A 104,395-nucleotide genomic window follows, 5' to 3' on the forward strand; every position below is an offset into this window, starting at 1 on the left:
CTCCTGCAACTAAAGGGTGGAGCCTATGGGAGACCCAGAGTGAGTCCTGTAGGGGGCAAACTTTATCTCCATTACCTAAAGGACCCTCCATTTCCCCAAGAGGTGGTGCTGATGCCATTTAGCAGAAGTGAAAACCGAAGCTGGGAGCAGTGAAATGCAGAAGAGGAGTGGCCTGCCAAGGGTTGGGGCAGAGGGAGCAAGGGAAGAGCACTCCCTACACACATTAGTCCTGAACCTGTGCCTATCCCCTCACCCTTCTCCCTGAAAGTCTGTCCTCCTTCTGGTGGGGTACTAACCACTGGGTGCCTCCATCTACTCTCCACCTTCTGATGTTCTCTCTGGCAGGCGGCTGTGCCCACCACAAGCTGTCCCTGTGCGTGGGAACCAGATACTTTCCTGATTCTCAGAGCTCTCCTGGGGTTGCTGCACTGTGCCCGGCTCTAACTTCTGTTCTTTTCCCCCACCTTCTATCTTTAGTTGTTTATTGAGCACCTACTGTATGCTGACAGCCGTGCACCATAGCTCAGAAGAGTCTCCGCTTTCCTATTCACCCTGAAGTAGAGAGCCAGGGATGGACTAAGATTTGAGTAGAGGAAAACAGGGAAAGGCTGAACAGGTGAGCCATGCTCTGAGAACATGACCCAGGAGAGGGGACAAGGAGGTGATAGTGAGATGTTCCTGTTGGCCATAAGAGGTGCTCCAGAGCAGGGCAGTGTGGTCTGGTGGCCCCCTCTACTGGCGCTTCTGCCCCCTCCGCTGCTTAGGGCTCAGCTTCAGTTCTGCACACCACCATTCATCCCCACTGCCTGGCCTGTGGCCCTCTAAGGGGAACTGGCTCACAGCTATATGATCTCCACACCAGCCTTATCTCTGGGCACTGCAGTGGCACCATGACCTTGGTACTGCACAGCAACTCAATTTCTAGGCATTAACAAGGTTCCCTACACTGTGGTACACTGAGCAACTCCATTGGCTTCCTGGTAAATACCAGGGTTTCCCAGAACCACTCCTGAAGAAATGGACCTTTTCTCCTGGAGGCAGGGTTTTCCCCCAACCCCATTTATTTATTCAGTGTATTGTGTGACCACGCATGTGCCACAGTGCGTGTGTGGAGGTCAGAGAACAACTAACTATGCAGTAGTCAGTTCTCTCTCCCATGTGGGCCCCAGGGACTAAACTCAAGTTGTCAGGCTGGGTGGTGAGCACTTTACTGGCTGAGCCGTCTTGCCGGCCCCTCCCTTATTGTGAATTCTGACATAGGTGGGTTGTTTCTGGGCTCTTTGTTGAATCCAGGTTGTCAATGTATCTTTTTATGCTGAGGTTACACAGTCTCGATGACTCTACTTCGTAGTAAGCTTTGTCATCAGGAAGTGTGAGTCTTCTAATTCTTTTTTTTTTTTTTATAAGACTTCTAAGGCTATTTGGGCAGTGGTGGTGAACACCTTTAATCCCAGCATTTGAGAGACAGATGCAGGTGGATCTCTATGAGTTCAAGGTCAGACTGGTCTACAGAGCGAGGTCCAGGACAGTCAGAGCTACACAGAAAAAACCCAGTCTCAAAAATCAAAAACAAACAAAACCCCCCCAAAAAATTTAAACAAAATGAATTTTAGCATTTTTTTCTTCTTAAATTGTTCTTGGGGCCAGGTAGAGGTATTTGTCATGCAAACCTGGCAACCTGAGTTTAATAGGTTCTCCAGAACCTGCATTAAGGCCAATGAGAAAACTAACTCCACAACATTACCTTCTGACCACCACATGGGTGCCATGCCATGTACACGCACACACACACACACTCAGAATTTGTAAAGATTTATTTTTCAAAAAGATGACATTTTCTATGGATTTTAGGAAAATCTATAGGTTTTAATTTTTTATTACTATATATTTATTTATTTATTTGCTTCGGAGAGGATCAAACTCAGGTTGTCAGGCTTAGCAGCAAGTGCCTTTACCTGCTGAGGCATCTCGTCAGCCCTATACAGTGCTGTTAAGTGGTTACGTATAAAGTTTTCTAATCTGTGAACACAGTCTGTCTTTCCATTTAATTACTCTGAGCAAAATCTGGTCATTTGCCTCGCTCCCTTGGTTTATTCTTTTTGTTGTTTGATTTATTTTGTTTTGCTTTTCGAGACAGGGTTTCTCTGTGTTGCTTTGGAGCCTGTCCTGGAACTAGCTCTTGTAGACCAGGCTGGCCTCAAACTCACAGAGATCTGCTGGGATTAAGGGTGTGTGCTACCACTGCCCACTTATTTATTCTTGAGTAGTTTTTTTTTTGTTAACTATTTCTTTATTTCTAACATTTATTTAATGTGTGTTTGTAAATATTTGTATGTGTATATGGGGGTACAGAGGACAACTTGGAGGAGTCTTTCTCACCGACTATGTGGATCCCAGTGTTCAAATTCAATCAAGCTTCAGAGGCGGGCATCTTTATCTACTGAGTCATTACACTGGTTCGTTGACTGTAATATAAAACATTCCTCTTTAGTCTATTTTTTTTTTACTTTTTATTCTGTGTGTATGGGTGTTTTGCCTACATGTATGTCTGTACATCTGCTGTGTGCCTGGTGCCCATGGAGGCCAGAAGAGGGTATCAGATCTCCTTAGACTGGAGTTACAGGCTATTGTTATCTACCAAGTGGGTGCTGGGACCTCTGGAAGAGTAGCCAATGCTTTTAACCACTGAACCATCTCGTTGGCAACCCACCCCTTTAAATACAGTCTGTTGTGATGTAGGCTAACCACTAGCTTTGGTAGCTGAACATGACCTTGAATCCTGTATCCTCCCATCTCTTCAGTGTATAGTTTATAGTCATGAACCAACCTTTCGGGGTGCTGGAACTGGAATCCAGAACTTCATGCAGCTAGGAAACACTTCACCAATGAACTACATCTTTAGCATTAGAATTCTCATGTATTTGTTTATTTTAGGCTATTCATTCTTAGAGTTTGGAAACAAAACTGACTTTCCATGTTGATCTTGTATATTGCTCTTTACCAAAGCCATGTATTTTAACAAAAGGTGTCGTGTGAGGGTGCACACACATGCATGTATACTGTTCAGAGCTATCCTGGATGCATGTGCCCTGCCTCATCCTACCTGTCCTCCAAGTCATCCCCTAGTACGGCTTCCCTGGTACCTGGGAAGTTTTCACTCACTCTGCTGTTTTTCCTGGAAGCTTCCACCCCTTCTAGCTCATGTTTTTACATGGATTCCTTTTAAATTGTGTGTTTATATAACTGTGCTGCTCTCCCCACTCAGGTGGTGTCTCACAGCCCCAGAGAACTGTGCCTTCTGCAGCAGGCTCAGTGCCAGTCCCTGTAACTCTCCTGGAGTGAGCAGACAGGGCATCAAAGACTGGATGGGCCTCCCTCTACCCAGGGAAAATCAGGTCTTTTGATCCAGATGCATGGGTTTTGGGGTACTTTGTGCAAGACTCACTGTGGTACTTGGTTCAGACCTTCAGTCTGAAATCCCATCTACAAAAGCGTGACCCACTTCGGTTCTGGCTCCTTAGTTGTATTTGTTGTCCATGGAACCACAACCATTCACATTCTACCCTGGGCCATTTCCAATTCCAGAAGCCAGGGACAGGGGAGTAAGTTTAGGCCCTGGATGAGTAGAAGTGACCCTGCTATGGGCTCAGAAACTTCTACTTACCAGGCATGAAAATCCCGGACTAGAGACTGGGTGCCCTGGAGAGCAGACATTTACCATCTCTCTGGTTCTGGAACCCAAAGGTCCCCAATCAAGGGTCTGCAGGGCTGCAGTCCTTTAGAGGTACCGGAAAAGGATCTATGTCTGGCCTCTGTCCATCTTCTCATAGCTTCCTGGCCTAGGACATTGTCATTCCTGTCTTCCCATGGCCTTGGCCCTGTGTTCCTGTGCCCAAGTTCCCTTTTTATAAGAACACCAGTCATACGGGATAAGGGCCCATCCTACTCCAACATGACTTTGTCCCAACTCCTCAGCTAACTACATCTACTGAGGCCTTATTTCCAAATAAGATCACATTCTGAGATCCTAGGAGTCATGTCTTTGTCCAATGAGTTGGGAGAGGGGGGCATGGTTCAGCCCCTAATAAAGGGTGCTACGTCTTTACAAAAAGCTTCCACATGGCTTCACCTGAGGGCCTCCAGGTCACCTCAGTCTGAGCCATATCCATAACTTTCTGGAAGAGCTCATAAGGTGATGACAAGGGCCTGAGCACCCTAATGTGGTTCAGGAGATGGCAGAGCATCACTCAGGGAGCCATGTGTGGAGGATATAGGCAGGGTTGGCAGACCCACTAGGGACAGGCCCATGACAAAAAGACCTCTTCCCTTTCTACTCCACCACATGAAGGGCTAAATAGCAGAAAACATGTTTCTAAGATATCATGGGGAAAGGTAGGCAGAGAGGGAACAATAAATTATCACATTCTCAGAGCTGGTCACTAGGGCTTGCAAGGAGAGTTGGGATAGCCAGGCTTTGTTTTTTGGTTTTTGTTTTTTTGGTTTTTAAAATCTGTTTCTTTTCCTTTTCTGAGACAGGGTTTTCTGTGTAGCCCTGGCTGTCCTGGAACTCACTCTGTAGACTAGGCTGGCCTTGAACTGAGTGATCCAGGGACAGGCTGACTTATGTCCATCTAAGTAATGTGTGGCTGAAGATATAGACAGGAATTATCCAACATTCTCTATCACAAGAATGAGGCTACATTAACCATAACCATCAAGATGTTTACCCTCCTGAGGATCAAGGTCATATAAATGAAGGCCGATTTTTGCTTGTCAAAATTGGCAAGTTGCCATCAGACTGGCGTTGCTAGGCAGCTAAGCCTGTTCATACAAACAGCTCTAAGAAACAACAAGGACTCACCTACCGAGTTGCATATCCACCCCTCACTCCATCTCCTGTCCTCGTAGTTGGCTTATTAAATGTGAACACTTGTGTTGCTCCCCCATTTTAGTGGAAATGCTTCAAGGTGCAGGCCTTCTGCCTTGTCCCTTGTAGGGGGGAGCAAAGCCTGGTAAAGGTGCCACACAAGAACCTTAAACTCATAAGCAGAATGTCCCCTCTGTGCTGAAGAGAAAAAGAAAATACATATGACAACAAAAAAGAAGACCCAGTGTTCACAATAGTTGTTTCAAGATGACAGAGTTACAGCAAAAATCATGAAAGTTTCTTTCTAAAAGATGCTACCAAGAGCATCAGGTCAAGCACAATCTGCCATCCGACCAGGAACAACACCAGACTGAGTTCATGTTTGGTGTGTACAGCCTCAGATTTGTTCCTGAGTTCTGGCCAGCGCCACATATGAATAAAGTCCCCTGAAATTCCGGTGGTGTGTGAGGAACAGTGAGTATGTCTCCAGCAAAGCGAGGGTCCAGTACCATATCCAGAACACTCTCCCTCATGCTCAAGCCTAAACTTCTAGTCGTTAAGGTGGAAGCCTACCCTGGAGCCAAGAATGGTATCTTAGGCTCTAAACACATGCAATCCAAATAATATGAAAGCAGGGGAAAGGATGCCACAGAGGGGAAATCCCTGAGATCCTGTCGTTGGGACTTTATGGTGCACAAATCTATCCACCCCTCAGTTTAAGCCAGGCCATTCTGGTCAGTTAGCTCTCCCCATGCCAGGAGGATCCAGAAGAGAGAGGTTTGTGACTAAGACTGCGAGGGTGCATATTCAGAGTTAGCAATCTTCCCCTACTTGTGCTGCTGGGCTGTTCTATTGGAATCCAGAGTGGAGTGGACTTGCTTCCCACTGGCCACGGAGACCTTGAATTTTGTATAGGCCCGGCTACCAAACACAGCCAAAGGATATGGGCAACAGGTACCGAGGTTCACTGTCCCCGAAACCCTGGAGACCAAATTAATAGAATCGGACAGGAAGTATTCTCCCCCGTGATTTGGAGGCCACGGCAAAAGACGCCGACTGGTCGGGATCCCAGCGGCTGTGTCTCGGGTCCTTCCTGAGGCCTACGGACGCCGCGAATAGCGGTACCCAGAGGGTGTAAGGCCGTAGACGAGGCTCTTTAAGTATCAGGGCCCGACCAACCGAGCAGGCGCAGTCTCAGGCCTCGTCACGCGATTCCGCCCTGGTGCAGCAGCGTGAGGGGCCAGGGCCTTGGGCACGGCTCGGCCCCGCCCCTAGATGCGCGCGCATCTGCTGCGCAAGGCCCGCTCCACCCACCAAGCCAGAGGCTCGGCTGGGAGCGCGCGCTGCAGGCAGTTCCTGGCCACTAAACCAGGCACACCTAAATCAGGCTGGGGGAGATTGAGGTAAAAAGACTCACAAAAAGCAGCCACACTTGTAACTCCAACTTTAAGAAAGATTTAGTCCAGATCTTACCCTCTTAGGCCTTTATAAAACTCACTTTTGACTTAGCCTTATTGGTCGGAGATTGTCTTTAATAGCGCTCAAAACATTGTGCTCAGAATAATCTTCGTATTAATCCCTTCTTATGTCCCTCTAGAATTACTCTGACAGGGCATGGTATTTCTGAACTTTTTGTTATCTGACCGAGCTCTTCATGAGCTACTGCAATTTGAATTAAACCTCTGTTAAATTTATGCTTTCGCCAGTGAATTTAAAAGCCACACCATACTTTATACTAAAAGAATAAAGATTTTTATTAAGCATTGTAAGTTGCATTCAATAGCCTCCGGATACACCACACCACAATCCATCGACAGTCAATCAGACCCAACAGCAGTTCATTCTTCACAATCCATGAGTTAGGGCGGAACTCCCTTCAACTTACAGTAAGATCCTACTTAGCTCTTGCGGGCAGGGGCTGGGGAGTTACACCTCATTTCTGATCACTAATGTGATGAAGAGCATCGGAAGTATATGAAACATAAGAAGTGATTCTGATTCAAAGTACATTGTTTGGAAACAGTAACAAAACATCAAAATGATAGAAGTATACCTGCTTCTACTAAATTCCTGATGGGAAACTTCTCAAGAACAAGCAATCTGTTTCCTGCTACAGAAGGGGAGGGGTGTTTTGTTTTTTAAGATCAAAGGGGGTTTTTCTTCACAGAATTTCATATTTGCTAATATGAAGGCATAAAACAGCAACAGAGAACAGTAATGCGCACAGCAGTGAGTACACCAGGGTAATGTCGATATTCCAAACGGCTAGATAATTTGGGGGGTTTAGAATAAATGCAACAGAGGTCAATAATCACAAAATTTTAAGGTTAGAGCAAGATCAGTCAATGACTAAACAGAGTTAACATCTTTTATAGGACTATTACTGATTATTAGCGTTTTTGTTTTGCAAATGGGCACATACTGGTAAGAATGGAAGAAAGGACAATAACATGCATAATAGTAACTACACACTTTAAAAATTATGGACCATGCAGAAGTTTAGCTCAAGTAGTAGCACTAATGGTCTACATCCGATCAAAACCACATAGCTCATTGATCACAGATGCATGGTGTATTAGTCACGAAGTTTCAGAACATATTGTGTTGATTTTGAAAGGTCATTTGCATCTTCTATGATTTCAACTTCATCTCCATTGAACTTGCTTGTAAAGTACGTATGATGTATTGTGTATTCAAAATCAGCACAACAGCAGTTTACTCTGTAATTTTTTTAGTTTTGATAGTTGCACTTTTTTTTAACACAAAAGAACCACATCAACAGTGATGAAATTTAAGTAAGAAAGAAAAACTGTGGTTGTGCCTTATTTTTTTCATAATCATAAAAATCAAAGCCTTAAAACAAAGCTTCATTGTGAAACAGTAATGCAAAAATCAAATATAATGGCATACATATGGTGCCAAATGCTAAAAATTATATTTTAAGCTATATATACTTAAAGACTGCCAAAATTTGTTTTCTTTATAGTTCAAGAAACACAACTCTAGGCTTTTGTCATAACCAGTTAAAACTTTGTGTACTTCATTTTAAGTGCGGGAGTCAAATGCTCTTCATTTTCTTTCTCCTTTTTTGTTTTATTGTAGCATTTTGACTACAACTGGTTAAAACTAAAAAAATGTGTTGTTTTAAATCTCTGATATCAAAGAGGGATCTGAATTTCCAAAGTCCTCATTTTTCTCTTACGGAAAGGACAAAATGTACATAACTGCAGGCTCTCTTTCTCTCCAGGTATTCCTAAATCCTTACCCTTCCAGCATCCTTCACCCTCTATAAAAAATAAGTTTACTCTTCTTTATTTAAGACAGCTGCCTCCAGAGCAGCCTCCCTGCGGCAGGCGCTGTCTGTACTTAGTGCATTTAAGTGAGGATTTGTATTGCACGTTTTAGAGTCATTGTTCAAGGCACTTTCAGAGTGGCTGGGGGCCCTGGTGTCGCCTGTGCTCCCATTAAGTTGGGGCACTGGCTTCTCCTCGGCCATCACTCCGTTTTCAGCCAGGGATCCTTCTGAGGACACAGCAGAGGACTTGGATTCCCCAGATTTCGACTTCAGTTCTTTGGCCACTTCTTCTGCTGAAGCAGCATAAGGAGGCCGGCCCTGTTGAGAAGGAGAGGTGATAAGAGCTTTAGGTATGGAAGAGGCAGGGCTAGACTGGGGACAACATGGACGGGCAGGGACATGGCTTGGCCATAATGCCTCAGCCAGAGAACTCAAAAAGGAAAATATGAGAGGCTAGGCCCTCTGCCTCTGTTCTGCTCAGCCTTCAACCATCTTGGCTAATTCCTTCTGTAGCCCCTTGCTTGCCTCAACATCTCTGCTGGTAATGTTTGTTTTAAAATGATAAAGTCCCACTTGGAGTGCTCTAACAATTTTACATAGTACCTAATTATTTAAAGTTATAAGCACCTTTTAGTGAGTCTTCTTTGAAATGGAGGCTGTCCTCATACTTTCCAAAATGCATAGGTCTCAGAATGCACATGCCCCATCTTTACAGAGTAAACAAGAACACTGCCAGGCACCCTCAACACGAAGCAAGGCTATATGAACAACAGCACAAGGATTGGGAATGACCTCTTCTGGAGTGCACCTCCTTCTCTAAGCAGGTTGACAAATAATTTCCCTTGAAAACAATGGACCTTGAGTCTGACACATTTCCCAACATAAGGCTCTCTGAGATGGTGATGCCTTCACCCTGATTGTGACAGAGACTGTGGCCTGGCAGTTTTCTGCTGTGAGCCTTCTTTCTCCCCTTAGAAATCAAGTTTCTAAGTCAACAAGTTATGACAATCAGGATTATAAACGTCCCTTAACACAAATGAGACTGAATGGCAAATGGAAGCTGAAGGAAAGGTCACAGGGTGGGGAGTGACTGTCAATACGGTTCTTTGGGAGCAAGAAGGATGGTGGGGCTGAATACTCAAGCTGCCTCAAAAATAAATAAATAAATAAATAAAAAATTAATGCCACAAAGTTGAGCTTTTACTGCTACGTGACCATTGTGATTCATGAATGCATAAAGCATACGTTATACACACACAAGAATGAATGAACGAATGAATGAATACATAAGGTGTGGCATAGTGTTCCATATGGCACAATGATCCATAACTTTAATCCTAGTACCCAGGAGACAGTAGCAGGGAATCTCTATGAATTTGAGATCAACCCGGCCTACATAGCAAGTTCCAGATCATCCAGGGCTATGGTAGAGAGAGTGTCTCAGAAGAGTAACAACAACCAAACAAGGAAAACAAAAAAAAAACCATAAAGGTAAATTGTAACCTGAGTTATAAACCAAAAAAGAAGAGAGGAGACAAGCAATGAAGAGCCTCCAAAAATCAAAGGTAGGCATAGAAGAGCCAGCAAGAAGGCCACTGGAACACTGAAGACGAAAACAACAAAGACAGGCTGGAAAGATGGCTCAGAGGTTAAGAGCATTGGCTGCTCTTCCAGAGGTCCTGAGTTCAATTCCCAGCAACCAGATGGTAGTTCACAGCCATCTGTAATGAGACTGATGCCCTCTTCTGCCCTGTAGGCATACATGTGGACAGAACACTGTGCACATAATAAATAAATAAATAAATAAATAAATAAATAAATAAATAAATAAATCTTTTAAAAAAGAAAGAAGCGGCAAAGAAAAGGAACTGAGCCAGAGCCAAGCAGCACTGCCAGCCCACTGGAGACAAGCTCCTGAAGAGCAAGGTCTAAGCTCACTGTTCTGAGTGTGTGGTCAGTTAGTGCCAGGGGCTTTAGGAAAGGCAGCAAGGCTTCATGGGAAACCAAAACCAATAGGGGAACATAGGTCTAGCACACAGGTAAGTTCAATATGAATAACATTGGGTGAGCTGAAGAAAATAAAGGAATCAAGAAAATGGTGGAAAGTCTGCAAGCCAGTGTCCTGATTAGGAAAACACCTTCACATCGAACAGTTTCCTTCAGCCCTTCCTGAGGGGCAATTCTTTAAGAACCCACCAAGGAAAGGGCCTCAGAGACCAGAACAGACCTGGAGCCTAAAGGGGACATGGGACAAAAAGGTATTTATAGAATCAAGACAAATGAGGCAAAATCATGGCTCCCCGGGGGCCAGGGAAACAGGTACTTTTAAAAGAGGTGGTGTAAGAACGCAGGGGCACACAGACATGCCCTCCGCCCCCAGCTGTGCCGTGAATGTGTGACAAAGCACTGACTAACTATGGGATGAATTATTTAATCACCTCCTCCTGAAGCAAGATTCTCCAAGATGGGTAAGAGTACATTTAGACACTAGAAATAGAGTATTAGTAAATACTTGGTGTTTGAACTCAATAAGTATTTTACTGGAACAGGAAGTAAAAGCACACTGTCTCTACATGGCATGCACAAGGTACAGGTATCCATAAGAAGGCTACAGGAAACCCTGTCTCAAGAAAAAAAAAAGAAAGGATACAGGAAGTTCAATCAGGGAAAAGGATATGTGAGACAGAGATCAAAAAAAGCATAGCTACAACAGGTATACATGAGAATCTTACCTTAAAAATTAAAAAAAAAAAAAGTGGGGCAGAAGGTTAAAAGCAGTGGTTTTAAGAGTTTTAAGAGGACCTGGGCTGGGTTCCCAGCACCTGCATGGAATTTCTCTAACTCTAATCCCAGGGACTCCAACATCTTATTCTGAGGCTCATGGTGCCCAGACATACATGAAGGCAAAACATCCACACACACACAAAATAAAATAAGCAAGTCTTTTTGTTTGTTTGTTAGTTTTGAGACAAGGTTCTAGAACTTGTTTTGTGGACCACACTAGCCTCATACTTGAGATCTGTTTGTATCTGTGCTGGGATTAAAGGCATGCACCATCATGACCCCACTGAAAAATAAGCAAGTCTTAATACACACACATAAACCATCATCCCATATATCATATGTACATGTTTAACCTGTAGACTGAATAACTTGGTATCAGGTCTATAGTCTCAAATCTCATTTCAATTGGATAGTGGTGCATGCCTTTAATTGCAGCAATACTCAGAAGTCAGAGGCAGGTAGATCTCTGAGTTTGAGGCCAGCCTGGTCTACACAACAAGTTCCAGGTCAGCCAGGGTTACACAGTGAGACCCTGACTTTTTTTTTTTTTAATTCATTTTCCATTTAAGAAGTTGCAAACTAAGAAGATAGATAGCCAGGGGAGCGCCTGGGTCCTCATTTGGTCTAAACAAGAGGTCCAACACCAAAGGTATTACACAGATGAAGTTCCTGGATGAAAGGAAATGACTTGGGCTCACAGGAAGTTTTATGTAAACATGGAAAGCACCTATGGGCCAGGTATCAAGTCAGAGGACTAAAAACTGCCCGACAGTCACAACACAGCAGGAGAAACTCAGCCTAGGGAGACATGCAGGAGTGACAGGAACCCTGTGCTGAATTACCTGAATTGCTCCCTGGCTTTTGTAGCCTCTGCCATAGTACCTTCCACCTCTTCCAAATGTTCTAATCACTGGAGTGGAAATAACTCCCCTTGGACGCCTGTGTCAATATAAAAAGACAAGACCAAACAGACTTAAATATATCAAAGATTATGCTGAAAATACTCTCAAATAGATCTTACACTGAGTGAGACAGCGAGTATTGGGTATTAAGTATTAAGCATGGTCACATCAAACTCAAGGAATCATTTTTCTGGTTCACATTCAAGACTAAAACTTTAAGTACTTTTAAAAAGACAGTTCATTAATTGAATAATGCATGGTTAATTATTTGATAATAGTCAATTAAACAATTATAGAATGTTATATAACAGGGTTCCATGTAACACTAAGACCTTTGCTAGGTGGTGGTGGCACACACCTTTGATCCCAGAACTTGGGAGGCAGAGGTCAGCCTGGTCTACAGAGTGAGTTCTAAGACAACCAAGGCTACCCAGAGAAACTGTCTCAAAAAAAAAGAAAAAAAGCCAGGGTGGGGGGAAGGGTAGGAGTAGGGAATAGGGGGTGGAGTGAGATGGAACAACTCCTGCTCAGGAGGAGGAACCAGTCAAAGACTGTTTTTACCATCCAGGTCCAGAGCTTACCCTCTCGGTCCTCCTACAGACACCACCTGCAGAGGGAAGGGCCCTCGGCCCCCACGACCCCGTCTGCTTCCAGCCCAGTGGCCGACCACGGTACCAGCTATTTCTAGCTTCCCTCCCTGAGAAGGAATAGGTTGAACTCCTGCACAAAAAATAAATACACGAGAAGACAAGATCTTTACAATTGCATCATTAGGACCAACAAAGAGAAAGCAAGAAAAGCAACTCTTGGTTGTTGCCAACTTAGTAAGAAGCTATTTACCTTGCTTTGTGAAGATTATATTACAGAAGACCCTCTGTACACACCATGCAATTTTTTTTATTATTGTTGTTATTATTATTTTGTCTCTCTATGTACACTGTCTGTCTTGGAACTCTCCAGATTAGATTAGGCTGGTATCAAACTCACCTGCCTCTGCCTTCTGAGTGTTGAGATTATAGACATGCCCAGCCCTGCACCATGTGATTTCAAGCTATAGTTAAGAACCCACAACAGAGCTAGGTATGGTAGTGTAAGCATTTGTGATTAAAACACTTGAGAAACTGAGGCAGGAGGATTGTGGATTTGAGGCCCAACTGGAATACAGATGGAGACCCTGTATAAATTGGGGGGAGGGCCTGGTGTGATGGCTCATCCACCCAATAATGGTGCTTGCCACCAAGTCTGATAGATGATCTATCATTGAGATCCATGTTTAAAAGAGAGAACCAACTCCTGCAAGCTGCCCTCTGACCTCCATAATTACCCTGTAGCATGTTCATACACACAAAATAGATGTTTAAAATATAAAACAAACAAATGGATTTGCAACTGAGCTGGATTCCAACTGCCAATGTGAAACTCCTATTTAGGGAAATTCACAGTGAAATATAGCTGCATGCAGCTGGCCTGCCTTCACCACCAGATGGGCTTGTGCAACCTCAGTACACTTTCCTCTAGGTAAACACTCCCATTTCTACAGCATTATCTAAACATTAGAGAAATTAGTAAGTCTAGAAACAGCCCTTCCTCTCTCACTCTCAAAGTACAAGGAATTGAACCCAAGGCCATGCAGGGCTAGGCAAGCACGCTACATCTGGACTATATAAGACCTCACGAAACAGGGTCTCGATTGTGCAATCCAGGCCTGCCATGACCTCTTAGCCCTCTAGCTCTGTATGTCGGGTGGAATCACAGGTGGACTACACACATTTCATATTACTGACAATGTGAATATTCTAGCTTTCCAACCTAAGACATTTCTTAAACTATTAAGTACAGGAAAACTGTTCAAACAAATGAGCGTGAACACCTTACTTCTAAGCATATGTTCCCTGCCATCCTGGTGTCAAAACGTGCCTATGACTGACCTACACAGTTGAAGAAGTACTGGAAACAAGTCTGCCTACCAAGTTTCACCCTCTTAGGAGAGGCCTCTGTTTCCTGTAGCCACATGAGAAAAGTATAAAGAAACAGACAAGACAGTTCTTGTTTTCTTGACACAGGGTCTTAGCTGGCCTTGGGCTTGCTCTGTAGACCAGGCTGGGTTCAAATCTGCCTCTGCTTCCAGATTGCTAAGATTAAAGGAGTGTGCCACCACACCCAGCCAGATAATATGTTTTAATAATAGCTTATTTTACGTCAAAAATATTATTTTACCAGGTAATTAAGATAAATAACTTTTCTAAGACACAATCTCATCATATAGTATTAGCTGATCTAAGACTTTCCATGAACACCAGCCTAGCATTGAACTTGTGGAAATTTTCCTGCCCCATCTTCTTTTTACTTTACTTTATTTTTTTTCTTTTATTAAAAATAGATTTTTTTTTCCTCACATAATATATCCTGATTAATTTCTCCTCCCTCTACTCCTCCCAGTTCCTCCCCACTTCCCCTCCTATCTGGATCTACTTCTTTTCTGTCTCTTAGAAAACAACAGGCTTCTAAGGGACAATAATAAAATACAATAAAATAAAACAAAAACTGACACATTGGAATTAAACAAAACAAACAAAAGGAGAAGAGCTAAAGAGAAGACACAAGAAACAGAGATCCACTTATTCACACATTCAGGAATCCCATAAAAACAATTAAACAGAAGTCATAATATATACTCAAAGGGGTACAGACCTGTACAGATCCTGTACATGCTGCCTCAGTCTCTGAGTTCCTATGAGCTTTGATCATGCTGATTTAGAGGGCCTTGTGTTCTTGGTGTTCTCCATCCCCTCTGGATCTTACACTCTTTCTGCCTCCTTTTCCTCAGGGTGCCCTGAGCCCTGAGGGGAGGGATTTGATGGAGATGTCCCATTTAGGGACTGCCCCTGTCTTCTAAGGGCTGGGATCACCACAACCCTACCAAGATTGAAAATTTACTGAGCTAGTTTACATCTACTTTCTGTCTTGAACACCTTGCATGTACTTGTACTCCAGGCGTGCACAAGTGTGAACAGCAGGACAGCTAGGAAGCAAGGTAAGCTTTTTGTACTTTCTCTTCCCCACACTGTCCCAGACAGCACCCCTCTCCCCTCGTTGTCCCCACCCACAGGACAGACAGCATCAGAGTCCAGCTCCAGAGGGAGCTGGAACCCCTCAGGGTCAAGAATTACAGGAGCAGCCACAAGGCACAGAAGTCCTTGAGAGGCTGAGGAACAGGAGTGTCAGGGCCCACTGGGGCTGCAGACAACCAATCCTTAGCCACATCTTCCCATATACTATGCCTCTTGTTGGCCACTCTAAGTGCTGGAGCGACTGTGCTGGCAAACACTACCATCCCGAAAGGAATGCCTATCCTCAAAGTAATTAGTTATGTATCAGATGGATCCTGCAACATCGTGGCTTCAAGTGACAGCAGAATTACAATAAACTATTTCCAAAACTCTTTCCTTTTATAATACAAACACAAATGAAGAGAGATGTAAGCAAAATTTACAATAAATAACTTTATATTAAAATTTTCTTTAAAAACATTTCTATAAAACAAACTAACAGAAGCTTTTGTGTACTAGGAATTCTGCACCCGCTGGCGTCTTCTACACAAGTACAAGCACCTTTACCAAAGAATGGCTGCATGAGATATACCACTATGCAAAGCTGGCAGCCCAGCCCATGAGCACAAGGTGTTGGCCAGGTCATACTGGTACACAGACAAGTTCTCTTCTAGGTGGACACTTAGTGGCCTACCCTGGAAGGAGAGAAAGGACAGCTACAACAGGGCCACTGCACAGACAAACGGTCAGTCAGGGACCCAGGAGAAAAGGCACTACATTAGAGATGGCTTCCAAGGACAGCCAAGGAAGAATGGTGCCAAATGCTGGAGCAGAAGAAATGCTGGCAGGTGGAAGTCTGGGAGGGGTGTGGGTAATAATTACCGCCCTGGGACTTGCTAGTCCTGCTGCTGTCACTGCCTGAGAAGGCTCCACAGTGTCCCGATGCTGCTGCCACCCGGAAGGCACGGTAAGGGCCTGTTGCTACTGTTTCCCCATAGTGGCCTCCAAAGCCACAGACTCCTGTGGGACCCGGAGTAGAAACAGGAAAAGCATGAGAGAAGGAATTCAAAAGGACCTCCCATTCATAAAAGTAGGCAGGAGAATCCATATCTCTTTCTACTTCTGGGAGGGGGTCTCCCAGGCCCTCTTGCTATTTCAGTATTCCACTCTATCACAGCCAGAGGCCAGCACTACAGGCCAGCCTCCCTCAGTAGTCATTTAATAGGGTACTGGCTGTGGGCTCCTAAAGACCCTGGAGGTGTAATTCCAGAAGAGAGTTCCCTCTGACCCAGAGGGATGTACTTTCCCTGTACATATGAAAGATAACTAAAATCAAGGTGACTCCCTTTTTCTTTCTCCCCATCTCCGTCAGGATCTTACTCTCTCATTCATACTCGGAAGAATTACTACCATAATGCTGACTCCTTAAAACCTATTTTTACAGGGTCTCCATACGGCAAGCTACAATGCCACGAGAAGGACCACACACTCTGCCCCCACCTAACAGATTCCCAAAATATGACTCACCTGCAAAGCCCCTGCCCCTGCCCTGTGAGGGTGGGACTGGCCCAAAGTGCCGAGGGTACATAGATGCTGGATAGAAGGGCAGAGCAGGAGGTGGTGGGAAGGGGAGTGGGTGGTTCTGCCGGGAGAAGTTGAGCCCCTCTAGAATGCTCTGGCGCATCTTTTCCACCTTGGCCGCCTGCTCAGTCTGAAAGTTAAGGGGTAGGCAGGTAAAAACACCATCCTCATTTTAATACATCTGAGCAGTCACTAACAAAACAGAACTACTATGGTACAAAGTCCATACCTGCACATTCTCCTAATTATTTTTTATTTTTAATATTTATTTAACTGTCTCCATGTGGGCACATGCTTATGTGTGAAGTGCCTGTGGAGTGGTGGTCTGAGCCTCCCTCCCTGGTGCTAGTGGTTGTGAGTTGCCTTATGAGGGTGCTGGGAGCTGAACTTGGGTTCTCTGCAAAAACAATACATACTCTTAACTGCTGAACCATTTCTCCAGCTTCTCACCTACTCCTGATGCTTACTTCTTCTTAACAAATCAACAGTCAGGTGTGTCTCTGGTCACTCTAAGACCTAGAGATACAAGATGTAGGACACGACAAACTGATCCTAACTGAGCACCAATGGGACAACACTGCTACTTAGTGCAGCTCATACTGAAAATGGAGCTTTCTGCTGGCCTAGTGTTGTTGCATTTTTGCCCCTTTTGATGGTTGCACTGGTTGAGATAGTCCCACAGTGCTGAAGCGTTCTGTAGGGCTTAGAAAAGCATACCAGGCTCTGATGTCCCACAAGCATGTCCCATTGGCCATAGGATAATAATAATCACAATCAAAAAAACATATATTAAGTGAAATACCTATGAAGAGAAGCCACAGAGTACAGGCTATGCAAATGAAAATGTGAACAGTACCTCATGGGAACCTAGCCCTTACTTCCAGCTGCAGCAGTTCACACTTGCTGACTCGGTGTGCAAGGAGCTTTCTAGGACCTAACTCTCTTAAGCAATGAGAATCAAAGATCTATTAAGGATACTCAGTTAAGAAGATGGCAGGTGTACTGAATAGTTCTATGTCAACATGACACAGGCTAAAGCTATCTGAGAGGAGGAAGCCTCAAGTAAGAAAATGCCTCCATGAGACCGGGTTGCAGGCAAGCCTCTAAGGCATTTTTCTTAATTAGCAACTGATGGGGGAGAGGGCCCAGTCTATTGTGGGTGGGGCCATCCCTGCACTGGTGGTTCTGGGTTTTATAAGAAAGTAGACTAAGCAAGCCAGCGGGAGGAAGCCAGTAAGCAGCACTTCTCCACGGCCTCTGCATCAGCTCCTGCCTCCAGGTTCCTACCTACCCTGTTTAAGTTCCTGTCCTGACTTCCGTCAATAACAAATGGTAACATGAAAGTGGAAGTCTGAAAAACCCTTTCACCCCAAGTTGCTTTGGTCATGGTGTTTCATTACAGCAATAGTAACCCTGGCTAAGATAGTAGATTTAGCTTATACACTGCATTCCACTATAGTCCAACATGGCCACCCTGTCCCCAACATACCTGACCATCACAGAGGTCGATGAGTGGGGTCTTTTCCCGGCTGGCTTTGAGAAGTTTGGACTGGAAGAGCTTCCCATCAAAATACATCCAAGGACAACAGTGTTCCCAGGGGATGGGCTGCCCACACGCGTCATTGGCAAACAATGCCATGTCTACTCCGCTCATGAAGAGAGCTGACAGCTGAATTCCTCGAGGGTCTAGGTTTTCAATCTTTAAATTGAAAGAGTAATTTTTATGGAGGAGGAGGAGTACAGTATCACCCTTGCACTAAAACTTCCCAAAGTTAACAGAGCACAATCCTCATAAGAGTACCAGCAGACCCGTTCTTACTCAAAGAAAACATTTTTTGTTACTAGAATAGTAGGGAGCATGTTTTTATGAATACACTGAGTTTGCGTCTGTAGATTATCACACAGCATGGATAAAATGGTGCTAAGAGTCGACATGATAAAGGGACTGATGAGGTTCAGTCTCCTTCATGGCTCAGAGCCTACATCTGAACACCGGCCATGGTCTAATAGAGGGTGTCCAAAAGAAACATTTTAAGATCCTACATTTTTCAAGCACCTGAATTAAGAAATTACTTGGCATAATTTCATTTTTAAGTAAATTTGCACTATATGTTTGTTGCTTTATATGTTGTTTCAAAGACACTTAATTGAACTGTCAGCACATTTTAGTCCATAAACAAAAGAATGCAAAATGAGAAACAGCGCACTTGAACTGTGCTTTACTGGTATTTCCAAAAGTTGTGTCTTCCTAGGCTGAGCACTGGCACCTGCCTGGCAAGAACTCTCCTCTCATAGACAACAGGCAGGGTAAGACACCTGACAGTCCAATTGACTCTTGATCATCTGTGTGCAAAGGGCCTAGTTTGTGGATTATCTAGGACACAGGTTTAATTCTGTTCTGGTTTCTATCTTCTCACCTCAATGGTTTTTCAAGAATGGAGTCTTTAGGGGGTATGAGTCCAGGTAAGGCTGCACTGTGGCAGGGAAAATGACTTTTGGAAAATTGCATTGTATGAAACATTAAAAAAAGAACATTTCAGTGCCAAATGCTAAAATGAATTTAGGATTATGTTATTTATTTCCCACTGTAACAATATATCACATCATCAACTAACATTCTTGCCCATCTTTTCTAAAGTTTGTAAGTCTATGCAATTAAACTTGCAAGGCCTAGAGGAGTCAGGTCATAAATTTACAAATACTGTCTCTACAGCTCTAGATCCTAGTGTGCATCACTAGTCATATACTTGTGAGAAACATGAGGGACTAGGGTGATGGAATTAAATGCATTTTCATATTTGTGTGCAATAAAGAGAAAGAGGGTCAGTCTGAAACAAATGAATGCATATGCTTTATTGAGATCCCATCTGTGAGCTTCAGAAAGAAGAAGAATCCTCACCATAGAGTGAGCTGAACTGCTGGAGAGCAGCCAAGCAAAAGTGGTGGGCTGTAAACAGGCAGAGCCAGCCCTGCACAAAGGTCAATCCCCATCCCTCCCACCCCCAAATTGGGATAGTGGCTATGAATTCCTCATCTGGATCTGGACCACTGCTTCCAGCTCATGTCCTCTGTGCCCTATATCAGAGAATAGAAAATCAGGATCACAGCTTAGGGAGAGATATAGTGGCACTTTAAAGGTTTCTACCTGTATGAAAATGTCTTCCTGAAATACCATACCGCCTGTCTGTGGACACAACTGTGGCAACTCTTGAGGTTATGGGTTACTACTGGTCATGCCCAGATACAAAGTCCCACTGATTAAAATCCTGGCCATAACACAATAAGTGAAGTTTAACAGAGTATAACAGAGATTTACAAGACAGAATCACCCTTGTTAGAATTACTTATTTCTGAGTTTGTTGGGAGGAATGGAGCAAGACCCCGTGTGCATTCATGCATCTATGAGTTTCACTGGCCACTGAGGGACTGCAGCTGTGGATTTCAAACATGATGTTAGGTCTGAGGATATAGATCAGTGGTATAGAACTTGCTTAGTTTAGATGCATGAAGTCCTGAGTTCAATCCTTAGCAATGAAGATAAAAAGTATACTTTCAAGATAATTTTCAATTTTAGTAATGACAACTACTGTTAATTTAAAAGGCAAATTTTCTTGAAATAAAAGCTACATAAGTATGTGAACAAGATTTCTATTACTGTGTATACTTGACTTCCTTCAAAATGTTTTTAATTGTTTTAGAGATAACAGCTTAGTATATACCCCAGATGGCTTTAAACTCTTGCTTCTCCTGTCTCTGGCTCCTAAGCATGTACCAAAATGTCTGCCCAAAAGCTCCCTAAAATTCACACTGTAGTGTTTTTATATCCTTAAATGTTAATTTTAAAAAAGTTATTTATGTGTATGTACACTACGTAAATGCCCAGTGTCCACAGAGGCCAGAAGAGGGTGTTGGATTCCCAGGAACAGGAGTTATAGTTATAAGCCGCCATGTGGGTATTAGAAACTAAATCCATGTCCTCTGGAAGAGCAGCAAGTGCTCTTGACTGCTAAGCCATCTCTCCAGTCTCTTTAAATGCTAATTAGAACCCTGAACTGTACAGATATCTGTACTGACTGTCTTATGCCAATGGAGATAAAATATTCAACATTATCCAAAGTTCCTCAAGTAGAGAAACAGACAGAAAAATTCTGGCTTCACAAGAAATACAGCTGCAGAATTTATTATCTGCCCAATCAGTTCAAGAACCAATTTGAGTGAGGTGACTTTATTTGACTCTACTTATGGGGCTACAGACTCTTACTTTATGTCATATTTACCTATATGCAAAACAATTCTTACAGGTATCACAGACATGTTGCACGCCCCTAATACTGTCTTTAAAGCTCTTCATTTTCCATCTTTTATATTCTGCACTTGGCATGTGAAACTGTTAAAAGAATTATAGGGATGTCAAGAACAAGGGAGAAGAAACTAGACAAATATCACAATGGTAAAAGTTCCTTCTCCTCGTCCTTCACCCACCCACTTTGAATCCCAGGCTCAGTGCTAATTTTACCTTAACAATTACACTCATGCTCAAAACCTAGAAGAATGGCTCAGAAAATATAACAGGGAAGAAAATGAGGGTCATCAGTCACTGTCACAGGTACTCAGGGAACCACACAGAACATGCTCAATTATTCATGGACATGGTGGACAGAGAAAGCATGGATGAGATGAATTCTTAAAAACTCATTTTAGCTCATGGTGCAGTGTCTTTTCCCACTAACCCTCCCTTCAGAAAAGCTAGTAGCAAGAGTCCAAACTGGCAGAAGTAGGACCTGCCTTTCTATTTTCCTCCTCTGACGGCAAAGCGTGTACTAGACACTGACAGGGAGAAGAGTGACAGGTCCAGGCAATCCACAAACTGTGATAGCCCCAGCACAGCAACAGTGACAGTCAAGAGGCATCTTACAGAAAAGCACCGTCGTTGCTTTTGACATGTCAAAAACCTTAATGATTAAATGAAAAGCAATTTTAAAAATTTTCTACCACTGAATTCTGGAACCCTGAACTCTAATGGGAATTTTGGGTAGCCTGAAATAAGAATATTTCTATTAATTCTCAATTCAATAACTGAGACGATGCTTAATCTTGAAAAAAAAAATCAAAAACAAAACAAAACAAACAAACAAAAAAAATACCAAGCTGCCTTCCCCTCAATCACATGCTCTTTTTCCTCACAGCTCTTTTGAAATGTGCACTAATCTGGACAATGAATAGTGTGAACTGTGCTCGTGAAACAGGACCACCAGCTTCGACACAAGAAGACCCGGGCTGCAACGAGTCAGACAGAAGGCCCCTGTTCGTGGAATGTATCTCACTGATACATCTTTAGAAATGTCTCTCCTTAGATGAAGAACCAGGAGAAAACCATGAAAGCACTAAGGCCTCAAAAGAACCAAAATGAAAGTATTCAAAAGGTACATCCTGCATGTGGATCCGAAAATGAAAAGGATATGGGAGAGAAGATGGACTTTGGTTAAAGTAACTTGATGGTGAATAAGGCTTGGTGGGCATACCTGGTCCCTGGCGGTCTGATTTTCAGAACTGGGATGTCAATACTGAAGGAATAATCTACACAAGAGAAACAGGAGGAGAGGTAGAGGGTGGCACCACACTCTAGGGCAGTGATTCCACCCCCTGAAGCACAGCCTGCGGCGAGGACGGTGGTGACGGGCACCCAGGGAACACGCGGGAGGACCTGACTGGGTCCGCCACACTGCCTGACACCGAAAACAAAAGTGTTAAAGACAGTAACAATTTCTGCCTAACAAACAGAAAAGCTTGATCCACAAAGTAAAGAACACAGTTTGAGGGGGATTCTGCTGAGGTTTGGTTTTGTATACAGCTTGCTTCAAAGTCATCAGAAGCCTCAAGGGAGTTCTAGTTAACACCAAAATATGCAATTTAACACCATAATTTAGGGAAAACCCAGAAATTTATTGAGAACCACCTGTCAAATACTAAAAAAAAAATAGTTAAAAACAAATACAGAGCTAAACTGTTTGCCATAAGATGCGTTCATAAAGAACAGCAAAAAGATCTAAAAGCGAAGGCAATTTTATCAAAAGAGATTAGCTGATTTTAAATCAAATGGTAAAAAATTAAATAACTGAAGGCAAAGAAAAACAAAACCCTAACCTTGAAAAGAAAAGGCAGAGCTGTGAGTTCAGCTAAACTGGAGGTCTTCAACTTTTTAATACAGAAATCAGAAAGCAATTATAAACATGAACATAGCAACTAATGAGTGCAGTGAAAAGGAGGTCACTACAAACCAGGGCCAACTTAGGAGAAATAAACACTGCCAACACAAAGAACAAAGGAGTGCTAGAAGGCAAAATCAAAAGGAACACGAAAAGGGGTATTGGGATGATGTCTAACACCGTTCTTCAAGTGGTTCTTTTAAAAGGGACTGTGCAACACTAGAAGGGCAAAGATTATGCTTTAGAGAAAACTAAAGTTGCAGCTAGGAACAATGGAATGAAATAAGAAAAAGAATCCTGGCTAGATGTTAGAAAATTCCTAAGATTGAGCCCACCCAGGGCTTGGAATCCCCTGGTAAAATAAAAAAGAGAAGTTTATTTCCTGATGTGAAAAACAAGACTAAACATCCATTGATAAACAGGTAAAATCTGATAAATATGGAATCGACTGTTTTCTTGCTTACAAACCCTGATGGCACAGCCATACCTAGACAGGATATCCCCTCTGCCTTGAAGGCTTTGACACCTATGACATTAGTATCATTAGTTTGGTGCCCAAACAACTGTCTGGTGAGGGTTAGCAAAGTTATACCAAAATCCAAAGCAAGATTTCCCAGGAAAGGGAAACAAGGCTGATTGGTACCTTGAGTTCCTGCAGCTGGTCCGGCTCATAGAGTTTGGGGGACAATGCCTGAGCCAGGAAGGCATCCAGCTCCTGACGCCGCAGAATGCGAGCTCCGGGCCACTGCACCATATACCTGGTGAGGAATAAAATGAGAGTGGAATGACTGAAGCTGTCAGGCAGTGCTTGGAAAAACTGAGTTCTCAGTAAATCCAAAATGGTAAATTCAGGAAGCTGCCTTTGTACTCTCTCTCAGCCACTGTTTCCACGAGAGAACATCAGCTGAAAAGTGCACCCGATCAACATTTAGCATGCTAGAATGCTGTATTGTGTATAGCCACTAAAAATAAGGTGCTTTACCAGACCTGCCTGGTGGCACATGCTTTATTCTCACTAATTATGAGGCAGAGGCAGGTGGTTCTCCATGAGCTCAAGACCAGCCTTGTTTGCACAGAGAGTTCCAGGCCACCCAGGGCCAGAGTGAGATCTGTCTCATTTGATTGAGGGCTCCTCAGCAGCAGATGAACATGGGAATGGTGCAAGAAGTGTCCATGAGGAGGAGCATGTAACTCAATGCACTGAGGGCACCTTCACATTTGGAACATCCTGGTATGGATGGTTGAAGAGAATCAAATTGCACTAGGATAGATCTGACAAGCAATCAACAGCTTGCATCACTACACAGAGTACAACCCCCAGTAGCTTACATGTATGGGAATGGGAATGGCTAACTGCAATAGCCATAAACCCTCAAGTCCATTAGTACTGATTCTTTATACTCAACAAACCTTACAGAGGACTAGATCAGGTTTCTAGCTACCATTTAAAAAACAAAACAAAACCCTCCTGAAGACAGACTGCTTTGTCAGCGCTGGAGAACAACTCAAAGGAGTACAGGGAGTCATGACATGCAAAACAATACTTATTCTACTTTTGCCTGCTGAATAGGCTTCACCAGGCTTAAAACCAGGACCAGAGCTAGCATTCACCCATGGGGATGTACACTAAGAAAAGGCACGGGTAGATTCTAAGGAGATCAATAAGCAAAGTGGAATTTCATATGCTCACTAAGAGGCAGACAGTGGTCTACATATTTTAAAGACAGGATCTTATCTAGCAATTCTGAAGCAAGAGTAAGTATCCTGTATCAAAGATGAGGAAACCAAGAATGAGACATACACTTTACAGTACAATTATGTAGCATAAGTAGATGGACAATCAAATATCCTTGGGAATGAATATGAAATATTTCTACTGCACTTAAAATAAACGTAAATTAAACTATCAATATTTGCACTGACAAGAATTATATCCTTTGGCTGGGAATGGTGGTGCACGCCTTTAATCCCAACACTGAGGCAGAGGCAGGTAGATCTCTGTGAGTTGAGGCTAGCCTGGTCTACATGAGGAGTTCCAGTTCAGTCAAGGCTACATGGTAAGATTCTGTCTCAAATAAATAAGCAGATTAGTGCATATTTTGCAACTAAGTGCCAGAAGTCATACACAGTGGTCCCACTGAGGTACAATCAGCTTGGTAGAAAAAACAAGTGACAGCAGCCCCAAATATTGACTGAAAAATTATCATTGTGGAGATTATGATCAATATACAATGTTCTTTTCCTTAAATAACCATGGTTTATATTCCTCCTTTTATTCATGTTATTATTTATAAATATTTATATTCTTTTATTAGTAACTATATATTTATTTGTAGCATACATCTACTTACAGCAAAGACTTCCCTATACTAAGTGTCCATTTGTGAAGCTGCTGGCTCCAGTGGCATTGATCCACTCCCACTGTCCTACAGCCAAACTCCCCTACTGGACTCCTTTCATCTCTTACATGGAAACTATGACCCATGAGCACTAACTTTTCAGGTTCTACACTGTCTGTCTCTAGGTTCCCTTTAATTGTGGATCAGAAAAAGATCATAGCCATAATTCTAAATTTGTTTCTGTTTTTCTGGAAGGAGACTCAGAACTCAATACAGCTGCAGGAATTCATAACCCTGCTGGTCAACGTCTGCATTTCCTGCCCTTACCCTTCTATTTAGTTACCTTTTCTCAGATAGAGACAGATGAAGAAAACATGTTCGTGAAGACAAGGATCAGAGCTCACAGATAATGGAAACAGCAACTCACTATCTCATTTATTCAGTAAGTCTTCTCTGCACATTTAGAATGCTTTCAGATACTATTTGCATTACCAATTCACCTAAGAAATTTTTTGAAGATTTTTTTTCTGGTTAAGTGTTCTTTTCCATGCAATTAACTGAGCAGAGAATGAAAGTAATACTTGAGCCAGGCAGTAGTGATGCAGAGCTTTAATTCCAGCACTTGGGAGGCATAGGTAGGCAAATCTCTGTGAGGTTGAGGCCAGTCTGGTCTACAGAGTGAGTTCCAGAACAGCCAAGGCTACACAGACAAACCCTGTCTCAAAAAACAAAAACAAACAAACAAAAAGTACTACTCTAAAGCTGGACATGGAAGCCTATGCTTTTATTCCCAGCACTCAAAAGGTAGAGGCTTGAGATCTCTATGTCCATGAGTTCCAGGACTACACAGCAAGTTACAGGCCAGACAGAGTTATATACTAAGATTCTGTCTCAAAAAACAAATAACAAACAAAAATATACTTGGTGTATTTGCAGCAACAGACTTGGAAGAGCTGTTTACATCCCCCTCTGTTCTACCACAGAGGCTAAGAGGTAGTCTAAACTGTTCTAGCGCCCTCAGAGGCTTGTCTGCCCTTTACTAACATGGAAATTGGGGAAAAGGTAGTTTTGACACCATCCTGAGAACATTCCTGGCACAGCCCAAAGTATCTCTAAACACAGACAGCTGGAGCCTTGAGATGGGACCTTGGCCCCTTTCTCCTTGAAAAATATTCCTGTATATGTGATTGATTGTTTGGATTTTTCAAATAAGATCTTACTTTATAGACCACCTTGGTCTTGAACTGTTCACCCTCCTCCTCTAGGCTCTCCTAGTGCTGGGACAGAGGTGGGCACCAACCCATGCAGCCTCCTTCCTGATATTTCATATTGACTTAAGCCCAAGTCATACTCATTTGCTTGAGGTCTTGTCTCTTCACTTTCAAAGAAGAGAGTCTGTATGACATGACAATAAACCTTCTGGTCTTCTCACACCTCAGAACATCAACTTCTGCTCACACTCCTTCTCATCTCTGTGGCCCTGGATTCCAGAGACTGGACCAATAATGCTCCCTATTCATTCTACCTACCTGTCCTTTTATGACATTCATAACATGGCAATGCCCAATGTGACCTTCCCCAAAGACAGAAAATGAGTACACTGGCAAAAGCTGTCTCTGGAGAATGGGAGAATGCCACACCCTCTGTGGTTCTCTGCCTAAGTAGATGAAGGTGTCAGGGATAAATGAAGATCTACATGGAGAGGCAGAGGCCAGAGAGATACTTGTGTTCCTCCACCTCACCATGTCCTAGGTACTGGCAAAGAATAAGTCTCTCGTTCTTCTTTGAGGGGCCAAGAGAATAAACAGACAAGATATAAGACTATCATCAGTCCAGAAAGCATGAAGTTGTCCATAAAGCAGACAAAAATGTGAATGTCACCCCTCATCCATAACCAATAAATGTGTCTGTGTGCTGTCCAGAAGTGATCACAAATTATATATCATATGTGGTCCAGTGTGCCACCTAATACAAGTGTTGACAGTGGACAAGTCAAATGTTATACATCATTTTACACGTGAAACAAAGACTATACATTGACTGTACTTGACACAAACCTAGACATACCTGGGAGAGAGAATCTCAACTGAGGAACAGTACCCATCAGACTGGCCTGTGAAGATGTGTGTGTATTGGGAGTGAGAGGGTTGACTGCTAATTAATTTAAGACCTAGGACACTATGGGTTGTACCATTTCTGAAGAAGTGAGCATAGGCTGTTTAAGAAATGTAGCTGAGCAAGCCAGTAAGCCGAGCCCCTCCAATAATCTCTGCTTTAGTTCCTGCCTCAAGTTCTTGCTGTAGTTGCCTTTGATGGACTATAATCTACAAACCAGAAAACCTTCCTACCCCAAATTGCTGCTCTAAGTATTGGTGTTTATCATAGCAACAAAGAAATGACCAAAACAATAGCCAAATTTACTTTTGCTCATGATCACCAAGTGTACAGATTTTACTTCCTGTGTATGTGTACGCAACAGAGAGGTTGTGTATGTACACACACATTCACATAATCACATATTTACAAGCTATGTGTTTTTTTCAAATATATCTATTCTATTAGATGCACTCTGTAGTATAATTAGTTGCTGCATTTATGTGACCTACATCCCTATATTATACATACACAGATCTAAGACAAATCTCAACAGAAAGCACAATTCCTACACAGTAAGCTTGTTATTCTAGAAGACTTTGAACATGGTGACTGCCCTGCCCTCCATCACTCCTAATCCCATGAGTGGTCACGCACCGTAAGACGCAGCAGAGCACCATGAGGTGAGTGGGCACATTGGCGGGGTTGAGCATGGCTGGGGTATCAGACCTCATGCAGGCCAGGAAGGCCCTCATCCGGCGGTTCTTGTCTTCCACCGCCTTGCCCAGCCAAAGCCTCTTCAGGTTGGGGCAGGTCCACTCCCGGAAGGCCAGAGCTTCCACTAGTTCCGGGGTCTGAGGAGACTTCCCCTTGTAAGCTGCCCATTCCTTAATGATCACTGGTGAGACTGTAGAGGAAAAACACAAAGAGGCTCATTACAGCTTGCTCATTGGCCCTCCAGCCTGCACAAAAACAACCTGCTCTAGCACCGGGCCTCCCTCACAGAGAATGAGGCATTCTTTCCTTAGCAAGCTTCTAAGCATAGGGCCTGTATCTGTCTGACCCTCTATTATGTGATTAACAGCTCACTTAAGATCTTCAGTCAGGCCACACATAAACTTCCCAGACAGATCAAGACTTGATTTCTTCACTTGCTGAATGTATATATCACAGATGTTAGACTTGTTGCTACTTTAAATCTATTAAGAATTTTAATGCTATCAATGGGTATAATATACAGAAATATGGGATTCTCTGTTATGTCAACATTTTAACCCAAATTATACACTCTCTTTTTCTCTAGAAATACTTCCACAAGTCAGACTAGAGAAGCCATTTACATTTTGTAACAGCTTTACTTAAGGATTTCCTATTTGAACAGGTAGTAAGCACTACAAGGTAGCCAGTATGACCATGTAGAAGTAACATTCCAACTTCCAAATCCCAGACGGTAGCAGAATATAGCAATTATCTTCAGCAGGGCTTAGGACTGTACAAAATTCTCCAAACTTTCATTTTGAAAGAGGCAAATTGTTCTACATACACGTAACAGATTATAACCTCACATCCAGGGTTTCATCCCTGCTGGAGTCCATTCTTACACACACAGAAACATGGCATAGTCCACAGTCTTCAAAGACATCAAGGGAAAGCTACAAGAGTGGCAAAAGAAAGACAATCCAACCTGCAGTTGGAAGCTGTAAATCCTCAGCTCCACTGAGATAACAATCTGATGATGAGATCTGGTTGTGTGTTTCACAAGCAATAAGCAGCGAAAAACAGAAACAGAGCAGGCCTGTACGCAAGACTCCATCTGGCATGAAAACCAGGATGGGGCTAAGAATAGCCTATCCAAATGACCTTTACCAAGATTCATTTTCCCTAATGAAATACCTAAGCTGTGGAGATTCACAAGACTCCAAAATGGTGGGAGAATCACTCAAGTAACTGGCTGAACTCCAGTTCCACTCTAAATATAGTTGGGTGATATAATAATCTCTTCAAATATAATGAAAACTGCCAAGGATTAGGTACTGGGAGACACAATATATCAGTAACAGAAAAAAAAAATATGCTTTAACACATTTCAATGACAACACATAACAGTGTCACATACAGGGAATGTCAGAGGCACACTTTTAGTGAGAGTTCCAGGCATCCCCCCCACCCCCCCACCCCGCGGTATGCAGGCCAGCGGGTCAAGCAGGAATACAAGTGCAGACAGTCATTGAAAATTTCCCTTTTACAACAAGTACTGCTGTCATGAGGCAAATTCCTTCATTCACATTTCTTGGATTCTTAGATGGAAATATAAGTATTAACACATTTAAGAATATCTAATACTGAATAGTGTGAGGACAGCTGAGACAACTTAAAATGACAGTTTAACAACTCAGAACGGACACTCGTGTATATATCAACATATACTTTTTGTTTTTATTGAGTATTTTAGGAGTCAAGAGAACCAGTAAAACTGCCATCAGCAAGTAGGACCTGTCCGTGGACGCACAATCTAAGGCAGCACCATATCCCACCTGGTTCCCACTGAGCTCCAGCACAGCTTGGCTTCCAGAAGCTTCCCCAGCTGTGCCAGTACCAGAACATGTACCTCCACCCCCACAAACAGCCATCCTAGAAGTCCACTCCTCTCCCTGTCTCCTCCCCCCTGTGTCCACCACAAAGGATACCCAGTACTGAGAGGAAAAGACAGGCAAGGGCCTTTCAAACTGAGCTTCTGGCCTAATTCCTGTGACGATGTTCATTTGTTCATTCGTGTGCACTCTCTTCTCCCACTCAGCCCCCCATCCATACACACACCACACAAAATCCACAAACACACCCTGCTCACAGTATGCATTCCAGTGCATCATAAAAGACAGATCTCCTGTGTTTAGTCTTTCGGGGTTTTCACAAGAGAGGCATTCTAATTCACCTATCTTTGCCATATTCTCTCCCTTTCCCTCAGCTGTTTTTAGACCATCTTTAATCGTTTTTTAGCACACACTGTGTTTTATTTGTTTTGGGGACCAGATCTCAGTAGGTACATGTCTTAGTAACAAGCAATTTATTCGACGGGGTTGTCTATGCATTCTAGGCACTGCCTGCTTGGTGCCCAAAGAAACAGTTCCTCCAACCTCAGAACCAACGGCTTTCTGCCCTAGTGCTTGGAGGGCAAGGAGTGTCCTGAATTTGCCTCATCTAATGCTTTATTATGGACCCTATACTTTGGGGATCCCATGGGTACAGCTGCAGAAAGGATGGGTGAGGCTTATGCACCCCCATAGCACTAAGTATTTGGTCGTCCACCTGTAATGCTAATGATAAGCACAGTTCAAACTTAACAGGTGTAATAAACATACAAAAGGCCGCAGTGCTCAGCATTTCTTTTATTTTCCCCAGATGCTCAGCTGTTTTTAAACGATTTAGTATTTGGAGACCTTTTGAGTACATCACAACTCAATAGCTGTGCAATTGCTGGCCAATCACTAAACACATCTAGTAGGTACTGAATATGGGAGGCAGAGGTGGGACAAAAGACAGTTGTGGCAACAAGTGCAGTTGCGAATGCCTTTGCTTTTCAGTCCTGGCCTGGTTCCAGGGCTAAGAAAAAGGGCTGAAACCCTGCTATGCAACAATTTTTAACATAAAATACACCTAGGATTCTCATCATGAAGGGAAAACTGTATATCATAGCTTATAATATTTGTTCAATTTATGATTATACTTACATTAATTGATTAGAATTAAATTTGTAAATTTTAACATAACCTTTTATTATTCTTTTGAGAATTGCATACAACGTATTTTTAGGAAATTTACCCACTACTACTCCTACATCTACCTCTCTTCATAAATTCATTTAAAATAACAGATTAAAGAGAGTGACAGGAGCAGGGTCGCCAGGGTGGCACTGTCTGGCCTGGAGTGTGGCTTAGAGGCAGGAGCAGGGTCGCCAGGGTGGCACTGTCTGGCCTGGAGTGTGGATTAGAGGCAGGAGCAGGGTCGCCAGGGTGGCACTGTGTGGCCTGGAGTGTGGCTTAGAGGCAGGAGCAGGGTCGCCAGGGTGGCACTGTCTGGCCTGGAGTGTGGCTTAGAGGCAGGAGCAGGGTCGCCAGGGTGGCACTGTCTGGCCTGGAGTGTGGCTTAGAGGCAGGAGCAGGGTCGCCAGGGTGGCACTGTCTGGCCTGGAGTGTGGCTTAGAGGCAGGAGCAGGGTCGCCAGGGTGGCCCTGTCTGGCCTGGAGTGTGGCTTAGAGGCAGGAGCAGGGTCGCCAGGGTGGCACTGTCTGGCCTGGAGTGTGGATTAGAGGCAGGAGCAGGGTCGCCAGGGTGGCACTGTCTGGCCTGGAGTGTGGATTAGAGGCAGGAGCAGGGTCGCCAGGGTGGCACTGTCTGGCCTGGAGTGTGGCTTAGAGGCAGGAGCAGGGTCGCCAGGGTGGCACTGTGTGGCCTGGAGTGTGGATTAGAGGTAGGAGCAGGGCTGCCAGGGTGGCACTGTCTGGCCTGGATGTGGCTTAGAGGCAGGAGCAGGGTCGCCAGGGTGGCACTGTGTGGCCTGGAGTGTGGCTTAGAGGCAGGAGCAGGGTCGCCAGGGTGGCACTGTCTGGCCTGGATGTGGCTTAGAGGCAGGAGCAGGGTCGCCAGGGTGGCACTGTGTGGCCTGGAGTGTGGCTTAGAGGCAGGAGCAGGGTCGCCAGGGTGGCACTGTGTGGCCTGGAGTGTGGCTTAGAGGCAGGAGCAGGGTCGCCAGGGTGGCACTGTCTGGCCTGGAGTGTGGATTAGAGGCAGGAGCAGGGTCGCCAGGGTGGCACTGTGTGGCCTGGAGTGTGGCTTAGAGGTAGGAGCAGGGTCGCCAGGGTGGCACTGTCTGGCCTGGAGTGTGGCTTAGAGGTAGGAGCAGGGTCGCCAGGGTGGCACTGTGTGGCCTGGAGTGTGGCTTAGAGGTAGGAGCAGGGTCGCCAGGGTGGCACTGTCTGGCCTGGAGTGTGGCTTAGAGGCAGGAGCAGGGTCGCCAGGGTGGCACTGTCTGGCCTGGAGTGTGGATTAGAGGTAGGAGCAGGGTCGCCAGGGTGGCACTGTCTGGCCTGGAGTGTGGCTTAGAGGTAGGAGCAGGGTCGCCAGGGTGGCACTGTCTGGCCTGGAGTGTGGCTTAGAGGCAGGAGCAGGGTCGCCAGGGTGGCACTGTCTGGCCTGGAGTGTGGCTTAGAGGCAGGAGCAGGGTCGCCAGGGTGGCACTGTCTGGCCTGGAGTGTGGATTAGAGGCAGGACCGTGCAGGAAGTCATGCTCATGGTGTTCTTTCATGACAGAGGGACAGTGCCCAAGAGACCACGCAGCTGAAGAACTATCATCTGTCATCTCAACAGACATTAATGTCATCTTTCCTACTCTAAACCCATGCTTTACCTTAGCACAAACCAGTTCTAGGACACCAAGTGTTTATGGGATTAGAAGCTCAATTATAATACACTTACCTTACAGAAAGCATACCCTCAAATACAATTTGGGGCCATAAAACACTGCCCTACTCAAGCTGTCAATAAAAATCCAGTGTTTGCCATCAGACATTAATCATGTCCTTATATCATGCCGACTATGCAACACCTAAAGACTTTGGGCATCTACCACCAAGCCAAGAACAGTAAGCACGGTTCATTTCATACAGGAGTTTCTACTGGCTGGTAATGTCACAGAAGTACCATTTCAGGGGCAGGGGCAGCATGCCACACCACCTTTACAAGGGAGAGAAAGAAGCAACAAAAGGAGCAGTTTCCTAAACTTGTGACCTGTGCATATGCGCATGTGCCCTGGGGAGAAGCTGCCCAGGGGACTTGATGTAAACAACTTCAGCTCAGGACAGAAAGAAAAACTGGACACTATGACATCTGTTCTTTCCTCCTCATGGATGCTGCCCAGGACCAGTGAGTGGAAGGCAGAGAGGAGCAGGGCACTCTAGCTCCTTCCTCTGAGCACCGCCACAATCCTCACGGGGGTAGAAACTAAGAGACTTTTCTTCAAACTGATTTCTGGAGCTGGCACTACCCACAGAGAGAAGATGCTCAGTGGGCTACAGCACACCGGCAGGCACACTAGCAAAGACAAGTAGACGAGTGCTGCCCATTTCTTCTCCTTGGGTATGCAGCACCTGGCATTTTAGAAACTCAAAAAGTCAAGGACTAGGAAATAAGAATCAATTCAAAAGAGTCATACCACAGACTGGTGGTGGTGCTGGTCATGTGCTGGTTAATCTAAATCTGTGGGCTAGCACTAGAAAGCAGTACGGAATAAAGAGACTCAGAGGGATCTGTAAACAGCCTTCACAGAAGCCACGGGAATGACTGGGTGATGGGGCACGCAGGCCTATAATCTCATACTTGGGGCTGAGGCAGGAAAATGATTAAGTTCAAGGCCAGCTTGGGCTACACAGCAGGATTCTTTCTCAGTAAAAACAAAACAAATAAAACTAGATGGACACAAAAACTATCTCTAATTCTGAAATGTATCAAAATATTTTCATGTTTTCCGGCCCCAGCATTTAACCTCCTGGATACTAGGATTACAGGTATGCACTTAATGTCCCCACATCCTCCTCCAGAATCTTTCTTTTTTTCCTTTCTGCTTGGTAGTTCTGGGGCTGAAACCTGGGTTTGGGCACATTGGGCAAGTGTTCTATCACTACTGCTAAGCTACACTGTCCCTGCCTCCACATTTATCCTTTAATAAGCCTAGTTCCTTTATGTCATTTGGAGATATTAGGGAAGATTTCATATTTCAGGAAACATGAAGAAGAAATCAATGGTCAATTGTATAAAATGGAATGTGGTTTCTGCTCTGTCTTATTTGAGTCAAGGTCTCATTATATAGCCCAGGCTGGCCAGGAATTTACTAAGGAAGCCCCACTTTATGACTCAGTTCCTGCTGCTACTTAGGCAACAGAAACAGGCTCCACAGGGGCACTGTGTCTATCCTCAGTGCGGAGGACACACACACACACACACACACACACACACACACACACGGGTTACTGTCTACATAAAAGAACACTTTCTTTAACTTCTTCCACCAACAGGGAACAGAAGCTCATTGAAAAACTTGCAATCAGCAAAGGTTCTTAAGTTTGTTAAAGAATGAACTAAGTCACCCCAAACTCGATGAATGCACCACTTTTGGGTTACAACCCCAGACCTCCCTGGAGAATTTCTCTTTTTGTTTTTAAATTTTAAAAAGTGTGTTGTGTGTGTCCCCATCCAAACAAGTAATGGTCAGAGAGCAAACCTTCAGGAGACAATTGTGTGTGTGTGTCCCCGTCCGTCCCCATCTATCTGTCCATCCATTCATCCAAACACGTAATGGTCAGAGAACAACTCTCAGGCATCAATTCTCTCCTTCCACTGTGTGGACTCCAGGAATCAGACTTCAAGCTTCCTTACCTGTGAACATTTCACTGGCTTGCTTTCTGGTCAATTTCTTAAAAGCTACATTACAGAGTTGAGGCATAAATGGAAACAAACAGGAAGAAACTAACAGGACAAAGCAATGACTTTTAAAAGGCTGGTGTGATTTTTTTCTTCTTTCATCTTCATTTTTTGCAGTGCTAGGATTAAACTCAGGGCCTCACACATGCTAGGCAAGTGTTCTTCCATTCAGTCACACTCAAGTCAAGGCTGAGATGTATAAAGTGACTGATTATCCCAGTTTAAGTTAATTTTAGGTAAGTGAACCTTAAGCAAAACACTCAAAGACTAAGAATAAATTATGAACATGTCTGCATGCCTTAATCACGGGACTATATTTATAAATAGGTATATGGGTATAGTTCTAAATCTAATGAGAACGTTTTAAATAAGGCATAGGATTTATTTATATACTTTGGATAGTTCTCTCTGCTACTAAGGCCATTTGCAAATTTTTATTGTCATGGTGACCACTGACAGGAATTTATTCCTGTACATTCCTGAGGGTACATTGCACCAGCTGGAGTCCACCCACAAGGGTCGTACCATGGAAAGAACCATGCTACAAGGACTTGCTCTTATGGGACACTTTCTGTGATATGGCTCTCCTTCCACTTATCAGTAATATCATGTACCCCACAGGTCATTCATGAGTGGAAACAAGTTAGAGTGTCATGCCAACAAGACTGAAACGCAGTCATGGTTTCACTACATAAGCAAATAAGCACTCCTGAGTAGCCTTGCTAGGTGCTTCCTGACAGCACAATGCCTTACTGTCCTGGCTCCTTCAGAGCCCTGGGAAGTGGCAGCAGTCACCAGACACTAAAATATACAGCCAGCAATTAGCTATTACAGATAATGAAGTCCCAGCTGATGCTCAGGGCAGAGTCGGTACTCAGTTGAGTGAAACTTAACAGACAGGCTGTAAAAGAGACACTTCCAAGCACAGTGGGAGACTGTGCCAGCCAGGCACACACTAAGTTCTCATGCAGTTTGAACAAGAAGATTCAGACTCAAAGTGTTCAGGTGATAAGGACAAAAATGTCTCTGTTGAGGCCTGGGAATCCAATTAGACTACTCTTTGGTGGGAAGGAATTGCTGCCATAGACAGTGTTTTCTTTTACTTTGGGTTTTAGAGAAAGGGCTTCACTATATACTACTAGTTGGTCTGAAACTTAGATAGGCCAGGTTGGCTGCATACTTGAGGACTCTTCCTACTTCTGCCCAAGTGCTAGGATTATAGATAGGTGTCACCACACTGGGCCTATAAAAATATTTTTTTAAAGACTTGTTTTTTAAAAAAAAAATGCAATTAGAGCTTTTGGGGAGAGGCTGGAGAGATGGCTCAGCAGTTAGGAGCACTGGCTGCTCTTCCAGAGAGAATCCTGGTTCAATTCCCAGCAACCACATGGCAGCTTATGGCTGTCTATAACTCCAATTCCAGGAGAGCTGGCCTCCTCACACAGCCATATATCGTAGGCAAAGCACCAATGAACATAAAAATAAATAAATCTTTAAAAATAAGATTTGTCCACCTACCCTCTTCCCCTCTCTTCTCCTGTGAATTAACTGACAGATGAAAATATGAAATCTTTTCCATTTTATGAGTTCCCCATAGAAGTCTAGATTCCAAACTGGTGGCTCATAAAAAACTCACCTCATATTTATAATACTAAAAAAATCCTTCAATATTAAACCCTAAAGATCAAAGTAACTATCATTTCCACTCAGAAAGTCTATTTATGTTTGCACAGAAATAATACATTTCTCCAAACATCTGAAATTCTAGAGGTTTCATTAGCTAATTGCAGAGACCCTTTCTTTACCATACGCAGGCCTCATCTGACTTGGTAGGATACACACAGCTATCCCACATCATAACTTTCTACACAGCAGCAGCACTGACCCCAAACCTTGAAGGACCGACCCTCTTACTCCTACACAAAGGTTAAAAACAAAGAGCACAAACATGAGGAGGGGGTGCCCCACTACTGAGCCTTCAAAGAACCTCAGTAATTATACGCTCTCTTACCCAGGGATTTTAATTTCCTAATAGACTAAAAGACTCGTATATTCACCTCAATAAATCTTAACCATGCATTGGTATCATTCATTCATTCTCTCTTTTTTTTTAAGACGAGGTTTCTCTGTGTAGCCCTGTGTACCTCTGCCTTTGCTGGAATTAAAGACACACGCACCACTACCACACGGCAATCATTCACCTGTCAGACACTTCTGCAGAAGTCACACACTCAGCAGCAATGAAACATGCTTATGCAACTGATCTCAAACACCTGCCACCTAAGGACAGGGGCACAGCTGACAAGAGGCTGTCTCACTGCTGTGTGAGAAAGGCCCTTCGCTCCAAGGCCTACCTGGCTGGGCCTACTCTTTGGCAAACTGGTTCTTGGTTCCTTTTCCCAAACCAAGCCCAGACACCTTGCCATTCCCAGCTCCTCCTATCCGTTCCATGAACACTGGCTCCACATTTACACTTCCGTCTCTACTCTCTAGAGATCCTTCCTAGTAGGGAAAAACGTCAAAGTATTTAATTTTCCATCTTCGTAAAGGAAGAAGGGAAAAGGCAGCCTCAGTCATGTCCTAAGTCAGGGCCTTTCTGCCATCTTAGTTGTGTCTGAAGAGAAGATATTAGGAATAGTTTGCCACCTCCATCCGTGTACATTCTCCCATGTTCCTTTCTCTCTCAAATAGGCCAGCAGCCTGCACATCTGAGGTACCTGCATGAGTCACTTCATATTTTCTTACCCAATCTTTTTTTCCTTGATGGCTCATGCCATGGGGTTTCCAAGACTGCTTGGAGCAAGGTTAGAGGCAGATAGATAGGCATCTCTAAGGAAAAGGCTTGTGTGGCACTAACACCCCCATTCTCATGTACTTTGCACATCAGCTCTGCAAAAACTTGTCCTTGCTGCCTGCAGACATGCAGCAGGGCATAAGAGGTCAACATTTCTCCCTGAGTGCCTCTGGCATGGCAGCACACATGACAGTAAGGGGAAGAAGTCAGTTACACCAGTTTTCTCGGATGGCATAATGATTACTGGAAACTCTTCAAAGAGTAGCCTTGTTTTTAAAAACATAAGCAAATAAACAAAAGAACATCTACTGAGAAAGCAATCCAGACCTTTGGAGCTGATGACAAAGGGCTGCACACAGACCCTAGCCTTTTGGCACATAAGGGTAGAGAGTAGAAGGGCTGGCATCACATCCGCCAGCTACAAGAAAGGTTTAAGAAAGCACTTTAAAAATATTACTGATCATAACTTTGGCACAAGAACAACAAAAGAAAAATTTAAGAATCTACTGAATTTAAATCAGGTGTTTTGGTGCATAACCTATCATCCCAGACCTCAGGAGGCTGAGGCAGGAGGGCAGCCTGTGAACTTAGGCCAGATTCTGTAGATTGAGCTTAAAGTTCCCATGCTCAGAACTAGTTAGTCAGGAAGTGACAGCTATACATCACCACCTAGTGAGGCTAACATTTGCTCACCACAGTCAGAGTTACAACCAAAGATCCTTGCTTGAGAGAATAGTCCAGGAATTTATGAATTCACAACATTCTGATTTTAGACTCCATGTTTTAAAGATCATTCTGTACTTCCTAGCACATAGTGAATCTTGTTTTACTGTTTTTTGTTTTTGTTTTCCCAAAACAGGGTTTCTCGGTGTAGCCCTGGCTATCCTGGAACCCACTTTGTAGACCAGGATGTCCTTGAACTTAGAGATCCGCCTGTCTCTGTCCCCCAAGTGCTGGGATTAAAGGAGTGCGCTACCTCTACCCAGCCCATACAGTGGGTTTTGCATTCTTAAATTAGCAAATAAAAATGTTGGAAAGAAAAGGTGGCTTTCCCCAAAACATGAGCCAGGCCTCACAAAGGACAAAGCTTTGGACTTGGACTTTGACCAGCATTCCTAACAGTCCTTTCCAGTGCCCCTCTCCTCATTTAAGTTGATGAGCTCAAGCAGTCATACCCAGGTAAACCGTGGTAGTCCTGAGAAGTCCACTACAGTGGTAGAGCCTTATGAGACCTGCTTTCCATAATTCTGAAGGGCTGGAGAGCACGGATCTGTGCCTCAAGAGCACAGACCAGACACATATGCATCTTGGGTATAAAACACGCTAATTACAGAGATTGATGGCCATTCAAGATGTTTTCAGAGAAATTTCAAGTTTAACACGGAAACCTGCTGTTTTATTCTTTTACCAAATAAACATAATCACTAAAACAGTACCAAGTATGGCTTCTCCTACTGTTCTGAGGGTTCTACCCTGGCCTACCGCCCCAAGAACAGCCCACCTCCTACACAAGGAGGGTGTCAGGCAACTCAGCCATGATTCTTCTAAGGCTTTAGAAAATGCACAAGAGATTACGAGGTACCGAGGGAAACAAACAATGGATTGTTACAGTACATACATTCTGGTGGAAGTCTGTTCTTTCTAAAAGCAAGTCTCTCAGTTTTCTTTCTGCTTTCTGCCAAACTAAACAGGACTCCGTAAACATACTGACGAACTGGCCTATAGAGCAGGGCGGCCGGAGGCAGGTCTTTGTTGGCTTCATCTTCAATAGAAACAGCAATTTTGATTTCACCCTTTGCATGGAAGAAAGCAGAATAATATTGCACATTTTTCATGTTGAATTTACAAGAAACTCACAGCAATATACTGCATCATCTCCATTAATGACATAGCTATTCTATTCCAAGTCAATGGCTTTACAACTTGCCTACAGTGAGATGTTTAGGAGAATTCACTGGCAGTCTGTGGTCCAAATGTATGTCCAGAGACTCTAAATTAATCCTATATTACTTTATCTTTAACCCAAAAACCAAGAACAAACCAAAACCACATAGATGAGCCAAAGTCTTTTAAACATTCTACACAGACAACGCCAGACAACAAATACAGAAGAAAGCATGAAGAATCTACAACTTTTATTCATGGATCAAGATGGTCAGATGTAATAAAATTTGTAATTTTCAATGACCTGAACACAATCCAAGGAATGCAGTATTCTGAAATGAAAGTCATATTTTACCAAGCTTTTCCATAAAATGTTACCACATGTTAAAAATGATCTCCCTAAGAGAACTCTTTTTTAAACATGTCCTCGGTTCCTTCCCAGTGCAGTAAGTGCTTACCAATTGCTTCACCATGGTCGAGGCCACAGACAGCTGATAGGACAGAAAATGAAAGCATTCCATCCCCAGCTCAGGTCCCAACATGGCAAGACCTACATCTGACTCAAGAACATGCCACCAAGAGACAAACAACTGTCGTGTGCAGCAGCTAAGGCTGTTACCAAACTTCTATTGCATGGCATCCCAATACATCAAAATATTCAAGGGATTTTATTTATGTTTATTTGTAACAAAACACACACATGACCTTCAATGCCTATTAAACATGACTTGTAAGTTCTCTTAATAACGATCTTGTATATCTACTCTTTCACACAAATTTAATTTCAAAATCACTTTTGCCCTTATCCTCAGCACTTCCTCTTTGCTACCCAGGGGTTAAACATACTCTACTATATTCATTTAAGGAAGGTTCCTCTTGTAGCGATTATCAACATTACTACGAAGCATCACATGACTGCAAATGTCTCAGCCTTGACAATTGCATACCATGGCTATTCAGCTCACAAGAAATAGTATGCATTTTAGTCTAAACTGTCCCCTATATTGAAATATCCAAAGTAGCATTTTTAAATTAAGAAAAGACAGTTGAGTTTACTGTTCCCAACCCTGGACACTCTGTCAATCTTCCCCAGAAGTTTGTAAGAACAGAAAAAAGCTATAAGTACCATCTGCACTCTTCCATGGACCTACCCAACTGCCCAAGCATCAAGGCTGGCAGCACAGATGCAGACGGTGGCCCGGTGCCTCTTACATCTCAAACAGTCTCACAAGGAAAGAGCGTCATCTCTATACATATTCCTTTGAAAGACGTCTTTTAAAATTTTGGACACTTAACTATACCATAACAAAACTTGCATTTTCATAATTTTGGGTGGTTCTCTAAAATGTTTGTCTTAAGAGCACAATCTGACCACTGCTATTCATGCACGCATATTAAACAGTAAGACGAGACTTGGAGGCAGTGACAACTAAAAAGTAAATGAATTAAGAGTTAATAGCATTAGCTAAATGTTCTCTGTGTTTGGATGAGTTAGGTGGTCAACAGTCCACCTCATGCGAACTGTGAAATAAGAAGGAGTCTTTTGCATTTACGGACTCCATTTTAAAACAAGCCACAAACGGACTGCAGAAAATAGAGGAAGGGGGTGGGGGTGAGGGGGCAGGGCCCATGTAATGAAGAAAACATGTTGATAATGTGATAATAATAAACCAATTCTTTATGACAAATTTGTCACTGAAGTGACTTTTGCCAACACGAAGACCATAAATCACTGAGAAAATTTAGGTACACAGAGATACACTGAGACATAAGATTAAAAAACAATGCAAACTATATGCATATATTTTGCTACACATTTGGTAAGGCACTAATAAGGTAAATTATGACACTATAAAAATGATTTCTAAATATGTACATTTTAACAAAATCCTGTATTGCATTTGGGTGCTATCATTAAAACTGCAGTCAGTGAAGGAGAAGAACAAAGTCAAATGCATTAATTACAATAAGCCATTCAAAAGGAGAGCTGTTATTGCCTAAGGACAAATAATAAAGAAGTGAGATATCACTTATGACATTATGATTAACGTGATATTACAACATAAATATGGTGTAAAAAATTCTTTACTTTTACTAAGAAAAAAAATTATGAGCCACAAAACAACATAATGTTTCATTATTTCACTAGTTTCAAAAAAAACTTGTATTAAATTGAAGAGGAAAGTAACTTGCTTTTAAATTGCATTTAGAGGTACAAATTTTCATCTTTTAGAAAATTTAGAAACAGAAACTACTTTAGAAAAACAATAAAAAGGTTTACAAAAGTTAAAAAGGTTATGCAATACTTGAAGCTACTCCAAGGCCCATGGATAATACCTTCGTCAGGACATGGAAGATGTAGGGGTACATCAGTCCCTTCTTGTGCCTGTGCTCAGCCACTCTCAGCACCTCAGGTGCAACGGGGGGCAAAGGAGGTGTGGTAATGTCCATGTGGTTCCGGGTGGGCATCGACAGGAGGCACGGGATTGGCTGGACAGTGCCCATATGGCTCCCTTTGACTTCAGCTAGCTGGCTTCCCGAAGAGGCAGTGGATGAACCTTCTGCCTACAGAGCAAAGGGCAGAAGTAGAGGAAAGAGTTCATGTCCCGTTCTCATTACCTCAAATATACAAGGCCCTTGTCCACCTAAAATCCACAGAGAGCACAGAGATGACCCCTGCCTGGAGTGGTCAGAGCCAGTGCCAACTGAAAGGCAGGTTGGCCAGGAAACACACTCACCTTTCTCTCTTCAGACTGCCTTATACAGAAAAATGCCACCAACACACACTGTGCCAAGGAGGCCAGCACACATTGCCTCCTGTAGTGTGGGGACTGGAATACTCATCTCAGCAAGCAGCCACAGCTCTCCCGACCCTGGCTCCCTGCACGGAGTTTCCAGCTCTCTGATCATCACTATGTGTTTCTGGCTCTCTGTGCTTCTGTTGTCCTTAAGATCTTGCTAATATTTTACTCACTAGGCAACCAGCACTCAGAGAGACTATGCATTTGACCACTGTTCTATAATCAGTAACTCAAAAAACTGAATTCATACCAGGTCTGACAGGCAAAATTTCCATCTAAAATTTTCTCTAGTCATGAAAAAAGCTCCTATGTAATTATATGGAGGCAAAAGTAAAATAGAATATTAACAGCAACAACGCAGGACACCACAAATCCTCTCTCTAAACCAATGTAATCCCAAAAAAAAAAAAAAAAAAACAATGACTCAGACCTATAAAGGCCACAAATGATAATGTAGTCCTAGGTGGAAAGTGCTCATTCTGTTAACAACGTTTACACACTGCGGGCACGGGCCGTAAAGCCGAACCACGATGGGTTAACTTAGGATGGTACCAGTGCCAGGCAGGGTGCCAGGGAGAAGAGAGACAGAGGCAAGTACCCTGGCATACTCTGAATTGTCTGAAAAACTGCCCAAGAGTAATTATTATTTGTACAATAAACTTTTTTTTTTCCTTGAACAGAATGCTGGAAATAAGAACTGCTTATTGCTTGATTTGGTGTCACCTTAAAACATGTATGGGGCTGGAGAGATGGCTCAGTGGTTAAGAGCATTGCCTGCTCTTCCAAAGGTCCTGAGTTCAATTCCCAGCAACCACATGGTGGCTCACAACCATCTGTAAAGAGGTCTGGCACCCTCTTCTGGCTTTCAGGCATACAGACAGAATATTGTATACATAATAAATAAATAAATATTTTTAAAAAATGTATGTTTTTCTGTTTTGTAATAAATGTCTTAATTACAAGGATATGTAATTGAGTGCTAATTTTACCCTTTAATACATAAGTGCCAGATTTGGTCTCAGAAGAACCAGTAAAAATCCATATGGGCTTTCTATGCTTTCCCTCTTCCGTAGGAATACATGATACAGAGTATTTTGCTAGACTCTTTCATGAACAATACCTCCTCATGAAGTATTTCTGCTCCTTATTTCTAACTAATTCACCATTATTAGTTGACTCAGCGTTTTAAAGGAATTTCTGGTACCCAGATAATCTTGCCTAACCCTTTTGAAGCAGGAGTTTTGCTCTTCCTCAGGAACCACAGGTGGCAGACATAATCTTGCAAATCAAAAAGTATTCCCAGAGGTCACTACTAGCAAACAAAAGTAGGTATGGGAAAAATAGAATTCAGTTTACTCCTACTTTTTTGAGACAATGTTTCACTGTCTAACCCTGGCTGGCCTGGAACTCACAGATCCACCTACCTCTGCCTCCCCAGGGCTGGGATTAAAGACAGCTCCACCACACCCAGCTACTTCTCTACTTTTAACAAACACACTCCAGGTGCTTTCTCAGTCTTCACACAGTCCCTTAAAAAGAGACACAGGAAGGCTCAGGTACCATGTCCTGGAGAGGAAGGGGTGGTCTAGGTGCCATGCTTCCCAAGCAAGCAGACTGGGGCAGTTTAAACAATTCCTTCCCTTCCTGAGCCCTCTGGAAAACATGTGGCTCACCACACACTTCAAAAAGGATTTTCCTTTAACTTGGGGACCAGTGCACATGTGCAATCAGAAACTAAGCAACAGAAGGTGTGGGCTCTATACCTTCACTTGGTCTCCTGGGTCTCCTCGTGTCAGTGGCTCGGCATGGCTTCCTGTCTTCTCCCAGGTAATCTTGTTCCCGCCGATGTGGCTAAACAGAAAAGAACAGAATCAGTGAATACTATGGTCTATACCACCTCACAATGAAAAGAAGGGTTTGATCTAAGTCTGTTGACTCAATAGCGATAGCAATAACTTTTCAGGCCTTATATTTTCCCCATAGTTCTATTTCAAGATTATTTCCTCCTGCTTCAAGGGGAAAAGAGGATATCAGGCACTAAGCCATGAGCAAGAAGTTCAAAGGTGTGCTCACAAGAAGAGTGCTGAGACACAGGCAGGTTGTGGCCCCAAGGCACCTTGACAGTCATCAGGAGAGGAAATCAAGCATCCCACACTTCCAGCAACACCTCTTAGGCAGGAAGAAGTTCAATGGTCTCTGGAATAATTTCTAAGTGTAAGGTAAGAACACTCTTATCCCACCTTTGTGAGGCAGGGAAGGAAAGCGGGGTGTAGGCAGAGGAGATAGTTGAACTCAAGTTCAGAGAACAAGGACAGATTCCCATTTGGAAAACAGCTTGGCAAAGCAGAAAAACAGGGTATGGAAAAGAAAAGGACCTATTTCAAGCAGCACTTGATAAACTGCAGGTGACTCATGAGCTGTCTGCAGCCTCCGAAAACACTTTACTGAGTTTAGACAGTATCTTTAAAATCTGAAATGCAGCAGATGAGATGAGTGGTCTGGGTAAATAAGCATTACTTCATGAATCCTTTGTTCACTTGGGCTGCTCTGGATGCATGGTCCAACATCCATCCTTCATTGGCAGCCCTCTATGCCTGATTACCTCTTTAATGACTACAGTACATGCCATTTCAGGATACTTGCTCGCCTTTCCAACTGATCCATATGGCAAATGGAGAGACTAAATTCATTAATTCTTCTACCCACTAATCAATATAATTTTAGTTTTTTCCAAAAGAGGTAAGGAAAGTGTTCTAAGGACTGTCCCATCCATCATACATCAAGAGTGTTGTTCCACATGGTGACACCCCAGAGTTTCCTTGATCCCACTCACTACATGGCAGGTTCTTCTAGCCAGACTGTAGTCAACAAAAAAAAAAAAAAAAAAGGAAAGGACTTCCATTATATCTAGGTTCCCAGGGTCAGAAAAACCATTGTTTTGTACAATATCACCACTGTGTATAAAAACTCAGTCACGACTAAACACACAGTGATGACCAAAAGGCGAAATGAACACAACCACCTCTAGGAAGTGAAGGGCACATCACTGAAAACCATGGAGAAACAGAGGAGGGTTCTGTCACAGGTCCTCGCCAGTTACTTGTTGAGTGCATATTGTCCAGCTAGGCATCAGTAAATGAGCCGCTGAGAATGCAGAGATGTGACACAGGTGGCATAGGAGGCACAGGGAATGATATATCAATCACTCAGTATACAGTCAATGAACAGACCTTATTTCTTATGTGACAAAAAACAGCAAGTTCTGAATCTGCTCTTAGGCAGAATTACCTGGAATGCTCAATGAACCCACAAGTGTGTATGCAGTGTTCCTGGGGTGCCTGAGGTTACCCCAAAACTGAGTGGCAACAGTAGGAAGGAAAGCTGAAGGGGACTCACTTCTCTGACGGCTCTGCAGTTGAGGTAGAGTTCTATACTACCTAACATCCCAGAGAACCTACATGTGCCTGTCTGGTCATACACATACCATCAAGTTGAAAATACAGTAACACCAAATCCACATCAAGAGGCTATCCATTACTTTACAATGTAAGAAAACAAGGTATATGGCCAGAATAAGAATAAACACTTTGCTTTGAAGAACAGATGTAGTTCAGCATTCTGTAACTCATTTGACACACCTGGTAACACCTTAAACTTATTTTTAGAACCAGATGTCTCACCAACCAGTATTAGCTATCACTGAATCTCATCTATACTCCCATGGAATAAATCTTTGATGATCAAATTCAGGCTCAGAGAAGGAAATCTTCCCTCAGCCCCCAAGAAAAAGGCACTGGACTCAGACCCAGACCTATTATTCCAGACTGCGTCACATACTGTGACAGGACAGTCATCTGCAGATGCAGCTCAATATACATGCAAACCACAGCAAGCAAGCAGTCACTTCCACCTGACTCTGTGGAGACAGTTGCAGAGGGAAAGGCCAGTAAGGCAGGGTAAGCTTTGTAGGCTAGCAGAGAGCTGGTAGGCAGCACAGTACTGGGATACTTAGATCACAAGCGCCTGGTGAAGGTAGCAGTGTATTCTAGACATACACAATCCTATTCCACACAAGGTCTTCCTTCAGAAAATAAGCAGTGTGATGGTAGGACATGGCTCACATTTCCAAGACACCAGTGTCTGTGAGCTCTCTATTGTGATTAGATTAATATGAAACAGTTAGCAGACAGCTAGAACATAGATTCTCTTGTTGTAGAAATAAAGATTAAAGTTATTTTCCCAAAACATAAAATTCTGAATTGCTTCAATGGAAAGACCTCAGAAATGTGTTAAAAGAATCAAAATATAAATGCAAATTCTGGCACATTAGCCCAACCATTGGAAGAAAGCTTATCAGGTGCACACAGCAAGCCATTCTCTCAACCCTGTCCACAATGTCCTTGAACCCCAGAGTAGGGAAACATGAATTCTCTTTGTTAGCCACCAAAAGATGGATGGGTGGGTGGGTGGGTGGACGGACAGACGGATGGATGAATAATAAATTTAAGGTATCTACTTCCTCAAATACTATATCAAGAAGGTGAACAAAACCTTTTAGTAATTCATTAAAAACTAAATTATTGTTTTAGTTTTATATTACTCCAAAAGTTAATTTTTGAACAATGTGACAGTTGCCATTTATTCCAGACATCTTAGTTTATATAATTCATAAACAACTCAGCAACACACACCTCATCCACATTTGAGTGTGCTGGCGTTTGGCAAGAAGAAAACTACATAACCATAGCTAAAAATGCCAAACCAGATTCTGCAAGGGCAAAAAGCAGCCCTGCAGGCCTTTGGACATTGGCACTCATCTTCTTGAGCTCATTTTTCACAGGTTAGATGTGATCCTCTGGGAATTGGGTGCTATTAGAATGTATCCTCTGGGAATTGGGTGCTATTAGAATGGGTAGAGGAGAGCTTATGCAAGAAATACTACCATATTACTAGGATACTGTAACTCAAAATCAACAATACATATTGCACATCCTATTACACTGGACTCTTCTCTCCATGGAAGACATACAACCATGTTCATGAAAACAAAACAAGTCTGTACAAAGTCACAAAACTGAAATGTTCATCTTCTCTGAATAAGAAATTTCATATGCACACTTAAAAACATCAGTAAAAAGTTAGCAATACTTATCAAGTGCACATTATTTATTAAATATAAAGTATTCATACATTATACTTACATGCACAAATATGCTTAAATAATAATATCAAGAAAAGGATAGGAAAAGTATAAAGAAAAGAAAAAAGACAAGCTGTCCCTCATTATTATAAAATACAGTATATGGTAAATGCAGAGAAATAAGGTGTTATGCATTCATAAGCTTTGGCTGGTTACCATCCAGATTGGGAATTGTGCAGGATTCTTTGTATTTTCTAAACTTTTAACTCTACATAATTCTGTCTACTAAAGGTGATAATTAGAAAAATGCATAATGAATAATTTAAAACATCCAAGTTATTTGTCTCCTTTGATTTAAATCTTACAAGCCCAAATAAACCTCTGAAAGCAATAAAAAATAAACACCTCCAATACAGACCCAACTGTAATTCTTAGTCCAAAACTAACTACAAAGGTTCAACAGAAGCCAGGAAAGGAAGAAAAACAGTATCAACCTAAAAAAAATTGCAAATTAAACAAAAAAAGAGAGCACAAAGTATGCTCTGTTGCTATTCTGATGGTGGGGGAATAACTTAGTTAGAAAGTAGAACATTTCTTTTAGGTTTTTTTTTTTTTTCAACTACCTGTCCTGGGCCTAGGCAACTGGCTGGTTCAGTTGCTGCCCTAGGCACAGACAGGCCTGTTCTCCTCCACAAACAATGCATGAGAAAAGAACAAGTCTGTGCAGAAATCACCAATTAAAACTTCTCATCGGCATGCCCATGCAGCCCACCTCTCCTGGTGGCTGAGCTGGGTGGGAAGTGGCCACACACATCACAGAAGACTCCAAGGAGAAGTGAGGCAGCGCCACCTTACCATTCAGTCAACTGGAGAAACCAAAACGCTAGGCAAGCCTTAAACAAATAAAAGCCAAAGAAGGAGTGAAGCATGGGGACTGCTCAGTTCAGGCAGTCAACAAACCTGGCAGCACGGCCTGCCTATCTACCCAGAAGTCAGCTAGAATGATCTGCACCCCGTGGCCTCATGGGTAATGCAGTTCTTTAGGACATCTCTGCAGCACAGTCCCCGCTGACAGTAGTCCACACTTGGCTTCATGCACATAACCAAGCAGCTCTTGTCAGAGTATGGGCAAAAACAAGGGCAAAGATCTGCCAGGAGTGGTCCCACCTGTATTCTACTCTTTTGATTTATCTTTAAAAACAAATATTTGATAGTTTAAAGGTTGTAAGCTACATTTTCACCCCCTCGGGGAAAAGAACCTTCCTTTTACACATTTCCTGATATTAGTGTTACTGCCAATTCATAAGTGTCTTATCTTTTGCCATTTAAGACATTTTACTATTGTGTGTGTGTGTCTACTGTGTGTACACCACAAGTGTGTGGATACCCATGGAGGCCAGAAGAAAGCGTCGGATCCCCTGGCTCTAGAGTTAGAGGTGGTTATGAAACACCTGATATGAGTGCTGGGAACCCCAGTCCTCTAGAAGCTCACCTATAGAGTGGCACTTGATCTGTCCTCTGCTCTCTAGATTTCCTCACATGGTCATCCTGTGGGACCCTACTTGCCATTTGCAGACTGTCCTTCAGCACAGAATACCATCAGAGCATACTTCCTCAACCATTTCCAAGAAGTGCTCAAGCATTTCCTGGGCAAACGAACAGATAACTTCCTTTCCCTCAAGACTCTCCTAAAAGCATAGTGTTGGTCAAGCCCAAATGAAAGGTAAAATCCTGACTTATTTATTATTGCTACTAATAATTTTGTTTCTGTTTTGCTTGAGCTTTTGGAAATAGGATCTCACTCTATATAGCCCAGATTGGCTTGAATCACTATGTAATCCAGGCTGGCCTCAAACCCATAGCAATCTCCAGCCTCAGATTTCCAAGTGCTGGAATTATAGGTGTAAAATACTGCACCTGGTATTGCTTTTATGTTTGGGTACAAAGTCTCATTATGCTACACAGGCTGCCTGAGCACTTAGGCTCACAAGACCATATTGCTTCAGTCTCCTAAATAGTTGGGACAATGACATTACTGACCAGGGTGCCAAGCAACTAAGAGCGCAAGGCTCTGTTTTCATTTGCAGACTTGAGCTGCACATAGCACACTTTACATGCAACTTACTCAACAGTCTACAATCCTCCCTGAGGACTGTGACCCCCACCACCACATTCATAAACCTGCACTGTATCACAGCATCTTCCACAAAGCAGGGCGTGGAGTCCAGGGCTTCAGGAACAGGCAGGCATCCTCCGTCCTCTGCCACTGTCCTCACATTTCTAACACAGTTTCATATTTAGTGTCTTCAATGAGGCAAACCAACTCAAGGAATTAAATTCCTGAGTCACACAACTCAGGTCCAACCTTGACATGAGTCTGTGTATGTAACAAACTTCCTAAAGGACACTTTCTCTACAACAATGGCAGAACAAGAACTGCCGGAATGAGCAGTTCGCATCCCTCTGCAAGAACAAGATGCCCAGGAAATAGTAATTTCTGGGGAAAGATGACAGGAACTTCATGAGAGAGTTCTAAGAACCCGGGAGCAGCCAGCCAGAGTCTTCACAACAGCAAAGAGCTGAAGACAGTCTCCTCCCAACCGGACAGCAGCACTCTTCTCAGTGCCCGTCCTCCACATCCGCTAGTCATCATCTACCCTGTCCAAGTGACTACCTGGACTTGGTTTCTGTAACTCTGCCATTGCGAGGCTCAGAGTCAAAAGCTTTCTTCTTTTGCCTTCTGTGTTTCGCAATCGACAACAAATGATGCCTGTACAGATGCCTTGCTCTTACTGACCCAGTGAAATGTTCCAGAATTCTAGACAAAATTTCTAAGAGCACCTGCCAGCTGCCTTCAGGTTTGATAAGAATTACAGCATACTTGTTTGAAATGCAGATTTCTGGGGTGGCAACCCAAAAATTCTGGTTCAAAAGATCTTATGATCTATCATCCTGGTAAACAATTCAGTTAAAAGTACAAATACTTAAAAAATTCTTAACTTTATTTGGACTTGACACATCCTGTCAATGAATATCAATTTAAAATTTACAAACAAAGTGTGTAAATTCAGTAAACACTGATTCAGGTCAGCAGACATCTGCTTCCATTTTGCAAGTAGACACACCCATGAAAACTTGCATTAATGCTGGGAACTGTACCTCTCAAATGATCCATGCAGTAGTAGCCTGCCCTGGTTGTTTACCTCATGAAGTGGTGCTCACAGTAAGGAGATGGCCTCGCAGGAAAGACACTTAGTCCTATCCTCCCTTCCAACAAAATACTTTAGGGGACAAAGAGGATACAGTGATGACTTCTGCCATCCGACGTTAACCAACTATGCATTTATGAATTGATTAGAACCAGACAGCAGTCCACACTTTTGGCAAATGGCGCTATTTCAAGAATGGTGCCTTAAGCTGCATAGTTTAAAGGAGTAATTCGGGGCACCCTTCTCCAGGGAGCCCAGGGGAGTTGCTGTCAGGGGAGTTGGTGCACATGATGGGCCCATGGTACCTTAGAGCAACTCCCCATATTTAAGAGGTGACATACATGAGTTACTGTTAAACTCTCCCAGGTTCCTAGGGCTAAACAGCAAGATTTGGCACTAGGCAGACCTCCTCTAGGCACAAAAGCACCTACCTGTGGGAGACCACTTTTGGCACAGACCCCAGGTAGCTACGGAGTTAAGGAAGCCCTCACCTCAGGTCACACACCAGAGTATCTGTGACTGTGCATACTCACTTGGCTGCCCCGCCACTGCCCTCATCATTGTCTGATGATGATGATGTAGAAGAGCCAGGAAAGTAGGCCGAATCCACGTGATTGGGGCTGCCACTCTGGGCTGGGTTGATGGGCGAGGAGCGCTCATATAGCGGTGTGTGCTTCCCCTCATGAGGAATGTTGGTGTAGCTGTTCTGCTCTGTCAGGTTCTTCCCGCTAGTATCCAGGGCAAGGGCAGGCTCAGGGAGGCTGTATGGGTATGGACCCTGGCCTGGGCCGCCCCCTGGGCTGGGCACCTGTGGGACCTGAGGTGCAGAACACAAGTCAGTGCAAAGGGCTAGAAGGACCTGAGGCAAGCCTGAATTGGTTGTGTCCTCTTCAGTCATTTTTTAATTTGACAAATAGGCATCTATTTTATATATCAACCTAAGAATTTAAGGACGTTCGTATCCAAGGCCCATAGCTCTACTTGACTCAGGGGTACCTTACCGCGGGCTTTGCTTGCAGAGGAGTCTGTGGAATGTTGAGCATCTGAGGGGGAACATATGGTGGCACCATCCCAGGCATTCCAAATGGATTTGGTCTGGCTGTTTTGTCAAATGGGAAGAAAATAATAAGACAACTGATAAGATAATGACATATCTCCAAGACATCCCTGGGGTCAGCCCAGAGCCCATGTGCCCTGCCCGCTTTAAATGCCCCGCTTCCTAGAAACTTGTAAAACTCAGATTTATCATGTGGCTTCACAAGCCATGACTTCCTCATCTTGCTTTAAAAGTGGAAACAAACCAAGTTCAGAGTTCCCAAAATCAGTTTTCTCTTAAGATCAGAGGGCTTCCTAGCCTCTGCTCTGAACATCACTGGGCAGGGGGAGCACACGTGACCACCACCTCTTACCCAGTTTCCAAACAAGAAACCTACCCCACTCCCAGAGTTCCTCATTCTCCCTGCCTAAAAGCAAAGCTCCAATACTAAACTGTAGGGGTAATTCAGGGTCAGACTAGGACTACAAATGCAATACTAGCTTTACTGCTCCCATCTTGCAGGCACAGGGTCTCCTGAGAGTCATGGTGCAGCTCACAAACACTACAAGAAAAGCAGAGACCTCTGTATACTTTCTCTTGTTCCATGAGGATCCAGAACCCTCACAAGCTGCCATCTATCTCTCTAGCATTCTCTCTCCAAGAGCCTGCAACTCTCAGCTCTGAATTGCCACAACAGGTCTTTGATCTTACTAACTAGAAATCCTGGCACAGCTTCCCCCTTTGTACTGAACAAAGAGAATGCACTACAAACAGCTAAGAAGAGTCAGTCAGCATGTGTGCTTAAAGGGCACATTTACACATGCAGACCCACCAAACGTGCATGCACCTGCATATAAGCAACAAGTCTACCAGTTCTTCTCCAAGTGTCAGGTAAAAATCACCACACCTGTTAAAGATGTTCTATGGTAATTCAGAATCACAGCTAAAAGTAGGAACAATAAAATGCTACCAAGTCGAGCAATGCTGAAACACTGTCACTGGAATCACTGTAGAAAGCCTGTTTAATTTCTGGTAGCTGACCTTTTCTATTTAACTTTTCATTTTTATTGGGGGGGGGGTGTTTGGAGACAGGGATTCTCTGTGTAGCTTTGGCTGTCTTAGAATTAGCTCTGTAGACCAGGTTGGCCCCAAACTCACAGAGATCCACCTGCCTTTGCCTCCCAAGTGCTGGAATTAAAGACATGCACCAACATTGCCCCCGGCTACCTAACTTCTGACTTCCAGCCTACAGTCACCACCTTTAGGTGGAGATGAGCACTGTGCTGTGCTCCTTTTATCTGGAACAACTAACACCTCCTCAAAAAGCACAAACAAATAAAACAATATAACATAAAACCAAAGATTCTCCTTAAATTGTATTTCTATTATTTTTATTTGTGTGTACACAATGTGTTTCCGTCATATGAGCGCAGGAACCTGTGGAGGCCAGAAGAAGATCATCACTGGATCCCCTGAAACTGCCTCACACAGGTGCTGGGAATCTAACTCAAGTCCTCTGCTGAGACATCTCTCAGCGCCACCAAACCAAACATTGTAGACAATGGCTTCAAACATACCCCGCGTCTTCACAGAGCAAGCTACTGCTCTCTCATATGTCAGGTTCTGTGGTGACTGAATGAATTCGTCTGCATTTTCCTAAAATATCTGATCACTCAGGACCTGTCTCAGGGGCCCACGGCTTCCCTCTAAATTGGTTCTTCTTTTCCACGCCAGTGCAGCAGCTGAAGAAAACCATGGTCCCCTTCTCGACGACAAGAGTGTCTCAGAAGGACATAGGGCCCAGTGTAGAGGCAATCCTGCGCCTTCCTATTTCCTTCTGTCCACCACATACTAGAGGCAGGCTTTTGTTAGCAAAGTATGCACAACAAAGGAGAAAAAGAATGCAGGAAGAATGTTTACTGAATGTAGAGTATTTTTATAACTTAAAACAGTGTTAAGTATGACAGACTTCTTCAGGAATGCACAGGAAGCAGCACACACACCCTCTGAGGTGTGTTCACTGACTTTTCTCCCAGAGACCCCAAACACAGGACCATGACCCACCCCCAGTGACTCACAATGCCCACAGAGCTGCCTAGCTTTTGCTCTATATTAAACTGAGATACTTGCTTAAAGGAATGGTGTTAAACTAAGACCACTTCCAGATAATGGCAGACATTACAGTCCAGTCCCTACTCCCAGCCCAACTTAAAAGAGGCTAGTCTGTTAACTCAGAGAAGCTACATTAAACAAAATACAAAATAGTAGCAGTAAACTTTTAAATGTTCTGGAACTAGGAGACGGCTCAGTGGATAAGAGTGCTTACTCTGCAAACAATAAGACCTGGATTCAAATCCCCAGCACCCACATGCCTGTAACCTCAAGATCAGGCAGCACAGGTCGGCTAGACAGCCTAATGGAAAAGGCAAGCTTCCAGTTCAATGAGAAGTCTTGTCCCCAGGCAATAAGGTAGAGAGCAAAAGAGGAAGACAACCTATATATCTTACTTTTTTAGGGATGTTAAAAATGGAGCTTTGGAATTTTTTATTCAAAGAACAAAACAATATAACTCCTGTTGTTGACATTAGCTTTCAATGATTATTTTATAATTACTGAACACTCTTTTCAATGGGAACATTTACTGGGTCCTGAAAGTGCTTTAGACTTTATCTGGTCATTGCTCCCTTGTCACAACCCCAAGACCACTGATCTTTTTCATTGTCTGCACATTCTGTCTTTTCCTATGGAAATATGGGAGTATAATCCACACAGTTGGAATCACACGGTATGGAACCTTTAGTGTCACTTCTTTCACTCAGCAATGTGCACCTAAGTTTCCTCTGTGATTGTGCGTGGCTGAATAGTGCTACACTATACTAGTGCTATAGTTATCCACATCACTCTCCTAAGAACATTCTGGTTGCTTTCAAATTTGGACAGGTACAAATTAAGTAGGTATAAGCATGCATGGCAGGTTTCTGTGTGGGCAATATCCACAAATATGACTGCTGGATCATACTGTCAGAATATGTTTTGCTTTATGAAAAGCTGCCAAATTGTCTGATAAAGTGTCCATCCCATTTTACATTCTCACCAGTAACAAAGTTTTTATTATTATTATTATTATTATCATATCTTCATTAATTTTGTGTGAGTGCATGTGTGTGGACACCAGGCACACACATGACACAGCATGTGCATGGAGGTCAGAGGACAGTCTGTGAGAGTCATCTCTCCCTCATTCATACGGGCCACAAGAATTGGATTCAGATGGTCAGGAGTGGCAGGAAGTGCCTTTAACTGCTGAATCATCTCAAGAGCAGCAATAGACATCTTGTTACTTCGCATCCTCAACAGTGTTTGATAGTTTTAACCTTCTGGACAAGAGTGTACTAAGAGCTCATTTATTTTTCCTAACTGGTGGCTTGAATGAGAATGGCCTCCATAGACTCATAGATTTGAATACATAGTCTCCAGTTGGTAGAACTATTTGAGAAGGATTAGGTATGACCTTGTTGGAGGTATATCACTGGGGCCAAGCTTTGAGGTTTCAAAGGCCTGTGCCATTCCCCAGTAGCGCCATTCCCCAGTAGTGCTCTCTGCTGTGGCTCTGGGGTTAACTCTCAGCCCAGTCTGTGTGTTGCCATACTCCCCGCCATGATGGTCATGACCTTACCCTCTGAAACTGTAAGCCCCAATGAACTTTTTCTTTTCTAAGTTGCCTTGGCCCTGGTGGCTAAGATAGTAAGGAGGGATCGGTGTCACCGTGCCGACACTAGTCTGCGCTCACGTCACTAGCAGGACTTTAGTACTTGTGTCATCTGCCACTTTAAACCACAAATTCTGAAAACTCAGTTTAAATCTTTTTCATGCTTGTGTTCAGAGTGGTGATTCATGACAAGCTGTAGCTATCAGTGTGCTGGGACACAAATCACATCATCCCTAGTATGTGTATGCTGACACACAGCACAGTACATGTGTGGAGGTTGGCAGACAACTTGCAACAGGGGAATCATACTCAAGAGGACAGGCATGTCAGCAGGTGCCTTACTGAGCCATCTCAATATCCCCTGTACTTACTTTTAAAAATCTAAGAGAAGGCATAAAGACATTATCTGAACACATACTTTTTTTAATCCTTCAACAATACCCCATGAATCTAGCTCACTGGTAGAATGTTTGGATACTGATGTCTCTCTAGGCCCCCAGCATAGGAGTATTGAAACTCTAGTGACCTTTATCAGGTCAGGTCTAGAGAAAGGTCCTTCATAAGGTGAGTGTGCTGTCCTTTGAGTGGATTGATACAGAAAATGAAACGGAATTCTGAGTCAATTCTATCCGTAAAACACTTAAGTATCATTTGAAATATGATATTTCAATAAGAAAATATGAATGCACTTCACAGACATTATAACTTAATTTAAAATTCACCTTGTTTACATAAAATGCCTTCAACATGGTTACCAGTCTTGATCAATGCAATGTCATATGTACAATCAGTCACCCCTCGGTATCCCCAAAGTATTCCAAGGGTATTCTGGTAACTCCATTATCCCAGTGGATACCAAAATCCATGGGTGTCCAAGTACCTTCTATGTATGGTATATTTGCAAAGAACCTGTACACAGACAATCCATACACAGAACCTGTGTGTACCCTCATATGTACTTCACATAAAAAGACTTAAGAACAACAATGACTAACTGCAAGGTAAATGCTCTGTTGCTATATTGCATTATTTGGGGGAGAAATGATAGGGGAAGATCAGTATGTTTCACACAGTTTCCTTTCCTTCACAAACATTCTAGGAACTTAGATATGGAAGGCTCACACTACCTTTCTCCTTTCTTCCTGTCCTTAATACACTAAGGCACCGTGCTGCTCACATAATCTCAGGTAACTGCATAGACAGTAGCTGCTGCTTACTATCCCATGGGCTACGGTCAGGAAAGCTGTTTCTAAAAGGTTCCTGTGATAGACAGTTGGTCCTTAGTTTGGTGGTACTGAGGGTGATGGATGGAACCCTCAAGAGCTGGAGCACAGCGGGAACTCCTAAAGACCCTTGGATGGGCTTTGTGGAGCCCAGTCTGTCTCTCACTTCCAGTCTCACAGTATGCTCTCTTGTTACAGTAGAGTTACCATTGTGGCTCATCAGAGCTGAGCTGATTCCAGTGCCATGGCCCAAGTTTCCAGAAGTCTCAACTAAATAAACATTTTAAACATTATTTTATTTGCTTATTTTCTGTACACATGTGATACAATATGCATGTGGAGGTCTAAGAACAAGTTATGGGTATTGATTCTTTCCTTCTATCATGTGAGATATGGGGATGGAATTCAGGTTTGGCAACAGGGATACCCTTTACCTGTGATCCACCCTGCCAGCCCAGTCTCAGATATTTGGTTATAGGAGTAAAAACCAAAGTAATAGAGAGAGGAGCCAAATGTTGGTACTCGATGCCTATCCTCCTCCCTTAGCAGTCAGGCTTCCTGACCATTCATTCCAGCACTCCATCACTGAGTCAATCATTTGGTGTCCTTAAGGCCATTCTGCCTATAACAAACACTTCACATACACTTTCTCTTTCGTGTTCATGCAGTGAAGCCACTACAACACAACACAAAGCCCAAAGCCAGCAAGTGGCTGTATTAGATGGACCCAGACACACAGGCTAGTCTTGATTTCATGCTCTCTATCACCCCAATTACAAAACATCTCCTGTGTGCAAAGTATACAGCAGATATACCCTAACTGACAGAACAATGTATACCGTCTCATTCTATAAACTGTGCTCCTTTTCCAAGAATAAAGCCAAAAGACAATACATTACTTCATTCCCTTGACTGAAAATCTTAGTGGCTTAATTCACTCAGTCAAGTGTTTATCCACAGAGGATGCAGAATAGGCCCTGATTCCCCTGGTTCCTGCTCTCTGCAGGTGGAAGAAGATGTGAGGCAGGGCCCAGCAAGCACTGAAGACAGTGTGTGAGGACTGTAGCAACTGACAGAAAATGCTGAGTGCCCCCAGAGAACAGACACTCACATTTGAGTCTCATACACCAGTTGTCCCAAATCCAAGGCAGTCAGGGAGAGGAACACCAGACCTAGTAGTTGGTGCAAAGGCCACCACCAGAAGCTGGCTTCGTCCACGCGAGACAGAAAAGTTATTGTGCCATGGGCCTGAGGGGCAAGCTGTCAGCAGGCGGGGTTACTGTGTCATAGGCCTGGGAGCAGGCTGTGCAGGGTCAGGTGTAAGCAGAGCAAAGAGATGGGAGTCAGGCCAGGTGTGATGGGAAGCCAGTGCAGGGGTTTAAGAGTAGTATCGTTCATGTTCTGAAACATTACTCTGACTGCTCTGAGAAAAATGAACTGTACAGTATAGAACTGAGTGAACAGAATACCAAGAAAGAGGTGGGGTGAACAGATGGCCAGGCACCCCTAGTCCTTCAACCCCACCTCCCATTTGTCATGCCAAGGCCAGCATCTCTGGTCCAGGTTTCCAATGCCTGACAAACACTCTGACAGAGCACCATGCATGAATCCACAAACAGTTCTTAGGTTCTGGGTAACGGTGCTTTCCACACAAACCAGATAACTTAAGTTAGTGCCCCAGAGCTCTCTCAGTAAGAGAATTGTCTCTTGAACTGTGGCCCACCCCCATACATGCACAACAAACAAACATAAAAACTTTTTAAAAGTATAATTCCCACATATATCTAATGAACATTCCTATTTTGCTAACGGTTGGCATAAAAAACAACATCAACAGGCTGGGGTGCCACTTCTTAAGACTCTTCTTATCTCTGCTGAACCTACCCTGCTGCAAGGGGAGAAAATGGCTATGGGGCGGGGGAGGGGGAGAAGAAAGAAGAGAAGAAAGCAGAAGAGGAGCTACTGTCAATCTACTGCACTATCTGTGTCCTCAGGAGACTTCCCTGCGGTGACCTGCAGCTGTCTCCATAGCCCCGAATTTTCTCTTAGGAGCTGATACAGTCCCTCTTAGGAACTACTAACAAAGTGGGCCACACCTGTGTAAGGGAAGAAAGTAGTACTTTCAAAGAACAAAGTTGCTATACGTGGTGGTGTGTATCTTTAATTGAGCACATAGGGGCTGAGGCAGGTGGATTTCTCTGTGTTCAAGGCCAGCTTGGTCTTCATACAGAGACCTTGTCTCAAAAAAATAAATAAGTAAACATATGAAATTTGCTGGGGAATAATTAAATCTCAGAATTTCTACAGTTAATGGCAATCACACGGGGGCTTTGTTTACTTACCTAAGTAATGTGGAGGGTGAAATGGCATAGGCTTGCTAGTTGCTGAGTAATATCCAACTGCTCTCTTAAATCGAATGACTTTGTCGTCTGTTCTAGACTAAAATAGATGTAGGAAAGCCTTAGTTATACCACTGGTCATAATTTTATCATAATTCAGCACATAAACAATTTATAACCTTTCAGGTTAGATAAGAACAGAGAATGACATGAAAACCTTAGATCAAACACAATAAATTATTACCAAAAAATTAATGTAAATTTAAAGCAATGTGGTCAGAAAATAGATTTCTCAGCTGGCATCAGGGATGGGCACTGGTTTCTCTGACCAGCTCTGTTTGGTCTCTGACCTTCCAAGGGTTTTTGACCTTCTCTCCACCCCCCAGGACCTCCTAGTTCACAGCAGGTGGGATGGGCGGCTTAGACAGGGAGGCTAACAAGAGCCTGGCTTAGGCTCTTCAGGAAGAGCCTGGGTATCTCAACCCTCATCTGCTCTACTGAGCAGACTTGTCTACATTCTTTACTTCCCAAACAGAAAGTCTAACCTGCAATCTATAACACCATATGACCAACATGCACTTTATCTTTTGAAAACTTTGGCATGAGCCAGGCATGGTGATGCATGACTTCAGTCCCAGCGCTCAGGAGGCTGAAGTAATAAGGGCGGCAGGGCTGCATTCCCAGCACCCCAGCCGCCTGCTCGGCTAGCTTATGCCCGAAATAATTACACGGAAACTGTATTCATTTAATCACTGCTTGGCCCATTCTCTTCTAGGCTAATTCTCACATATTAATTTAGCCCATTTCTAATCATCTGTGTGTAGCACCCCAAGGTGCGCTTACCGGGGAGATTCTAGCCTAGTCCATCCTGGGTAAGAGCTTCATCCTGGGAGCGGGGCATGGCGTCTCTCTCAGGCATCTGCTCCCGAGAGGAGAGCTGTGTAGTCTCTGACCTCACTTCCTGTTCCTCCCAGCGTTCTGTTCTGTTTACTCCTCCCACCTATCTTCTAACCAATAAAATGGGCCAGGGCAGTTCCTTTATTAGCCAATGACCTTCCTCCATCAGGAGGCAGAGGCAGGTAGAGAGGGGGAGAGGGAGAAGGAGGGGGAGAGGGAAAGGGAGAGGGAGAGAGAAAAACGAAAAGGGAAAAGAAAAAAATAAACCAACAAAAAAAACCCTTTGGCACATGCGTCTTATGAACACAGAGTACCACAGACTCTGGCATTACCTACACTAACTCCCCACCTGTTCACCTAACAAGCAAGGTGAAGTGGCTCAAATCACCCAGCTGATGGAAGACATACTGGCTAACCTAATCCTCCAGTCCTACAGCTTCATATCCCAAGCACATGCTTCCAGCCTACAATCCTGGGTACAACCCATGCAAAGCCCAAACCTTTTCCAGTTCGTGTTGTTACCTGAGAATGCTGGAAAACATCTTTAGCTATGGCATCCAGGTCAGAGGTGTCGTGAATGTTGCGGACATAGTCGGCTACAGCTTTGATCACTACATCACAAGGTGGCAAGACCAGCTGATGGGCTCGGACCTGGGAGGACAAATGCACATGTTAGCAGTAGGCACGAGCCTCAGAAATGGGTAAGTCTGCATGTAGGGCCCAGACATTCCAAAAGTATGCCTACTGGGCCTACTAGGACCTGCCTACCTCCCACCCGTGAGACCCTGGCCTGGACTTCTATCTCTAAGAATGGATAGCTCTACAGCCAGCTCTTTCTTTCAGATGAAAAAACACAATTCACCTGCTCAAACCCTGTGATGCTGAAAGAGCATGGCTGGGCTTTCATCATTCAGTGTTCTGAGAACAGGACCTACATCTCACAAACTGAGCAGGGTCATTAGAAGCCGTTAGCTTCCTTTCTGTATCAACAGGTTAGGCAGCGTGGTGTGATCTTTGAACCTGTACTCAAGGCTCCCCGAAACTTGAAGGATAAACTCAGTTACCAAGTGCCTACACCCACCAAGTTTATCTATGAGCTTGACAAGAATACCACCTCCCACTGAAGGGCACATTTGAAAAGAGAGAAATAGAAGCCGTGTGGTGGTGGCACTCGGGAGGCAGAGGTAGGCAGATCTTTGTGAGTTCAAGGCCAGCCTGGTTTACAAGAGCTAGTTCCAGGACAGACTCCAAAGCTACAGAGAAACCCTGTCTCAAAAAAAAAAAAAAAAAAAGGAGAAGAAGAAGAAAAGAGAAAAAAAGGAAAATATAGTCTAATATCCAATAATGAGAGTGGGGCACTCTCATTATCCAAGAACAGCTGCTACCAGAAGGCAAATTAGTAAATTAGAAGAAAAGCAAAACCACCCAAGAAGAACAATGACTCTCACTACTGTCACCAGCCCGCTATCCAGAACCCGCACATACACTGTTGTGTCAAAAAAAGGTTGCGAACTGGCTCACCTTAAAAGAAAAAAAAAATACTGTCTTGGATTGTGGATGGGCAAGGAGTAATGATAGGGTCCTATATGCAAGAGAACAGTGTCTATGAGGCGGCGTGAGAAAGACAGGACCTGCCATTGCTGGTTTTGATGACAGAGAAGGGAGCCAAAAGCCAAGGAATGTGAGCAGTTGCTGAAGTTAGAAAAGTTCAGAGAGAATTCTCTCTGGAGACTGCAGATAAACACAGGCCTGTTATACCTTGATTTCAGCCTAGCAAAATCCATTTGGACTTCTAGTCTCTCTAACACTGAGATAATGTTTGTGTTTTTTAAAATTAGATGTATGTATGGGGAGGGGGATTATTTAAGAAAACTTTAACCTTAATAAATAAAATGGAAATACATCCATTTACACTTTAAGATTACTACGCAAATTTCCAGATGACCAAAGCTACATTAAATTTCCCTTTAAAAAAAAAAAAAAGGTAAAAGGTATTGTGTTTTTCCCCCTAGACCAAGTGGAATTTTCCATGTGGATCACTGTTTACACCCTAAGAGCAGCACTCTCCGTTCAGTTCGTAGACCCTGGTTCAGGGAAAATAATAGTCATTGAGGGGGTTACTGATGCTGACCATCAGCACACTCCTAGAAGCCTAACAGCCCTCAGTGCATGGCAAAAGACTACTGCCACTCATGCTCCCAGTAAACAAGCAAAAGAGCAAAAGTGCTTTGAACCACTCTAGATGGAAGGAGCATGCTCTGTGTCACATGGGTGCTTCAACAACCCCAGGACAAGGCAAGTGAGATCACCAGAGCAGCCAAGGAGGTGAGGCCAAGACAGAAATCCTGGGCTAACCCACACCACTTTACTCCCAAGTTCCTGCTAACAAACACTTAAGGCACCTTGCTCACAGTGAGTGCCCCGCCAGCAAGGGCACCATGTGGGTTGGGGGATTGGGGAGAATATCCTCATGTTCTGGCTTCAAATTATAATCCAAAGGTTCAACCCTACAGGTGTTTGTGACTAGCTGGCCACTCAAATACCAGACACAGCACTAATCTCCCCATGCTCACACAGTATCTGAAACACTGGTTATTTCAGGTGGCTTTATACACTGAAGTACAATAACTCAAGATGGCAAGAACAGAAGTCACTGGATATAAAACGGCTTCCTGATTGCCTCTTTCAAGAGCAAAGGCTGACCTCAAATTCACAGAAATCTACCTGCCTCTGCCTCCAAAGTGCTGGTTGGGATTAAAGGTGTGCAACACCACCACCTGGCTACTTTCCCCTAATGCATATGGATATGCATTGGTTGTAAAGATGACCCTCACTTCACTTCTGATGAAAATACCTGGCCATACATATGTGCTATTTCTGAATTGTTTCCTTCCATTGATTTTTATGGTCATCCTGACTGACAGTGGTAGCTTTAGTCTTAAAATTTGACAGGGTTAAATCATCCTACTTTGTTCTTCATATTGAAAATTGTATTTGGGGCTGGGGAAATAGCTCAGTGGTACAGGACTTGTCTACATGCTCGAGGTCCTGGACTTAGATTCCAACACAATAGAAAAAAGGGTGAGGAGAACGGTTGCTATTTTCAGTCCTTTAAAGTTCCATATGCATTCTTAAATCAATGTGTACTAAAATTCTTGCTGCAATCGTGATTAAAAAGGACATTCTGACAATGGGCTCACAGACCCTTTCTTTAATTTAGACCATGTCTCCAAAATGACATCCACCTGTTCTCTGAGAGCAGCACCATTATACCCTCCAGAGATAGAGCATGGGAGGAAGGTAAGATGGATGACGTGGGAGTAGTGGGTGCATCATGCTTCACCAGGAGCTCCCTGGGTGTTCTTGTTTCAGTACTGGAGGTAAAAGTGACAGTAGTAGAAATAATTATTTAGAATTAAGTCATTAAGTGGAAACTTCTAGAAGACAAAATCTGGCTCCTGGCTCTAGAGACAGGAGGTTGCAGTAGAATACAAGAGGACCAAGGGTGTAACCTAGATGTCTGCACTAAACTAAGGTACACTGAGGACCAAGGGCTGTAGGGGGTGGGAATAGGGCAAATGACAAAATGTAACCAAGTTAGTGATGTGCAAATTAACAGGACACCACTGGGAAGGAGAAAAAGGCAGCAATAGACTGTAATCCCAGCTTTCGAGAGGAAGGAATAGAGGCTAGAAGATGGAAAATTGGAAGCTAACTTGGCTCATTCTGTTTCAAAAATCAAAAACAAAAAATACTTGCAAATCATATATACAGCAGAAGAATTACATCTGATTATATTAAAATCTGTTTTAACTTGATGAAGATAAATAACTCAATTTAAAAATAGGCAAAGGATCCAAGCAGACTTCAACCAAAGGAGACAGGGAAATGGCCAATGAGCCCAGGAAAAGATGCGCACCACCATTAGTCATTAGAGAAAATCAACTTGAAAGTAAAATGAAGACCTCATTAACCACCGTGATGACTAAGTACAAGAACAGGCAGTAACCTGGACGTTAAGGACATGCAGAAATCTAACCCTCCACAAGTTGCTGGGAGAACAGAAAGTGTACAGCCACTGCACAGCATGAAATGGTGTGATGAACTCTCAAAGCACCAAGCACAGAATGAGCACATAGCCTAAACACTAAGGAAAAATGAAATGTATAAAAAAGTGTGCCAATGTCTTCATAATAGAATTTATTTAATTTTTTTAATCTTTTGTTTTTGGTTTTTTGTTGTTTTTAATTTTTGAGACAGGGTTTCTCTGTGTAGCTCTGGCTGTCCTAGAACTTACTCTGTAGACCAGGCTGGCCTCAAACTCACAGAGATCTGCCTGCGTCTGCCCCCCAAGTGTTAGCATTAAAGGTGTGTGCCACCAATGGCTTACAACAGAATTCACCAGAAAACATAAACAACCTAAAAGTCAATAGTCTGACAAGCAAACAAAAGGTGGCATAATCATACATGGGGTGTCATCCAGCCCCAGGACAGAATGTGGTGCTGAGACATGCCACAGTTGCAGCAGACCTGAAAGCATTATGTCAAGAGAAAGGAAACCAAACAGAAAAATGGTCTACAGAGCAAGTTCCAGAACAGGCTCCAAAGCTACATAGAGAAACCCTGTCTCAAACAAACAAATAACAACAACAAAAAAAAGCAGAGACTACATTTCATGCTAAATCTAGGTTCTCAGAGTTCATATTAACCACTGAGAACATACAGTTAGGCCAGCAGCGGTGGCTGATGCCTGTAATCACAGCACCTAGATAGAGGGCAGAGACAGAAGGATTGTGATGAGTTCCAGGCCAGTCAGGACTATACAGCAAGACCCAGTCTAACTTTTCTCTACTATTTAAAGTCTGGAGAGTAAAAATGGAAAAAGAAATAGGAAAACCATAAAGATCAACCAATAAGAGCAGAATGTCCAGCCAAAACACCTCAAGTTAGGTGCCTCCATTTTTTTCTTCTATAATCAGGCAATGTTTTGCTTTTGTTGGTTTTTTAAGAAGGCAGAATATTTAGTTTACTTACTTTCAGTCCCTATCATTTTCTCCACAGTCCAGAAGGTGCTCACATTTCAGGTATTCTTTCTTTGCTCTTACTGAGCTAGAGACTGACTTAACATAAAGGATGCATTGTGCTAACTTCAGCTTGACACTAACATAAAGGCAGTAAATTCCTTCCCTAGAAGATACATGGAGACAAAACTGTCCCCTTATGCTAGGACAAAGAGTGAAATGCGTAAATTAAGTCTACTTTTCTATTTAGTGAATTTATTCCCAACTGAATTTTAGAGAACATTCCAGAATAATAAAGCCACTAGTCCACCAACCTAGCTCCAGTGCTCATCTGACACAAAAGCAGCCTCCAAGCACTGAAATTTTGCAGCTCCTCCTGTAAGGAGGCTGGGTCCACACAGCTACTGGCTTACTGGTCTCCTGCTGCCACCTTTCCAAGGACAAGGTATAGCATGGCAGACACGGTTAGTGACACCAACACCAGATCGTTAGCACCCATCTTCAGAGTGACACTCAAAATGCTACAGAGCAAAATCACACACACACACACACACACACACACACACACACACCAGGAGTGGGAGGGGTAATGAACCATTCCGGGATCTCAAGATTCCGGAAAAATCAGCAACAAGAAGAAATTATATATTTTTTAATTAAAGCTAGCAACATTAATAAGACTTTCTAAAAATTAAAATAAAATATCCAGCTGGGAAGCAGTCACACACCTTAAATCCCAGCACTCAGGAGACAGAGGCAGGCAGATCTCCGTGAGTTCGAAGCCAGCCTGGTCTACAAGAGCTAGTTCCAGCACAGCTAGGTCCATTACATAGAGAAATCCTGTCTCGAAAAAAAAAAAACCAAATACCCACTCAAAATTTAAAATTCCTTTAACTGGTAAGGACACAAAAATCATAGAATAATATAAAACCCACAAAACACATTTGGAAAAATCAGTTTTAGTGTGTGCCTGTGGCCAGGGTCCCATGTCAGGCTAATGGCTGCAGCCTCACACACCTCTGCAGAACACTTGCAGGGCTGGGTTGTCCTAACTATCCCTACAGTACAGGGGAAGCAGGATGAGGGTCTCTGCTCCAGAGTAATAGTAGCTCACTCACTTGAAAGCCTGAGGCTAACTTAAGAGAAGACTCTGCCCCACTAAGACCAACCAGTGGGCACAGCCGGATGACCAGCAGAAGCCTCTTTGGCAGGCCAAGGCACAGTGATCTGATGTTATTACTATAAGTACAAAAAAGGTTCTTAACAATTACATAACTAAGACTAAAATATTATATACTAAGAGAATATTCTTCAAGCAGAAGGTTACAGTGAGGATTTCCCTGCTCTTAAAAATAGTGTATTCCAAGTATATCCAGCAACTCCAAGTAAATAACATACTCTGTTGTTTTATTATTATTTATTATTACATATCAATCACAGTGTCCCCTCGCTGGCATACTCTGTTTTTACAGCCAATGAACTTACAGTCTCAGGGTTGAAGTCTGATCAACCCCTCCAGTCACCTACCCCTGCCCCAGGTTACTTTGTTTCCGAATCAGGATCCCCAATAACAGGGCCAACCCAGCAAATAGGTCTCTAAGACCGAAGCTAAGGACCTCAAAGCCAAAACCCTATAGTAAATGACTTGCAATGCCACTGAGAAAGTGTACAACCCAGCAACTGGGAGGTAGAGGTAGGTGTGGATAATTTTAAGATCAAGGTCATTTTTTTTAAAGATTTTATTTATTTATTATGTATACCACATTCCTTCCCTGCATGCCAAAAGAGCATCAGATCTCATTATAGATGGCCATGAGCCACCATGTGGTTGCTGGGAATTGAACTCAGGACCTTTGGAAGAGCAGCCAGTGCTCTTAACCTCTGAGCCATCTCTCCAGCCTGATCAAGGTCATCTTGATCTAAACAGCAAATTCCAGGTCAACCTTGGTTAGATGCATGGTGAAACCCTGTCTTAAAAAAAAAAACAAAAAAAACCTACAGTTTTGTACTAAAATATCTACAGGACCCTTTATAAAAATTTTCAGTACTTGTAAGTTAAGCCTTTGTGTAAAAAAAAAAATTCAGTACTTTATAAGCATATTCTAAAAATTATTCATTATACTAAGAAGCAGTTAAAATAGGCATGGCTGTGGCACTATACTAACTGGGACTTTGAAGAGCATTCTGAAGGAATGCATAAGTCTGCCTATCACACAGGTGTTGAGAATAAGGAGGAAGCAGGACGGAGTCGCAAACAAGACACTTCTACCCACACAGCTTGTCCCCTTCTTCAGTAAAGTACATAGTGCATTGTATTATATGTACAAAATCACAGTGGCCAGTCAAATGCTGGAAAACCAAGTGACATTTGTACCTTCAGTGAGGCGAGTGGATGCTCTGGACCAAGTAAACTCCAGTGAAAGGAAGCCAGATCCTCATCAGGTAGTATGTGGTTTCCTAGAATATAAATGTGGACAGTGTAAGAGCCATGGATCAGTGACACTGGAGACTCCTACACCACTGTGTGCTAGCTAATGCGTACTCCACTTTCAAGAGAAATCAAGCATTTCTTCACATTGTTCTATGAAGCAACACACAGCAGGCAGTCCTGACAGTTGACTCAAGCACCAGGGGAATTTTCAGATAGTTTGGATACCATTCATACTAAGGATTTCACAGAGCTACACACCGAATCAACTTCCCAGCAGTATGCAAAACTTCAGTCTAAGGATTCCAGGAAGTCACATAGGGACGAGACCTAAGTTTTCATGTGTTCCTGAAACACCTGTGGTTCAAAATTACTTGACAATGACATAGCCAGATGTGGACTCATGGTTATTAAATCTTCCCTAGGAAGATGAAATAACAACAACTGTGTTACAGCATGACTCACCACCCACCAGTATCTGTGACAGAGCACAGACTATAATATCTGAGCTGTCTGTCCGACTGCTAGGGCTATGCCCGTCTATAAGCAGGAACTATATTCTTGAAGGGCGTTCTTTCATAGCAGGGTTCTAGGGCCCCAAACACATCTCTAGGGTGCTGCTACTCGCTGCAATTTTAAAGTAGTGATTTCCTAAGCAACTCTGTGATGTTTGTTTCCTGGCTAAATCACTTCGACATTAAAACATCAGACCCACCAACTACCTACTAACAGGCAATAACACAGGCAGCACTGCTACAGCCTATTATCCCAACACATAGTGTGAACCCCAGGACACCCAGACCAACACAAATAAGCCCCAGCTGTGCACACATCTGGGCTCTGTGCTGCTTGCTGCTGTGAGTGTTCTGCCCAGAATTTTGTTGTGAAATACAAAGTCTCAGAGTTATTCTAAAGATTCAATTTAAGAAAATAAAAAGTTGCTGGGCGGTGGTGGCGCATGTCTTTAATCCCAGCACTTGATAGGCAGATGGCAGATATCTGTGAATTCAAGGCCAGTTTCACAGAGAAATCCTGCCTTGAAACCTTCCCCCCCCCCCCCCCCCGCGAAAGAAAGAAAGAGAGAGAGAGAGAGAAGAAAATATGAAGTTAATTTCAGTATCAGAAATGGACTTTGTAAAAACTCAACTCAAACATTTTTAAATGAATATTCCACTCAACTTCCCAAACATTTTAAATAACTGCACTTTCTATTACAGAGAAGGAAATAGTTTTATTTGAAGACAACAATTTTTTTTTACAAAATCTACAATAAATAAACTTACTCATAATTTATCTAAACTTCTTGAACAGACTAGACTCTATACCTCAAATTAACTGGATGACATTTAAACTTCTGGGAATTGAACATAGGGCGGACATCATTCTACCACTGAGCTGCAGCCCCATTTTACTTTTTTGTCTTGTGACAGGGCCTTACTAAGTTGCCCAAAAGGACTTAAATTTTTGATCTTGTTGCATCATTCTCCTGAGTAACAACATACAGACCTAGCTAAAGTATTACTTGGATTTTTCCTTCACTTATTTCAAATTTTTCTAATATAATTATCTAGAAAAGTATGAGTTGATATTACCTCAAAGAAATATATTCAGCATTTCTTAAACAGAAAATCAAGTATTCATCCATATGTCAAATTCTAGGCAAAAGACATTTTGCTTAGCACTTAGGTAAACACTGATCATCTATGTAATGTGCCACTTCCCTACCGACTTTTGTAATAAAATAGGTTTTTGGTTTGTTGGGGTTTTTTTCTTAAGAACCCCGACTGTCTTGAAACTAGCTCTGTATGAACTCACAGAGAGATCTGCCTGTCTCTGCCCCCTTCCAAATGTTAGGATCAAAGGCATGTACCACCACTGCCCAGCTATAAAATAGGTTCTTGATATGCTATACAACTTTGCTGGTCTGGAACTAACATGTCAATGTCACCCAGGCTGGCCTCAAATTCCCAATCTTCCTGTATCAGCATTCCAGTGCTGAGTATGTATGAGCAGATGAACACATGCTTCAGACATCAAAAAAAGTATCCTTTTACATTATAACTTATAAAAATATATTTCATTTATTTTAATCTTCCAAATCTAAAGACACAAAAATTCCATAAGAAACGATATTTACAACTAGATCCAAATAAACAACCTGTAAAATTAATATTTTGTTCTTATATAACAAAACATAAAAGTGTTTTGTACTATTTATACAAATCTGGAGCTAGAAATAGCTCAGTTGGCAAATGCTCACCTTGCAAGCATGAAGACCCAAGTTGTAACCCACATAAAAAGACATGTATAATGGCACATCCCTTACAACTCAACATGAGGTGCGTGCGGGTATGTGTGCCAAACACAAATGGATCCTCCTTAGGGCTCACTAGCCAGTTAGCCTACACTTACCCAGTGAGAGAGCCTGTGTCAAAACAAAAGAAATCAAGAACAAAAGTAAACAGCTGGGCCGGGCGTTGGTGGCGCACGCCTTTAATCCCAGCACTTGGGAGGCAGAGGCAGGCGGATCTCTGTGAGTTAGAGGCCAGCCTGGTCTACAAGAGCTAGTTCCAGGACAGGCTCCAAAGCCACAGAGAAACCCTGTCTCGAAAAACCAAAAAAAAAAAAAAAAAAGTAAACAGCTGTCCAGAGGAACGTCATTCGAGAGTGACCTCTGACCTATATACACCTACCTTTCTGGTAACTAGGAATTTCTAAAAATGATCCACAGTCTAACTAATTCCCCAGAATGGGCTAACTCCACAGAAAGCCCAGTATCTAACTTCACTAGAGATCATGCAGCTTCCCAAAGAGCCCTAGTATCTAAAGCAGAGAACCAAGGAGTTCAGTCACAGGAAAACCTCACTCAAAAAACCATGCATTTCTACTCGGATACAATTATGAAAAAAAAAAAAAGTTAGAGAGTTGAATTTTAAAGTAGCTTGACACGTACAAAGACACAGAAAGGGTACGCTAACAGGAAAGGAATGACACAAAGTAAAAGGCATACACATGCAGCTGGGCAGTGGCGGTGCACACCTTTAATTCTAGCGCTCGGGAGGCAGAGGCAGAGGCAGGCAGATCTCAATAGGTTCGAGGCCAGCCTGATCTCCAAATCAAGTTTAAGGAGAGTCAAGGCTACAGAGAGAAACTCTGTCTCAAAAAACAAAAAAAGCAAACAAACAAATGTGCACATGTACATGTTACCTCTTGAAACTTATTTAAGAAATATAAATTAATATACAAAATATATCCTTTCTGAGAATATAGCAAAAATAATTGTTTCATGAGATTTTTTTTTTAATTTACTTACAATGGTGTTTTTCTTTTAAAGTAGTTGTTTTTCTGCTGGGAATGGTGTCATGCACCTATAATCCAGCAAGGACAGGAGGCCCTAAAGTCCAAGCTCATCCTTGAACAAGGTCATTAGAAACCTATATAAAACTCTAGTTCAAAACAAAATAAAACAAAAAGGCAACTGTTTTCTTTTATAATAATGGCTACCATTCAAAGGGAAAGAAATCATAGCAATGCTTTAGTCCTGTGGCAAATATTCTTTGTGATTAGATTTTATGTGTGTAGTTTTCTTTTCCATTTAGTTTTCTGAGACACGGTTTCTCTGTGTAACAGCCCTGGCTGTCCTGGAACTCACTCTGTAGACCAGGTTGACCTCAAACTCAGATATCCACCCGCCTCTGCCTCCCCAAGTACTGGGACTGAAGGTGTGCACCACTAGTGCCCAGCAATTATTTTTTCTAATTTTAAACTTATTTATTTTATTGGATGCGTCCAAGTGTTTTGCCTGTATGTATGTATGTATGTATGTTTGTATGTCATACATGTGTGCCTGATGCCTACAGGTAAGAAGAGGCTATTGGCTCTCTAGGAACTAGAGTTATGGGTGGTTGTGAGCTACTACATGTGTGTTAAGAATCAAACTAGGGGTAGGGGTGGGGTCCTCTGCAAGAACAGCAAGTGCTCTTAATCTCTGAACCATCATCTCTCTAATCAAAGTTTTATTTTGAATTGTGTATGTACATTTTATTTCATGTGTATTGGTGTTCTGCCTACCTATGTTTCTGTGTGAGAGTGTCAGGTTCCCTGGAACTAGAGTTACAGACAGTTGTGTACTATCATGTGGCTGCTGGGAATTGAAACTTGGGTCCTTTGGAAGAGCAGCAAATGCTTTTAACCACTGAACCATCTCTCCAGCCTGTGTATGTTTCTGTGTGCAAGTACTTATAGAGACAAGCCACCCACTATGGGTGCTGGGAACTGAACTCAATCCTTGACAACTGCAGTACAATCTTTTTTTTGCATAATTTATTTATTTTTACTTTATTTGCATTGGTGTTTTGCCTGCATGTATCTCTGTGTGAGGGTATCATATCTTGGGCTTGCAGACAGCTGTTAGCTGCTATGTGGGTGCTGGGAATTGGACCCAGGTCCTCTGGAAGAGCAGTCAGTGCTCTTAATCATTGAGCCATCTTCCCAGCCCTCTGAGCAGTATACTCTCAAGATCACTGTTTTGTTTTTTTTTTTTTTTTTTTTTTGGAGACAGGGTCTCACTGTGTAGTTCAGAATGGTTTTGAACTTGCTTTGTGGTGATCCTACTGCCTCAGCTTCCTGCATGCTGGTATTATAGGCTTGTGCCACAATGCCAATCACATATTTTCTTCTTTTATAAACACAATTTACACTACCAGTTTGATGGTCACTACCACTTTCATCTTTCATAGTTGGCACGTGTTAGCACATGTGATTCAGAAATGTTATTTTTCTAAAACTTGGAGTTTATCACAGAGTTAAGTTTATCAGCCTGGATAGAACAACATATAAACAAAAATTTAGAAACAAAAACCATACGTTACTAGCAAAAAAGGAGAAAATATACAAAAGAATACAATTAAGAACCCATTTTTTCATTCTTAAATGTAAATATCAGATATAAAACCAAAGCATTTGGGCAGAAAATCTTCAAAGGATACATCAGTATGCTTACTGTACCACTCCCTTAGAAAACAGTTTTTACACTACTCCACCTACCTAACAGAGCAGCAAATATAGGAAAACGATTTGGGTTCAGGTCCAGTTGCTTGGCAACTTCGTGCATCAGATATTGGCTTGTGGTGAGACTCTTCCCATTGCGGCTCAGTTTCAGGGCATGGGCACTGAAGTAGTAGGGGATGTTGCACAGTGCATAATCAGAGTCATACGCCACCAAACCATGGAAACCATTCTCTCTGCAGAAGCCAATCACTTCTTGATGGTGATCCTCAATGCTCTGTGCAACCTACGCACAAAAAAAGAAGAAAATACCATCAGATACATGTTCTAACTGCAGCAGCAGGCTCAACAGGCAGATGTACTCTACAGCATTAAAAAGCTACTGACATAAACATTATTCAAATGATCCAAAAGTGCCAGGACCAAGTGGGTAGCACAGTGCTCCAACAGGAGGACTCTCTTGGGAAACTGAACTCAAATCACCTGTCAATAATCTACCATCCCATCTAGACTGCAAATTAATCCCCACTCATGACAATTCAAAACTCACCCTGCCTAAAAACAGGCAAATCTGACTGATCCCTGTGACAGTATTTAGAAGAAAAACGGAGAGGGTGGGGGAAGATGAAAAGGGGAAATAAAAGCAGAAAGACAAAAGAGACACCCACATTTGCATAGCCAACACAACCTCTTCAAAGTACATCAAAAGTGTAGGAAAGCAGAATTACACTTTCTCCTTTAAAAAAAAAACAAAAACAAAAACCTATATCTAGCTATGTCCCAGTCTATGTTCCTAAGGCATTCATCACAGGGATTCTCGGGATACACATGAACACCCTAAAGTTCCTGGGCAAGCCACATCAGAACTACCACTTAGACTCACTACATGCTAACTGCCACGTCGGTGAAGAGAAGGAGCCCAAGCACTTTCACTTTGCACCCCTACCAGGAACTACTGGAACTGCGCACTATAATCTAGCCTGGAGGCTCACTGACAAGCAGGCAGGGAGGCTGCGGTCCTATGCCCACAAGCACTGAAAACTGCTCTGAAATGTTAAAACCAAAGTCCAAATCATTTTTTTAAAATTAAACAAGGTGTAATACTTCAAATCCCAAACTATTGATTTCCCTCGCTTGCCAATTCTCAAACTCTGTCCAACCAAAATTCTAGGAAGCTATTTGTTTCTTCAACAAGTGAAGGTATTTTAGAGATTAGAATTTATATTGAGAAAACAACCTTCCTCACGACTCAGCAATACCACTTTTAGGTATATATTCAAAGGATGTGCAATCGTGCCACAGGACATGTGTTCAACTATGTTCATAGCAGCATTGTTTGTCATAGCCAGAACCTAGAAGCAACCTAAATGCCCCTCGATTGAAGAATGGACAAGGAAAATGTGGTACATTTACACAATGGAGTACTACACAGCAGAGAAAAATAATGACATCTTAAAATTTGCAGGCAAATGGATGGAGCTAGAAAACATCATATTGAGTGAGGTAACCCAGACCCAAAAAGACAATTATCATATGTACTCACTCATAACTGATTTTTAAACATAAAGCAAAGAAAACCAGCCTACAATTCACAATCCCAGAGAAACTAGACAACAATGAGGACCCTAAGAGAAACATACATGGATCTAATCTACATGGGAAGTAGAAAAAGACAAGATCTCCTGAGTAAATTGGGAGCATGGGGACCATGGGAAAGGGTTGAAGGGGAAGCGAGAGGCAGGAAGGAGAGCAGAGAAAAATGTATAGCTCAATAAAACCAATTAAAAATATTTATAATGAGTCAGGGAACTCAGTTAAATCTCCAGAGACTAAGGAGAGATGCATGTCCTCTTTAACCTGAAATTTCTAGAACTACAACCTAATGTATGGATTAATGAGTGAAATTTTAAATTAAATTTAAAATTAAGTTCCAGCGGCCAACTGTCAGGGGAGCAGCAACTATCTTCCTGCACCTAAGTGACACAGAACATTTGTGTCTCCTCAGCGGTGGCCATCATTAAGCTCATCTTGCTGGCTTTCACAATGAAAGTGGTTTCCAGGTCTGGCTGAAATTCGTGTAATGAAATCTCACCAAGAGGCAAAGCAAACTGTTAATGATACTAGCTAAAGGAAAAATAAATTTTTGAATTCTCCTGGGGAGAAAATTTAATAAAACATTATTATGGTATAAGAAAAAGCAAAACTACAATTACTCAGGTAGCAGTCTTCCATAGATGGAGAAACTTACCTCATCCTTAATCTAGAAACACATCAGTTAACATAGAAAAGTAACTTTAAAATGCTCAAAAATTAATTCTATCTTGAAATGGTAATCTTAGTCTAGTCCAAGTTCTTTATTCAAATAATTTTCTTCCATAGACACCTCAAAGGTGAAAAAAAGAAGGAAGAAATTTTAAAGTACTGCTAAATGAACAGAAATTACTGGTTGTTTCCCAAACATCCCCTCTGAAGAGGTTCTTCAATAAAAGGGAAGAGACTCCTATGACGACAGGAGACCACTCATCTTAGAGGATTCACAGCTTATAGGAGACAGCGCAGTGAGTCTGCATGGTCCACATTTCTATCTGTGGGCAGTTAGTTCTATAGCATCCTTGTTCCAGAAAACCGAGAGCAGATCCATATCCAAGGCTAGGAACTCCTGACTTCATCGCTCTCTGAGCTCCCTGACTATGGGCTTCACTCAAGACAGGAAGGAAGGGCTTCTTCTAAGGAAGACTTTTCAAACAAAAGCTAAAAAGGCGGCTCTGGAAGGGTTCCCAAGGCCATGCCCACACAGATCTGAGGTAAAATCAAAGATCGGGAAGTAAAGCTTCACCTGGGTGGGATCAGAAGCCAGAGAGTGGAAGGTGAAGACTGAGTCAGCGGTCAGGTTAACTTGTCAGCTTTCAAACAATGCTGTGAGTGTTGTAAAACAATCGGCAATATATTTTAAAAGCTGTAAAACCTTCATGTTCTTTGCCCAGTAACCCTACTCCAGGAAATAGCCTAAAAGCTAATCTACCAAATAAAAATCATTAGATTTTTAGCCATGAAAAGAATCATAATAACTCCTACAGGAGAAAACCAAACTGAAGCCGGGCAGTGGTGGCGCACACCTTTAATCCCAGCACTCGAGAGGCAGAGGCAGGCGGATCTCTGGGAGTTCGAGGCCAGCCTGGTCTACAAGAGCTAGTTCCGGGACAGGCACCAAAGCTACAGAGAAACCCTGTCTCGGAAAAAAAAAAAAAAAAGAAAAAAAAAAAGAAAACCAAACTGAAATTATGAAACAGTCACTACAATGTTTTTTGGAAAAACTTAAGGAAAGTTTCATTAAAACATTAATCATATTAGAACACAATATAATGATAATTATAGATAGCAAAACTGGGTCTGGAAACAGATTGAAAAGGGAAAGACCCAATGGGGTTGTATCAGGGTAGTGGAATTATGTGTGCACAACTTTCTGAGGGGGAGAGGGAGAGGGAGGGAGAGGGAGGGAGGAAGAGGGAGGGAGAGGGAGGGAGGGAGGGAGAGGGAGGGAGGGAGGGAGAGGGAGGGAGGGAGGGAGGGAGGGAGGGAGAAGGAGAAAGGGAGACAGAAGAGAGGGAGGGAGAAGGAGAGAGGGAGACAGAAGAGAGAGGGAGGGAGAAAGACAGAGGAGAGGGAGGGAGAGAGGAAGGGCGAGAACAAAAACAGCCTGGTTAAGGCCTGGGAAGGCTGGTGGCTGGATGAAGGTAACTTATACACGCCCTCAATTCCATCCCAGTACTACCACAACAAGAAAAAAAAGAACAGTCCCACTAGAAAGCAGCCCACTTCAAAAGACAAGGACCTCCACGTTCATACTGCATCCACTGCAGCCAATCATACGTCTGCTGCAGCTGGCTATTTGTTTAGTGCTCTATCTGCCTTTGTGGAAGAATTACAATATTGTTAATCATTTGCAAATTAGAGTTGGGGTGGATTACTAAAGTTCGTGCACTTTTTAATACACTAGATTTTGTTGTTCCTTTGAGGCAGGATCTCACTGTGGTTTTTTAGGATAACCTCAAACTTGCAATCCTCCTGCCTCAGCCTACCAAATGCTGGTATTGCAGGCCTACATAATCATACCCAGCTGCACTTTGCTTTTAAATGCTAATCTAAAGACCAGTGTTAAGAACAAACAAAGAATTCTGCTGGTGTGGAGAAAGATGCTAATGGGGAACTACTGCCAATCACTCCTGCCACTGCTTCAGGTGCTGCTGCTGCTGCTGCTGCTGGAGAGGCCACCCTGCTAATCTGCAACTTAAGAATCCCTGGGAACTCACAAGATATGGCATTTCTCGGTCTCAGTGCTTCCCGTGTGTCAGGCAACAAGCCTTCTCTAATACAAAATGTGTGTGAGAGCAGAGGTCCTTGTTTTTTGTAGAGACAGACCCATAAAATTTAGGAATCTGCACAAAGTTGACAGCAGAGAGTGGACTAAAGGGTATGCTTCTTTCTAATAGGACTATTCCTTTTCCTTTTTTTTTTTAAATTATTTTGTAGTAGTGCTAGGATAGAATCCAGGGTCTTGCATATGTTAGGCCCTTACCCCACTACCTGCGTCCAGCCTTTAACCAGGACTGACTGACTGACGAATGAATGGACAACTATGTTCACAGTGGACAAATACACAATTCTTCAAGCTTTAAGGTAATGGTGGTTGATAAAAGACCTGGCAGAAGATGTAATTAGAGTGAAAACAGCACAGACAGGAGGTCTGAGCGGGAGTAAGAAAGAGTGCCGCCAGGTAGTCATTCATCCAAACATAACAAGGGGGCGCTGGAGAGATGGCTCAGAGGTTAAGAGCACTGCCTGCTCTTCCAAAGGTCCTGAGTTCAATTCCCAGCAACCATATGGTGGCTCACAACCATCTGTAATGGGGTCTGGTGCCCTCTAATGGCCTGCAGGCATACACACAGACAGAATATTGTATACATAATAAATAAATAAATATTTTTAAAAAAAGAAGAAACAGCATGGTGGCATCTGCCTGTGACCCCAGCACTTGGGAAGTGGTAACAGGACAACCAAGAGATCAAGGACAGCCTCAGCTGTCTCTAAATAAATTGGATTATATTTTTGTAAAATTTTAAATTAAGGTCTGGGAAGGTGGCTCGGTGATGTGCATGCTAAACATGCACAAAAACCGGAGCTGGGATCTCCAGAACTCATGTAAAAGAACTTCTGTAGTCCCAACACTAAGGAGAAAGGAAGAGGCAGGAGGATGCCTGGGAGCTCACCAGCCATATTGATGAACTCTAGCTTCAGTGAGACCCTGTCTCAAAAGCAAAAGGAACACACTGAACATAGACCACTGGCCTCCACATACACACGCATACATGTGCACACATACTCACACATATGTACATACAAATATAAACTAAGTCCTAGAGCTTCAGTGCTCTGAAGCCAGAGTAGGACAAACAGGAGCATCCGCCTCTGGTGATCAGGACTCCATTACTTTTTCCTTTTCTCCTGCTTTTACTCTTCCCAGGATGAGCCTGGAAGCAATACAATAAAATTTGTATATTTATAGCTCCATAAATTTGTTAATTTCATTTTTAGGAGCGAATAAACATTGTGAAGCTTGAGGCCAGAAATGACTCAGTGGTGAAGAGTGCTTGCTCTGTAATAGTGAGGACCAGAGTTGAACCCAAGCACCCAAATGAGAAGCCAGCATTCCCACAAATGCCTGCAGCCCTAACTCCACCCACCCCCCACCCTGGGCAGAGTGGGACAGAGACAGGAAAACCGTTGGCCTTTGCTGGTTTCTAGCCTGGCCAAGGACACCCGGGTGTAAGGAGAGACCCTGCCCGGAAGGGAACAGGCAGAGTGCTTAGAGGAAGCACCAACATGCTTTTCTGGTTTATACACCTGCGCACATACACAGATACTCAAATCCCAACATGGGGAAACTTATGTGGCCAAGTTTGTGGCAGATGTCTATAATTTCATCATTCAGTGTGCCAAGGCATGGAAAGTTCAAGGACAGTCTAGGTTACATAGCAGGGCCCTTTCTTAAAAAATAATAAATAAGCCGGGCGGTGGTGGTGCACGCCTTTAATCCCAGTACTCAGGAGGCAGAGGCAGGCGGATCTCTGTGAGTTCGAGGCCAGCCTGGTCTACAAGAGCTAGTGCCAGGACAGGCTCCAAAAAGCTACAGAGAAACCCTGTCTCGAAAAACTTAAAAAAAAAAATAATAATAATAATAAATAGCTGGGCAGTGGTGGTGTCCCCTTTTAAACCTAGCACTTGGGAAGCAGAGGCAGGTGGATCTCTGAGTTCTACTAAGTGAGTTCCAGGATATCCAGAGCTATACAGAGAAATCCTGACTCAAAAAACCACACATACACACACACACACACACACACACACAGAGTAATAAATGAGAATCCAGGTGGTGGTGGTGGCGCACTCAGGAGGCAGTGGCACGTGAATCTCAGAGTTTGAGGCCAGCCTGGTCTACAGAGTGAGTTACACAGAAAAACCCTGTCTCTAAAAAAAAAAAAAAAAAAAAAAAAAAAAAAACAATAAACGAACAAAGAAGTCTATGAGATGCAACGTTGAAAATATTGTTACCGTTAACCCCAGAAAGCATAAAACAAAAGAACTAAGCCTTCAGAGCTCCTCAGAGAGAACCCATCTCTAAGGTTTAGACTTGGATTTGAGCTGCTTCATCATTAAAAATCCCATGCCAGAAGCCACTAGTGTTAGAAGTGTTAGAAGTGTTAGAAGTGGGGCAAGCTTCCCACCAAGGAAGTGAAACTCCAATTCAAAACTCCTGCACACACTCAAAGAAACAATATTCTTCAGCACCAGCTGATTGCAAGGCCAGTGACCCACACACGATGCCTGCCTGAGCCAGCAGGTGAGAGCTACAAACCCTCCCAAGAAGCAGGGCAGGCAAGGCTAATGATGAAAGGTTTAAGCGGCAGCAAATGTACTGGTTTCGCTGTCAAGAAAGTACCTTCTTAGCTTAGGATGGTTATTTTTATTCTACTATCAATCTACTACAGAATTTTGGGTTAATTTCGCACTAGACAAACTAAAAAATAAATAAGCTGAAGAGATGGCTCAGATATTGAGACCACTGGCTGCTCTTTCAGAGAACCAGAATTTGGTTCCCAGTACATACAATGGTCTATAACTAAGGTACCAGAGGATCCAATGCCCTCTTCTGGCTTCCATGGGCACCAAGCACACAAGTGACACACAGACACATTAAAACAAGAGGGACAAATAAGTCAAAGTTGATTTTATAAAGAACAATGACTTCCAAGATTAGCTAGCAAGTATTATTACTATAAATTGTGAAAAGCAGACACAGAGACAGCCCTGGGGGCAGGGCTGTCACTAGCTCCTAAACTATAGGGAAAACACAGTCTTAGGCCCCTGCTAAGCAGGTGGTAAACTGCCCACTTAATACTGGTGTACCTCCGTATTCATCACAGGGAAGCTGGGATGATTAGACACGTTGCATGTGAACCCCACAGAATTGTTTCAGGTAACAAACACTTGAAATGTTTCAGGCACTTCTTAAGTAAACCAGGACATGTCATAGAGAAAAACACACTGTGTATGACAGCTCACGGAATAATTAACCCATCCTCCAGCCAACAGAGAAGATACAAGTTAGTCTGGTCATAGAGGATGTTTATGAACCTGAATTCTTCTGCTTATAAGATAAAGCAACAAGCTTTGACATAGGCCCACAGAAGTCCAGCCTGTAAGTATTAGGTGGTGAAACTCACTCCTGGCTTCTGTTCCTGCCCTTGTCCAACTCACAAATCGAATCCAATTGTCAATTCCAGTCTGGTGAGGTGGGTTATTGTTTCTGACTTTAAAGGGGAGATATAACTGTAATAGCATTCATTCCAATCTCTCCCTCTAGGGAAACTGCAATCACAACTGACCAAGCAGATCTTACAGACCTCATTTATTCCACAAGAATAGAAGGCAATGGTCCTAAAAGCAATGAGAAGTATTTGTTTGAGTTAGGCCAGAATTTCAAAAGGAGTGACATCAAAAAGATGCACAACTTTGGCAAGTTATTAGGGAAATGCAAACTACACCCAAGTAACCATACTAAGCAGGATGGCTGCTGTTCAAAAACAGACAAGAAGCACAGGCAAGCATGCGTAAGAACATAAAGTGGTACAGCAAGTGTGAACAACAGCATAGTAGTTCCCCAAAAGGACACAACACCAGGGCTGGGGGTTGGCTCACCAGGTAAAGCACCTGCCTGGCAATTGCCCATCTCCCACACCCACGTAACTGTGAGCATACACGGTGGCTCATGTGTTACTGCACTACTATAGTAACTGGCAAAATGACAAGAGCATGGTGGATCCATTCTTTCCCCCCCCAAAAAAACAGTGATCAGAAGGTGGAGCTGAGATTGCTGGAGCAAGCTGGCTAGCTAGACTAGTGGAGTCCTCAAGTGGGAGACAGCCTGCACCTCAACACAGAAGGTGAAGATCAGTAAAAGATGATTGATACTCAACATCACCTGGTGTTCACATGTACACATACACGTACTCACACAAGAATGTACACTACACACATGTATATGCAGAAAAAAATAGTTAAGGTGGCAAATTATGTGTACCATACTATAATTGTAAAAAGACAACCAAAGGGTATGATTTCCCCCTTTCAATTCCTTTAGCAGGTTGTTTGTTACACAACTACAGTTTGACTCAGTGCTTATGTGGTAATAAATTTGCTTCCTTTCCCTTCTTAAAAAAAAAGGGGGGGGAGTAGATATAAAAGAAATGAAAGTTAAATTTTTTATTTTTAAAAAATTAAAAAACCTGGCAAGAGACATCATAGTATTTTCACAAGGATTCTATTTAAAATAGCCGATTATAAAAACCTCCAAATAGCTCAGCTAAAACTTAATAAAATTATTTTGTTAAACTAACTCTAAGCTGGGCACAGTGACATGCACCTAAAGACTCAGTTAACATCTTGTATCTAGATAAACAAATAAATGACAAGATTTTAAATTCATCCCAAAATTTGAAATACCAAAACTTAATTTTAAGAGTTCCAAAAAAAGAACTTTAAATTGACACAATTTACCACAGTAATGTTTGCAAAGTCATACACTCTGGGCAGGATCTAGAGAAGCCCCAGCTGTCTCAGTGGACCTGTCACGGCTCTTTGTGGATGGGCTCTAGTTCCAAAGACAGAAGCACACTGGACCTCAGGGATCAGCCCTCTGGCTGGAACCTCCTGTTACTGCACTACTATAGTAACTGGCAAAATGACAAGAGCATGGTGGATCCATTCTTTCCCCCCCAAAAAACAGTTTGTTTGGTTTTTTGTTGTTGTTGTTGCTGTTTTTGTTTTTTTCTGAGACAACAGCAAAATAAATACCAAATGGCTAGGGCACAAATGGAGCTGTCTCTCAATGGCAGCTCAGCCCACACTTCCCCCATAATGCCTCAAATCAGGAGCAACAAGAAAGAAAGCAGCAGAAGCAGCCCGTTTACCTACACAGTCCTCTTTTATGCCTTCTCAACAGTGTACATCTTGAGTTAAGAAGCATAAAAGGATTATTGTAAGATAAAACCCAGGCACCAGGTGGCTGGGATGAGGTCAGTCAGTCACCTTTGGAATTAACTGACTCTGGGCTGAAAAAAAATTCTTCTTCCTCCTATCACACAGCCTGCAGGAGGAAGCTGCAGTGTTGGGTGTGCCACACTTAGCAGGTAGTCTGTAAACAACTACAATAAGCCAGGGATTGTTCTAGGAGCTTGATGACAGCCAAGGTCCTCATAAACTTACTTTCCATAGGGGAGGGGGAAAAGCAAAATAAATGATAAGCTACACAGCCATCTGGAGAATTTTAAAACACTGTATGTTAACTCTGGTTCGTTTATTTTTAAAGATATTTTTGTGGGGCTGGAGAGATGGCTCAGAGGTTAAGAGCACGGACTGCTCTTCCGGAGGTCCTGAGTTCAATTCCCAGCAACCACATGGTGGCTCACAACCTTCTGTACTGAGATCTGGTGCCCTCTTCTGGCTTGCAGGCATACATGGAGGCTGAACACTGTGTACATAATAAATAAATCTTTAAAAAAAAGATATTTTTGTTATTTATTTATGTATACATGTATATACCTGCATGAGTGAGAAGGACAGACGGATGTTAGATGCCCTGAAGCTGGAGTTACAGGCAGTTGAGAGCTGCTAGATGTAGGTGCTATTAGAACTCAGGTCCTCTGTGAGAAAGAACAGTATGTGCTCCTTAACCACTGGGCCATGGCTCCAGACCCAAACTCTGGTTCATTTCTATGTCTAATTGATTTGGGGGCTTTTTGTTGGTTTGCTTTGCTTGTTTCTTGTTTTGAAATTCTGTCTACAAATCCAAGAAAATAGCCTAATCATTCTAAAATACCTTTCCTTATATACGGTCTTTTGACATTTACTCCTATAGTTAACTGCTTACTGCAGTCAGAATGTGTACTGTGTATTAATTAGCTTCTTTCCATAAATTTCAGTAAATTAAAATGAAGGGTAATATAGGTCTAAAATATCTTAAATACAGGGCGTATATATAAATGCATATTTTAGATTAGAAACTTGAGTTGTACTTTCAAGTTCTCTTCCTGGCGTACAAAGGCCTCAAAAGCCCTACAACTTAGATTCGCTGGATTTGGTTGCATCGGGGTTTCCTTGACTTAGCACTGGTATTTGAGAACAGATAACTCTCTGCTGCAGAGAGTTGTACTGGACACTGCAGAATGTTAGCAGCATCCCTGGCCTCTACCCAGTTAACACCCTTTGCCCTGGGGGCTCTGATGACACTGCCAACTAACTGTCAACCCTAGCTAAGAACTACTCCCAAGCCTTCACAAATATGTCATTTCATGGCACGAAAAAAAGTTCTAAATGTTAACATGAAAGACTTACCTCAACACTCTAACCCAGTACAAGCTTTCCAAAGGCTTCCCTAATTCTCAATTCCCTTCACTGTCTATGACAAGTAGTAACAGGCACTCAGTTGGCTGCTAAAATTAAGTCCTTTTCAGGGCTGGAGGGATGGGTCAGTCATTAAGTACACTGGCTGCTCTTCCAAAGGATCAGGAGTTAGATTCCCAGTACCCACAAGACAGTTCACTACCATCTGTAACTTCAGACCTGGGGGAATCTGATGCCTTCTACTAGCTTCTGCGGGCACCAGACACGCACACATCCATACACACACACACACACACGCACACGCACGCACACGCACACGCACACACACACACACACACACACAATGCAGGCAAGAGATCCATACACATAAAATAAGTAAACATTAAATAAAATTAAGCCCTTGGAAACAGAAAAGAACATGTAAGAAAACACATTTTAATAAATGGATATTGAGGGGCTGGAGAGATGGCTCAGTGGTTAAGAGCATTGCCTGCTCTTCCAAAGGTCCTGAGTTCAATTCCCAGCAACCACATGGTGGCTCACAACCATCTGTAATGAGGTCTGGTGCCCTCTTCTGGCATGCGGGCATACACACAGACAGAACATCGTATACATAATAAATAAATAAATATATTAAAAAAAATAAATGGATATTAATCCAAATATTGAAAGAAAATAAAATTTGTCTGGCTATATAAAAGAACATAGTAAATATTTTAATTTTAAAGGATGAATGTTGGCGTAGTGGTACAAACTTTAAACCCAGCACTTGTGAGGCCAACATCAGCCTAGTCTGCATAGCAAGTTCTGGACCAGACAATTCTACATAGAAAAAAATAAAGCCTGGCATAGTGGTACATGCCTTTAATTCCAACACGCCAGAGACAGACATAGGCAAATTTCTGGGAGTTCCAGGCCAACCAGGGCTACACAGTGAGACCCTGGTTTTGTTTGTTTGTTTGTTTGTTTAGGTTAATGTTGGGACTGTGAAAATGGCCCAGTGGGTAAGAATGCTTGTTCTGCAAGCAAAGGACCTGAGGTCAAATCCCCAGGACTCACAGTTGCACACATCTGTAACCCAGTTTTGAAGGGCAAAGATGAGCCAACCTAGCCTAACCAAAACAACAAGCTGCCAGCTCACTGAGAGACCCAGTCTCTAAGCAGTTAAGTGGTCACTAATACAGGAAGATACCCCAGTCCTGCTCGGGCCTCCAAATGCACACACATGGGTACACACACATACCCCAAGAAGCAAGGTGGTATTGAGACAGGCTTTGAAGAGAGTATAAGTTTGACAAACTTAAGTGAGACAGAAATCAGGAAAGATGGGTAATAGAATCAAAAGTAAACAGATAAATAAGGTAGGGATGGTACAAACCATGAAGCAGGAGATATAATGGCCAGGGCTGCAGAAGGGTCTACAAGTCTGAACAGAGCTGGACTCTTAATGGCTTTAGTCAAGTCTGAACGCGACAAGAGGCCTCCCTGAAGATGTGGTAGGCTGCTCTACAGGGTGTGAACGATGAATGACCTGAGGTAACTGTGGAAGCTCGAGGTCACGCTGACCTACCAACAGGAAATGCTACTGGTTCCTAGTGTGTCTCACACTTCTAGATTCTGGTTGTATTTGAGTCTATATCACTTCTTAAATGCCAATAAATAGCCAAAAATTTGGTTTCAGAACCTGCCAACGGGTTTGCAGAGCAGCTGTGTGGTTGCCTTCTGTGTCAGGGATGCTGGGAATGAGGAAGAGGTGAGAAAGACTGTGGCGCTACACGTGTCATTAGTGTAGGGCTTGTGGGGGAAGGGAGGGGATGGAACGGTCAGGTGACTCTGAAGCGGTGCAGACTGATGGGAGTGATCTTGAGGCTCAAACCTGTATGGGTGAAATTAAAACTGCAGACTTGGGAAAAGGAAAGGTAGAAGGCAAGGGGAAGACATCCAGAAAGAAATACAGAACACAGGCTTTGAAGGGGTTGGCACTGCTTATCGGGTCTGTGCTCTGGTAGTGCAACAATGAAATCAGAAATTCAAAGTGAGAAACCAAGAGACAAGTTAAAGACATAGCTGGTGGTGTGTGGAGTGTGGAGAACAAATCTGGCTGGTGGAAGGGGGGAGGGGACCACTGGTCTGTAGGTCAGGGATGTTATGGTTTTGGTCCCTTTAAGAGACAAGCCACACCCATTCCCCTCCCCATCCGCTGAGGCAGGCTGATCTTCAGCTTCCGGCCTGAGCTCGGTCTCTTTTCCATCTTCCTCTCGGAGAGGCAGCTTCGCTTCTGCCTCTCTCCCCACTTCTCTGCTTCCCCCTTCTCTGTCTCTTTCTCCTCTTCTCTCTCTCTCTCTCTCTCTCTCTCCCTCTCTCTCTGTCCCCCCCCCTTCACCCTTCCTCCTCCATAACTCCCTGAATAAACATTCAACCTCACCCTGCATGTCGTGTCTATCCATGTTTCTGTCTTCTGCCCGCCCGCCATGTGTCTCCCTGCCTGGAACCAGCCATTGCTCGGGGACCAGCACCCGTCTCTGCCTGGGGCCCACTGCCTGCTGCCACATGGCCCATGGCCCGCCACCACTACCGCTTGGGCCATCGCTCTGGGACTGGCAGCCATTTCTGCCTGGGACTGGCTGCTCCCAGAACCCGCTTCCTGCCACCACATGGCCCACTGCCACCATTTGGGACCTACAGCATTTCTGCTGCCTACTGCCGCGGGGATCTTGCAGCATTTTTTAAGAAAAAGAATAACAAGGGAGACAAGACATGCCGTGAGAGATTGGCCTGTGTCAGACATTATGAGCACGCGGATGGGATACCCCTCACATGACAGTGGACACCAGGAAAAAGAACATGTAACAAGGAAACCCCACGGCCTTTAGCCTTTAGGGAAAGTCTCTGAATTGTTTTGACCAATGAAGAGAGTTCAAGGTGGGAGAGACAGTGGGACTCTGAAAAAGAGACTTGGATGAGGACAACAGATAACAATCAGAGCTCAGACACACCGGTGCTCAAGAGCTGAATCTAGCCTAGAGTACTGTTTTGCTTGGCTTGACGGTTCTTAAGTAGAATAACTTCGAATAGAATGTGGATTTCTGGTTTACTTGAAAAATCTGGCTATCTGGAAATGTGGATGCACAGCTCTGCAGGACTTTCATGCCGCTGGACGTAGTGGCTCATGTCTATAATCCCAGGAGCTGAAGCAGAAAGGCTGCCACTAGTTTGAGGCCAGCCTAGTCTACACAGTTAGCTCCAGGCCAGTCTGAGCTATACAGTGATATCCTATCTGGAGGAGAGAAAGGCAAGACAAGACAAGAGAGGAGACAGGAAGTTAAGTGAGGAGGGAGAGAGAAGAGGAAAAGGGGAGGGCAGTTATAGCAACTGCGAAGGCTAGGCAAACTACGAACCACTACTTTAAAAAGACAACCACAGGCAGGGGCCTGGTGGTACAAGCAAAGGCAGAGGCAGGAGGATCTCTGAGTTCTAGACCAACCTGGTCTACATAGTGAGTTTCATGACATCCAGAACTAAATAGAGAGATCTTGTCTCAATTAATTAATTAAAAAATATATAGACAAAAAGATTTTTTTACACATTAAAAAATGCTGATAATGTGTAGTATAACATGTGACAGAAAACATAACTTCTGTAGCCACTGTGGTAACAATAAAACAATTTTGAAATAATTAAATATATGACTGGATGTAGCTTAGTGATAAAGTACTTGCTTAGCAAGCATGAAGTCCTGACTACCCAATACCACTAACATGTCCATTGGCATTCCACATTCATAGAAACATTACTAATTTTTTTCATAACAGTCAAAAAGCAGGAGAAATTCAGACATCTAGTTATGGATATGTATCACACACAAATGAAATAAATACTGTTTAGCTTACAAAATTACCAACCCATGCAGTGGTAAGCTGCAGCCATGTGCCCTGGAACATTTCAGTGTTAGCATATACTATCTCTAGCTTTCTACTGTACCTTTCCTGTTTTGAGCTGCAAGTACCATTATGCTAAACTGCCTCCAGTGTTCATTACAGTCACACACTGTACAGGTTTCCATATAAACAGCCCGTAGGCTACACCAGTTAGGTTTAAGAATATTTCAAGAAATTACCTGTCGTTAAGTAGCACAGGGCTAGTTACAAAACTGACATACTAGAGAAGAATATTTATCTTTAATGGATGACCAGTTTGAGTGAATTCTGTACTGTATTTCCTGTTTACTTAAAGGTCCCTGAGCATTGCTCTTAGTTCCCTGGATCTAATGATGCATGATTTTCTTCTACATAGAAACCCTGCTGCTCCTATTGTAACTGCAAAAAACCTGCTCCCAGGGCGTGAGCACTAGGCACACCCCTAAAGTACTCATACAATGGAACTGGACTTTTGACTTTAGCCTGCACTTCCCTCTGCAGGGTGCCCAGTCCCCATTTGTAACTAAGCCAGTAGATGCTGCTTCTCGCCATGTAAAATGGCCAGTAAGATACTGAGTACTAAACAACGAATGGAGTGAATGTGAACAAGGACCAGTAAACATCCAGGCTGACACTAGTTACTCCTCGCCGCAAGATCATCGGCCCTAAAGACAAGGGTGTTTTCTTGGCTTGGCTGAAAAACAGGAACACTATTTTGTGTAAGCTCTGCATAAACAGACCAGAGCACTGAATTACCAAAGCTCCACTGGAAGGAACTCAGGATGAGGTCTAAGGAACCTCAGGATAAACTTTCACACCTACACCTCCAGTCTGGTAGGAGAGGTGTTTAGACAATACCAGTGAATTAATGTCACCAAGATTTTCAAATAAACACAAGTCACTCCCTGAGGCTTCAAAGGTTACCATGACTCAAGGCACACAAAGGCTACTCTCCCAGTGACCAGCAAATGCCAAGTTCAAGAAATGCTGTGTAAGGTCCACAAGAAAATTATCTCAAGTATAAGCCAACTTCTAATGGTCACAGAGAACCACTAACTGCAAAACATGCACCTAGGACCAGCGAGGAGGCCCAGCAAACAAAGGCACCTGCAGTCAAGTCTATCCTGGGACCCACACGGAGAGAAACAAATTGTCCTCTGACTTCCACATGTGCCCCCAACACACACAACCCACCACCACAAAATAAATAAATTTATTACTCTATCAAAGAAGCATTCTCTAAATCAAAAAGGATTTCTCTAAATAAATATGACAGGAAATTATAGCTCCCCACAAATTTATAAAACACTAGTAAAGGCAGAGGAGTGGAAAGAGGGAGGTGAAGATGGAGATGACAAAAAAAGTGACTCACAAATATGAAACTGTCAAAGAATAAATAAAAGATATCCTATTTAAAAAACACTAAAGTGAAAAAGATGGTTTTTGTATTTTTGCAATAGGAATGTTTTTACACACATAATATATGCATAGGTATTCGTGTCAATTTCTTTACCAACATTTATCTAACGTTAAAAAGTAGTAATTATCATACAGCAAAATTAATTTTTATTTAGCTTTGGTGTACAGTTTGATTTTTAAATGTTATCATCACCAGAACAGAACACACGACTTCACTCTCTCCTCTCTTGAGCTCGACTCTCACAGCCACTTCCTTCCTAGGCTCCTATCCCTATGGCTTTCTCTTTCAGAGAAGGTCATATAAAGAGAATCACACTTTGTGAGCCTAGCTTCGTGTGTATGTGTGTGTGCATGCATATGCGTGCAACTACATGCATATGATGTATGGAAGCCAGAGGTTAATGCCTTCCTCAAGTACTTTCTACCTCTGAGAAAAAGGGTTTCTCACTGAACAGTGAACTTCTGGCCAGCAACCTAGGGATCTTCCTATGCCCACTCTGCCAGCACTGGAGTTGGAGTTATGGCTGCACAGGGCCAGCTCAGCTTCTCCTATGGGTGCTGTGGTCCTACTTCAGAGCCTCTTGTTTTTGCAGCAGGCATTACTAACTAAGCCACTTCCCCAACTGCTATTTGTTTTGTTTTGTTTTCCAAGACAGGGTCTCACAGAGCCTAGGCTGGCCCTAAGTGTTACGCAGCCAAGGTTAACCCTGAACATCTGAACCTCCTGCTTTTACCTCCCAAGTACTGAGACTAGAGGTGTGTGCCACTATGTCCAGTTTATACAATGCTGGGCATAGACCCCTGGGCTTCACACAAATGAGGTAATGCTCTAGTAACTGGTTACACCCCTAGGCCAAATACTAGTGTTTATGTGAATAAAGTCTCATTAAGAAAATACCCATTAATGGGATTTGCTAGAACATGTATGCTTAGTAAGAAACTACCACTAGAGAAAAGGCTCAGTAGTGAACACTGGCTGCTCTTCCAGAGAACCAGGGTTCAATTTCCAGTACCCACATAGTGGTTCACAACCATCTGTAACTCCAATTCCAGGAAATCCAATGTCCTATTCTGACCTCTGCAGGAACCAGGTACAAAAGTGGTGCACAGACACCAGCCATACGCGTAATAAACTAAACTGCCAGCCCATTTCCAGATGCTCAGAACCTGCTAGCACCTGGTACTGATAGCCTTTCTTATTCACCCACTCTATCAGCTATGTAGTGATAGCTCACACTGTTACAAATTTTTATGAGCATTCAAAAATAAAAATCTAACACACACACACCCTTAAACAGAGAACACTAAAGGTAATTTTATGACTCAAAACCATCCTTTTTAAAACATGTATATTATTACTTTAAAAAATTTTTTTAGATTTATGTGTGTCAATGTTATGCCTGCTTGTATCTATGCACACCACATTCGCACCTGGTGCCTGCGGAAGTCAGAAATGGGCGTCCGATCCCCTGGATCCCTGGAGTTATAGATAGTTGGAAACCACTATGAGGATACTGGGAATCAAATCCAGGTGGGTCCCTGCAATCTCCAGCCCCTCAAAATCATCCTCACAGAATAAATGCTGCACTGCTCCCAGGGATACCCAACTACACAGGGTTGTTTTCTTGTTTAAAAATAGCACACAATTCTGTCTGCTTTCTGCAGTTTCACATCTCTCTGCTGTCACTTTTTGCTATTAATGGTGCTCCTGCCTCCAGCAGACTTTCTTCTTCACCTGCTCTCTCCTCAAGCAGAGCTGAGAAAATGGACAACCGGGGTTGCTGGAATTACATCGGCAAAGGCTAGAGCAGGCTGAGAGAGAGCATAAAGGATCCTTCGGGCAGAAAAGACAACACTATTCTCCTGTCATTCTACACAATGTCCTAGATACCCCGCTTGGCAGCTAAGAAATTTTGAAAAGCTAAACTTCTTAGGCATTTCTCAAAACGGTGAGGTTGCTAGGAAGACCACAGGTTCTCACCCTGAAGCCCATGCCAGCCTCAAACTCAGGATCCTCCTACCTCAACTTTCCAAGCTTCCAAACACCGACTACATTGGTCAAAATCCTGAGTACCTACTTGGAACGAGAGGCATTCACAAGGGCCCAAAGATGTTACAGTTGGCCAGTTATGACAGTGTAACCTTTAAATCTCAGCCTCAGGAGCAGAGGCGGGACATAAGGACCTCTGTGAGTTTGAAATCATCCTGGTCTACATAGATAGTTCCAGGCCAACTAGGACTATATAATGAGATCCTGATTTTTTTTTTGTTTTGTTTTAAAAAAAAGTTACAACTTAGAAGAATTCAACATTTCTTGCGAAAAGGTAAAAGCACACAAGAACGCACACACACAGAGATTCTAATGAATATTCTAATATGAATATTCAATGTTTTTTTGAATGTTAGAAAGCCCTGTGTTATTAGCAAAAACAGGTAAGAAAGCTCACTGTCTTAAATGCTACTTCCCAGCAATAAACTTTAAACCAGGACCTTTTTCAAGCCAGAGGGAGGGCTCCACTTTCCCCTTCCCAGAGCCCCAGGCTACGGAGAAAAAGTGAGAGGCACACATTACCTCTCACACGAACTAGCTGAGAAATGACATGCTGTGTATCTGCCACGCTCCTGGGCCAATCACCACTCTTCCAGCCGCCTCCACCCACAGACTTAAACACAACTTCACCAATTGCAACAGGATCCTGGGTGGGACTTCCGCAATCATTTTAGGCTTAACTACCACCATCTCATCACTGCCAGCAGGGATGATCAGGAAGAGGAGACAGTCTAAAACTTTCAACTCGAGCTCAATTTCCAAAGAAAGGAACAAGTTGGAAGACATAGGCAACTGTTAAAACTCAAACAGCCTCATCCTCCCCACCCCCCAAATAAGAGTTTTAAAGAAAACATGAAAATGCAAGCTATCCAGACTTTTGAAGACCAGCTAGGTGCTCAGTTTTCAGTCAGCTGCTGGGCCCTTAAATTCTCCTCTGGCCCAATTTTGGCTGCAGAGCTTTCTGACAACGTGCAGCTCTCCTTACCCACCCACTGGGGCCCACTGAAGGTCACTGAATGCTTCCTATACAGCAGAAAAAAATGGCTTTCAAAATCTTGTGCCTTTGCCAAACGACCCCCAAATTCTTCTTCCTGGTTCAGAACCACCACCTTCACATCAGACAGAACTGACAAGATCCCATCTCATCAAATTTTACAGTACCTCGAAATCTAATACCAAAATTCTACCATAGACAATTTCTCCAAATATCTTTTTCAGAGGTAGAGGAGCAGGGGGGTCCGCCTTCAGAATTGGAGACCAGCATGGGCCTAGACACAAGGTTCCCCTCTCACAGCTTTGGAGGCAATCACTATTTTCATCTACCTGTCCCTAAGGCCCTGGCGATCCACTGTCACGATTTATTCTATACGCTTCCAAGATAAACCTGTTGCTGGGAAAGAGCCGGTTAATTTCGACAGATGCGTACACAATTAAGTCTAAAACCAGCGGGTGGCCTGCCAGCCTTCAAAAAGGAAGAGACTGAGGTGGTTGGAGATGACACCACCAGTCCCACTTGGGGTGGGGGTCTGTCCACCAGCCTAAGTGTCTGTCTTATACACAAGTCTATGGGCCCACAGCAGACCAGAGAGAAAGTGGAGAGGAATGGCTGTGGGCGGACTTCAACCACGCCGGGCCTAAAAGGCCCGACATCCATCCTGCTCCAGGCGGTGACACGCAAGTGTCCCGAGAGAGCCCCCTGAGAGCCCCTGAGACCTGCTCTCTGGCCTTCCACAGGCAGGGGCACCCAAGACTCAGCTTGGACCAGGCTGGGCTTCCCGGAACTAGTCCAGCCCTGACACTGGCCCAAGAAAGTCCCACAGGCCCAACCCAAACCCAAGCTTGAAGGGACCCTAGGCCAAGCCTTGAACCCTGCCCCAAGGGACTCCGGGCCCAATTCTGACCCTGGCCCAAGGGACTTCAGGCTCAACTCCAATCCCTACCCAATCAACTCCAGGCCCAGCCCAAACACAAGCACGAAGAGGCCCGGAGCTCAACTCTGACCCCTGCCCAAGTGACCCCAGACCCTAGTCCTGACCCAAGCCCGCAGGGATCCCAGTCCAAAGGGCACCAGGCCCGATTCTGACTCGGGTCCAAAGAGACCCCAGACCCACCCCTGAGAGACCCCGGCCCGCCGGCCCTAGGCGCACCTTGACGTGGAAGCGGATGAGCGCCAGGCGGATGCAGTGGGCCATGCAGACCGGTGGCAAGAACCAGACCTTGGGCGGTGGCGTGCCCTTGTTCTGGACATGGCTGACGATCTGCTGCGCCGTCTGGCGCTCGTTGCCCTGCCGCTTGACCCACTCGTGCAGCCGGGCCTTCTCGAGCGCGCCGTTGAAGAAGACGAAGAGCTCGATGTTGCCGCCGAAGCAGGCCTTGGCCAGAGCCGCCAGGTAGCCGAGCATGTGGTTCCACTGGCCGCCGCTCACCCAGTCGGTGTAGAAGCCACCGTAGAGGCGGTGCAGGCAGTTGTCGGCATCCACCAGCAGGCGCAGCGGGGTCTGCGGGGGCCGCTGCCGCCCGCCGCCCACCAGACTGCCCCGGGCCAGCTTCTGCAGCTCCACCGGCACCACGGCGCTCGGACAGTGCTTCTCGATGTAGTCCTGGAAGCCCTGCACGCCCATGGCGGCGGCGGGACGGGCGCGCGCGGGCGGCGGCGGGGCCGGCGGCGGCGGGGCGGGGGGCGGCGGGGCCGTGGCGCGGCCGGCGGGCGCGGGCAGCCTCAGGGCGGGCTGGGGCTGGCCGGGGGCGCGCTCACGGCCGCCTCGGCCGCCATGTGCTGCCACCTCCCAGGGCCATGTCTGGGGAGGGACCTGCGCCGCCGCCGCGCTGCGAGGCCGAGGCCGCTGCTGGGCCGGGCGGGGCGGCGCTGACGTCGGGCCCGCCCGCGCGGACGCGGAAGGCGGAAGAGGCGGCGCCGGGACGCGGCCGGGTTCCCCGGGGCGGCGGCGGGGCGGAGAATGAGGAGCGCGGTTAGGGCTGTCGGGCCCTTAGGGGGCCGCGGCCGGGCGGGCTCGGGGAGGCGCCTGGGCCCGTGCAGGCCGCGCCCCGAGGCCACGGGCCTCCGAGGCCGGCCCCGCCCCGCGTGCGGCTGCGGGCTCGGGAGGCGTGGCTGGCAGCTCGCGCTCCTCCTCCGCCGCGTGTGTCGCGCGCCGGGGCGAGCGAGCCAGGAACCTGGGAGTGCGAGTCGCTGTGGAGGACAGGGGCGACAAGATGGCGTCGCTCCCGGGACCGGGCCGTGACTTGACGGCCTCGCGTCAGAGCCCGGCTAAGGAGACTCCCCAAGAGCCGCAAGCCTCCCCGCGTTGCGCCGCCCTCCGGAGACGGCCGGACGTGCGCCGCCTCGGGGGTGCCTGAGAAGGCCGCTAGGATCCCGCTAAACCCGGGCGGCGACGGTACGTATGCAGTGCCGGGACCAAACGTTCTGAAAACGAAGTCCCTGCCAGTGCGCCTGGGCATCTGGAAGGAGCTGGGGATGTGGCTCGGCTGGCACAGTGCTTGTCTGGCAGGCACAAGCGCAGGGGTCGAGCCCTGCGCGTTGCGTAGCCTTCTGGAAGTGGAGGCGCAGAAGTTCAAGGTCATCTCCGTCCTATTGGAAGCCAGTCTGGGCTACGGGAAACCCGTCTCCCAAAAAAAGAAAGAAAAAGAAAGAAAAGAAAACAGTTTAAAGGAGCGTTTTTGCTTACCTCCAGCTCCTCCTCTGTTCTTTTTCTGAGCAAGTCGGTGCTGGAGCGGGGTGCACCAGACACAGGAGTGACCCATCACGCACAACTGCTGAGCACCAAGTCCATGCAGACCTAAAGCCCTCGTCAGCATCCGAGAAGAGGCAAACGGAATTCTGTAGGGTTTTTTCCCCCCTTTTAAAGAATATTTTTTATTCGTTGACCGTTGCGTACATGTGTACAATGTAACGTGATCATAACACCTCATTCTTAGTCTCAAGCACGGGGCCCCTGTGACGTAAATAAAACGCTGTTGGAGCCTTGATTGATGTTTAAGGCCCGATAAATTATGCCGCTTACGGATGAAATTAGTGATGAGGGCAGGGTTCCATGTTATGTAGAAAGTGGGGTTGCACTTAGAGCCTCGCTAAATAATAACACCCCCGAAATAGCCAAATGTTTTGGAATTCATGGTTAGTGTACAAGATTGGGCATGAGTCTCCGTCACTTGTATTTTCATTAACAAGATTACAGTCCACATATTTTCATCCAGTTGTTTAGGTTTGGGTTTATTCTTGTTTGCTGGTCTGTTTGGGCAGAGCTGGTGGACAACCCAGGGCCTTGCACGTGCTTCGTCAGCCTTTGCCACAGCTGACTTGTTTTTATTTCTTTTAAAATTTTTGCTTTTATTATTTAAAAAAAAAAAGGAAAAAACCGTTTGTGCTAGTATTCATTGTTCTGGAAATAAATGTACTTTTCATCTTAAGACAGGAACGCCAAGGTTCTGGAGGTGGACCATCAAATCTGTGTCACCTTCTCTGGTCCTGGGAGAACCCTGGCTTTCTTTGACCTCCCAGGTTGTTCTACAGATGCTAATAATACTGAATTTGTCCTCACTTCCTCCTCCTGTGATTAGTGATGGGGGGAATGTTTGGCTAACAACAATGTAAATAAAACTTAAATACTGAGGTAAAAGCAAGCCCTATTTATAAATTCTACAACTTCTTATATGCTTGAGAATACAATGTGATTGGGTCATGATTAAAGGACTTTTTTCTTCATTTGGTCTTTAGGCTGTATTAGAGAAACTTTTCATGGAGAGATTAACAAGCTATTGAGAAAAACAACTGAAAAATAAAAATGTTAAAAACTGCATAAACATAGGCTTCACACTAATTACCAAATAAAAGTAATATTACTGGCCTTGCTAGGGTGCGTACACCTTTAATCTCAGCATTCGGGTTGCAGAAGCAGGTGAAGATCTGTGGGTTCAAGGCCGGTCTGGTGTACATAATGAGTTCCAGGACAGCCACTGCTACATAGAGAAACCCTGTCTCCAAAAAAAACAAAAGAAAGAAAAAAACATGTATAATTAGTAGATTAATAGAGAAAGAAAGCCAACCACAGCGTGGAAAATTTTCCAAGCCAGTGAGAGAAATGCTTGCTTTTAACTCTTTTCCATTTTAACTTGTTTCTGATTGGTTAATTCATTACAACTTAAAGCAGGACAATATTGCCATTTTGGGTTTGGGAGTTTTGGATTGGGTTTGGGGGATTTTCTTTAGACAGGATTTCACTCATAGCCCGAGATAACCTGGAATTCACTATGAAATCCAGCCAGCCTCAATTTCCAGCAATCCTGACTTAGTCTCTAGAGTTCTGGGATTTCAGATGTAAGACACAATGCCTAATGAAAATATTGACAATAACTGTGGTGGAGACCTCTTTCTTACCCATGTAGTCGATAACCAAGATTAGAGAAACCCCAGACCACAGCTAAGTCTGGACCCTGTGGCTATGAAGAGGTACAGTAGTCCCTGCTTGGGATTTGAACCTGCAGTGTTGCCTAGACCTGACCTGTTGATTGGTTATTACTTCAGAGTCCCCACAGAGCACAGGCTTTTTCTGCAGTCTTAAGGCTTTTCCTGTTTGGGGGCTTCTGCTACTCTGAGATTAGGAGGCCTTTTCTTCTCAGTTAGGTGGGTTAAAAATGCTGTTCTCATCACAGCTATGAATTCATCTTCCCTTTCAGCTATTTTAAAAATACATTTTAAAAGTTTTAAGTTATAAGCCAGTAGGAAAGTAAAATTAGGTTGTATAAAATCTAACTTGAGCAATTGTCTTAGTTAGGCTTTCTCTTGCTGTGTTAAAACACCGTAACCATGGGCCCCTTGGCCCAGAAAGAGTTCATTTTGCTTGCACTCCAGTTTCTCAGTCCTTCATGAAGGGAGCAAGTACTCAAACAGCGGGAACCTGGAGGCAGGAGCTCATGCAGTGGCTATGGAGGAGAGCTGCTTACCGGCTTGCTCACCATGGCTTGCTCAACCTGCTTGCTTATACATCCCAGCACCACCAGCCTGGGGATGGCACCACCCACTACTGCCTGCGCCCTCCCCACTAATTAAGAAAATGCTTTACAGGCTTGCCTGCAGCCCGATCTTGTGGAGGGGGTGTCTCAATTGAGGATCCCGCCTCTTAAATGGCTTTAGCTTTTACTAACAGCACAGCACAGATAAAGAACAGACTCCTGAAATGATTATCATATGATGTGTTATTTACCAACTCAGCCGAAGGTCCCCGCACTTCCCTGGTTGCTGGTGTTCCGTACCCGCCTGTCCATACTAGTGGAGGCTGTTTGGTGTCCTTTTCGTGTGTCCACTGTCCCACTTCTTGCCATCTTAAACCAACCTCTCCAACATCCCTCTTTACCTGGGCATCATACCTTGTGGACTCCCACCCAGTGCTCCTGAACTTCGATTTCTATAGGCCAGGATATAAAGGAGAGAACAGAAGTGTCTGACTGTACTGTAACCAGGATTGTAGTGAGGTTTTCTGAATCAACAGGCCTCTGCCTTTTCCTGTAGAATAATAAATGGGATTTAGGGGTGTGTTGCTGTCCTTCGAGACCCATGTTCTTATTTTCCTCCCACGTCCCATATTGTGAGTACAAAGAGAGGAGAGTGACTCCTAGCCCTAGATTATTAAATTGTTTACAAACTTTGGAACTGTATAGGAAGTGGAAGGTCTGTAATTGGTCCCCTGCGCCTTTCCAGCATGCTCACGGTTCTGTTTGGCTGGTCCTCCAGCCCTGTGATAGCTAGCATGAATGGAGACAGCTGATGAACATGCTACAAACAACTGACATGTCAATTACCTTTTCTTTCTTTCAGATTTCCAGAGGCTGTTGTGTTAATTGCAAAGTATCTCCAGGACCAAACAAAAATAACCTACTCAGCAACACCAAGGCTTATTTCCAAAGCCACAAATATTGCAAGACATATATCAGTGACCAGATCCATAGGTCCTATCCAACAGGTCAGCTGCAGCTGCTGACTCTGCTGAGGAAGCACTAGTGTCACCACTAAACAGGGACACCGTTTTCTCAGGCTGAGAAAGATAGGTCCCCCCCACATGGGTGAAAGCAGCCGGCACTGCTGAGGACTTTGAAATGAGGGGTATATGTTCCCTAGGCAACTTGCAAGAGTTGACCCAGGCAGTAGTGGAAGCTGTTGTGCTGTAATCCTGTTTAGAGAAAGAACTTTCTAGTCATTCCATAAATGCTGCCTGGTAGAATGTAGGGCGAAATCTCTAGGTTTTTGGAGAAAGGCACTCACTCTAATGCCCAGGCTGGCCTCCCACTGCTGATCCTCCAGCCTCCGCCTTTTGTGTACTGAGGTTTCAGAAGTGCATTACCACCCTCAGCTACTGAACGATTGAGTGAATGAAATTTTATTTTCAAGTGTGATGGAAATCCAATGGAGGCTTTTGTTTTTTGTGTTTTTTTTTTAAGTTTTGAGACAGGGTTTCTCTGTGTAACTACCGTGGATATCCTAGAACTTACTTTGTAGACCAGGCTGGCCTCACACTCAAGAGAAATCTGCCTGCCTCTGCCTTTCAAGAACTGGAATTAAAGGCATGGGCCACCATTGCCTAGTCCAATTGAAGTTTTTAAGAAATTCATGCAAGTACAAAGTGATTTTAAGGTTTGACCATTTCTAGATTAGTTATTTAGTAATCCGTTGCACTTGTGCAAAACAATACAGAAAAATCACCACCTTTACACCAGAGTCTGAGAAGCTGTCCAGGCTGGAAACCTGAGCCTGCTTCTCTCTGGAAATCACAGTCATTCTGAGAATGGTGGAGACTCCCTGCTTAGGTCTGGGACTACAGCCAAAGAGATTTGGGTTGCTTGAGCTACAAGAACAAAGTGCATGTAGAAAACAGTAAGTTCTGCCTCAAATTCTGAAAGCAACGGGGATAGATGTACTGACAGCATGGCAAAGCCCCACCCTAAGACACTGAGGCTGAGAACTGCCCTTCCCCTGCTCACCATTACTACCCCCTAAAAGTCCCCAGAATGTAGAGTAGGGAGAGCTGGTCTTGGGAAGTGGGGCCTGGGGCATCATCTGCCACATAAGGCCCTCCACACCCAGAGTTTCATCACAGTTACATGACACCTAGCCCTTTGTATAAGAGCCAGCCTTAAGCTGAGCATGGTGGCACACACCTTTAGTCTCAGTACCGGGAGGCAGACAGATGGATCTCTGAGATTTGAGGCCAGCCTGGTCTGCAGAGTTCCAGGACAACCAATCTCTGTTACACAAAGAAACTGTCTTGAAAAACCAAACCCTCGTCTTAGGGTTTCTTTGCTGTAAAGAGATACCACGGCCACGGCAACACTTATAAAGGAAAGCATTCAATTGGGACTGGCTTTACAGTTTAGAAGTTTGGTCTATTATCAGCATGGCAGGAAACATGGCAGCAGCTTCTATATCTGGATCCGTGGCATCAGGAAGAGACCGTGAGCTACTAGGCCTGGCTTGAGCACTACAGTGCTGACAAAGAAGGCCACTCAGTTTAACTGCAGCAACTGTGTTGTTGATATAGTCTATCCCATTTCAGTCTGTACACAGCCTCAAATTATGGCACGTCAGGTTTTAGTTTTTGGTTCTTCGAGAAAGAGTTTCTCTGAGTAGCATTGACTGGCCTGGAACTAGTTCTGTAGACCAGGCTGGCCTAGAACTCAGAGAAACACCTGCCACCACCTCCCAGGTGTTGGAATTAAAGGTATGCACCATTACCATCTGACTTTTTTTTTTCTTAAAATAAGTAATTGGGGCTGGAGAGATGGCTCAGTGGTTAAGAGAACTGGCTGCTCTTCTAGAGGACCTGGGTTCAAATCCCAGAAGCCACATGGCAGCTCACAACTATCTGTAACTCCAGTTCCATGGGATCCAACACCCTCACACGGAAAAATATGCACATAAAAATAAATAAAATAAGCCAAGCGGCAGTGGCTCACCCTTTAATCTGAGCACTCGAGAGGCAGATGCAGGCAGATCTCTTATAGACAAGACCAGCCTAGTCTATATAGTGAGTTCCAGGATAGCCAGAGCTCTTTAACAGAGAAACCCTGTTTTTTTAAAACATAAATGAATGAATGAATAAATAATCTTGATGCTTACTTAAATTTACTGCAGGCTTATAGTGCAGTCTGCTCTTTTTTCTTCTTTTTTTTGTTTTTTTTTTTTTTGTTGTTGTTGTTGGTTTTTTGTTTTTGTTTTTTTGAGACAGGGTTTCCCTATAGTTTTAGAGTCTGTCCTGGAACTAGCTCTTGTAGACCAGGCTTGGTCTCAAACTCACAGAAATCTGCCTGCTTCTGCCTCCCGAGTGCTGGGATTAAAGGCATATGCCATCACTGCCCGGCTGCGGTCTGCTCTTTTAAACAGAGTGCTGTGTGTGTTTTTGTGCTGGGAAATTGGAGCCCCCCCCCGCCACTTGAGCAATCCACACTGGTACACAATACAAATGGCTCTTGGGGTAAGAGTTCTTCGACACATTGCTACAGAACCCCCTTTTCTTCATCCATGCCTTTACTGGTCTCTCTGTCATTTTCTGAACAAGTTAGCATCATTGACAGCTTGGGCTGTTTCTTTTACAGCTGATCAAGGAGCTGTTTCCATGGCTCAGTCTCACCAGTGTTGATAGATATAAATAACTTCTCTCGGGTGTCAAACCTGTTGGGATAGCTAGTTTCAGCAATAAGCAATTAAGGTTATTCAAACCAGTTTTTATAATTTCATTAAGCTTTAGATTTCTGCTATTCCTGCCTCTGCTGAGACCTGCATCAGCACACCTGGCCTAGCGATAATTCCTTAAATTCTGTTTATGTGAATGAGTGTTTTGTCTACATGCATCCGTGCACTGTGTATACTGTGCCCTCGGGGGGGAGGGGTCAGAAGAGAGCTCTGGATCCTCTAGGAACTGGACTTACAAACTGTTGTGAGCCTCCAGGTGGGTGCTGGGTACCAAACCCAGGTCCTCTGGAAGGAGCAGAATTGTTCTTAACTGCTGCACCATCTCTCAGCCTCCACAAGTTTTTACTGTGTTGTTTTACTGGTTGAGCTGTCGACTTCCACTCTGTATTTTATTGAGTACTATTAAGTGGTTTCCAGCCATTTTCACACTTTTCCAACAAAGTGCAGAATCTCTCCATCCAACTATTGATTGACAAATTTCCTGAGGATGCGTCTCCACGCTGTCTTCAAGTCTTCATCCAAGTTCCCACAAAGCTCTTGTCATTTCACTAAGGAAGAAACTATGTTTTCTTAGGGTTCATGTAGATTGTTATACGACACGCTATGAAAACTTAAAAAACAAACAAACAAAAACTTCCTATCTTCTCCTGTCTTCAGCCATCGTCAACGAAACCCTGAAACTGCTGCAGTTGTCTGTTGGGCTTCACTCTGGACGCCACACCAGGGGGTGAGACAGCCTTCAGGGAGCCGGGACAGTCAGTCACAATCCGTTAACCCATTTCTGCACAACAGCGGGCTTACTTTGTGTAGCTATTGATTGCTCTTCTCCCAGCACGTGAGAAATCTGAGACATACTAGCTGCCACATTTTCTTGCCGGTGACATCATGAAGTTTCCCCCACGTTCTTTCCAATGCTAAAGAGACCTATTCCTCTCTAATAAGTTGTCAGTTTATTTCTTTCTTGTGAATGTTTCTGAGTGGCTTCAAGTCCACCTGCCTTATTTGCAGCTCAGATTTCCACAGGTGAAGTTCACTTTTGTCATCCATAGATAACTCTGTAACCCTACTGAGCCCTCCTCAAGGAGACTGATTCTTTTTTCAACCAGTTCAACAATTTATTTTCTGAACAGTTAATTTTCCGTTCATGGTTCTCTTTCAGAGATGCACGCTCCATGTCCCTCATGGGCTGTAGCGAGACCTCGCATCACACACTCCACAGCCTCTGTTAGTCCTCATGGGTTCTGTGGCAGGTTTCTGACCCGCTCCAGGCTTACCCAGTATGCTCTTTGCTCTGAGCACATTCCCTCTGAGCTGCAGGGAAAGCTGTTACAGAGATGTTCTCTACCATCCCCCAAGAGAACTCCGCAGGATTCTAGTTAGTTGGGATTCTCGATAAGGAATATGAGGTATTTCCACAAGAGCAGTAGTAATTCTTCCTAAAGTCAACAGGGACTGATTGATACTTATAGCATCCTGAATGCTTTTCTCAGCAGCTCCAGGATGGCCAAATTTTCATTTCCTGCAAGATTAGCCCAATGCAGCTTTCCAATTTTAATGAGTTGTTCTCTGCCAGCTGTAGTACCTTTCCATGTATATTCTAACAGAGCAGCTAGAGGAAGCTTTCTTCAAGGTCGCCCCGGTTGTCCTCTTCGCTGTTCCCTTCTCCAATATTTGGTAGAATTCACCTTTGTTGTACACTGCAATTCCCTCTAAACCTTTGATTAGCACTCCCTCTTATTACAGGATCATCAAGCGAAGCAGTCTCTTAGAAGAAGATGGACTAAGGATATCAAAAGTCTTCATTATAGAGATCCAAAAGAGACACTGGCTGCAGATTCAGTACCATTATCAGGAATGTTCTTAAAAATTAGATGAATTTGTGAAATATCCCAGCCAAGAGGTCATTTTCCTCCCAGGTGACCTTTCATTTTCTGTTGTAAAAGTTTTTCCAGTGCCAGTCTGTAAAATGCTCCAATTATAGCCCATAATAACTTCATCTAGAATGGACAAACATCACTTTGGTAGACGTCAATTTGCTCAGTAGATATTCCAAACATCATACCAAAAGTCAATGTTTTCCTGGAGTTCCTGTGAGTCCTACAGTTGGTACACTAAATTCTTTCTGTGTGTGATCACATCCTACTCCTGATGGTAGTTAGCTTTCCTCCCTTCCAGATCATATGATCCGTGTCTCACCAACACCTGGATGTTCTTGCCCTACTCATCTTTCTTCCTCAGGAGAGTTCTTCCTGGGGTGTTGTTTTAGGCTTATTGCTAATGATGGAACACCACGATCAAAAGCAAACTGGGGAGGTATAACACGAATTCTAATTGGTCTTAATAATAAAACCCTAGAGTCAGATATTAGGGGGTAAAAAAGAGATCAGAGAAGCAGTGAAGTCAGCCACTAGAGAGACCTTTTACCTCTACCAAATCCTCAGACTGAAAGGGCGATCCTGTCTCTACAAATCCTCAGACTGCATCTCAGGCTGCATTCGGGCTCCCGTCTCCTCCTGCCTTATAGTTCTCTCTGCCCAGCCATATCACCCCTGTCTCCATTTCCCTAGTGTTGGGATTAAAGGCATGTGATCCCAAGTGTGTGAGCTCTGTTTCTCTTTTAGACTGATTCAATCTTGTGTAGCCCAGGGTGGCTGAACTAACAGAGATCAATCTGCCTCTATCTCCTGAGTGCTGGGACTAAAGGTGTGAGCCACCACCGCCTGGCCTCTAGTGGTTTAGCTCTGCACTCTGATCTTCAGGCAAGCTTTATTTGTTAGATTACGAACAAAATGTCACTACATGGAGGAAAGGGTTTACCTGGCATATACCTCCACGTCATAGCCTTTCGTTGAAAGAAGTCAGGACAGGAAATCAAGCAGGTCTGGAACCTGGAAGGGTGCTGCTTACTGGATTGCCCATCGTGGTTTCTTACAGCACCCAGACCCACCTGCCCATGGGTGTCCCTACCCACCATGGGCCGAGCCCTCCAACATCAGTCAATCATCAAGCATTTTCTCAACTGAGGCTCCTTCCTCTCATCTTATGTTAAATTGACATAAAAGTATCCAGTACAGACATACTGACAGTCCTCCCCAATTTGCTGGCCTGGAGATGATTCTCACACTGGGGGCAGGGGCTTGGCACCTCGTCTTTCTCCCAACTAAAGGCTTGCAACTCAGCACCCACTCCCCACCCCCCATTCACACAGGCCTCTGACTATGGCCACCAACCTGCACCAACTGGAGAAACTGAACCTCCAGACTCATTTCTGCCCAGAAACCAATAATAGAGCATTCAGATTTTTAAACACTGCACTGTAACTTACATTCTTTCATACTCTCCAGTCCACTAAAGGGAGAATAGGCCCATATAAAACTTGCATTAATTAGTACAATAATTCATCTATTTAGTAGATGCTCTAAAGTGTTTGGAAAGGAATTAGTTCCTACCTTAGGAAGCATATGAAATAGATTTTTTAAAGATTTTATTTCAACAAATTAATTTTAAATTGAATCTTTTCACTCCCAGCCATGATAAGGCACTGAATCTCCCACCCACCTGATGCACTTAAAATAACAGACAAGAGTTGAGGAAATGACAGCGGTAAAACCCTTGCAGTAAGCATGAGGACCAGAATTCAGATCCCTCCTGCACCCCAAAAACACCAGGCAGGTGTGGTAGCCTACCTATAAAAAGGAAGGCAAACAAAATCCCCAGGGCAAGCTGGTAAGCTAGACTAGCCAAATAGGTCAGCCCTTCCACAATATATAATATGGAGGGTAATAGAAAAAGACATCTGACACCGACCTCTGACCTCTGCATGTATGCATATATACACACTCACATTCATTCACATACATGTGTGCCTATGCACATGCACACACACTTCCCAAAATATAAATATGAAGAAACAAAATAGCATACAAAATATATTAGACATTCAAGTATCAGGCATGAAGAATGCGTGGAAAAGCCAGTCACACATTAATGTGTACAAACACATGTAAAATGTGCATGCACACATGTGCATGCCAAACACATGAAAATGAAACAAAAGCACAAATTAATGTAGTTTTTAGACAGGATTTCATGTATGCCAGGCTGCCTTTGAACTCAACGTGCAGCTTGAACTTGAACTTTGTTGGTTTTGGTTTTGTTTGTTTGTTTGTTTGTTTTTCGAGGCAGGGTTTCTCTGTGTAATAGCCCTAGCTGTCCTGAAACTAGCTTTGTAAAACAGGCTGGCCTCGAACTCACAGAGATCCGCCTGCCTCTGCCTCT

General features: G+C 43.7%; 1 protein-coding gene and 1 pseudogene across 1 annotated transcript; both read right to left on the reverse strand.

Moving 5' to 3' along the window:
• Positions 1-6,596: 6,596 nt before the first annotated feature.
• LOC121443230 (constitutive coactivator of PPAR-gamma-like protein 1) lies at positions 6,597-93,164 on the reverse strand. Its single transcript, XM_041644905.1, has 18 exons — positions 92,568-93,164; positions 72,118-72,364; positions 67,018-67,100; positions 60,145-60,273; positions 58,729-58,825; positions 51,420-51,517; positions 50,952-51,235; positions 43,833-43,920; positions 41,606-41,833; positions 39,003-39,177; positions 27,776-28,025; positions 23,329-23,443; positions 17,969-18,178; positions 16,426-16,609; positions 15,781-15,918; positions 12,430-12,568; positions 11,789-11,885; positions 6,597-8,480 (listed from the first exon to the last, which is right to left on the reverse strand). The coding sequence occupies exons 1-18, from the start codon at positions 93,039-93,041 to the stop codon at positions 8,169-8,171; spliced, it is 3,348 nt and encodes a 1,115-aa protein (XP_041500839.1). The 5' UTR covers positions 93,042-93,164; the 3' UTR covers positions 6,597-8,168.
• Positions 93,165-98,791: 5,627 nt separating this feature from the next.
• On the reverse strand, positions 98,792-102,956 carry LOC121443239 (annotated as a pseudogene).
• Between the last annotated feature and the right edge of the window lie 1,439 nt (positions 102,957-104,395).

The sequence above is a fragment of the Microtus oregoni genome, unplaced genomic scaffold, assembly GCF_018167655.1.
Source record: "Microtus oregoni isolate MIOR12 unplaced genomic scaffold, Mior012 000103F_ref0000194, whole genome shotgun sequence".
Lineage (NCBI taxonomy): Eukaryota > Metazoa > Chordata > Mammalia > Rodentia > Cricetidae > Microtus > Microtus oregoni.

Coding starts and splice junctions, on each gene's coding strand:
- LOC121443230 (XM_041644905.1), bottom strand. CDS start 93,041: ATGGGCGTGCAGGGCTTCCAGGACTACATCGAGAAGCACTGTCCGAGC. Junction 72,365..92,567: donor TCATCCGCTTCCACGTCAAG/GTGCGCCTAGGG, acceptor TTTTGTGCGTAG/GTTGCACAGAGCATTGAGGA. Junction 51,518..58,728: donor TCACCCTCCACATTACTTAG/GTAAGTAAACAA, acceptor TTGACAAAACAG/CCAGACCAAATCCATTTGGA.